General features: G+C 36.6%; 9 protein-coding genes and 1 long non-coding RNA gene across 11 annotated transcripts; 7 read left to right on the top strand and 3 right to left on the bottom strand.

The window, feature by feature from the left end:
* The first annotated feature begins 9,959 nt into the window (after positions 1-9,959).
* On the top strand, positions 9,960-11,231 carry LOC144431435 (uncharacterized). The gene is made up of 2 exons (XR_013480003.1): positions 9,960-10,103; positions 10,408-11,231. It is a non-coding gene; the product is annotated as an uncharacterized LOC144431435 (long non-coding RNA).
* A 10,639-nt stretch (positions 11,232-21,870) lies between these two features.
* On the bottom strand, positions 21,871-27,285 carry LOC120328303 (sodium/bile acid cotransporter 5-like). Its single transcript, XM_039394751.2, has one exon. The coding sequence runs from the start codon at positions 27,238-27,240 to the stop codon at positions 25,822-25,824; it is 1,419 nt and encodes a 472-aa protein (XP_039250685.2). The 5' UTR covers positions 27,241-27,285; the 3' UTR covers positions 21,871-25,821.
* A 36,354-nt stretch (positions 27,286-63,639) lies between these two features.
* On the top strand, positions 63,640-71,003 carry LOC120332669 (uncharacterized). The gene is made up of 5 exons (XM_078119077.1): positions 63,640-63,849; positions 64,684-64,877; positions 65,850-66,036; positions 67,396-67,542; positions 68,664-71,003. The coding sequence occupies exons 1-5, from the start codon at positions 63,705-63,707 to the stop codon at positions 68,954-68,956; spliced, it is 966 nt and encodes a 321-aa protein (XP_077975203.1). The 5' UTR covers positions 63,640-63,704; the 3' UTR covers positions 68,957-71,003.
* A 9-nt stretch (positions 71,004-71,012) lies between these two features.
* LOC120332668 (uncharacterized) lies at positions 71,013-75,559 on the top strand. The gene is made up of 5 exons (XM_039399964.2): positions 71,013-71,201; positions 72,485-72,678; positions 73,172-73,358; positions 74,217-74,360; positions 75,190-75,559. The coding sequence occupies exons 1-5, from the start codon at positions 71,060-71,062 to the stop codon at positions 75,525-75,527; spliced, it is 1,005 nt and encodes a 334-aa protein (XP_039255898.2). The 5' UTR covers positions 71,013-71,059; the 3' UTR covers positions 75,528-75,559.
* A 1,067-nt stretch (positions 75,560-76,626) lies between these two features.
* Positions 76,627-84,848, top strand: LOC120332666 (uncharacterized). The gene is made up of 5 exons (XM_039399963.2): positions 76,627-78,677; positions 79,478-79,671; positions 80,218-80,404; positions 81,373-81,519; positions 82,563-84,848. The coding sequence occupies exons 1-5, from the start codon at positions 78,536-78,538 to the stop codon at positions 82,895-82,897; spliced, it is 1,005 nt and encodes a 334-aa protein (XP_039255897.2). The 5' UTR covers positions 76,627-78,535; the 3' UTR covers positions 82,898-84,848.
* Positions 84,840-90,520, top strand: LOC120332670 (uncharacterized). Its single transcript, XM_039399966.2, has 5 exons — positions 84,840-85,073; positions 85,767-85,960; positions 86,315-86,501; positions 87,729-87,875; positions 88,443-90,520. Exons 1-5 carry the CDS (start codon positions 84,929-84,931, stop codon positions 88,733-88,735), a joined length of 966 nt encoding a protein of 321 aa, XP_039255900.2. The 5' UTR covers positions 84,840-84,928; the 3' UTR covers positions 88,736-90,520.
* A 1,312-nt stretch (positions 90,521-91,832) lies between these two features.
* LOC120332671 (uncharacterized) lies at positions 91,833-96,064 on the top strand. The gene is made up of 4 exons (XM_078119078.1): positions 91,833-92,053; positions 92,448-92,634; positions 93,503-93,643; positions 94,168-96,064. The coding sequence occupies exons 1-4, from the start codon at positions 91,985-91,987 to the stop codon at positions 94,461-94,463; spliced, it is 693 nt and encodes a 230-aa protein (XP_077975204.1). The 5' UTR covers positions 91,833-91,984; the 3' UTR covers positions 94,464-96,064.
* A 5,631-nt stretch (positions 96,065-101,695) lies between these two features.
* On the top strand, positions 101,696-123,133 carry LOC120332581 (vesicle-fusing ATPase-like). The gene is made up of 14 exons (XM_078119170.1): positions 101,696-101,968; positions 102,780-102,864; positions 103,355-103,524; positions 104,803-105,055; positions 105,512-105,669; positions 106,334-106,499; positions 107,856-107,952; positions 108,754-108,872; positions 109,460-109,554; positions 114,474-114,577; positions 116,019-116,119; positions 118,645-118,925; positions 120,045-120,179; positions 121,071-123,133. Exons 1-14 carry the CDS (start codon positions 101,732-101,734, stop codon positions 121,254-121,256), a joined length of 2,187 nt encoding a protein of 728 aa, XP_077975296.1. The 5' UTR covers positions 101,696-101,731; the 3' UTR covers positions 121,257-123,133.
* A 1,797-nt stretch (positions 123,134-124,930) lies between these two features.
* Positions 124,931-132,360, bottom strand: LOC120328042 (tetratricopeptide repeat protein 8-like). 2 transcript variants are annotated; one of them, XM_078119611.1, is made up of 7 exons: positions 132,247-132,360; positions 131,341-131,569; positions 130,228-130,332; positions 127,500-127,702; positions 126,860-126,964; positions 126,105-126,309; positions 124,931-125,914 (listed from the first exon to the last, which is right to left on the bottom strand). In XM_078119611.1, the coding sequence occupies exons 2-7, from the start codon at positions 131,567-131,569 to the stop codon at positions 125,259-125,261; spliced, it is 1,503 nt and encodes a 500-aa protein (XP_077975737.1). In that variant the 5' UTR covers positions 132,247-132,360; the 3' UTR covers positions 124,931-125,258. The 2 variants fall into 2 exon arrangements, with proteins under 2 accessions (XP_077975737.1, XP_039250365.2); XM_039394431.2 differs by lacking the exon at positions 132,247-132,360 and having other exon boundaries at positions 131,341-131,920.
* A 40-nt stretch (positions 132,361-132,400) lies between these two features.
* Positions 132,401-139,695, bottom strand: LOC120332191 (docking protein 1-like). Its single transcript, XM_039399395.2, has one exon. It carries the CDS (start codon positions 139,585-139,587, stop codon positions 138,280-138,282), a length of 1,308 nt encoding a protein of 435 aa, XP_039255329.2. The 5' UTR covers positions 139,588-139,695; the 3' UTR covers positions 132,401-138,279.
* Between the last annotated feature and the right edge of the window lie 4,484 nt (positions 139,696-144,179).

Here is a 144,179-nt window from a genome sequence, read left to right as displayed (position 1 = left end):
AGGAGGATAGGGCAGTGGGTCGAGTATAGGAAAGTTGAGAAGGGTAGCGCAGTGGGTCGAGGATAGGAAAGTTGAGGATGATAGGGCAGTGGGTTGAGGATGATAAGGCGGTGGGTCGAGGATAGGAAAGTTGAGGATGATTGGGTCGAGGATAGGAAAGTTGAGGAGGATAGCGCAGTGGGTCGAGGACAACTAAGTTGAGGTAGGTAGAACAGGGGAGTCGAGGATAGGGAGGTTGAGGGAGATAGGACAGTGGGTGGAGGATAAGTAAGTCGAGAAAGGTAAGAAAGACAGTGGGTCGAGGACAGGAAAGTAGAATGGCCAGCGGGTCGAGGATAGGAAAGTAGAGGGAGATAGGACAGTGGTTCGAGGATAGGACAGTGGTTGATTTCCGATCTCAGACTTGCACGGGTTTAATCAACGTATCCTATTCGCGGACCTCAGTCGATGCTTCTGTTTGAGTATTTTAATCAACCAGCGGCATTCGTTCAACAGCTGAGATATTTGAAGCTTAACGTCGTAAACATCACGTATTTATCATAAACGCAAGTATCTATTATGCACGTAAATATAGATGAGTTTCTGAAAAGTAACCCATACATGTAGATATTGAACCGCTTGATAAAATTATAAAACAGTGATTCCGAACTCGGTGCCATCCATAGTCTATTAATTATGGCTTTTTTTGAGCTACTAATTATGGTTATTTATTACCAATTGAGATTCCAGCCTACATTTAGGAATGCCATCAGCGTTTTTTTGTCGACGTACGATTGAATCATCTCATTGGCATTCTCTACCAGTATAACGCATTGAAGTTGGTCGCAAGAGAGTGAAGTTCAGTTTGATGATCGGATCGTGACTAAGGCGCCGTTAGGTAATGTACTGAGGAGTATAGCGCTCTCGGTCGAAGATAAGTAAGTTGCGCGAGGTCGGACAGGGGGTCGAGGGAGGGTGGGTAGGTTGAGGGAGTTAGGAGAGTAGGTCGAAGACAGGAAGGTTGGGGGAGATAAGTCGGTGGGTCGAGGATAGGAAATTTGAGGAGGATAACGCAGTGGGTCGAGGGTAGGAAAGTTGAGGAGGATAGGGCAGTGGGTCGAGTATAGGAAAGTTGAGAAGAGTAGCGCAGTGGGTCGAGAATAGAAAAGTTGAGTATGATAGGGCAGTGGATCGAGGGTAGGAAAGTTGAGGGGGATAGCGCAGTGGGTCGAGGACAACTAAGTTGAGGAAGGTAGAACAGGGGGGTCGAGGATAGGGAGGTTGAGGGAGATAGGACAGTGGGTGGAAGATAAGTAAGTGGAGAAAGGTAAGAAAGACAGTGGGTCGAGGACATGAAAGTAGAAGGAGAATGGCCAGCGGGTCGAGGATAGGAAAGTAGAGGGAGATAGGACAGTGATTGACTTCCAATCTCAGACTTGCACGGATTTAATCAACGTATCCTATTCGCGGACCTCAGTCGATGCTTCTGTTTGGGGATTTTAATCAACCAGCGGCATTCGTTCAACAGCTGAGATATTTGAAGCTTTACGTTGTAAACATCACGTATTTATCATAAATGCAAGTATCTATTATGCACGTAAATATAGATGAGTTTCTGAAAAGTAATCCAGACATGTAGATAACGAATGGCTTGATGAAATTATAAAACAGTGATTCCAAACTCGGTGCCATCCATAGCCTATTTTTTATGGCTTTTTTTGAGCTACTAATTATGGTTAGTTATTACCAATTGAGATTCCAGCCTACATTTAGGAATGCCGTCAGCGTTTTTTTGTCGACATACGATTGAATCATCTCATTGGCATTCTGTACCAGTATAACGCATTGAAGTTGGTCGCAAGAGAGTGAGGTTCAGTTTGATGATTGGATCGTGACTGAGGCGCCGTTAGGTAATTTACTGAGGAGTATAGCGCCCTAGGTCGAAGATAAGTAAGTTGAGCGAGGTCGGACAGGGGGTCGAGGGAGGGTGGGTAAGTTGAGGGAGATAGGACAGTGGGTCGAGGACAGGAAGGTTGGGGGAGATAAGTCGGTGGGTCGATGATAGGAAAGTTGGGGGAGGATAGGGCCGCGGGTCGAGTATAGGAAAATTGAGAATGGTAGCGCAGTGGGTCGAGGATAGGAAAGTTAAGGATGTTAGGGCAGTGGGTCGAGGGTAGGAAAGTTGAGGAGGATAGCGCAGTGGGTCAAGGACAACTAAGTTGAGGTAGGTAGAAAAGGGGGGTAGAGGATAGGGAGGTTGAGGGAGATAGGACAGTGGGTGGAGGATAAGTAAGTCGAGAAAGGTAAGAAAGACAGTGGGTCGAGGACAGGAAAGTAGAAGGAGAATGACAAGCGGGTCGAGGATAGGAAAGTAGAGGGAGATAGGACAGTAGTTCGAGGATAGGACAGTGGTTGACTTTGCTTAACTTCCGATCTCAGACTTGCACGGGTTTAATCAACGTATCCTATTCGCGGGCCTCAGTCGATGCTTCTGTTTGGTTATTTTAATCAACCAGCGGCATTCGTTCAACAGCTAAGATATTTGAAGCTTAACGTTGTAAACAACACGTATTTATCATAAATACAAGTATCAATTATATAAGTATAAATATATTCGGTTTGACCGGGTCACCGTTCTATACGAAATATATCCCAGTCGTATTTGGTTCTTTCAATCAATTTTATTAAAAAAACTCTAATAATTTATATGTCCTTCTGGTAAGCAATTACATAATTTTAAAAAGCAGACTAAAGCTGCCTAGAATTTGGGACAGTAAATGTGCTTTTCCAATAAAACTGGAATGAATGAAGCAATACAAGTGTGACGCAAAAAGCACAAGTGGAAGAATGGCAAGTATATAAAAATACGACAGTGTAGTGCAAGCAAGACAAGTGTTGTGAAAAGCAAGAAAAGTTTGATACAAACATCATATATGTGCGACAAACGAGATAAAAATGAAACCAGCATGGATTCGACGTGTCCTTAAACAAATATTGAAACCAATTCAATGAGAGAGACAACGTAGTCTAACCGAATTCGGGCTGTATTTTAAAAAATTTGTTATTCCTGATCAAAATTACTTTATTGTTTTGAAATTATTGAACGTTTGCAAATAGACAAAGGACAGTAAATATGCTCGTACACTTATTTGAGTTTGATTAAAAAATGCAGATACCACAATAATGACACGACCTAAACTGCGACATGCTAAGGTTTTTCATTCTAGAGAAGGATATGGCAGAGCATTTGTTGAAAAAGACCAAGTGTGCAAATCATAAATTATTTCCTGATTTTTTTTGCTTTGCACGTTAATATAGATGAGTTTCTGAAAAGTAACTCAGACATGTAAATATCGAACGGCTTGATAAAATTATAAAACAGTGATTCCGAACTCGGTGCCATCCATAGCCTATTAATTATGGCTTTTTTTGAGCTACTAATTATGGTTATTTATTACCAATTGAGATTCCAGCCTACATTTAGGAATGCCGTCAGCGTTTTTTTGTCGACGTACAATTGAATCATCTCATTGGCATTCTTTACCAGTATAACGCATTGAAGTTGGTCGCAAGAGAGTGAAGTTCAGTTTTATGATCGGATCGTGACTAAGGTGCCGTTAGGTAATGTACTGAGGAGTATAGCGCCTTCGGTCGAAGCTAAGTAAGTTGAGCGAGGGTGGGTAGGTTGAGGGAGATAGGACAGTGGGTCGAGGACAGGAAGGTTGGGGGAGATAAGTCGTGGATCGAGGATAGGAAAGTTGAGGGTGATAAGGCAGTGGGTCGAGTACAGGAAAGTTGAGGATGATAGGGCAGTGGGTCGAAGATAGGAAAGTTGAGGATCATAAGGCAGTGGGTCGAGGATAGGAAAGTTGAGGGTGATAAGGCAGTGGGTCGAGTACAGGAAAGTTGAGAAGGGTAGCGCAGTGGGTCGAGGATAGGATAGTTGTGGAGGATAGGGCAGTGGGTCGAAAATAGGAAAGTTGAGGATGATAAGGCAGTGGGTCGAGGATAGGAAAGTTGAGGATGATAGGGCAGTGGGTCGAGGACAACTAAGTTGAGGTAGGTAGAAAAGGGGGGTCGAGGATAGGGAGGTTGAGGGAGATAAGACAGTGGGTCGAGGATAAGTAAGCTGTATTTTAAAAAATTTGTTATTTCTGATCAAAATTACTTTATTGTTTTGAAATTATTGAACGTTTGCAAATAGACAAAGGACAGTAAATATGCTCGTACACTTATTTGAGTTTGATTAAAAAATGCAGATACCACAATAATGACACGACCTAAACTGCGACATGCTAAAGTTTTTCATTCTAGAGAAGGATATGGCAGAGCATTTGTTGAAAAAGACCAAGCGTGCAAATCATAGATTATTTCCTGATTTTTTTTGCTTTGCACGTAAATATAGATGAGTTTCTGAAAAGTAACTCAGACATGTAAATATCGAACGGCTTGATAAAATTATAAAACGGTGATTCCGAACTCGGTGCCATCCATAGCCTATTAATTATGGCTTTTTTTGAGCTACTAATTATGGTTATTTATTACCAATTGAGATTCCAGCCTACATTTAGGAATGCCGTCGGCGTTTTTTTGTCGACGTACAATTGAATCATCTCATTGGCATTCTTTACCAGTATAACGCATTGAAGTTGGTCGCAAGAGAGTGAAGTTCAGTTTGATGATCGGATCGTGACTAAGGCGCCGTTAGGTAATGTACTGAGGAGTATAGCGCCCTCGGTCGAAGCTAAGTAAGTTGAGCGAGGGTGGGTAGGGGGACAGTGGGTCGAGGACAGGAAGGTTGGGGGAGATAAGTCGGTGGGTCGATGATAGGAAAGTTGAGGATGATAGGGCAGTGGGTCGAGGATAGGAAAGTTGAGGGGGATAAGGCAGTGGGTCGAGGGTAGGAAAGTTGAGGAGGATAGGGCAGTGGGTCGAGTATAGGAAAGTTGAGAAGGGTAGCGCAGTGGGTCGAGGATAGGATAGTTGAGGATGATAAGGCAGTGGGTCGAGGATAGGAAAGTTGAGGATGATAGAGCAGTGGGTCGAGGATAGGAAAGTTGAGGAGGATAGCGCAGTGGGTCGAGAATAAGTAAGTCGAGAAAGGTAAGAAAGACAGTGGGTCGAAGACAGGAAAGTAGAAGGAGAATGGCCAGCGGGTCGAGGATAGGGAGGTTGAGGGAGATAGGACAGTAGTTCGAGGATAGGACAGTGGTTGACTTTGCTTAACTTCCGATTTCAGACTTGCACGGGTTTAATCAACGTATCCTATTCGCGGACCTCAGTCGATGCTTCTGTTTGGTTATTTTAATCAACCAGCGGCATTCGTTCAACAGCTGAGATATTCGAAGCTTAACGTTGTAAACAACACGTATTTATCATAAATACAAGTATGAATTATATAAGTATAAATATATTCGGTTTGACCGGGTCACTGTTTTATATGAAATATATCCCAGTCGTATTTGGTTCTTTCAATCAATTTTATTAAAAAAAACTCTAATAACTTATATGTCCTTCTGGTAAGCAATTACATAATTTTAAAAAGCAGACTAAAGCTGCCTAGAATTTGGGACAGTAAATGTGCTTTCCCAATAAAACAGGAATGAATGAAGCAATACAAGTGTGACGCAAAAAGCACAAGTGGAAGAATGGCAAGTATATAAAAACACGACAGTGTAGTGCAAGCAAGACAAGTGTTGTGAAAGCAAGTGTGTGAAAAGCAAGAAAAGTTTGATGCAAACATCACATATGTGCGACAAACGATATAAAAATGAAACCAGCATGGATTCGACGTGTCCTTAAACAAATATTGAAACCAATTTATTGAGAGAGACAACGTAGTCTAACCGAATTCGGGCTGTATTTTAAAAAAATTGGTATTTCTGATCAAAATTACTTTATTGTTTTGAAATTATTGAACGTTTGCAAATAGACAAGGGACAGTAAATATGCTCTTACACTTATTCGAGTTGGATTAAAAAATGCAGATACCACAATAATAACACGACCTAAACTGCGACATGCTAAGGTTTTTCATTCTAGAGAAGGATATGGCAGAGCATTCGTTGAAAAAGACCAAGCGTGCAAATCATAGATTATTTCCTGATTTTTTTGCCTTGCACGTAAATATAGATGAGTTTCTGAAAAGTAACCCATACATGTAGATATCGAACGGCTTGATAAAATTATAAAACAGTGACTCCGAACTCGGTGCCATACATAGCCTATTATTTATGGCTTTTTTTGAGCTACTAATTATGGTTATTTATTACCAATTGAGATTCCAGCCTACATTTAGGAATGCCGTCAGCGTTTTTTTGTCGACGTACGATTGAATCATCTCATTGGCATTCTCTACCAGTATAACGCATTGAAGTTGGTCGCAAGAGAGTGAAGTTCAGTTTGATGATTGGATCGTGACTGAGGCGCCGTTAGGTAATGTACTGAGGAGTATAGCGCCATCGGTCGAAGATAAGTAAGTTGAGCGAAGTTGGACAGGGGGTCGAGGGAGGGTGGGTAGATTGGGGGAGATAAGTCGGTGGGTCGAGGATAGGAAAGTTGAGGATGATAGGGCAGTGGGTCGAGGACAAATAAGTTTAGGTAGGTAGAACAGGGGTCGAGGATGGGAAGGTTGAGGGAGATAGGACAGTGGGTGGAGGACAGGAAAGATGAAGAAGAATAGCCAGCGGATCGAGGATATGGCAGTGGGTCGAGGATAGGAAAGTAGAGGGAGTGTGTGAAAAGCAAGTGCAACGGTACGACTTAACCGGAATACCGGTAGGTGCTCGCCACTGATACAGTCTAGTAATACTGTAATAATTAGTTCAGAAGATCCAATGTGCTGCGAAGACACACAAATAGGTTCGAAGTTCACGATGCAAACGAAGAGACTTTATTAAAATAGTGTAAAATCCACGCTTAAAGCAGATAAAATTGGGTGACAAAATACGGTCCAAGCAAGACAAGTGCATAAATTCAGCCTATCTTTAATGAATATGGCACCGTAGTCTAGCCGAATTCATTTTGTTATTCCTGATAGAAAATATTTTATTGCATTGAAATTATTGAATTGTAGAAAGACGTGCACGATTTCAATCAACGTAACCTGGTCGCGGACAACGGTCGATGCTTATTTTTGGTTAATTATATTCAAACTGGGTCGTTCGTTCAACAGCTGAGCCCTACAAAGCGTAACGTTGTAAACCACATGTATTTATGATAAATATAAGTATCTATTATATAAGTAAGAATATATACAAAGTTCCAGTGATACAGTACTGTACACAGTTTCAGTGATACTGTACGTCATTTTGGCTGTTTAAGTCGGTTTTTTCGTAGCTTGTTTGATCGTTTTTTTTTTTTTTCACTTTTGCCCTTTGTTATGGACTCCAAAAGAACGAAGATCCGGCTTCAGGTAACTCCAATCGGTCACCCATGCAACTATTATCCGAGGTCGACTTTGCTCAACTTCTGATCCTAGTCGTTGTTCGCGTAGCCCAGAGATCGACAATCTGCGTCCCAGTAAAATATTCAGGCCCGCGAGCGACATACCTGATCAGTCGAATTTTGAGGAGGCAGAACCATGGATTTTTTTATATTTCCGACTTCTTATATGGTAGAAAAGGGGTCTTCATCCGTGACACTATTGTATCAAAACAACAAAACCGCCTTGACGTCAGTGACCGGGTTGATTTAAGATTGTAACTGACGAAAATTTCCCCAAATATTAAAAAAATCGTCGAAGACCACCAAGATCATCAATTATAAACGCATTTTTTCATAGCGCCGGAGGCGATGAAGTTGCACGCGATCCCATTTCTTCGCCACGCCAATTTTGGAAAGATTTGAAAACGAGTTCTTTCTTTCTCAGATAAAAAGACTCTGAAATATCTGATGAAACTAGGTGTTCGTTTATTTATTATCGTTTGGTAACATTTTAGTCTTTTAATGGCATATGGCTACAAAGAAATATATTATGACATAACAACTGAGAAGCTCTCGTCAAATTTTGCCGGGTAGAGCGCGCCATTCATTTGGCTACATTCTTACATATTATAATTCGTCTGTGCCACACTTTTTCTTCGTTGGTTAGAGTTAATTGCTAACTTACTGTTATAAATTGATTTAAAAAGAAATATAATCAATTAGGAAAGGGAATACAAGAGAGAAGTGCAGATAACGAACTATTGCGTGATTGGGATGTCTTTCCCGAAAATATTTTGTAGCGTAACAACTTTGCAACATAAGCTTGTGAATCTCTGTTCTCAGATATGAACTTCATTAAGTATCGTAAGTTGTAACAGAAGTAGCCTAAAACACGAAACTAGTATGTCGTGTATATTTTTGAAAGTTACAAAATATAAACCCAATGTCCAATCAGCGGTAATGCAGCAGTATAGAAGTCTCACTGATATAGAATAAGGAAAGTAATCACATATATTTGCCGGTCTGATATTTTTCCGGATAGTGAATCTGTCTGTACATGTTTAAAGGGGTTGTTATTTTGTATTTTTGCTTTGAAAGTAGTAAAGCATTGTTTTTAATTTTGGTCAACAAGCGAAAGAATTTTGTAAGTAAATTTAGCAGATTTTGGCGCGCAAGCCGAAAAAAAGGTTGCCCACCCTGTTCTATACCTTGTACAAAATTGACTCTCCCTACCAGGTTCTATGGTTGCATCCCTGGTTTCAACAGTTCAAAGCTTTGGGGTTTGACGAAATCCCCTGACTAATAAAAAGATTCTCTGATGGCTCGAAAAGGTTACGAATCACTGATGTGAGAGTTGGCAAAATCGGGGCTTCCAAAACTGCAAGCCCGGCGCTCTTTTGATCCTATGCAATTTTTCAAAATAGTGAGATTTATACTTTTTACTAGATTTAATAGTTGTGTTTTGAATCAAAAGTATGAAATTTACATTATATATACCGTTAGTACTCTGTGTGTGAAATTCGAGTATTCTTTGCATCCCCAAAACTTCGTTACCCACGTCTCACCTGAGGTTTTGCGACCCCCAGTTCGAATAGCTCCGCGCTAAATCGATAGTTTATCAATTTTCGCCATCGGTCTGCATCAACGACTAACATACCATGATGCGCAACTAAAGCCTTGACCAATGAGGAGTGTCTGACGCGATACGCTTCATTGCGGCAACTTGATTCGTTAACTCCCACTCGAGTTCCCAGCATTTTGCTGCAATTTCACCATATCTGTTGGTCGCATCGGACTCAAGGGCTGTAGTTATTATATAATCAGTGGCTATTATGGCTAATAAAGGTAAGTCTATCATTTCTATACGTTAGATATATACTATCAGTATGTTTCCATTAGCGGGTGACTATTCAGGGAGCTACCATGTGCTGATATACTGATATATGACAGACAGAGCTGCCGAGTTTAAATCTCTGAATCAGATCCTGAATTTGATGATACATTCAGACATTACCTGTCTGCCTGTACCGTACTAGACTCAATCATGTTAAAGGTTCATAAACTGACAGTATTCATAGATCTTGACGAGGCAATGGAAGAAAAGTTTACCTTGAATGAGCAAAAGTAAGACAGCTATTGAAAAGAGAGCTACAGACAGACAGAGAGCAAAAAGTGTTAGGAGAGGTTTAATGCAGGACCACCAACAGATCATGCATTCAATTATTTTACCATCAATATATTTTCTGGATTTTATTCTATAGATAAAACATACTTGAATGTGATATTTTTATGACAAAATTTTTGCTAATAAACAACTTATTCTGTGATTTTTAAAAATAACTTATGTTTTATTTCAAGGTGCTCAACGTGTCAAAAGTTATTTTCCAGCGTGGCATCTTTGGCTCAACATATTCACAATCAAGGTAATATTTACATAATTATAGACTCCTACATAAATTCCATGATTACTAATACAACTTCCACAACTCAAAATAAAACATGAAGAGCGGATTTTTTCAAATACCATCGGATAAATCTGTCAAATATTGAGAGATATTGGTGTGGGGAAAATTGTAGTGGAAGATCATTGCAACCACGGTCCCTATTCTACAAAATGTGGTTCCAGGTTTACTATACCCTCCAGTCTGTCGGAAAATTATTTGATAGATTCACAGCCAAAGGAATGGATAAAACAAAAGGTGCGGTGCTTAATATTTGTCTGGATTTGAGTATGTTTAGATACCATAATTTGACGGACCATATGACTTACTGGCAAAAATTTCTTAATTGGGTTTTTATTCGTACATAAGGCTATAAACGCAACTGTTTTCGAAGCAATATTGGTTTTGAATGTAGGCAATAAAGCACTACCTGATTCATACATTGTGCGCATGCGCACCGGCTTAACAGGCGCTTGATCGATTTTAATTTCAAGTATTGACATTCATGGTAATCAATAATGCGATATCCTAATATTACACCCCTGTTCCCTATGTTTTCCAGATTTACTGGATTCAAGTTCTATCATACTGAATGACGATGAGGTCCATATAATCCAATACATTGCTGGATCCGGAAGACTGCAAAAGAATTCAGTCAATATTTAATCCCGGACCGGACTGTTTGATAACTGACTCTATGATTGCAGTAATGCAGGAAACAGAATATGGGCGCTTAACCGTACCATTGCCCAGTGTCCAAGCTGCTCGAAATTGAATTATATTAAACTATGCTCATGAAGGTGTTATAGCCACAGTTTTCGAAAATTTTAATATAGAATCATTTGGTATCGCCCAAAACGATACTAGCATGCTGGACATCTTGGAAAAATTATGTAAGTTCTACCTAAAAACAAGGTGCCATCAAACAGCCAGAATCGTCATTACCAGAATTTATCCCTACGAAAACTGCTTAAAAAATAACATGCTCTTTTCACTTTATTTTGCAAGGTAGTGCGCCAGTTTTATTTTTATTACTTTAGCAGTAATTAAAAGTAATCTATTCCTCATAACAAAATGTTCATTGCATGGAATGTAGTATATTTCATGACAATAGGCAATGTGAGTTGCATAATAAAAATACAGCATATCTAGAACTGTTTGAGTTGTCCCAGCGACAGATGATTTCCAGTTGTGTATTTCTGGAATGAAAATTAATTATTTTCAAGCCAAATCAGTCTCTCATCAATGCTATAGAATGTCTGGAGCATTTTTTCAGGCGCTCCCGTAGTATCCTGGTACACATATTACGGAAGCACCCTTTTTTATATCCAAAATTTGGCCAAGTATTCATAATATCAAACCATTTATCCATAGACCATGCTGACCAAGAGCAGTCTTAGATAGCATCTGGGCTGCATATTTGAGTGACACACACTTTTAGGTAGTTTTCAAGTGGGATTCCGTCAATTTGCAGGAGCCGAACTCTTCAGATGAAAAGGATGGTACTGCAGGAAAATGGTCATCTTTTTTTTAATAGGCGAATTCCACCAGCGTGACTCGCAAACACATTATTGCGTACTGTTTTGAGTAAATGATATGATCAGGACCATTGATACATGTATATGGGAAAGTTAACTTCAAATTATTTAACTCATGGAACATTTTACGGTTTGCACTAAGTCCATCATTCTTGGAGTTCTCCAACACTTTCCCAGAAATGCTAGCGAGATGGTCTGAGCGGATAACGTCAAGGGCTTTGTAAACTTCCCAATCAAACCATGTGTGCAGGAATTTTTTCTCTGCTTTCTTGACTCTCCCAAGTCAACAAAGCCAACCATCATATCTTTTTTTGAATTGTAGACAATATTTTCTTTGACTAAAAAGATGAAAAGATAGGTTTATCTTCAAATATTGTCTTGAATCGACTAAGTTATGTCAAATTACACACAACGTACCAGATTTGTTCAATTTCGCACATTAAATTTGTTTACTAATAATAATTGTACAATTATAAATTTGGGCACTCCTCAACTAATTTTGTTCGCCTACTTTACATCAATTTGTGTAAAGGAACTGAAACTTATGGACAGGTGTATGTATATTAAATTGGCTATCAGTCCCTGAGCTCGTAATAGAAGTGAAACAAGGAAAATCTTCAAAACACTGTTCCCATCTTTACTTTTCTCAGATGATATAAATATTTCACAATTCAGTGATCTAAAATAATAATAAGAACATTTCTTAATATTGCTTAAAGGAAGTGCCCACATAGCAGTGTTGTTAAGTCATTCGCAGGACTGTTAGTGGAAGTAAAAATAGAAGGTACTACACTCAGACAAACGAGCTGAACAAGGTAATAACATGATGATATCAACACCAGTGGTGACGAATTCTTGAAACAGATGATTAGAAAAATATGTAATACCTTAAAGCAAGCAATCTAAGCTGTGGAGGCCCTGGTTTTTGAATTAGATCTCGAAAAGGACACTTCAAAATGTTGACTTGTTGTAGAACTGGAATTACTGCTGCCAGTTATCCCCTCACAAATGATCGATGTTCAAATAATATGCAGGTTATTTGATAAAGTTGTTTCCTTCCTATCAATATTATTTAGGACTTCCGATGTTACACTAGTCCAGCCATGATAAATTGCACTGATCTCCAACTCTGAATCAATTTTTATAGCTAACTTGATTGCTCTGCAGCTGATTAGGGCTTGAGAATATACAGCTGATTAGGGCTTTTTTGGAGAAGATCTATTCAAAGTTGGCGTTCATCTTGGGTATTGCACCAATTTAAAGACGCGACTGTGAGGCTTTGTCGAATATTCCTCTCTTTTTATATAAAATTACAATCTTGAACTTACTCTTTTGAATGCCATTTTCTTCCAAGTGCCCTTCACAAATTTTTACTCGTCACGTTAATACAGGTGTTTAATATCAGAATCAGCCTGCAGACCAATCCCCCTTTTTTCAAGTTAGTCTGCCCATATGGATTTTTCATCGGAACAAACTCGCTTGGATGATGGCAAAAACAGGGTGCAAGATCCACTGACACTATCGCATTGTAGAACGCAACATCGATTACTCATGTTGATGAGTGATGTGAATAGATAGCCTATAACAGTATAATACAAATTATGCAATTCTAAAAAAAGTAATACAAAAACGTAAAGTAAGAGATAAAACGAGTTGACTTTGAAAAAAGAAATCGGTACTTCTGGTGTTTGGTAAATCTGTGAATACTATCAGACTATAGTGCTGGTATGTCAGTCATAAGTTATAATAGTAGAATTATATCTCTTGAATGGAGGGTGTGTAACTAAAAAGATCGTAACCAAGTACCGGACTCACAAAACATAAGAAATAAAGTAGCCTAGGCCCTAGGTTACGATAATCGGATAGAATATTGGAGTGTTTCACAGAAACGCCAAGTTAACGTACCTGCGTTGTCTTGAGGGGGAAATACTAGTTGAAGCGAAAAAGTAAATCAAATCTATCTTGAATTAAACTAATGAGACATCTATATTGAATTAAACTAATGAGACCGAGCTTAAGATGGACAACCGGCATTTGATTAAAGTATTGAACCAACTTATTAATGAAATACTATAGGCTGCTGAGCTAAAAATATACAGCGAGACATTTTGTGCACATACCACCGTCCTCACCAATCTCCGCGCAAATCAATTGACCGCAATGGAGCGTGAAGCTGCAGAAACTTGTAACGCGAATACCTTTGTTTGAATCGGGCAACACTTTTAACGTAATTCAAAATGAGAAAATACATTCTTCTTCCAGCATTGGTGTCATATTTGTATTGTATAGAAAACTGTATAATTTGTAGTAATTTTCTTGGATTTTTTTTCTTGCTTGTTCCTTCATTATATATTTTTTATAATCTGTTATATTCTATTTCTACACTGAATGAATAAACTATATTGTAAAACCTATCAGATACCCGACTGTTTTTGATTGAACCGGTATGATTGGAACTCTGGCTCGATCTAACTTTGTGGGATTAGCTCCAACTACAGACGACAAAACTGTTGGATCTATTTTGTTCCCTCCATAGAGGTTGTTACCAATGCTGGGGAAGGCTTGGACATGCTTGGCTCAGCGGAAAATCTTTTATCCCCTAAATTTCATCTGTTGGGTAGTCTTGGTTAGTCCAACGATATGGCAACAAGCACCAGTAGTCTAGTTCTGAATAATAAAAAAGTTAATAAATAACTGTTTGGCCAATCGTAGATCACTAGTTACCTTTCGATCTATATTTAGTTGTCTCAGCTTTTGCATAGATGTAAGAGCTTCTGCCCTATTTTTCATAGTTATGTAGGCCGATCCACCAACAATCTAAAAAAGTGTTAACAAATGGGAAAATGCTGAAAAACAGTAGACAAAACTAAGTATTTTAAAAGGTATAAAAATGCGATTTTTTTTTATTTCATTTAATTCGTGTATGTGTAGTTTGTATTTAAGCATGGTGATGAAATAAATTACTGGAGACTTTTGATACTGCATGGGATTTTGATTTTCCTGAAATGTAATCAATTACTTAATACTAATCATGTTCCATCCCATTTTGATTTTTATAATTTTTTAATTGCTTTTACACTAACTAACATGGATAAATATCGCTGCAAAATCCTTTTGCTGTAAAACAAGTATTTTGTGATAAAAACAGTTGGCTTTTTGAAGTATCTCATTATTTAAAAAAGATTCGTTATTAAAGAGCATGCCCTAACCCTGGTATAAACCTAACTGTTTTTGTCACAAATACTTGTTTTACAGTAATCATGTTCAATGGTGACCGTACATTTGAACCCAAGTACATTTGAACCCATGTGTATATCCGCGGGTTCAATCTATATGCAGGTGCTAAAACCCATGGGTTAGGTTAGTATGGGTTCAAATATCCGTAAATCAAAAAAAATTTCTGTGGGTGCAATAGTATGCAGATGCAATCGTCGTGGGTTCAAATGTACATGGGTTCAAATGTAATGGAACCATGTTCAATAATCCTATTTTGATTTTTATAATTTTTTAATTGCTTTTACTCTAACTAACATCCGTGAATAAATACATTACTATAATCAAACAGACTTGATTTTTTTTTTCATATCGTTCTTCGACACACACCATAGACTGATATATTCCATGCGGGCAGAGGTGTAGCCAGGGTTCCAGGATCGGACCCTCTCCTCATTTCGAAATGTATAAAAAGCATTTTTCTGTGTCATGCATAGGAATTTTTCACTTTTTAGTAAGGATGCTAAGTATGATTACTTTCGAGTATTCGATTTTTATCCGATTACTAAATTTCCGATTCTCGATTCCTCGACATATCTTGCCGAGAAAACATACACATCTGAGCAATACCATATGAAATCAAACAAGAGAGCGATGTTCAAATATATGAACGGACAAGAAAGCCAAAACTAGGTGATATGGGTATTCAATCTACCACAAGAGACTAAATCGCGAAATATATATACCGTGTATATATAGTGAAATTTGCGACGTCGTAGCAACTCAACATAGCAGTAAAGCAGTTCATACATATACGTGAAGGAATTTCCACAAAACGTTACGCATTGTTTGCATTCCAAGTTGAGAATCGATTCCAATGCATGGAATCAATTCTAGTCGATTCTGCGAAGAATCGAATCTGGATTCGATTTCGCCATCCCTACTTATTAGACCATCAAAACTCTTGAAAACCCGCGTTTTCCGGCCGGTACAGTATAACTTGAAAGTTTGAAATTTCAGACCTTTCGAAAATTACTGTTAGATTTGACCCCGCACGCCTCACATTATCTTGATTTGCCTGTTGACAGTGACTCATTATTGCGCCATAGTAAAGACATAAGGAGTGAAACTTTTCCCCGGGTTTTGAGATAACGCTTTTCTGTACTTTGTTCTATACGGCACCGTGGGATTGCGAAAGTGTCGTTTAATATTGAGATTTGCCTTGGATTTATTTTACCAAAGGGGTGCGGATTTCGTGATATCTGTTATATTAATTTAGCTCATTATTATTGCTTGTTTTTGTGAATGTTATTTTATCATTCTTTCATTGCTTGTTTATAGTGCATCCGTGTCGTTATAATTATAAATTAGTTTTATCGTAGATCTTCAAGTTTCTGTGCTGTAGCAACATTTTACTCATATGTGGAGATTGATGAATACAGTTCGTTTTCTAGGGATCTCGTTGCCTCTTTACTTTGGTTGTGCAGTTACTAGAGGCTGGGAGATTGCGCATAAATCTTCAAGACTGGTGCGGGTGCAAATAGAACTCCAACAACGTTGAGCGGATTGGAAATCACGTTCCAACTTTACAATTACTTTCTGTTTACAAGTACAAACTTCTATAAATCTATTGGCTTATCAATGTCTGTTGCATTCTTCTATCAGTAAGTTTATTGCAGTTGGGGGCTGGAGGAATGTTTTATGCAATTCGAATAAGTATGAATGAACTCTATATGTAGCCTCCATCCATACTCGCAGCCCTATCGCCTTTTTTTTTTAATTGTAATGACCCATATATAGTTCGCCGGGGGCAGGGGGTAACTAAAGGTCGGAATCACACACCCTTCTTTTGAAATGTAAAAAAGCCATTTCTTTGTATCATACATTTGAATGTTTCGTAGCTTGAAACGTATTTTAGACCCTCAAGACACTTGAGATCCTGTTTGTTTGACGGGGGTTCAGTATGTTTCAATTGCGACCAATGTTCTTCAAGGTGCGCGGCGGTGTGGCTCATCGTGCTAAGGGTTAGGAATACGCTCGCCACCGCACCTCTAATCACAATGCGTGGGTTCGCACGTTCGAATCCCATGCAGGATGGTTATGTGCGAGAGGATTGCTGGAGTCCTCGCCGCCGTAGGGGGGTTCACGTAACCGATGGGCGATTACGGCTTCCTCCACCATCAAGTCCATGCTTCCGAAAAACAAGTAACTAACTAATCCCATACCCGACATGGAATGGTAACCGGACGAGAGGCCGTGGTTCGCCATATGGATAAGACGTCTTATCGGCTTTCCTCTCCCCTGGGATAAATATGTAAATCCTATCCTATGGTTACCGGTATAGAAAAAGTATTTGTGATAAAAACAGTTAGGTTTTTGTACCTTTTTTTTTAAAAAGAGATTCATTATTTGAGAACATACCATAACTCTATAAAACCCAACTGTTTTTATCACAAATACTGTTTTACAGCAAAATGCTCTTGCGGCGATTTTTCATGCAGCGAATTTTTAAATAACAACACTTAATCCTATTTTCCCGCCAAAAAAACAATCGAAATGTTCCCACGCAGAAATAACCAAATATTACATACCGGTAGTTTTAATTACGGATTCACAAATCCGTGTAACCAAATTATACTGATCTTGTTATAAACATTGATCATCCGTGTGCTGCGGTTGTGATCGATATCGGTTTTTAAATAATAGATGCTTTGACAGGTGTAATGACATGTGTCCTCAGGGGGGAGTCGTGTTCGGTGTGTGTGTGTGTGAAGAGGAGTTATGTGTGTGTCGGTATGAACAGAAAATAAAATATATATTTATACGATGCCACTTTTAATTCCAATTCATTGCCCTGATTGAGTTGGTCTGTATGGACATTCGAAAGTATAGCTCAGATATTCCTTGCCAAATGGATATTTGGTATTTCCAAATACACGAAGCATAATTCAATTCATCACATGAAATATGACGCCACAAAGCTGTTTCCTGTTCCCATTGTTCGCAAATAAACAGAAGCGTAATGACGACGAAATATGTAGTAATACAATAACGCGGGAATAATATCAATAAGAAGTGTGCCAGCTCCTAGAATAGCATTCCAGGAACAAATTTCAGAAAACAACTTAATTCTAATTAGAAATGGTCATATTCACAAGTGGACATTGTCGCATTCTACAGAACGCGGTCGACACCACTAATTTACTGATATTTTCTCTTTGATTCTGTTTATCTTACGTTAGTTTAGGATCGGTTAGGTAAAAACATAGGTTCTCAAAATGTTCATACGGAATCTCAGGGCTCCGTGAAAGAAACCTAGGGGTTCCGGGGCTATTCGTTACTTACTATTAGCTATTACTTATTAAAATACTCATTTGATTATTTTGTAACTGTCCAAAGAAGCAACAACGGCAATTCGAAAACGGTACGGTCGAAATGTGGCGGTAAGTTACCAGAGATAACGCCATATTTCAATTACCGCCATGTTTGGATTTTTTTAAATACCAAACAGAAAATACATCCGAGTCATTAAATAAAGAAATTTTAATTTACTCGGGAACATTAATCGCTAAATAACAATGTGTTTTTTGTTTTATAAGTTTATTGTGGGACTGATGCGCCGATACCGGCATTTATGTTTTCGTCCGCTTAACTTTATATTCTCAGCGTTAATATTCAATCACTACCACATAATAATCACATGGCGGTTACGTGGAATAAAACAACCATTTAACGATCTAAGCTTTCGCCGCTCTCAAGTCGCGCACTTTAAGGTACTTTAAAGTTCAATGACCTCATAAAAGATTTAAATCAAATGTGACTTCATAATCATTACCTCGTCACATCACGTTTCAAACAGCGATAAAGGCGAGAGTAAACTTTCGTTCACTTTGTGGGCGAGCAAATTTGAATTGCGGCTTCCAGGGAAGGGTTATTTCGGTTATAATATGGTCATTTGAACCCAAGGTTGGAAGTCAACGAAATTAACACAATTACAGACTTGTGTGACTAATTGTAGAAGTTGAGGCTCAACTATCGCCCCGTTGTCTCGGTTTTTGCCTCGGTGAATCTAAAAGGCGTAGCCAGAAAGAGGGCCGGTCTCCCCTCTTTGGAAATTAAACAAAAATTCTGTATCATACATAGAAATTTTACGTAGTTCGAAACGCTTTTTTAGACCCAAGACTCTTGAAAGTCCGACCGGACCCGGTAGCTGTTACTGTCTAACTTGGCAATTAGAAATTTCAAACCCCAACTCTTGAAAATTTCTGGCAACTCAGCTGGTGAATCGGTTTGTACGTATGCAAGGGTCAAATCGCTTCATATTGAATAGTTCAAATGTGATGAGTCACACTTTCACAAGTTTTATTCTGCAATGACTCAGACTTTCATAGCCATTGTCGAGGCTAAGTAAAGCACAACATTTAGTATCAAAACGAGGAATTCGCTGACATTTTGAAGGTTCGATACATCCGCGTATCTTTTCGTTTATATCTGGCGCAAGCCTCGTTAAACTAGGTTTGTGTTTTTTGTAATTTATTTTTGTGTGTGTGCTGGTGGGCAAATGATATTTCTCATGTTTTAAACATTTCGAAGGTTTTGCTCTCTCTCTCTCTCCAGAATTCTCCATTTTCAATTTGTCTGTATTATGGAGTCTTCAAAATAATATCAATCTATCTATTTATATAGAAAACTTCATCAAGGATGATCCTTTCTATAACAACCGCTGGGGTAGGCAATGGCAATACCGAACCAGAAATTTCCCGTTTTCCAAGAATAATAGCTTTTTACCTAGCAATGGCTGGTTGTGCATGGCTAGCGTCTTGTGCAGAGACAACGGAATATAAATACTTTGTGCGAGAAAATACATCTCTAAAGAAAGAGCAGAGTGATCGATTACTATTATTGATTTTCTAATAAGAGACACGATAATGTCATTACCAGGTGATTTTATACCGTCAACATATATTCAATGCATTAATTATTGCTTCGTAATATGCTATGTACAGCCAAGTGCGGTCCAATGAAAGCACATGCAATTTACGTTCGGTTCATCTCTGGCCATTCTTCGCGTCTTTCACCAACGGGTATTGTACCAACCACAATTCTACATGCCAGATAAGTAGTTGACAACAGTAAAACATTTGAATCGGAACCAAATATTGTCAAATGTGGAGTTCATATAAGGCATAGCGTGTACGCCATTACTAGAAAAGATATTTTTACTACATCCAATCATAATTAGATTCGCTGTTAACGCCCAGGCATTATATAGCAGTGAAGTACATGTCGGTGAGATTCAGTTCCCACTGAGCGGGTCCCACTGCAACAGTTAGAAATTGGGAAGGATATGGGTCTCAATCACCATTTGAATGGCCTCCTTCGTAGAAGTATCATTGTGCTGTCATACAGACGCCTCCCGGCTTACTAATGGTTAACTGGGTCGCCTGAACATTTTCATGGGTCGCTTGTTTTTTTTTCTTCAGCAGAAACTAGGGTTGCCAACCGTCCTTTATTTTAAAGAACAATCGTTTGTTCATGCTTTTTGGTCCTTGTCCTTTTTAGCATTCAGAAAAGACGCTAATTGTCCTTTACTCTTTCCAACGTCGTTTTGCCCGATAGTTATAGTACTATTTTTTTAAATTTCGCTTTGGTCCGGCTCGAATAGCCAAATAAACAACAATTTTATTCTCATTTCAAATATTTTACATTAATTTTCCGAAAATTGCAGCACTTCAAGATTTGAGTAAATTTTAGTTCAACAACTGAAAATTCCAGGTATAATTGGTCTCTATGACGTCCACAATCCAACAATACTGTTTTTGTAAAGGCTTGTGTAATCATAGTATGTTATCGAAATATCTAGAACGGTAATCTATGTCCGGGGCTCCCGAAGTATGCGAACCAAGATGGCGGACATCGGAATGTAATATGTGTACTAGGTTAGGGTTAGGCCGTAATTTTAGGTATAAATACTACGGGAGGCTCTTGGCTAGTCTTCGAACTGATAATAGGACTAAAAGAAAGAAATTTGGAATAAAATTATCGCCTAACCCTCACCTGTTACCCCCCAGCTTACGTTCCGATGTCCGCCATCTTGGTTCGCATACTTCGGGAGCACCCTATGTCCTTTATTGAAACTTTTCATAGTTGGCAACCCTAGCAGAAACCCAATTGTTTATTTCATATCCGGTATTGAAGAGTTGCTCAATAGTAATTCTATATGTGTGGAAGAACTCGTATCTTTTGTCCCCAGTATAAAGCCAAGCCCCGATTTCAAAACCTCGCTAATCACGCGCCGTTTTCTCACCTTAAGTAATTTCTGTGGAAATAAATGCTATGTAAATTGTTTTATGTTAGCCATTCAATTTTGCGTTCATAAAATGAATACAGGCCGGTTAATATTTGAGACCCGAGATTTCATCAAATTTATCTTTTAAAAATTCTTTGGTTGCTTGAAAAAAAAGAGTTGGGAACTATAGATATAGACAACAGGTTTGATTGTATGGGACAGCTACACAAGTCATACACCGCCGATCAAGCACAAATTTTCAAGCAATACACACTATCATGAAAGTCCTATTTCCTCACACCACACTTGGTGCTCATATACATAATGAATATCATACTTTTGAATATAAACAATTTTTGTTTACTTTCATGTGAGAATCTGAGTCACAGGAAATATAAAATAATCGCCAGTATTAATAGATACATAGAGAGTCTCAATAACTTTGTGAGCCGGAAACTATCATATACATATTTCGAAAATAATCATCAATTTAGTTACCTCTGTAATTTGAACACAAGTTTGGTGCTGTTATCACCCCGACACGAATTTCTATTTGTTTTTTATTTCTTATAGAGTTTTTTTTATGTACAACCTATACACAAGGGTCAGGATCCTAGCTAGAAGACCTTTATCTGCTTTGCACACAGACCCGCATATAACTATGTTTAATTGCTGTTAAAATAGTTTCTTCATTGGATTATTATAGTGTTGACTTTGTTTTTGTGATAAATCTCATTCTCTGGAAACAGCCTTAGTTCAACATTATGTTGGAGCATTTCCAGTACGAAATAGGCTCTGTGCAAACAACCATTATACATAAAGAGTTACAAGTTGTGAAATGAACCGCATCTCCCTATAACAGCATTGCCTACAAAATTTATTACATTCAGAGGTATGAGGCTTGAACCTGCATCGAAAAAGTTATATCCAACATTCTAACCACAAGACCTTTCTCCACGCATGTCTACAAAAACCTATACTCATATGAGGCTTTTAATTGAAAATTTTATTCTTTTTCACATAAATGTATATTATAATAGGACATGGAACAGACAATAAAATATTTAATACCTCTCTGCATTGAATGCAACATTAGAAAGTCCAAGCGTGAGATCTCAAAATCTTTGAACGTCAGGGTCTCTTACTTAGCCATTGGCCATGTATGGGTCAAGCAATGGTCGTTAGAAAATATTACTTAATAGCCCTTGCCACGTATCATGCCAAGCTAAAAACTCTTAATGCTGGAGAACTTTCTCAGAATCCCGGTTCACAAACACATAGCTGTGTCTGAAATCCCATTTTAGTCTATGTCACGTACTTGTAACAGCTACTCAATACAGCCCATGCCATTCTCAAGGTTCGAAAAAGATTGACAACCATCAGGTTAGCCCACTGCTGAACCATAGAGACATTTTCAAGTGGGCCACAAGCCTATTAAAAATTACTATGGTTATCGAAAATTTTAGTTTCATTTGTGTCAATATAGTAGCAATGAATGATGCTGCTGCTTTTCATTCTAATCATTAAAGTGAAAGTATTTATTTTTGCAAACAGAGTCTTGTTTTTCTTGTAGTTTTTCCCTTGCATGAGAAAGTTAGTGGGCCACAGAATTTTTATGCAACGAAAGTGGGCCGCGAAAATAAGAAGGTTGACAACCACTGGGTTAGACCAAGGGGGGCCTAGATTGACGAGCCATGTTAGTGTGACATGAAAAGTTATATTTCATGAACAATATTTACAGCCTTACAAAAGCAAAGGTGAAAAACAAAACTAAATTTAATCGCAATCTCAACAAATTCCTTGAGCAATTTTTTAGTTAAAACATCCAAATCCAACGGGCCATTTCAGGCCAGCGACCATAGCTTGCCCATGTCAGGGCTAAACTAAATCATAATTAAAATTAATCACTCAATATTTAGAATAACTTTGTGCAAGTCTAACTGTTTCAGTGGGCGTGATTGTGTGTATGCAAGTCAAATTAGTCTTTGCGGGCTACATGTACGTCTTCTCATGGGCTACTCAGGTCAAAATTCACAGATCTCTGGACTTAGTAATATCAAACACATTATACAAAAAAAAGAGAAATGCAAATAAATCTGATAGTGCAATAAAAAGAAATCAAAGTTAAAATAAAAAAGGAAAACAAAAGCAAAGCTTACAAAGGGTATTGTGTATTAAACTTCTCAATCTTGGGGTACAAATTTTATGGGTCGCAAGGAGGATACCAATATCACTCTACTATATCCATTGTACTTTTTTAGCCTTCTGATTTAAAACACAATTATTCAAACTAATGCAAAACATTATTTTCATGATTTCAAGTGAAAACATAGGATCAAAGAAGCAGCGCACTTGTATAACAATGCCAACTTTGATCCTAGTATCAGAGAAGCGGCGCGCTTGCATCAAACTATTCAGCATTTTAAACGTAAATTGGGGAAAAGCAAGCTTTAAAGTATGGGAAGTCCTGGTGTATTGAACGGCAAGTCATTTCTCCATGTTTACTTCCTACTTTGGATTCAGCGTCATATGTCAAGTTGAGACACATTTCAACAGATTATCGAATTAAGTTCGAATCTCACCAAATATCTTGAAAAATATGTGGTCTCAATAACAAGTAATCGAGTTCAAGTCATTTCGATTTAAATTTTTAAAAAAGGTGAGCTCAATTGATTTGGGTGAATACTGATTTTTCTAAATTTACGAGGCGAGATTATCGAGATGGCTTTTTTGTCAAAACTAACATTTTTGTAGTGAAGTCACAATTTGGTCAAGTTTTAATAATAGAGTTATCCTGGCGCTGTTTATGAGTATGAGCTGTCGAAATAAATTTATAATCTCAATTTTATGATGTAACCAGGCCTGCAGAGTACAGGAACTCTTACTCTTAAAACTGGCTGAGAATCAAGCATAACCAAGTTGATTCCCAACTTTGATTATTGCAAATAAAAATCAGAAATGAACGATCGATTTCAATTTTTGACTTCAGCCCTGGCAAGTTTAAAAACATAGCGTGTCCATAAAATCTTGAAAAAGGAAATTTATCGATATCATACATTGTTTTGGCCCTCACAGATGAATTAAATAAAATAAAAATATCTAAGCAATTACTGATTGAAAAACAGCAAACCTAGTTATAATATATTGAGCACTGACTTCACAACAAAATGGAAATTGTAAAGGGAATTTATGGACACCCTGTACTACTTTGGCTCTAATGTCAGCATCAATAAATAAAAGTTAATTTCTGATTTCACAGCCCTACAAGTGATGTAAAACAATCAAAATATTTTTAAAATAAATGTACAATAAAAATTCAACATTTAAAGTTCAGAGGAATTAAAAACATAATAATAATCATGGAAGTTCAATCTTTTCACTGCAATCTCTTAAAAAAAAAATAAAATCTCAATCTTATTTGATTATCAAATATCTGGAAATAATAAAATAATCTTTTTCAATTATATACCCTTCCTTGGTTAACATAAAATTACAATAAAAATTAAATAAAAAACTGATTTCTAAACATTTTTCATTCATGACGCTTTTTATATGCTTTTCAGTTCAAACAAGGCCATGTAGAGCAGTCACTGATATCCATGAATCTACTTCAATTTGAAAGGACTGAAACTATCTCAGTTCAGCGTTGCCAATTTATTATTCATCATCTCAGTGAAAGTAGTTCAAACATAGTAATATAACATTACAACTAGTTCATATTGTTTACAGCAGTGGTCGGCTAACTTACCGGGCCAAATATGCAAATTGGTGTAATGTGTGGGCCGCAGTAATTCCCACCTATAAGCAATTGCCGAATTAAATTTCAAATTATGATGCACTGGCAACTCCTATCTCTGTGCTAACGTAACTAGCGTAAGCACGTTCAGTAAGTATAAGCACGTCACTCGCACCAATTACTAAAAACAATCGCTATAAAACAGCCATACTACTGTGCGCAGATAATATTGAATTTTCGATCAATTTTTGCATTTAAGGGAGGTTAGTTTGAGGACCCAAAAAAAATTGAGGGTCGTAGTTTGCCGACCACTGCATTAGACGTTGCACAAATAAATGTGGAATTATATTATTTTTGAATTTTTCATGGAAAAGAGGCAGAAATAAGGAAGATCACTTACAAAAAGTGCAATTAAAAGGCAGTACAATCCTGTTAAAGCCCCAACAATAACTTTCTGAACCATTTTCTTTATCTAGGTTAGGTCATTGCCCTTTCTCATACAATTTACCTTGAAAAAAACGTAATAAAGGAAACTAGTGTTGTTTGTTCTCTTTATCTTAGGTTAGGATAAGTTAGAAGGCAAACTTAACTTATCCTGCCCTTTGGGTTCACAAACGAGAATAAATTTGACCTGCTCTGGGGGTAATTTTTGGTGATTAATGTTTATTATGCTCTCACTATAAATTGGGTTAGGCGCTGTGCAAAGTGTTAGGAATGCGCTCACCGCGGCACCTCCAATTACTCTGCGTGAGTCCCATGCAGAGATAATCATGTGTGAGAGGATTGCTGATATCTTCGCCGCACTAAGGTGATTCACATAACCGCTGGTCGGTTGCGACTTTGTCCACCATCAAGTCTATGCAACTGAAAACAAATAAAACTTGCTAACTCTCTATACCCGACATGGACTGGTAACCAGACGAGACGCCGTGGTTTGCCATATGGTTAAGCCGTCTATCAACTTTGCTCTCCTCCGAAATAAATATGTAAATTCTATCCTAGAATCATTAGAATGAAACAAAACATATCGGAAAATTAGTGGTGGGGCGATAACAGGATTGTACAATAAAGAAAACCCTGTTACAGCAGGTCTAGGGTAATATAACTTGTGTGTACATGTTAGTCTTGCATAGCACGTTAAAATAAATATACATATTTACCATAAATGGTAGCATAATTTCAAGTTCAAGTATATATAAATCACCCTTTCAGTGCTGCTAATTCTGTTATTTCTTCTTCAAAATCATCCTCACTGTCCAGGCTTTCCAGTTTCATGAATTCAGCGTTCCTTTCCTCTGTTCCGCAACATTTCTGCTTGATTAAATACGAGAAATACCATAACATGGCTAACGTCGTATGACCCAATGTCACCATAATGATTAGGATAGAAGATAAGTCCGCTTCTGGTTGAGGATAAGATAATTCGATCACGGCGATCCCAAGGACTGTATTCTTCATTCCACTTTCGAGAGAAATGGCTTTCGCGAACGGCCAACTTTGTCCGAAGCCGCGAGAAACTGCAATTGATAGGATGAATCCACTCGATGGCAGTAGAACTGCTAAAGCCCATCCAATATGAGGGCCATGGATGATGTATTTTGAAGACACTGCGAGGAATAAAAATCCGCAGAAGATAAGAAACAAACTTAACGGTTGAATGATTTTGATCAATTTTTTCGCAAACTGCGGCTTTTTTCTGTTGATCACCATTCCGAGGGATATTGGAACCGCGATGGCGCATAAAATGAGAACCATTTTGATGTACGGTATTTCAATACTGTCAGGAATGTGTGTTGCGTATGCATACAGCCCAATAACAGCTGGCATCGCTCCCATTGCCACAATCGTAGACAGCAAGCTTGCGGAAATCGCGAGCGTTACATCCCCTCCGACAAGATAACTGATTACATATCCACCCCCTCCTCCAGGGCATGTAGCACCAACAAAAAGTGCTAGCGCCATCGCCTGGTTGAGTTGAAATATCGTAGAGTAGAACACGGCAAGTAAAGGCATTGCTATAAACTGCATGAATAAGCAAAGTACAAGAGCCACAGGATAAGTGAAAATGTGTTTCAGAGTGTCAACTTCAATCTTTGCACCGAAGGCACATTTGTTGAGTAAAATTAGCGGTCCGAGAATAAAGAACGTCAGTTTATCGAATAAAGTAAGTTTTCGCTTGACACGAATCTCTATGTGTGCAAACTCCGTCTTTGAATTGTCGATTGTGATTTCAACAGTCATTTTCGTAATACCGAGATGTCCTGCTGTAACTTCAACCATTTCACGACTTTCGTTCAAGCAATCCAAGATCATCACCTTTGAACTTTTATGTGACCTCATCCGAGCAACATCAGTGTCGTTTATGACGACTCTCACTTTTATTTTTCTCGGCTTTGATACAAAATTCGTCCCATTTTTACCAATTTGTATTAATTTAAGCGACGAGTTACAAGTCACGGTATAATTGAACTTTACATCTTCAAACGTCTCGATTTTATCCAGTGTATCAGCGATTAAAATATCTTCCGTATCTCCGAAAGCGTTAATAAATCCACTTTCAAATGACAGTACTTGATTTAGGGTTGCCAGGAATATTAGAAATGTTATTTGTCGTTTCATATTTGCATAATTATTTAAATTAGATAATCTCTGTAAAAGGAATTCAAGTTTAGTTTCAGCGATCCTTCTATCGACTGAATGGTTAACGTTGTGGAAGCATCTAGGTAAGCTGAAAAAAAATAGGTGAATAACAAATTGAAAAACGAGAATATCGGTCGGAGACCGAAAACTTATCGATCGAAACTCCGGTTTCAATTCATGACTCTATAGTGACACCGCGTGTCCCATCACTAATTAATTAATACCTCGCTAATTATACGACATAATTCATCCAAAATCAATAGGCTTCTGGTCCGAGATATGATAAAGAATGGGCATGCAAAATTTGGAGCAGATTCAACCTTGCTTTCGTGAGATATCGCGTGCATCCATCAGACAAACAGACATACAGACAGTCAAATACTTATCAACATACTTACCGATCAAGATCGATAAGTAATAATAAGTAAAATTTAGTATGCAATGTATGGACCTGGTCCCTAGAATAGGATAGAATTTTCATAATTATTCTGCGAGTGAAAAGAGAATGAGACGATAATATGGAAAACCACAGACCCTCATCCAGTTACCAGGCCATGTCACGTACAAAAATAACAAGTGACTTCAGGAACTGATTTCTAATACATAGATTTGATGGTGGAGAAAGTAGTGAACCCACCATTGTGTTATGTTCCTAATTCTAAATGAAAATGCTGAGCTTATACCGTGCCAAAGCTACAATGAATATAGTCCATGCTTCTAGGACATGTATGTATGTATGTTTATTTGCCTCAAAAATGTAACAGTAGGGTGGTGTAGCCAGTCTGCGGACGTTTTCATTCAAACCACTATAAAACAAAAACCAATATTTCTAACCGCTAATTTTTTACCGTAGGTGCATTGGCATTTATGCTACACGCTAAACCTCGAATTAACTTTCTACGACCAGGGGTTGAAGCTATACAAACCACCAAAGTACGACACTCTGAAGACGTATTTGCGACCGAACGACCAGTGTGCGACCACGGATTTCAATCCTTGAACAAGCCGTTTTTTTTTCAGTCGGGTTTTCGATCGTAACTTTTTTGTTTGTAGCCGCATTTTAGTGTAATTTCGCAAAGCTATGAGGGACAAGTGGACGATAACGCGTGAGAAATATTGTCACGATTCGTTAATTTTTTCGGCATTAATTAGATCGATGAAGTTGATGGCCGCAAATAAGTCGTGGCCGCAAAGTGGGTAAGCCACCCTGTCTGCATAATAATTAAACAGAGAAAGGATACCTTACTGGACCTTAACAATTATAACAGCAATTTAAGACTGCTGCGTTATAAAAACAACAGATATGATATGTGCTATACAAATGAAACTCTAGTATACACAAGACAAAACGATGCAAAACAACGACGATATGTACAATATAGTCAGTTAGTTCATGGCACGTCCATGTCCCAGTGTGAGAGGATGAAGATCGGATATGGGTCGCTAAAATGATATGTTTTTACAATGAATCTCACGAAATACATAAAGATTTGGGACATAAACTTGCCAGAAACATATAACTGGTTAACTAATTCCATACCCGACATGACCTGGTACCGGTATCCAGGCGAGAGGCATGCCATATGATTAAACCATCTTATCGGCTCTCCTCTTCCTCAGGTTAAATCCTATTAATAGAAAAATTCCAGGGGAAAAAAATCTACTCTCTGACTGTTCTGGGTCTCCTCTACAATAGGTCCGGATTACCGATACCGGTACCAAACAGCACAGACTGACAAGAACTCAATCCAATAACAATTATGATCTAAAGTTTACATTCAGAGATCTTATTTTAGGCAAGTCAGCAAGTGGAGAATGGAAGAAAATTGTATTGTTGTAAGCTCATGCTCAGTTCTAGTCAACTTCTTAATTAGGTACGGTGGTACCGATGGCGTTGGTCCTATATTCAGATACCGTAACGGTACGGTATTCCTTCATTCTCCGAATCTCCACTTTCTGACTTACCGGTACCGTAACTAATCCCATGTACCGTACGGTACTGCAGCAAAGATATTGTGAACAGACAAACAAATACAAAGATACCTTGCCAACATTTAAACAACTAATTAAAAAATCAAAACGGCCTAAAACATTCAAAATCTCATCCCGAACATGAACAGATTCACGAAAGGCTGAAATATGACGACCTAAAAACAGAAGTAAGCGATAGACATATGGCGATGACGCGATCCCGTTCAATGTTCATGTAATCGAATATACCATATGCGTATAGTATCCGATTGTATTTATTGCGGCTTTTCAAATGGAATATAGGATTTATAATTTTAAAAAAGTATGGAAATATCTTATGAGTATATTAAAATTGTGTATACTTAAATTTTGGAGATTTCGACAAAATTGGTTATAATATATCGCTCCAGTTGGGAACACACCTTTTGCAAAGAATGTGTCGATGGCGCTACCTTGCGGGCCATAAGTTTTATTTACAAAAGAGCTCAAATATATGGACACGTAACGTAACTTAGTGTCAAATTAGGGTGACGTCATAGCACACACAAAAAAAAACGAATTCCATGTAGTTTACCAGTATATTTAAAATAAATAAAAGTAATAGCCTTCTGACAAAAAAATCAATCTTCAGCCACTGAAAATTTCAAAGCAATTGGTCCAGTATTTGAAGAGAAAAGCATAATAATGCAAAACGATCGTTATGCCCACTAACGTGTCCAAAAAGTGGAAATTTTTGCCAGAATCATAGTATCGACTGATACCGATTTGGAGTATGACGTATTATATTCGTATTTTTAAAAAAATAATTAACCGAAGAAATGTTGATTCGTTCCTACCTTTCATGAGTAAATATGTTAGTCAGCATTCCTTGTCTTTTACTGGGGCCCAAACTTCGGAATTATCTTCCCTTGAATTTGAAGACGTTGAAATCCCCAAAATCTTCCTGAAATAAATTAAGTCTTATTTAGGGACCAAATATTTAAAATTACCGTTTTGAAACCACACTGATACTTTTTGTGAGAAATTAGCTACAGTGGTTGGTACACGCCTCACTTGCACATTGTTATTTTCATGGAAATGTTGTTATTGGTATTCAACAGAATTTTATTTTGATCTTTCGTCTACGACACAGAACATGAAAAAAATAAATAAAAAAAGCACACACAAAATGACGACAAAAAGATCGGAAGAATGAGCAAAACCTAGTGGAAGGTTTATAGCAAACCCTGAACAAATGTCCAAGTGAAATTGCAGAAATCGGGAATGGCTTCATTACCTACGGAAGCAGACTACAGGACTATGACAGTCACAATTCATTCACTCGCCATATCTGTGCCATACTGGTCAAAAACAGTTACCGCACGGTACTAAATGGTATAAAAGACATATGTACGGTACTGTAGTAAACCTCGTTTGTGCCTATTCACCCAAATTTCATTCGTCTAAAAATAATTTTACAGCATGTCCTCTATTATGCAATCATTGAAAGAAAATGCGCAAGTTTTGATGACGTCGTCGCACACGAAAAAACGAATCCCATTAAGTCCACCTAAATTTTGGGAAAAAAATGAAAATAATGGGCTTCCAAAAAAAAATACAATTTTCACCGATGGAAATTTCAAAGTGATTAGTTCATACGGTAACAACAAGAAGAAAAATACCAACATGAACCACAACATAGTAACAAAACTATATGCACCGGTACATTTCATCATCATGTGGAAATTGAGGACAAATTTACAAACAGAAGCCAAAAATTTTTATTCGCAGGTGAAGGGAATTGCAAAAAAACCCAAGATGTTATCTAGCTGTGACACCTATGACGTATAGCTACTATCGAAAGATAAAAATTATAGCAATAATTAGTTTTAAATCAATCAAGAGAGCGATGCTCAGATAAATGGGCACGAAGTCTAAAACGACGTACTGGTATGTAATTTGACACAACAGACACATGTTTGATACTGATCATTTGAATATAATACATATTACTGTTATTCTAGTTCTAGTAGAACGACAATATGTACAGCCACCATAATAGTTAGAATAAATTGATTGTTCAATTAAAATTTATTTTAATTATTGGTAATTATGTGCGAAAGGATTGCTGGACTCTTTATTTGTAGACCGATAAAACTTATCGGCCAATGTTTCAAGCTAATCTAGTTTGGTGCGGATGATTTGTAGGTTTAGCGGGGTCAATCCCGATTCCGGAAGTTATCCCGCCGTCCCGGTCGGTATACCTAAATGTTCTGATTATGTACTATGACAGTCATTAATATCTTTTTATTTGATATTAATACAAGTTTTTTAACGGAGGCAGCCGATCTCACACTGATTTGCAACTCACTTCACCAGTTCAGACAGAGAGAGAAAAGTTGTTATGTCATAGTTATCATATGAAGTATAAACCATACGTTAATTTAACACCCAACTGTGCTGTGTTAAATCATCAAAATGCCGAAAACAAAGTGCAAGTTTTCTATTGAGTTGAAGTTGAATATCCGTTATTGAAGCAAAAAGGCCAATAGAGGATATTTCATTAAGATTTACATCTAGTTTTGATGCCCGTAATCTACCCACAGTGGTATGATGAATGTTAAACCATTATTAAGCCTCGGAATCGAATTAAGGTTGATTTGACCAATCTGCACTGACCCGGTTTTCTGCTCCAGATATATCGCCCACTGTTAGGGATTGGGATAGGATGGAATCAGGGGAACAGATCCGGCCCAACGAAGTGTTTCAGCCGACCCACTTGCGTCTGATGAAAGTAAAACTATAGTTTTTATTGATATAAATTTCCGTTGAAAATATCAATAAAAACAAAATCATAATGACCTTGAATGTTACTTCTTTTTATTATAGAAACTTTAGCCTATCTGTTAAACTAGCTTTTGTGGGTAAAGTGTTTTTTATTCAAAAAATTCATTTTGAGTTTTGATCCTCCGACCCAGTAACCAAGTCCATTATCTGTAACCGTCCCACTCAGAAAAGAAATTACCCACCCCTGCGTTAGAAAGTTGTAAAAATTAGATTAGATCTCTTGTAAGATCTGTAATACTTTTACTCGGACAAATAACCTGAATCTTCACTTGTTGAACTTTACTACAATGGAAATTGGTGCTCCTGAAGTATGCGCACCAAGATGTCGCATAACCCGAACCCAAACCTGGTACACAACCTGAGTTCAGGTTGTGCGCCATCTTGGTGCTCATACTTCAGGAGGTCCGGAAATTTTTTATTTGTAAACATGCTATCGTGAACGTGAATATGAGTCCTCACATAAGTTGTAGGAAGAAAGGCAATGTCATTTGGAGCATAGGTTATCAAAGTGCGCATCAGAGCTCCCTGGGCGAAACCTAAAATATCCACGAGGTATTTATTGAAATACTGACATGGCTAATTTTGTAACTGTTCTAAGAAACATTAACGGCGTTAAGATTTGACAACGGTTGCGTCGAGATGCGGCAACAATCTGGTAACTCAAATATAAGCGGTAATTCAAATGTGACGTTATCTATGAGTTTCAATACATCATTTTTATTTTAAAAGTTTGTGGGGCTAAATTATTGTCCAGCTCTTCACGGGCTCCATAACGCAAAAAATTTAAAAAAAAACGCCTGTACATCTCAACTAAGGACGTATTGCCCACCATTGCCTACACGCCATTTTTCGCTTTTTTATCTTGCTCAGTAATATCAAACACAGTTGTTTGAACCTGAGTTCCGCAGAACATTAGAATACCGCAAATAAGGGCAAACTACGGCCCGCGGGCCAAGTCCTGCCCGTTGAATAATTCAATCTGGCCCGCCTGATGCTGCCACGACGAAACTAAAACCCAATTATTTTTTTTAGCTAAAAAAAAATAGCTCAAGAAATTTGTTGAAATTGCAATTGAATTTAGTTTTGGCACGAGGCTTATTATTTTCCACTTTTTCTCTTGTAACAATGCGAATATTGTTCATAAAATGTAAATTTACGTCACACTTACATGGCCCGCCAGTCCAGGTGGGCAAAAAATTATCGCCCCTGGTCTAAAAACCTTCTCCATATTAATATATGTTATGTATATTGCTCAAGTAAATAGCTCACCCATTATTAAAATTTTGACAGTTTTTTTCGATCATTTTGTCTTGCCAGTATCAGGTTTGCTTTTATACATAAATATATATTCTTACCACAAATGGTAGATTTGTTTAATGCTATTAGGCAATTTACTTCGACCGTTAAATTAGTTACCTACATATTGGTATTTTTGTGCCTCAGCAATGAGGATTTTCAAGTATAATTACGTTGTTGTGTCTATTCTTGCTTTATGAGTCTTGTACTCACTGAGCATTCGTCGGCGTTTTACATGATAAAACGACTTAGGCTGAATGAGTTTACGACAGGTTTTACCAGATTAGTATAACGCAGCGGTCCGTGTTCCCCCCAATGGTGGACGAAAAGAAAAACTTACTTTTTACTTAATAATAACCACAGCCAGAATAAAAAAAACGAGGAATTTCAAAGCATAATATAATAGAAATACGAAGCAACCCAGTTTTTGGGAACGGTTCTAAACGGGAAGAATTTCTAAGCGGATATGAGCAAGGAAAATAACGATTATAAAGTCAGTATGTAAACAGGCCGGAGACCTTTAGCATTGGAAGAGCCGTTCCATTCTTTTTGACTTCAGTTACTTTAAATGCGACCCATTTTACCACTCTTTATCGACTTATGCTTTGGGAACCCCTGTGATGTGTAATTAGTGAGAGTTTGGCTTTATCCCTCCATTTCATTGAATCACCACTCCTACTAACATAAAACTGCTGTAATTAACTGTATTGGGAAATCCCCCGTCCAGCAGTTAGTTCTCGACTCTTTATTGCAATCTCAGTTAAGCGAAGTTACATTAATGGTTCGTACAGTACGCACCACCAAAAACAGTAGTTTCCCAACTCTAAATTTTCACTTTTTCAAGTTAGATATTTGAACCTTGGATGTCACTGCTCGATAACTAACTTCGGTTCCCTGCGACTTTTCTTCCCCAGTAAACTATAATTTTCGTATTTTATGTGTTCATTCCCAATTTAGGGTGATAGATATCTCACTATAAGCGACGTAACAATTTATAAACCATAAAATGTAGCGCTCAGAAACGGACTCTTGAATGACCACAGCCAGTGGTTCTCAAACGATTGGGCGCGCCTATTCATCGCAATTTACAGGAAGTCGCGAAGGACCAAACATTTTTCATCATAAGTATGCGTCACCAAGATTTAAAACGAGTCCAAAGTAAAATGGACGCATGGCCGACATGTACACATTGTTAAACACAAAAATAAATGGCCGACAAGTATTATCGGTCTGCAAATAAAGAGTCCAGCAATCCTTTTGCACATAATTAACCAGAAGTATTTGCTAATTTTTTATTAGCATTCAATTCCAAGCTACGTATTGTGGTGACTGGAGTCTGCATTCTTTTCACCGTACTCCCGAAGAATGTGAACCAAGTTGGTGGACCAGGTTAGGGTTAGACCATAATTTTAATCAAATTTTCCTTATTTTACTTCTATTACGAGTTCGGAGACTAGGCAAGTGACTCCCGTAGTATTTGTACCTGAAATTATGGACTAACCCTAACCTGGTACACATACTACGTTCCGGTGTCCGTCATCTTGGTTCACATACTTCGGGAGCGTGAGAAAAATGCAGACTCGAAAAGATTGCGATGTAACGATGTAGTGGTCGTCATGCGCCGCGGTGAGTGTTTGCCGCTGAGCGAAAGATTTATTTTGCGTTTATCACACAGATAAATAAGGGGCTGGTTTGGTCTTCTAACTATACTCCCCAGTTTAAAGATCATTTTGATCTGCCAGTATCAGGTTTGCTTTTATACATAAATATATATTCTTACCACAAATGGTAGATTTGTTAAATACTATTAGGGAATTTACTTCTACCGTGAAATTAGTTACCTACATATTGGTATTTTTGTGCCTCAGAAATGAGGATTTTTAAGTATAATTACGTTGTTGGGCCTGTTCTTGCTTTATGGGTCTTGTACTCATTAAGCATTCGGCGGCGTTTTACACGATAAAATGATTCAGGCTGAATGAGTTTACGACAGGTTTTATCAGATTAGTATAACGCAGCGGTCCGTGTTCCGCCCAGTGGCGGAAGAAGAGAAAAACCGGACCTTTCGAATATTTGATTCGGACCGCACCTGAAGTTTGAAAAATATAGGATAAGAACTACAACACCATAATCAGCATTTTTGATTAGCTAATAATCATTAGCCGGTCGAGGAAGTGTGCGTGGATACCGAAATATAAATTCTGGAAAGATCGGACACAAATAATTTTGAAGTTTTGCATGCGGATCTTCGGTAAAAATAGCTGAGTAGCACTTGGCTAAGCCTGGACAAGTCTATCAAATCCATCATTTTCCTCGCGGCGCCTGTGGTATACACTCCCTGTTGTTTATCCCACGTTTTTCGAAGTAGCGCCTTGAAAGGCGGATTTTAAACGGACATGCGTGTCATACATGGACATTGTCATTTTCGCTTAATTGACACCCCAAAACATACCTGCGTATTATATAGGTGAATATCCACGGAGAGATAATATGGTAATTATAGATTGGACCTCATGAAATATGCAGTTGTGTACCAGGTTAGGGTTCAGGTTGTGCGACATCTTGGTGCGCATACATCAGGAGTACCTATAGATTAATACAATTCAAACAATAAATGACTGATGGCTCTCTAATTATTCCCAAATAGGACCTCCTGAAGAATGCGCACCAAGATGGTGCACAACCTGAACCCAGGTTGTGTATCAAGTTAGGGTTCAGGTTGTGCGACATCTTGGTGCGCATACTTCAGAAGTATCCCCAAATATTTATCTATCGCTAGATATATTAGTTGATTAATTTTCTATAGAGTATAACAGACATATTCTCAACAAAAACTAAACTTCTCGATCTTTTCATTAGATATTAGATATGTGGGTGTCGCTGCTCGATCGCCAGCTTAGGTTTCCCGCGACTTCCCTTTCCCCCTTGAATTGTGTGATTTTCTCTTCGTATTTTGTGTAAAACTTACCTTTTTTACTGGTTGGAAAAAATAAACCTGAATTGACTTGACAATGAAATAAAATTGGCTGATTTTATAGCCTTGTTCAATGTGCGCAGGCTATTGATTTTACATATATATATTCTTACCACAAATGGTAGATCAGTTAAATACCATTTGGGCATTTACTTCGACCGCAATATTAACAACAACATAATAACAAAACGATAATTTTTGTGTCCCAGAAATGGGGATTGTTACTAATTTTGCGCTGTCTGTGGGTACGTGAAGATAGCATAATTTCGAGAACTTTTAATAAAAGGATCTTGAAAGTAAAAAACATAGAATCACTCAGTGAAGAAATAAAACAGATAGAAGAAATTGACAATTGGTTGACCCAACAAAGTATTATTACAAACTAAACAAACTAATTGAAAAAATGGTTAATTTACTGATTTTATGCCGATAATCAAAAAACCATCTAAAACGGAAATGACGAAATAGGAGCCTATCAATGAGAACGGCAATTAACATCTATTGCCATTAAGTGGTACGGTCAATGACTGACCAAGCTCCTAATGAGATACAGGACATGACGGTGTATTCCCGATTCCGTGTATCATGATCTGATCCGAAAAAAAGGGTACGAGAACTTGCCTGAGCCAACTTTATTCCTTTGCGGACGGCCTTTTACAAATGATTCAGGTTGCGTGCTTTTCAGGTTGCAATAATTCAGTATGACGCGGCAGTTCCTAACAGGGAACCCGTGACCACAAAGGGTACCACAGAGTCGTTGAGAGGGACTGGGGCACAATGCTAAGCTCAAAACAGATTTTACTTTCCTTTGACAGGAAAACTTTCCATTCTTCCTAGTTTCATTCCTTGATAACGGTAATTTCACAGGATGTTTTACGTTGCATGAATTATTTGAACATAATGGGACTTGCAATCTACCAATCGGGATAACACTATAAATACCACAGGAATGATAAACAACGACGGTTGTCTGTTTAAAAAAAATGATTCTGTAGAATGCTGAACAAGTCTTCAAAATTAAAAAAAACGACTTAAAAATGAACTTCGTAATTGAATCCTGCTGTGGCAAGCGTATAAGGGGAAAAACCATTAAGCAAAATAAGCATAAACTTATTGGACACTTCAGTGGACATAACGATCGTTTTGTTATTATTATGTTATTACTTATCGATTTTAATCGGTAAGTATGTTGATAGCTATTTGGGTGTCTGTCTGTATGTCTGTTTGTCTGTTAGATGCACGCGATATCTCACGAAAGCGAGATTGAATCTACTCCAAATTTAGAATGTGCATTCATCATATGTTGCCTATTGAGAACCAGAAGCCTATTGATTTTGGGCGAATTATGTCGTATAATTAGAGAGTTATTAATTAATTAGTGATGGGACACAAGGTGTCACTATGGAGTAAGAGCGCTGTTTTGGGGATCCCCTAACTTTCGATCGATAAGTCTTTGGTCTCCGACCGATATTCTCGTTGTTGTTCTTCGTCACAGAAAAATCGCTTTTCTCTTTGATTACTGGACCAATCGCTTCGATATTTTCAGTGCTAAAAGATTAAATTGTTCGCTAGAAGGCTATTACTTTCATTTATTTCAAATTTACCGGTGAGCTGTATGAGATTCTTTTTATGTGTGCTATGACATCATCAAATTTGCCACGGTGTGACGCTATGTGTCCAATATATTTGAGCATAGCTCCCTTGTTCCACCAAGACAAAGGGAAACCTCTGAGATTTCCATAGACGAATTTTCCAATGATTCCTTAGTCTTTAATGAGTGTCCGTATTTACGTTGCGTATATATTTTTCATGTTTATATACTCGCACATTGTTCAGTGCTGTTTAGCATTGGTACATGGAAGTTGCCTGATAATTTTATGTATATATATATATATTTATCAAATAAAATTTATCGCTCGATTCGATGTCGCATATGACAATACTGGCTGCAATTGTACCGAAGGACAGCTGAGTGGTATGGTGAATTATTTTATAACCAGGGAGTGTTAATTATATTTTCCCCAATTTTTACTTTTTTCTCTCTGTCAAATCCTATATGAAGACTTATATCAATCCCTACTTGTTGATAATTTTTTGGAACCTCCAGACGTATGCGCACCAAGATGGCGCACAACCTGAACTCAGGTTGTGTACCAGGTAAGGATTCTGGATGTGCGACACGTTGGTGCGCATACTTCAGGAGTACCATTTTTTGAATGACTAAGTTGCTCTTTGTGTTTATTGATTTCTTTTTTTTTCAATTTTTTTTTTGACTCGTCTTAAATCTAGGTGTCGCAGACTTATGATGATCATTTCTGGTCATTTTCTGTAAATCGCGATGAAATGCGAAACCAGATAACTGTCTAACTAATCACATACCCGGCATGGGACGGACGAGGGGTCGTGGTTCTCCATATGATTAAGCCGCCTTATCGGCTTTCCTCTCCCCATGGGAAAGATATTTAAATCCTATCCATTCTAAAATTGAATTCCTGAAAGCAAGGGATATATTTTCTCTCGCACATATTATGAGTCGTAGACGTTTCATAATGGAAATTCGGATTGTATTGAACAAATTTTCAAAAGTGTGATACAAGGCGTTTGAGCCGCCAATCTGGACGATCATTTGAGTCATTTTGATACTTGGTGCATTATTCTCGCTAGCCCAAAAGTACTCGGATCGAATTCATCATTAAACCAAACTTACATCTTCAACCACCACAATACTTGGCTTAGAATCGAAAATTATTCAAAACTTAGCAAAACATCTTAGTTAATTATGTGCGAAAGGATTGCTGGACTCTTTATTTGCAGACCGATAATAATCGTCGGTTTATTTTGTTCAACGATGTGAGGCTGTCTCCGTATGATCAGTTTCTGCTGCTCAGCGGAAGATTCGCGTTACGAATATTTTATCCACAAAAATGGGTTGCTTGTTTGGTAAAAGGATACCCCATCCTTATTCTTTCATTCCTCCCTGTGCAAAGAGGAAGAGGTACGGATATATTGTCTTCGGCAGCTACCCAGTTTCCCCGAAAATAAGACCTAGCCTGAATTTTGAAAATGATGACATAAATAGTTATTTAACGCTTGTTACTCTGTCGGCAACGATAGATTACCGTATCTAAAAGCATATACATATTATTTTCATCATTGTGCTCGCGTTATTCATCTTAATTTTTGTAGTGTGGCTTATTCCAACTATTGAATTAATGTTTCTTTTGTCGAATATAAATGGTATTGTTTTTCTGCAACTGCAAATACATAAAACGATTTCCTGTTTTGTGCTTGTTAACTACGCTTTAACTCGTCATGTTAATAAGCAATTTATTTGTTGTATTTACGCTCACCCGACCATGACGTTACAAAGCAAAAGTGACTACCTTAGTCATTTCTTCCTATTTGACTCGCGCAATATTTAATTTATATTTTCAAAATTGGATTTATTCAGCAAGTCATGATGATATAATTTTTATTTGATAACGTTTGTTTGATTTCATCTGCTTTTCAACTCAGCGAACAAGGTGTCGCTGACACGATGACATACTTTATAGTCTTTCGCGTCCCCGCGTCAATTGCGGAAATATTGTATGTTTGTTTATTTTATATTTTTATTATTATGTTTGCTTAGTTTTGAATATTTCAAGCACGACGAAACAAATATCTGAATCCGAATGATTTCAATATTAAGCCCTCCCTTTAAAATAAAACCCAGTCTCAACACGAATTTATTTTTAACCTAGTCGATAGCAAGAAATCTCTCCTTCTCGTTCTAGAATCTAAATGATCAATCAAAAACGGGGGCTCCCGAAGTATGCGAACCAAGATGGCGGACATCGGAATGTAATATGTGTACTAGGTTAGGGTTAGGCCATAATTTTAGGTATAAATACTACGGGAGGCTCTTGGCTAGTCTTCGAGCTGATAATAGGACTAAAATAAGGAAAATTGGAAAAAAATTATCGCCTAACCCTAACCTGTTACCCATGTTACGTTCCGATGTCCGCCATCTTGGTTCGCATACTTCGGGAGCACCCAAAAACGTGTGATAGGGAAAAAGTTTATTTATAAGTAAATGGATATCAGTTTTCAAATTTTGTAAATTTCGTAATTCTCTACTTCAGGGGTTCTCAAACTTTTTGTGTTGCGGAGCCCTTGAAAATGTTGACTATTATTCACGGAGCCCCAAAAGAAATGTTAAAATTGTTACTTTCAGATTAATTTTCCTGAGCAAGGTAAAAGTACTTTATCCAATTTAAATGATGAACCTTTTTTAATAGGGTTTATACAAGTCATAAATTAATCTAAATTTCAAACCTGAATTATATATACTAAAGCTGTAAATTTAGACACTTGATGTGTGACACTTGACAAACATACTAATAAATTAGGGGTCGAATCTTTTCCCTTTTGACATTTTTGGAAGACTTAAAAGGCCGCTAATAATGTGCGCGATTGCACTTTGTTACAATCGTGTTACCATTTGATTTTTTCCTCATCATGGCGTGTTTTTGAACCTTTAAACATTTTTTACGCCAGTGTTTATTCTCCCTAAATCAAAAATTTTCCTCGGCATATACATGTATTGTTACACAATGACGACGTTAATTGCGTTTTTGTTCTGTGGGGAATTATGAGTTTAATGTGAAAAATATGCTACCATGTTATAGTCATCGGCGACGAAATGCTAAAAATAATAATTAATAAAGAGGTAAATCCGCAACTCAAATTTCTTGATTAAAAAGCGTCATTCCAAAATATTAAAGCTAAACTTAAAATGGAAGATCACACGTTTGGTTTTATCAGACTCACCTCAGATTGAAAACGCTTTTATAGACATTGTAAATCACAAAATTTGATGTTATGTTAGGTTTTCATCGTAGTAACTGCGAAATCGAAACACAGTCAATGGTGCGCGCGATGTTCCCTTTTCCCATTTTGAAACTACCGACGGAGCCGCACGCAATAAATTGTGCGCGCGATCCGCGATGTACATTTTTTTCATTCTAAAACTACCGACGGAGCCGAATGCAATAAAATAAATTTCAATTGTTCGTATTTTGACCAGACATTGTGATTTTTTAAACGGCGATATCTTGCTTAAAAATAATCTCAAGTGCGAAAGAACAAATCAAGTTTGACAAATCCCAAGATCGCAAAAATACGACTCCAATTTATTTATAGTTGGCAGTTTATCACATATTTTATGTAATTTTAGAATAGTATTCTTCAGTGGCGGCGCGTGGTCATTTTGACAACCGGGGCAAGCTACTGCGGGACCAAGTCACCCCCATCTACGGGGACAGGATGAGCGCTGTAAGTTCCCCCATCATTTTATGAGTATAAAAACCATTCGATCGGTAACAACCAATCGGCAAAAGCGACAATTTTTACCGATAAGAAAGTGTCTTTAAAACCGATCCAAGTCAAGGGATTAATAAATATAGACATAGTTTATTTTGAAACCTCTTTCAAAAGGAAAGGCAATATTTACCCAGATAAATACAATGACATATTAACAGAAACTTCGGGAAAGCAGACAAAACCTAAAATAAGGTTTAAAACGTTACTATGAAGAAAGGAAAGTTAATGCAAAGATAAGGACATGCGTCGCTCACTCATGGATATATATATGCTGCTAGACTTCTACTGCTTGAACATATATACAACACGCCGCGGTTTCTTGGAAGCAAAATGCTCAATAACGCGCTGATGAAAGTCATGCATCCCAGAAATAACGTCTCTGTGAATGGATAAAACAGCCAAGGAATTTAATCTATCTTGCTTCATTGTGTTTCTGAGATACGTACTAATACGCTTCAGCGTGCTGAATGTTCGCTCTGCTTCGGCGGAAGAAATAGGCGTCGTCAAAATGATGTCCAGAAATTTTGCAGACGCCGCAAAGGTAGTTACTAGAGTGTTATCTATGAGGAACCCATAGAGCGCGCAAGTTGATGTGATGTTCAAAAAAGTTTGATTGTTGTATATACATCGCAATTCATTTTCCAATTTACCCACGTTTATCATGGGGTAAAATTTGGAGATAGTAGCCACTAAATAGATGGGAAATTGACGTGCAAATTTTGAAAAAATTTTGGGGTTCATCAAAGAGAACGCGGCAAGGTGTTCAGTGCGCAGACGATCGCCTATTTGATTCACCAGAATGTCACAGCATTCCTTTGCAGACAAAATCAAACGCTGCGTTGTTTGCCCGCGGCGTAAAGAAGCACTCCATGTGCACTCCATTTTTTATACCAAGTTTCTGCGCAGAATGTACGCCGACGCTTTCCTCTGTCATGGGATTGTTCAAGTGAACAATTTTTTGGTTGATAAGGCCCAAGACGTTGTACCTCTAATTTTTGTTCCAGCGGCAGCTGCGAAAACGGAGTGCGAAGTAGTGCATCAACCTTATTCATTATGAGGTCTAAGGCTAAGAAATGCGAGCCGGAAAGAAGTGAGGAGCTCAAAAGGAATGTGGAAAATCGCAAGCAAATGGACTAAAACCTCGTAATTTTGGTAAAAAAGCATTAGTGATATTTTTCGAAAGAAAATTGAAATAGAACACGTCTTATTTTCAGAGAAACACGGTATACGTTTCAAAATATGATTGAAAATAGTCTGCGGCCGCTAGCGATGTCGAAAATAAATAGTGCACACTAGGTGTCAGCAAAACGATGTAATTTTACGATGTTTCGACATGAATATAACTGGTGGCAAAAATGCGCTAGGCCGTTACGAATTCACCGCAGCTGATCGACATAAAATTCGACAACGAACCGGAACTTGGTTTATTTAGTAACGTCAGAATAATTGTGTTTGGATATCGCCGCCATCATATGTTCAGCCACCATAAAAGCTAGGATAAAATAATGAGTTATATAAGACTTAGCCTGGAAGATTAACGATAATTATGTGCAAAAGGATTGCTGGACTCTTTATTTGTAAGCCGATATAAATTATCGGTTATAATCTTTCTTATTTTCTGAGCTCCTTTGTTAAGCAGTAATGAATATTCGCATTACTTACGTAAATTACTTATGCGTAAAAATGTCTGTAACAGTTTTTATCAACCTATGGGTCCTGTCCCAAAATTGGATCGCCTGACAATTGTCTAGTGTATTCATTATTTTTATTGAAATGTGTAGTGATGCTCAATAGTAATTGTCGATGTGGAAAGTATCACAGCGTAAAAACTTGACAGCTGCTGTTTTGCTCAAGTAAACCATGCCGCGATTTAAAAACCAGCTTATGGCAAATAAGCGCAACTTTCTCACTTTTTTTGGAGAATAAATTTTATGTAAGAATGGTTGTTTAATATTAGTCAGGTAATTTTGTTTCCGTATAAGGCATAATAGGCATTGTATACCGCCTAGTATTTGTCGTGTATATCCTTGGGTGGCGAGATTTTCCAAAAAGAAAATTTTTTAAATTTGGGTCGCTTGATAAAAAGTTGAGAATCACTGGTCTAAAAATACAAAAGTCTTAAGTTTATCCTGATTTAAGTGAACACCCGTTATTCTGCACAGATTTGAGTTTTTTTTTCAATTTTTACGACATAATTAGCGCAAGTAGGCGAGTGACCTGCGCTGGTTAAGCCTCATGATTAAGTCGTCTAATCAGCCTTTTTCTCCCCGCTGGAATAAATATTAAAAACATTCCATAAGTTTTTCAGAATATACGCGCAAATAATTTGTTTATATTTACCGCGTGTTCCGTGAAATTCTCCCAGTTTCTCAAAAGTTCTTGTTACGTAACAAAGATAAGTTATCGTATCAATTTACAATGGAATGCCGGTAAGTCTGGTTACATAAGGATTGTATTTCCGCTGTGTCATTCGCCAATTTTGATTTTATATGCACGTTTCTAAGTACGAAAGTAATTCTGCGAATGTTCAAATCAAGCGAATGAAACAGGCGCCCCACAACCCGTCCCGTCGAGCTATTTAGAGTGGCCCTTTCCCCACCAAGCTCAAAATTCGAATCCGACAGTTTTTGTTAATTCGAAAAGTCGCTCACATGGGTCAAAATACATAATGTCTTTTGCTCCTGTAGTGGCGTTAAATATTTCGCCGTTTTTCCAGTGTTTCTGTTAATAATACAAGACTAAGTAATAGCCATATTCACTTTGCTTGCCTCTAACCGCATGGATAAACTAAATGTTTTGTGTGGCCGGGCTAGATGTCTGACTCTGAAGTTGGTTGTATGACTCATCGACATAAAATGCTGCACACCCCCGTATGGTTTAGATATTTTATAAAATGTTTTGTATACCATCGCTTCGACCTAGGTGTCATACAAGAATCGGTGTTCCCGAAGTATGCGAACCAAGATGACGGACATCGGAACGTAACATGGGTAACAGGTTAGGGTTAGGCGATAATTTTTTTCCAATTTTCCTTATTTTAGTCCTATTATCAGTTCGAAGACTAGCCAAGAGCCTCCCGTAGTATTTATACCTAAAATTATGGCCTAACCCTAACCTAGTACACATATTACATTCCGATGTCCGCCATCTTGGTTCGCATACTTCGGGAGCCCCCAAGAATCTATTGATACGTAAAGCTAGCTGTTTTTAAAGTTACTATGCAATTCAAGCGCCCTGCACTGCGTTGGTGTACAACAGGGCCCTTGAATTGCATAGTATGGTATATTTATTCCTGTTTCAGCATCCTTGCATCATACGCATACGAATCCAATGGTTCCATTACATTTGAACCCACGTACATTTGAACCCATGACAATTGCACCTGTATGCTATTGCACCTATGGAACTTTTTTTGTTTCACGGATAGTTAAACCCATACTAACCCTAACCCATGGGTTTTGGCACCCGCATATAGATTGAACCCGTGGATATACGCATGGGTTCAAATGTACGTGGGTTCAAATGTACGGTCACCGAATCCAATAGCGCAAAGGCATTTAGGAAGGATTGGGAGTCAATCTCGCGTAACCTCTACTAATAGTTGTTTATGAAGTACCATACCTTTGCGGTTTTTACATTGATTGTATTAAAAAATTGGATCTTTGATCTTCGATACCAAAATTGTCAGAATTAACGCGCTAACCACCATTTTGTAGACAAACTTTAACGCCCTGGGTGAATTCTGCCATTTTGAAATTACGAATTGGACACTGACGCCGAGAAATATTTTCGTATAACAGCCCTGAAAGTTCAATACATTTTGTATTTTTGTTTGTTTATTGCTGGCCCAATCCCCGTTTAACTCGGTTTTTGTGTGTGTGCTGGTGGGCGGGCACATGATATTTTTCATGTTTTAAACTCTTCGAAGGTTTTGCTCGCTCTCCAGAGTTCAAATTGTATCAAAATGCGCCCTGAAGTTTCCAAATGCTTTTCATCTCTCCATAGACCAGCGGTTCTTAAACATTTTGAGCCGCGCCCCCCTTTGAGAAAATTTTAAAAACTTATTCATGCCCCTATTCATGCTTTGAAAAAATGCTTTTGTGATGGGCAGGTTGCTATATATTAAGATGGCGCTATAAGAATGTTGGTCTCATAGCGTCATTGCTCAGATTGTTTAGACATTAAACCCTTCGGAGTACAACTTGCCATTCACTGTCGTATATATAAAGCCAAATAGTCGTTGGTCATCATACATTCTCGTTTTCCTCTCAGTTTGCAATACCTGGTAAAGTCAAACTATTTTTTTAAGTAAAACTAAACACGCAATAAACCTATGCTTTAATAATGTATTTTTTGCTTAAACGTTTACATAAGACACGTAAAATTTCAATCAATTGTTTACTTCATCACTATTGAACGATGCCAAAATTATTCAATGTGTTAAAAATAAGCAACAATTACAGACTTCTTGGCTTGCCTACCGTTTCAAACAAAATGGAGAAGTGCAAATGAATTTAGGTAAATTTCATTCAAATAGTTCATTTTTTTTATAGTTATTATGCATGTGGATGTTTCCCCGGCCCTTGACCGCTGAAAAATAAAGTTGCTGAGGCGTTTGCGATTGCATTTTGTTTAAATCTCGATTGTTTTCGTCAGCGTGGCGTGTTATTTCAGCCGTAAAAATCTTGATTTCGCTGTTTATTCTCACTAAATCAGAAATTTCTCTCGACATATTCTTGTACCGCGAAGACGATCAGAATGCCTTTTTTTATTCTCGAATGGAACCATGACACCTCTCAGGAAAACGAGTTAGTTTTTATTATTATAATCATCAGCGACGAGATGCTAAAGATAGAACAAAGAATTGAATCTGCAATCAAAAATTTCTTTATTGTAAAAGCGGTATTATAAAATACTAAAAATAAAACGGAAAACACCATGAGATTTGTTTTGGGGTGGACCGCGAAGACTGACTTAGGAGCCGTACCGCGGGGATTTCGCGTCGATGAATATGTATTTCTCATCTACTAATATACTTTATATGTATTTTAATTGTACTAAATTAAATATATTTTCTGGGATATTATACCAGTTCTTACTAATGACGACAACGAATTCGCATGAGTGCAATATATATCAAAACTAAATATAATCAAGCAGTTGATCACACTTTAATATGCCCGCGGATTGGCGTGGTATTTTAGATCGATAATGCGTTTATTTTGACATGAGTCGCCGCAACCGCGAGTTACTTTGAACACAAATGAATTAAAACAGAGAGACATTTTGAATTCTTGTAGTTATTACGAGGAAGAAAAATTTATTATACAACGAAAAAAGCCTGTATTTTTAACAAACGCGGAGGCTGTTTCAGGAGCCGTTACATGTAAATTTCCGATTCCATCTTGTGACTTCTCTCGCTCCCCCTATGAGCATCTCGCGCGCCCCAGTTGAAGGACCACTGTCATAGACTGAATTATTCCACCATTCGTAGTTTCTTTTTCTTAGTAAGAACTGGATTATTTCATCATAATTGGTTTTCCGTGAAGATGTTGCGGCTTCGAGTAGGTTTGAGTTTGATGGGATAGGTTGCCAAAAGGATCATTCAATTCTAAAGGTTGCCCTACTAGACTAGATAAGCCACTGCAGAGCTTGGCATAGACGGCACGTTATTTTTAGGATTACATAACAATCCTAACAGTATTTGCCAAGACATGACACGACAAAGTGTTATATAATACTTATTAATGGGGCTGGGCATTTTCGAATACCTTGTGATTTCAGAATCGTATCGAATAATTTTTTCGAATCGAATCTCGGATACTTGGAAATATATAATTCTAAGCGACTTTATTATAGTAATTGGTCCTCTCAACAAATGAATCACTGAAGACTTAGAATAAATCACTCAGATAGATTACTGAGCGTTCACACAGAACAAACAAACACGTTTTATCAATAACTCACTACAGGAAATAGTCATATGCTAGAATTTCGTTGAAAAAATATGACTCCAATGAAAAAAAAATTGGGGAATTCACCTCGACCATTAGCGAAAAGATAAAAACAAGATGGCGGCGATTCGAAATGCCCAGCCCTACTTATTAATTGCTCGAAAATTCATAATTTGCAGGCGTTAGTTTCCAAGAGTCTTTGTGGTCTAAAAAGCGTTACATACTACGAAAAATTGCTCATGAATGATACAGAAAAATGATATGTTTTACATTTCAGAAGGGGGTTAAGGCCCCTGTTGGCCGAATGATGATTATGCTAAGTTGGGTAATATAATGATATTTACTGTTGTTTATGTTTTTATACCGCTACTGGAAACTAGAGGCCAATTGTTCGCTAAGTGTTAAGTCAAACTACTGGCTATTTGCAATTATTAGAAGATTCATTGAAACGATTGTGCCGGCTGTTTATAATAATTAATTAAATATCTATAACTGAGAACTCTTTCAAATTTTGTTTTATTCATGGATTCAAGTTTACGTTTTGAATGCTGTTTTTTTCATCATACAAAATTTTGAATGTGCTTACTATTATTTGAATAAAAATGATAAATTGCCAAGTATTCGGCTATAACTATGTATGGTAGGGTCACCATATTTAAAAAAGCAAAATTCCGGACAGTGCATGACTATTTTCATGACCTCGTAGTAAAAAATATGCGCACGGTACGAAATAACAATGTTCTGTATTAGCAGTGTGTACAGTACGATAGATGCAGTAAAAGTCCGGATTCCGGACATTTGAGCATTTTTTAAATTCTTCCCGGACGCAAAATTTAACCCTAAATTCCGGAATTTTCCGGACGGTATGGCAACCCTAATGTATGGATTATCAGTGTCCCTGGAAAGTTTATTACATACTTTGTAAACATGAGCGGGCGGATTATAAAGATTAAGTTGGCGCACAGCATTCCCGTTACCAATGAATTATTCGAAAACTGTTTTCCATGAGACGTTTCACATCGTTGTTTCTAGCAAGGTTTTAAATAGTTTTTACGTATATATATCGAGGATCTGACATTAATACCGCCTTGGATTCATACTGCCCATGACTGGATATATTCATTGATATCTATTTCCATAAGCAATTACAGAGCTGATAATCGTCAACGATGCGTTAATCAAGATTCGACGCGACTGAAGAATATTGAGAAATCTTGTAGCAAATTAGAATCTTAATTATCCAATTGCTATTACGACTCTAAAATAAAATGATAAATTCAAGTTATAACTGAGAAGCAAAAACTAATAGAAGTACAATACATTGAAGATTGACACATCCAACCAAATGTTGGCGCGCGCATTCGATTACTTTTTGTAGGCTCCGATCCCTTGGGTAATAACTAAAGGAGAGAGAATTGCTGGGCGCCTTCATGTCGTTAAATGTTTTATCAAGATGATGTATATCCCCATGGGCTAGTAACTAGGGGCAAGAGGCCTTATTTGCCCTATAATTATTCATTTCATTGAATTCTTCCGTCAGGGTTAAATATGATACTGGGCAATAAAACTCATACGCACGCCTGGGTGTATGTTTATATTCAGTAGATTTTTTGTCCTGTAACAACAACGTATCTGCCACATAAAGACGTGATTCCTCCCGTGGAAGACAGCTTCCGAATTTGCCCAAGATAAATGCTGAACTGAATATGTTAGATATGCAAAATTCAGTTGTCATTTAATAAAATTACGGGCGTAAAAATTGTATTCGTGGTACGATAGTGGGAGACGATATTTCTGAGACATGACTAACAATAAATCTACAGAACTTTTAACTTTCGTTTGCGAAAAATTTCGCGACGAGCATCGGTATCAGGTCTGGTTTGTTCTCCCGTAAAGCCGTTTGCTTATTATGATTGATTTAAAAAATAAATTTGCCCGGCATACTGCTAACGAGGAGAGATCCAGCATTTTATAAAATATTTGCAAGTTTATCACCTTCGCGGCTGATAACAATTACATGTTCCGAAGTATTATCATCTATAATTGATAAAATTGCGCTTTTCCCCATACTCTGCTTTCTGGAAAGTGAGAACTATTCAATATGAATATTTACAATTCTATCACACTCGCGCCTGATAACATTTCCATACTTTCTAATTTCATCTTCAACTTAAGTATGCTTCCTACGATGATTGTTATCGCTTCTTTAAGGTTTCAGACAGATGCCGTTTATAAGATTCATATATATATAGAACAAGGAAATAAAGGATTTTTATTTTGATTCATTGCTTGATGAAGTATGGACAAGACCAAAGTAGACAAATTGCACGAATGTAAGTTCTGTGGTAAGGCCTTCAAACGGAAAGGAAACTTTAATACTCACGAAAGAACACATACTGGCGAACGTCCATATAAATGTGAAATTTGTGACAAACGATATACACGAAATGAGAGTTTGCAAGATCATCTACGATCGCATTTTCCCAACCAGCAAGAAAATTCGCATAAGTGTGAAATCTGTGGAAAGATTCTTTACAATCAAGATAGCAAAAATCGGCATAAATTGCAACATACAAGAGAAAGACCATGCAAATGCGATCAATGCGTGAAATACCTTCATGAGAGAGAGGGAGAGGAAGGGACTGTCGTGAAAAGCCGTTCCGTTGCAAAATTTGTGGAAAGTCGTTCACGCAACATTGTAATTTGAACATGCACTTAAAAGAAGTTCATTTCAATGTAAAGCCACACAAATGCGATATATGTAGAACGTCTTTCCCTCGACATAGCCATCTAATGACCCATTTAGAAGCAGTTCATTCCAATGACCAGAAGCATGAATGTGAAATATGTGGAAAGAGGTTTGCCACAAAACCATATTTGCAAAAACATATCAAAAAACACGCTAAGAATATTCTATGAATTCTAACGCAAGTGACGAACGCCGCATCACGATTTCTGTGTGCAGAAATTCAAGGTTGACTAGAAAGCGCATTTTAACATATTTTTCCAGTTAACAAGACATTGGATTGTGCCAGCTTGTTCAATATAAATGCTAGTTATTCGTCATTATTATGTGAATTTTATTGCTGATATAAACTAAATTTTGGAAATGATAGTTGCATAATATCATGGACTGGTTTTCACCGGGCTTAGTCTTAGTGAGTACATGCACAATTAGTAAGATGTAATCAGTATACTTTTTACGTTTTGATTTTTGTTTTCATCATACAAAATTTGAATGTACTTACTATTATATGAATAAAATATTTGGCAGTTCCTCTGTACAGGGTTGGTATGGTTACCGGTGTTTCCGGTAAGTTTATTACTTATCGATTTTAATCGGTAAGTATGTTGATAGGTATTTGTCTGTCTGTTTGTTTGTCTGTTAGATGCACGCGATATCTCACGAAAGCGAGATTGAATCTGCTCCAGATTTTGCATGTGCATTCATCTTGTCTCGGACCAGAAGCCTATTAATTTTGGGCGGATTATGTCGTATAATTAGCGAGTTATTAATTAATTACTGATGGGACACAAGGTGTCACTATGGAGTAAGAGCGCTGTTTTTGGGGATCCCCCTAACTTTCGATCGATAAGTCTTCGGTCTCTGACCGATATTCTCGTTATATACGTTGTCAACATATGCGGGCGGATTATAAAGTTCAAAATGGCACCCAGCATTCCCAGTATAAATCGATTATTATTAAACTGTATAATATTTTTCCATGTAGCTTTTCACATCGTTGTTCCGAACAAGGTTTTAAATACCTTTTATGTATATTTATCTACCCTGGCATTTATAATGCATTAGATTCACAACGATCATAATCAGTATGATACGTTGAATCTATTTTCATTTTTAAAAACACAATCAATTAGAGAACTGACGTAAAATCCTAATCATCCAACTGATATGACAAAAGTAGGATGAATTCAAGTTATCGCTGATGACCACGAACTAGCAAAAGTATATTAAAAATTAGCATATCCAAACAAGATAGCTATGCTCAAATATATGGACACGTAGCGCCACCCAATTGCAATAATTTTGATGACGTCATAGCGAAAAAAAAAGTAATAGCCTTCTGGAGAAAAATTTTATCTTTAACCACTGGAAATTTCAAAGCAATTGGTCCAGTATTCAAAGTGAAAAACGATTTTTTAAAAATGATGGAGACAAATAATAACAACGAGAATATCGGTCGGAGACCGAAGACTTATCGATCTTAGATCGGTAATTAGTTAATAACTCGCTAATTATACGACATAATTACCCCAAAATCTATAGGCTTCTGGTCCGAGGTAAGATGCATGCACATGCAAAATTTGGAGCAGATTCAACCGCGTTCGTGAGATATCGCGTTCATCTAACAGACAAACATACAAACAGACAGACAGACAAACAGACAAATACCTATCAACAAACTTACCGATCTTAAGATCGATAAGTAATACCAACATAATATTGAAACGATCGTTATGTCCACTAAACGTGTCCAATAAGCATCACGCCCACTGTTGGCTCATTCGATTACTTATCGTAGGCTCCGACCTCTTGGGTAATAATTATGCGAGAATTGCGAGAGAGAAGTGCTGGGCACCTTCATGTTGTTAAATGCTTCAATTAACTTCTTCTGACAGGTTAACTATAACAGACATGTGCTAGTGATCAGGTAAGAGAAGAGTCGCCATACCGTGCGGAAAAATCCGGACACGTCCGGAATTTAGGGTTAAATTTTGCGTCCGGGAAGAGTTTAAAAGATGCTTAAATGTCCGGAATCCGGAATTTTACCGCATCTGCAATCGTACTGTGCACGCTGCTAATACAGAACATTGTTTTTTCGTACCGTGCGCATATTTTTTACTACGAGGTCATGAAAATAGTCATGTACTGTCCGGAATTTTGCTTTTTCAAATATGTATGGTGACCCTAGCGTAAGAGGCCTAATTTATTATCCGATCTATTAGTTTCTTCTCCCAGGGATAAATATGAATTCATATTCTAATGCAGGAGTCACCAAACTACGGCCCGCGGGCCAGATCCGACCCTTGGCGTATTTCATCTGGCCCGTAATAACATTTTTCATTCAAGGGATGTTTACCGAGCATCACCATTATTTCGTAACAGTGGTCAATCGGCAAGATGCAAAAAGTGACGTAACAAGAGGCCCTTTACGCATCCGCTCGGACATTTTTTTGTCAGATTCAGATATTTTATTTCCGTCGTGCATGAAATATAGTATTCACACAAGTGATAAAAAAAATGATAATAAAAAAATCAATTGAAATAAAGAGACATACAATATTTCCGCAATTGACGCGGGGCCGCGAAAGACTACCAAGTCATCGTGACAGCGACACCGTGTTTGCTGAGTCCAGCAGCAGATGACGTCTAATGAAATGAGCTAATTATTCTTTACAAAATTGAGAATACAGTTTGGCAAAATCAAATCGAATCTGCCACGCAGTCAGAAGGCCATCCACAACCGGCGCGAGGCATCGGCAGCACGTTCCTTTCCGGATTACATAACAATCCAATTTTGCCAAGACATGACTCGACAAAATCTTACATAATATTTATTTATTGCTACCTCGTTAATAATGAACCAACAGATCATTTCGTTGTTGAAAAAGTTACATACTAACTGTTGACACTAAAATTTGAATTGTGTAAAAATTATTTTGGACTTTTTGTACAAATACGCCAGCCATTAATGAAAAAATGTGATAATGGAAAATTAAAATAACAATTAATTATTATCAGGTTCGGGTTAGAAATGATTTAAATTTCTGCGATCTGCATTCCTAGCCTCAACTTCAACTGGATATTTACTATGTTTTTATTTTGAGCAGTGGCGTTTTTTTTTGTCGCTTGGTACAAAATATCCATTATTTTTGCTATTGTTTGTAATATATAATTATATTGCAATGGTCTGTTGAACTTAACATGGCAAGCAAAAATTCCTTTCTGCAGCATTCTTGCATTATGAAATTCAGAACCCCAGCGCCAAAGTGTAGAAGAAGGATAATTAATGTCGAGACCTAATCGATAAAACATTTATATTTGACCTCATCTATTTGGCCTTCACCAAAAGACGGGATTGATTGATTAGCAGGAAATAGTTTTTATTTTGAGGAAGTTTATGCAAATTATTGGCGAGCAATCCCACTGAGTCCAAAGTGTGAAATTGCGCTTTCATACTGTGTGCATGGAAAATTCTACATGAGGAATTCAGCAGTCATCGTAACTTCGCTCAGAGATGTTTGGGTTCTGCTTGAGCACGAATAACCCAGTTCTTGAGCAAATTCCCGAATAGAAAAGTATTTACCGCGTTCGAGATACACACGCGTGTAATTTCCTCTGTTACATAACAATTATGTATGACGTCAGAGCGTGACAAAGCAAAACTGAAGTTACGTAACATGACTCTAATGAAAGAAAATGAAAAAGTTAGTAAAAATATTAGGTTATATAAGATAACATATATTTTAATATGATATATAATTATAGGTAGTATACGGTTTTCGTTCTGCCATTTTGTGTCTAATAGTAGCTCACCTTTTCGGCAATTCTTTCACGTCAAGAACGTAACTATGAAATTGCACTAGAATTTACTAAATCTTTTCACACGTACTGGATAGCATTTATGACGAATGAGGAACGTTACTCGTAATAAAACTTATATAAGTCTAGCAATTTTACCAACGAATTAAACGAAGTGGGCACGAAATCTACACTCGTTTCATTTGAGAAGTACGGTGACCGTACATTTGAACCCATGTACATTTGAACCCATGCGTATATCCACGGGTTCAATCTATATGTGGGTGCTAAAACCCATGGGTTAGGGTTAGTATGGGTTTAACTATCCGTGAAACAAAAAAAATTCCATAGGTGCAATAGCATACAGGTGCAATTGTCATGGGTTCAAATGTACGTGGGTTCAAATGTAATGGAACCGAGAAGTACATATCGTTGAATTAACTTATATACAGAATCACACGTTGTACACTGTACAATGAATTGCGGTCATTTGACGTCAATAGGTTAACACTGAAATGCCACTAGAATTTACTAAATCTTTTTACCAAGTTATCGGAATGCATTCACAGCAAATGAGACACGTCATTCGTAATGAAACTTATATAAGACTAACAATTTTAACATTGGATTTATACTAATTGGACATAGACTTGATATATTGTTCTTTTTGTTTTAAATCCTCCTTCTTGTAAGGAGGATCTCTCTTCTCTGTGACAAAAATGTTTATATTTCAGAGTAGTTGGACTGTAAGGTCATTAATTTTATTCTTTTTAACATTGAGGCGTACATGCCTGATATATCACCCACTATTTTACCGGTTTCCATAAATCACATTCACAACTTCATATGACTTTCGGTATTCCTTTCAACATTTGGTTGAAACATCCTGGCATTACGATAGCCATTCAGTGCGCGCCCATAAATTTGACCATTTTATTGTGTTACATTAAATACAACAAATTACGGCCATATAGAAATGGCTCATCTACGTAAAATGGCGACCATGTCGATTCTAAAAATGTCGTTGACTAACAATTTTAACGACTGTTGTTGAAATTAGATACTTGCACGTTATTATTTGAGTAAAAATACAAATTTTAATTACTTCCAATTTGTAATTATTTTATTAAAACAATTCACGATTAAGACTTTTTGCCCTTTTTGCGACCATATTCAAACGGCGCCCAGAGGCACGAGCCGTGGCTGTCATACGCCACTGTGTCCATATATTCGAGAATTTATTTCTTTGGTTACATTATTACGCACCAATTCACGGCCATTTTGCGTTGACACTGTAACCATAAAATGCGAAAATAATTCACTACGATTTTTAAACACACCGGAAAGAGAAGATACACACGCTATAAGTCATAGCGTTGCATAAGTCTTATAATTATGATTTGTGAGATACGATTCATTTTAGTTTAGCCTGTGTTTGTGTTATCACGGAGTGTGTGTCGTTTGACGGTGTTTTCGGGATAGTCTAATCATATCGCAAACCATGGCCTTTCGTCTGGTTCACAGTCCAGGTCGGGTATGGGATTAGTTCTTTGTTTCAGACGCATGGATACTATTACCATTAAGTACACTATTTTTTATTTAGTTCCTGAGGCTCGCAAAAACATTTGGCCGTGTAGGTCGTGTTGAAAAAGTTTGAATAAATGTATCTAACAGAATTGGTTCCGTAATATCCGCTTGAAATTGGAGAATATAACTTATTGTGTTTTACAAATATGAGTTGGCGCAAGGTAGAAAATATTATTTCGGTGATGCTATTCTGCTGCAATCAACGCCCTGCTTTCCTGCGTATCTCACCATGTTCAAATATGCCCACCTTTTAAAATGTGAATAAAGGCATTTTTCTATATCATACACAGTAATTTGTCGTAACTTCAAACGCATTTTAGACCTTCAATATTCATAACAACCCACGTTTCCGCTAGCTGTTACGGTCTCATTACGGTGCATGTTGTCCGTATAATGCTTCGTAATAACTGTTTCCTATATCCTAGCAATTCGTTATCCATTCTGCCTAATACTGTTCACAGATGCTCGGGGCGACACCTACACTAATTTGCGGACATCAATATTAATAGTGTCTCGTTAAATTGATTATGTAACAATTGGTATGCGCTCGCAGTGGGGGGCTCCCGAAGTATGCGAACCAAGATGGCGGACATCGGAATGTAATATGTGTACTAGGTTAGGGTTAGGCCATAATTTTAGGTATAAATACTACGGGAGGCTCTTGGCTAGTCTTCGAACTGATAATAGGACTAAAATAAGGAAAATTGGAGAAGAAATTATCGCCTAACCCTAACCTGTTACCCATGTTACGTTCCGATGTCCGCCATCTTGGTTCGCATACTTCGGGAGCACTCGCAGTGGTTTGGTGATTTTAGTATTTTGGTTAGGGTTAGGTACTTGATTCTATAAGGCAACCACGCTCAAAAAAAAAGTAATTGTCCAGTTAGGGTCGAGGTTGAGAATGCACACTGCGTTGGAAATTAAATTTTTGTATTTTAAAAACGTGGCCTTTTTCTCAAATCTCGCTTTTTTGCATTAGCGCCGAGCCTAACAAAATTAGTGTTTTTATCCAAGGTAAGCAAATACAAAATATTCAAATATAAAGCCCAAATTTGATTAACGCATAACTCTAAGATGTAGGGTAAATTTACCATTTTTTCAATGTTGTGTTATCGGAAACAGATTTGTGTATATTTTCGCGATTTTAAACGGTAAAATGATGTCGCATCCAATTATTGTGTCACGGTGTATGTGTTTGTTTAGAGATACATCTCATAAACCTTGCAGTTAAATTATCTGGCGCTATATTCCGTTTTCGAAATTCGCTCGATTTGGCATTACCGTTCCAATTCATTACGAATCTTTTGTACAAAGCCACCGCAAAAAACACTCCCGCCAACGATCAAAATAAGGAAATCACCGATAGTAATTACCTGGTTAGGAATGCAGATTGCGCTGAAATTTAAATTTTCAAATCATTGCTAAACTTGGTGCTTTTCTAAGATTTTGCATTTGTTCCGGGGAGGCTCTGTACAGAAAATTCTTCAATACCCCGGTAAGATGTTGTGCAAGGAGTTTAAATCCGGTATCTTCAATCTTCGACGCCGGCGCTCCAGCGCTTTAACACTAAATGCCAGTTAGCTTTCTGCTTTTTTCAAGTTTTGTGACTGAATTATTCATAGGTTATCTGACATATTTATCTGTTATGGGTAATCAGCGGCAAATCCGCATCTTTTATTTAACATTATTAGACTAATTGATAAGAGTGCAGTCAGGTGATTTCATTTGCTTGGTGCAGTGTTTCCCAACCCTGCGAGAATTTTTTTCGAGTATGAAGGGGGGTAGTTAAGTGAGGTTTTACATAAGATTATAAGTGTAGATAGAATGGCGCGGTGGAAAATGAAATCATTTGCTTTGTGCAGTGCTTATCAACCGGCGGGGACTTTTCTACGTGGATGGGGGTAGTTGAGTGCGATTTTATTTAACATTAGCCTAAGTGACAGAATTGGGTTAGAGATAAGGCGATATCGTTCGTTTGGTACAGAGTTACTTTTTTTGAGGGGGAGGGGGGAGGGTTATTTTGTATTTGAATGTGGTTTTACTTAACACTATAGATTGAATGCTAGAAGCGGGTAGAGAGTGGTTGCGTTCATTTATTTCACTGGTTCACAACCCAGTTGGGGGGGGGGGGGGTCATTGTTTTAGAAAAGGGATTATTTTGCATTTGTGTGTAGGTGTGTAGTATTACATTTGTGTTGGCAGTCCTATTACGCACATCAAATCCGTTGCTGTTACGTAGCAATCACGGAAGTTTGATTCAGCCGGAAGTAATTTTTGACCTTTGAACTGATCTGAATAGGCAGCATATTTTAATAACTCAGTGTTAACTGGGTTCGTGTTTTTTTTGTATGTTCTGGTGAGCGGGCACATGGTATTTCTCATGTTTCAAACTTATTGATTGTTTTGCTCATTCTTCATACCCCTCCCCATTTTCTAATTTGTGTGTATTATGGAGTTTTCAAAATAAACTATCTAACATATTAGTGATGAGTTAGCATTAAATTTAGTTGCATCCTCGTTGATTGATTGATTGATTAGCTGTATCGTACATTCGTGATATGGCATGTCAATGATATTATGCAAATGAGGCGCCAAGGACATTTCAATGTTGCGCAACATTCGTTATTTTAATTTCAGAGTTTCTCAATTTTGCCCTTGGTCCGGTAGAAGGGGGGTCCTTGGTTTCTTATTAAATGAGGTGAATAAAATGACTGAAAGAGGCCCGTTAGAAATAAACAGGTATCTTTACAAAAAAAAGCAGCTACAACTATTAGGAGTCTTTGGATACGAATCACTGTACTGGCCTAATTCACAAAATTGACTGTTGCGCTTATTAAATTACCTCGCTATTCCACAACATAGACAAGGTGACCGTACATTTGAATCCATGTCTATATCCGCGGGTTCAATCAATATGCGGGTGCTGAAACCCATGGGTTAGGGTTAGTATGGGTTCAACTATCCGTACAACAAAAAAATTTCCATAGGTGCAATAGCATACAGGTGCAATTGCCATGGGTTCAAATGTACGTGGGTTCAAATGTAATGGAACCCATAGACAATAATACAGGGTGTCCATAAAGTACCTTCACAGTTTCAATTTTGTTATGAAGGCAGTTCTCAATCTATCTTAACCAGGTTTGTTGTTTTTTAATCAGTAATTATTCACGTTTTTTTTTACTTCATTCAATACATTGAGGGTCAAAACAATATATGGTATCGATAAATTCCCTTTGCAATTTTAAAAAAATTCAGGACTTTATGGACACCATTTATCAAACAAGAAGTTAGTAAAAATGGGAATTTACTCTTCCCACAATTTGTTAGTTTCATAATATCAGTAATAAATCAAAAAATAATACTTATATTTATCGATACTTAAACGTCTCGTGAACTTTCACCTACTTAAAATAATTTACATCATGATTAAAATCTTACATAACCAATCTCGCGATCGCGCTGCTTACTTTGAACCGGAAATTTAAGTTTTATAATTACATAACACGCTATGACTAAACCAATTCAAAAAAAAAAAAATTTTGCTTAGCTTATGCAATGCGAAAATTTCTGCCTCGGGGTGTGGTTAGTAGTAAAATTGATTGTTACGTAACTATCGTTTAGAACGCCACTGAAGCGTGACACAATAACAGTCGAACGAATGTTCTATTTCTTCGCGGTATTTATCGTTGATCTTGTATGGCCGTTCTAAATATTGTTTGTCTGAGACTCGATTGATCCATCGCCCTTGTTTGGCCGTCTGTGCTGATCGAGACACGTATATAAAGAGTCGCTCAGACAGGAAGGATCAGTTTGGAAACGCGAGATCAAACAGAGCGTATTGAAAGTTTAAGACAGATATCTGCTAGAATTATGGATTTGTATATAATATACAGAGTGTCTTGAAAGTTCATTTCAATTTTATTTTGAAGTCAGTTCTCAATATATATATCTTGACCAGGTTTGTTGTTTTTAAACAGTAATTGTTCAAGTATTTTGACTCCATTTAATACATCTGCGGAGGCCACGATTATATAAGGTATCGATAAATTATTCCCTTTGCAATTTTAAAAAATGTTAAGACTAAAAAATGTATTGACAGCATATTTATACAGTATATAGTTCGGGTTTGAATTTCACATAAACAGGTTTAGTATTATGCAATGGTATGTACTGCAAATCGATTCCAAGCATTTAGAACTTTACTATTTTCGGGGCTCCCGAAGTATGCGAACCAAGGTGGCGGACATCGGAATGTAATAGGTGTACTAGGTTAGGGTTAGGCCATAATTTTAGGTACAAATACTACGGGAGGCTCTTGGCTAGTCTTCGAACTGATAATAGGACTAAAAAAGGAAAATTGGAAAAAAATTATCGCCTAACCCTAACCTGTTACCCATGTTACGTTCCGATGTCTGCTATCTTGGTTCGCATACTTCGGGAGCACCCTATTTTCAATTCTTCACGCAGCTTGAGTCAAATTAAGGCTGTCATAGAAATTTTGTAAAACATTTTTTGATCAACTGTGACGGTGATATTGCCAAAGTTTAAATTGTGAAAAGATTTAGAAGTGGGGTTTGATATTTTAAAATTATATACCGTACGAAAGTCGTCGATCACATAGGAAACATTAGATAAGCGAGACTGCACAAAGCGTATTGGTATGTTAAAAGCAAACTTAGGAATTAGGTTTAAATCAAGAGTCTTGCTGAACACTAACATGAATGTATTTCTGTAGTGTTTCGTCTGGCCAAAACTCCCCCAAACAAGCATTTTATGTTTCAAGTGAGAACAATAATAAGTTCCTTATACGGTTTTATAATTTTGGTCATATTACTTCAAATATTTCGGGTCAAGTTAAATTTTTGGTAGAAATGTTGTAAAACATTCTGAAAGGAAAGTAACGAAATGGTTAACATTTTTATTTATTTTAAATCCTCAACGGTTTCGAAGCTTTAGTTTCATGTTTTTTCGAAATCTCAAGTTGTCGAAGACATAGCAAGCATCCATTTTGAAACGCAAGACTAGAAGAGACAGAGAGAAAGATTTTTTATTTCGTCAACTAGTAAACGAGAATATCGGTCAGAGACCGTAGTCTTATCGATCGAAAGTGAGGAGATCCCCCCCCCCCCTCCAAAAAAAAAATGCGGTTTCGATTCACCCGTTCTTACTCCATAGCGACACCGTGTGTCCCATCACTAATTAATTAATAACTTGCTAATTATACGACATAATTCATCCAAAATCAATAGACTTCTGGTCCGAGATATGATAAATGCACATGCGAAATTTGGAGCTGATTCAACCTCGCTTTCGTGAGATATCGTGTAACATGCGCAAACAGACAAATGCCTATCAACATACTTACCGATCAAGATCGATAAGTAACAAGCAATGATACAATAAAATATCTACAAGTATGCAAGTTAATTCGGTATTAATTCGGACTAAACAGAAAGTATTCGAAAACTTTAAAAATTAGGGATTTAGATACAGTAAAACGTGAAGTATTTAAATTTGTTTTAATGTCTCCAGACTAAGTCAATACCCGTTTCGGCAAAAAGAGTTGTAAACGTGAGAATGAACAAAGCGTATTGTATTTATAGCTTTAAATGTCTTGTTTCAAATAAGAATAACAATACGGGATTTTCGAAAAGTCCTCTTACAACTTACGGTTCCAAAATTTTGGTTTAGGTCATTTCAAATTGTTTTAAAATATAGACACGTATATAAAGAGTCGCTCAGACAGGAAGAATTAGTATTGAAACGCAAGCTTGAACAGAGCGTATTGAAAGCTCGGGGCTTCCAATATCTTGCTATAGAAGAAAGTCGGGGAATATGGCGCCGTTCTGTTTGTTATATAGACATCGGATTTAATATTAGACGAATTTAGAAATGTAGGGCTTCAAAAGTCTTGTTTCACCTTTTGACACAGAGTGTCCATGAATTCCGGTTACGGTTTCGAAATTTTCGTTTTTTTTTGTCATTTTAAATATTTTGAAGTTGCAGACACGCCGCTCAGACAGAAACAATCGGCGTTGAGACGCGTCGTTGAGCAGATCAAATTGGTGTAATCGAAATGAGGAGTTAGTAAGGTAAAAACTTTAAATACGTTATTAGCAATATAGCAAAACGTGCGTTTCGGCTGTTGGATTATACAACAAAAAAATTAATTGCCAATAACGGTGGATATGTATTGCTGGTCGCAATGTGTATGTCATATTAGATGGCGTTTCTAGTTTTATTGAAATATATAAGTTAGAGCTTATGTTCTGGGAATGATTCATACGGAGCCCCACGGTTTAAGGCAAGTTTAATTTGTGGTAGAAATGCTCTGAAACATCATGAGCAGAAAGTGGGCGTTGGTGAACATTTTCTTATATTTCAGATAACAAGACTGAAAAAAGAGTATTGGTGTATTCGAAGTGTTAGAAAATTAGAGATTTAGATACTGTGATAGGTGATGAGATTAATTTTTTTGAAATGTCCCCAGTCTAAGTCAATGCACATTTTGACGAAAAGGTTCGAAAACATGAGATTGAAAAGAACGTAATTGTTTGTTTAAGAGGAAAAAGGTTCAAACGAGAGCTTATTGACGGTTTCAAAAATCTGGTCACATTTTTTTTCAAATATTTTGAAATTGCAGACGCGCCGCTCAGACAGGGAGAATCAGTTTTGAAATGCGAGAATGAACAAATCGCATCGGTGTATTCGGAAAGCGAAGTTAGAAGTTTTCAACTAGGAGCTTGTAATACAATATGTTCAAAAGTTTCTCGACGGTACACGCTTATTTCGAGTCTTTTTCATGCTATTAAATGTGTTTGTATGTCCATATAAGGTGATGAAAGAGCAACAGATTCATTATTATAGCGGTTCGACAAGTCCGTCTGCTAATCAATTTCGGTTACGTTTAACACATGTTTTTCTGAATTATTTAGGTGCTTAAGCAGTAATGATAAATAGAAAATATATGCCGTGACGCGAGCGTAATTAGCGATAGAAATGCTGTTGTAAATAAATGGTATACCGTCTTTGGCCGTAAATGACGTAATCAGAACTGTGACGTCATTTTTGTGTTATGACGCAATATTCAATTTGAAAGTAACAAAAGCATATTTGATACGAATTGAACTCATTTGAACCCGGAAATGAAACGAAAATTGTAATTCTTCTTACTTCCACCCAAATCACAACCGACGCGTGTTATTATATTACGTTTTTCGAGCGTTTCTTTGACCTTTGCGTGGACAGGAGTATAGAATTGGATTTATTAATTCTCTCGGAGGAAAAGGAAAACCGATAAGACCTATTTTTCTGCGTGGAAGGTGTTGGATGGGAGTATAATGAACATGGACTCCAGAAATCCTCGCAATTAGAGTGTTCAATGTTCACAAACACCTGTATTTTCTTAGAAATGTGGGTTGATATGAACAAGCGCTGGTTACAGAATTCGTTGTAAACCTGTCTATAGGTTTTGTTTTGTTGGACACGTCAGTGTACATAACGATCGTTTCAATATTATGTTGTTGTTCTTGTTGGTATTATTAATCGCTTTTCTCTTCGAATACTGAACCAATTGCTTTGAAATTTTCAGTGGTTAAAGATTGATTTTTTTGCCAGAAGGCTATTACTTTTACTCATTTCAAAAATTTCTGTGGACTTCAAAAGATATGTTTTTTATGTGTCAGAATAAAATAGCGACACCTTGTGACGTGTCCATATATTTGAGCACAGCTCTCTTGTAGTATTGTATACAGATTTTTAGTTAACAGACAAAAACTTACAACTCGTCCCATGAAGGTGTTAAATCCTCAATCAATTGAATTTGCAGTGAATTTTATCCGATATATATTGTGCATTCACATTTATTTACTTGTTTCCAGTTTTAGCTTATTAGCTGAAATAGATCTAAAAACGGACATTTCGTACCATGAAAGGGCCGACTCATCCAGCGATTAGGATAGCAGTAACTATCATTGCGTTTATAGTGTTCATTCTCACTTTTATTTTTTCTTTCCTTGGAAACGTACCCATTGGAGTCGGAGATGAAAACTCGACGGAGAACATACTAGGAGGTTAGTATACTTATAAGTGAATTCCCGTTTTTGTTTTATCGCCAGTGCCGTACCCGACAGGACATGGCAGCCATGGGCGACGTTTGAATAAGGCCGCAAAAAGGGTGAAAAGTCTTAGTCGTAAAATGGTTCGATGAAATAATTTCTAATTGAATAAACTAAAATTCGTATTTTTACTCAAATAATAACGTAGCAGTAACTTTAATAACAGTCCGTATAAATTGCTAACCAACTATCAAGATTTTAAACTTTGCCATGGACACCACGCCATTTGTTTTGTTAATCAAATGTTAGCTTAAAATATGGGATCTTATCTTTATGCACAAAGCCTACACCAAGAAACACCCCCGTCATATTAATATTAATTATCCAGTAAGGATAAAGAAAGCAGATTGCGCTAAAAAAATTATTTTCAAATCATTTCTAATCTTAACCCAACTAATATGTATAAATACGCATTTTCTGTATTATACTCCGACCAAACCCACCAGCTGACACACGGTCCAACCTGACAACTGATAATTTCCCGCCAACAGTCCTACAGCGCCATCTCGAGGACATGCTATTCTGGTTAATATTTTAATATCACTAATAGTTCGGCTCGGCGTTGTGGCGCATCGTGCTAAACGTTAGGAATACGCTCGTCACCGCACATTTGCCCATGAATCTGAAGCTAAATATCTGGCTAACCATACCCGACATGGACTGGTAACCAGAATAGAGGCGGTGGTTCACCATATGATTAAGCCGTTTTACCGTTCCCCTCGATTTTGAGGTAAAACAATGATATAAAGTGGTCTCTAAAATATTGATTAAATAAAATTCCTTTTCTAGGGGTTTTCATCAACACCATACCGGACCTGGGTGCGAGATACCCAAGCAATCTCAATGCAGCATCATGGACATTCAACATCATATGGCCTGTTATTTTCCTTTACAATTTCGTCAGCGTTTTCTACATGCTGGTCTCCCTGTGCCTTCCTAAGGATAAAAGCCCAATTATGAGAGAGCCTGCATTGATGCCAGTGGTAAGTCTCAGGGCATAGACAAAAAAAATTCAAGTCTTTAAAAATTTTCAATAGTCTTAAGGGTATGATAACAAAAAATGCTATGTATGATATAGAAAAAGTTTCTTTTTAACATTAAAATTTGGGGAAGCTCCTGGCCCTCGTTCTTTAATGAAAAATACTAGAATTTGCTTTTAGCGAGTTTCTATCAATTACTTTGTCCATCACGTTTAGTGATAAAGGAACAAATCACTATATGTCAACAGTGGCGTATCTACGTAAAATGGCGCCCATGACAAAGTCTAAAAATGCGCCCCCTGATAGTTGTTTGACAATTTATAATGACTCTTATTGAATTGAAGTACTTGTACGACGTACGTTATTATTTGAGTGAAAATACCAGTTTCAGTTATTCCCAATTTCAAATTATTTTATTGAAACTTTTATATTTAATACTGTTCAAACGGCGCCCATGGCACGAGCCATAGCTGCCACATCCTAGATACGCCACCATAATGGCGGTCAATTAGTGACCTGCGGTTTCTCATCAAAGTGCATCGTCTCAAAACACGCTTTGATGTTGGCTTATCATCTTTTAAAAAAATCGGAGGCGTCAAATAACAGCATGTCATGATTGGCATACCGTAAAGCGGCAAATAATTAAATAGCATAATAATACAGAGATATGGGTAAAGAATACAGACAAGAATGTCTGGAACGCTTACGCGAAAAAAACTCCACAACCAATGGAAGAAACAAAACCCGTATGCGTATTATGTGTAAAAAGTGAAAAATTTCTGGCGATCCAGGTGCTAAAATACACCTATATATTACATATTGATGCGTCTTATGCAAGGAGAAATGCGATATTAGAAATTAATGTCATCACAAATGGTATTTTGTAAAGGCCTTTAATCTTGTCCCGGACATCGGCAAGTCAAAGGCTAATATGGAAAACCCTGCTTTCAATGCAGTATTTGTCTTGTTGTTTAGGGTTCCATCATATTCTGGACACTGGGTTGGGCGTTAGCTCTGTCGTGGATATTTGCTAACGATCGTGAAATCTTAGGGTTGGCAATGTTCTTCATCCTTACTGGGTGTTGGAGTACGTACGTGGCCCTGGGTCTCTCTTACATAAGTTATTATAAAGATATTCGGACACTGGAAGAGAATAGTAACCGTAAGTATCCGTTTCTTGCTTTCATTCGTCCACGCATACGAAACGACTAAACTTACTAATACCACCACCAATAATTTTTAATCTGTTTTTATTCTGATTATCTCAAACGTTAGAAAAACGTACCAAGTTATGTTAGAAAATGAAGCAATCACCTAACTACTCATCTGGCCTAAGAAAGAGAGAATCGCTGCCCGTGTTACCCTAACGTTATTCAATAATAAAATGTCGCACAACCATAAAATTTTACTTGTAAAGATAAGGGAATCATAATACGCGAACAATGTGAAGTCACTATACAAAATTGTGATGTCATAATACAGAAAAGTTGATATAATAATACAAAATATGATTAAAAAAAAAAATTGATGTCATATTACAAATCTGTGATGTCATACCGGTAATGTGAAATTGACATCACAATACAAATCTGTGATGTCATAATGAAAACTTGAAATCATAATACCAACTGTGATTTCCAAATCTTCAGATAGATAAGAGGTAACTCTTTTGAAGTTGTACTAATTTATGGTCTGTTTTGTTTGATTCTGTACGTCTTTAGGTTTTGTTAGAGCAGGGAAGTATAGCTAAGGTTGCTGCGACAGCTTTTAACTTATCCTAATCCAAGATAACATGTTATTCTGCCTTATATCGCAGTTTACCGCACTTTAGATCAATTTTTTCCTAAAATCGATTGTGTGCCTAATCTATGGATCAGGTGGCGCGTCATTCTTCATTGCCCACACTCCAAACCAGTACCGGTAGCCTACTATTGTTTTATGAATAAACCGGCGTTTCACGTTTTCTTTGAATAAAATACAATAACCAATTTGTCTTAATTAAGATCGATTGTAAGCCAGTCCGCCGAATGTACCGGTATGGATCAGGTGGTTCTTTACGCTTTATTGCCTACAATCACAACCATTACCGGTGTTAATGTTTTATACACAATCTGCCGTTTTATGTTTCCATTGAATAAAATACAATAACCATAAGAATATCTAACGTTAGTTACTTTGCTTAATGAACTTTGAACAGTAACCCTATACTCGTTGAAAACTGTTGTGGCTTATAGAACCGTGGACAAAACCTCAATCTGATCAATTTATTGAATGTGTATCTAATAGTCCGTAGATAGGTACGATACTCATTATGTTACGCAAATTTTTATTTTTGGGTATTTCTAAATTCAGCGGGTGGTAATTATTTTGCTGTAAGTCATAAAACTATTTATCAATTTGGGGGTTGAAATTTGAGGGACGGGAGGCCTTCATGACTATATTTATAGGGGGGTGTAAGACAACCACTGATGGTATTTGATGTTTTATATCTGATATTTATCCAAGCTTTTTTTTTCATCAGAAATGCTTTGGTTGGTCAGAATAATTATACACAACGGATATGGTATTCTTGCTGCCTGGACAACTTGCGCTTGGAAGCTGATGTTGGCAACCACCATTACTTATGAAGATAGCAGAGGAACGGATAATTACCCTGCTAAACTGAATGGTAAGATATTTAGCTATGTAGATGCAGTATCTTAGGGATAGGATAGGGTTTTCAGATTTATCTTGGTCCTGTAGCTTTCCACTTCGCTCAGGATGAAATCCCATCCCTAATAAATGGTGATTCCAAGTCAATCCCTGAGCTTAATCTCACTCACAGTTAGTCGATGATGAGCTCATTCCATTTATAGGAAGCCATGTTCACAACACTACGTACCTACTAGATGGCTTGGTGCAATCATTTTTGCAAATGTTATTCCTAACCCCGACCTGAATACCTCATTCAAAACTTACGTCACTACTATGTCACAGTAGCGTAATAAGGCCCTCCAAACCATACTCACTATCATCCAAGACGTTCACCCGAAATCGAGCAAGGTATTTCTCGTCATAGCGATCCCGATATGAGAGATGACTGAAGATGCCATTTCGGGCTCCGTAGCTATACTTTGACGTGATTGTGAGAGAGGGGATGCTGACGTCATCTTTGGATGACGGAGCCATGTGGGGATTAGGAATAACATATGCAAAAATGGCTGTGACAAGCCAAATAGAAGTACTTACGTCATTTAGTGAACATGTGCCCATTTTTGTCGTCGGGCCATATAACTAACTTCAGGGCGCTCCCGAAGTATGTGTACCAAGATGACGCACAACCTGAACCCTAACCTGGTACACATACTATGTTCAGGTTGTGCGCCATCTTGGTGCACATACTTCGGGAGCTCCAACTTCAGACATCTAGCTGGCCCAGACCAAAATATTAGTTTTTCCATGTACACAACAAATTAAAGAATTCTCACAATGTGAAATTTTATTTATTCAAAATTTTAGTTTAGCACTTAAATTTCAAATCCCTGCATTGTTTGTTAACATCAGCTTTAACAGTACTTGTAGCAATCCATACGAGCGCCCTTTTCAACATAATTTGGATTTTATGTTTAATGGGGAAAATCTAAGTGTTGACAAGGGCTGGGTTGGGACCCACGGGCCACCTGTTGCAACCCCTGAATTAGGTAAATCGAGTCACTTATAGTCTCGCGTCGAGTCAAGCCCTCCAGCACTGGTTTCCATAACCATAGAGATTTCTCAATGCAGATCCTGAAATGAACTTTTATTTTTCAGGTTCACTGACTTCGGAAGATGCCGGGACAATCTCACTCTCTATTCTACTGGTTGAAATTATAGTTTGGTTTATTTTAGAAAACTTTGTTTTCGAGCGATACTGCCGTTACACCCTTTCCATCTACCCTACCCTGATTTTTGCGTTTTCTGGCGTCGTTACGGGAATGTATGTCACACCATTCTCACGGAATTTAATTCTAGCTCTTGTGGGCTTGATTTTGGTCATTTTAGCGTTTTTCGCAAGAGTTGGGCTGGTGATATACAGACATAGAAATAGACCAAAATTTGCTTGAATAATTTTGTAGAGCTTAAATGAGATACCTAGTTTAGCATTTTTAGGATATATCATCAGATATTATACGCGTCATGTTTAATGATAAATACCACCAGGTAATTATATACTGTCAATTTTGGCCCCCTGAGAATCATTCCATCTGACGCGTTTGAGAAATCCTGATCTTAACGGACAGACTTTAATCATTTACCAGTTGTGTTATGCTTTCATATATATTGCATTCATTTTATACTACTTTACATGACACAGTACATCTTCTAATCCTTCATTTTCAATGCAATCATATTTCAAACAGTGGGATTTTTATATTACTTTTCCATGACTTTTTTTGCAATGAATACCTTTCCCTCAATCGTGCCATTTTTTATTTTAATAAATCTTTAACCTAACTTTTTCTCTATTTTTGGTTTCTCTGAAATTTACCTGAAGTGTCTGTGTTAAAAATAATGATGAATTGTGTATATTTCTTTCGGGGCGAAATATTGGTACTCCCATAGCGTGTGTACCAAGTTAGGGTTGGGCCATAATTTTATTCCGATTTTCCTTATTTTTGTTCCTTTACAAGTTTGGAGACTGTCTGTGTTAGCCAAGTGAATATCCTCCATGCCCATAGGTTTCCGTTCCTTTTACACAACTTGATGTAAAGTAGGCAAACAAAATTAGTTACGTCTATATTTGTACACACACTTCTGGAGCGCCTATATGTTTCCTCTATCTGGCAATATTTTCTGAAGTATACCCGAATTTTTTTGGTGTTAGTTGATACTTTAAAACCAGCATTTTCAATTTTACTCACAATTTTTTTGTATACCTGATTGTTATCTTTATAATTCTTGTAACTGAAATTGATAAAGGTTTTCCTGATAAGCGACTTTCTGAAGTACGTTTTTCCATTATATTGTCGATTTGTTTCGTTGTATATGTTGCTATTTCAACTTGATTTTTAACCAAATTTTATTCTAAAATTGTTTCCCAACAGATACAGATATCTTAGATTTTGCCTACTATTTTTCCTATTCACCCTTTTTTTATTCCAAACTCCCGGCCCCCCATTTATTCCCTTTTCAATATTGTTTATCCTATATATTTCTTTTTTAAGCTAATACTGATACACTATCATTTCTTCTGAAAATTATAAGACTTTTGAGACCAGAATTTTCGTTCAATTTTGGGTTTCATCTACTCGTTCATTTGATTTTTGTCCTCACCCCCCCCCCTCTCCCTGAAGATTTTTTATTCGAATTTATCTGCTTTACTGAATTTACCTCAATTTTGATCACATGTTTTTCATTTCAGACTACCTCCAATTTATAATATTGCTATCATTTATTTTTTAAGATTTTGCCTACTTTTTCTTCCGTCTACTTTTTTCACCCCCCCCCCCCAAATTTGTACCCCTTTTCAATAGTGTGTACCCAATATTTTTCTCTTTAAGCCAATACTGATAAACTAAAAAAAATTCTGATAAGTTTTTGGGGCCTATAATACCAGATTTTTTATTCAACCCCCCCACTTTGTACCCCTTTTCAATAATGTGTACCTAATATTTTTCTCTTTAAGCCATAAACTATGATTTCCGATCATTTTTTAAGGCCTATAATACCAGATTTTTCATTCAATGTTTGGTTTCATCTACTCGTTCATTTAATTTTTGTCCCCAATCCCCCCCCCCCCCCTCCCCCTGAAAAATTTTTATTTGAATTTTTCTGCATTTACCTCGATTCTGATCACATGTTTTTCATTTCGGACTACCTCTAATTAATAATATTGTTATCAGTTATTTTTTAATTCATTTTTGCCGTCTTTTTCTTACGTCAATTCCCCCCCAATCGTACTCCTTTTCAATAATGTGTAACCAATATTTTTCTCTATAAGCCAATATCGATACACCATCATTTTTTTCTGATAAGTTTTTATGGCGTGTAAAACCTGAATTGACGCCCAATTTTGGATTTCATATATGCTCATTTGATTTTTGTATCCAAGTATCCACTTTTCTTCCCTACTAAAATACCTCAATTCTGAATCAATGCTTTTCATTTAGATTAATTCTAAACTAATTAAAAATATTTTTTTTGAATCTTGAATTAAACTCATAAAAATGAAGGAGGCTTCTCGAGGAGTAAAAATTGCATTTACAGTGATTGGAGTTTTAGTTTTTCTCCTCTCGTTTATTTTCGCTTTCCTAAACAACGTCCCTGTTGGTTTCGAGCAAGGAAACTCAACCGTAAATGCAGCCGGGGGTAAGTGAAATATTTTTCATTTTTATTCAAGATCATAGGGAAGGGTTCCAAGCAATGTTCCCTCTAATTTTTTGTAGTATGTGTGCGCAGAAATTTCGGTGTGTGCGCACTTTTTTGGAAAAGACTAATATTTGTGCAAACACCAATGAAGAAATTTTGGCATTCTAACAGGGTAATGGGTGGGCCAACAACTGACTTTCTCAACCTGCCAACCGAAAACATTGTTACATTACATCGAAATACGTCTGTACGCAGTAAATTTATTCGTGTGCGCAGCCTCTGAAAGCTGTGTGCGCGCGCACACACGCACACCTCAGAGGGAACACTGGTCCCAAGTTTTTTTGTATAATGACGAATACGACGCTGGCCTCTTGGAGGCGTAGTCAGGAATTTTTAAAGGGGAGGGGGTGTTCTGAAATTTGTAATTGTCAAGTTAGACCTTAACACAGGGGTTCCCAAACTAGGGGTCGCGACCCCAAATTGGGTCGGAGTGATAAGTAGGTAGGGTAGCGAACGAGTCATGGGGTCGGTGGGGTCGCTGAGGTATGGTAGAGGACGGATGTACAAAACATCTAAGATTTGACAAACCATGTTAAATTTATCAGTTTGTACTATGGCTTAGTGTAAAACAGGTCCATAGGCATCGCTCTATGCTTATGCTATAAAAAATGTAGATGCTTATTGTGACATCACTGTTTGGTTTTAGCTTATTTCACTCAATACCACCACATGACCAAATTCAAAAATCCAGTGAAAGGAGCTCTGAAGTTTTAAAAAAAATGTATATATATATTGACATGGGGTCGCACTGGACACTTGAAAGTTGTCTTTGGGGTCATCTTGTAAAAAGCTTGGGAACCCCTGAGTTAGACCTTATTAACAGATATCAAGGCCGGTGGAAGCCTGGAATTGTGGGTTTTCTCGAATCCTGAGGGTCTAAAAAGCGTTTCAAGCTACAAGAAATGGTTATGTATGATACAGGAAATACTTTTTTTACATTTCAAAAAGGGGGAATATTTTCAATTATTATCTACAGCAAACACAAAGCGTAATTCCTCCCTGGAATTGAATTCCTTCTTGATTGAAAAAATGTGAATCTAGATCAGTGTTTCCCAAAGTTGATTGACCGAGGGCCAAAATGAGGAGTAATAAACTATTTCACTTAAGTTCGGCGGCCATATTAAATCATCAAGGCCCGGAGGTTTCGGTTTTTGAACTGCTGCCATAGATAATATTAGAAAACATATTCTTGTCTTCATCAACTTCATACATTATATTTACAGATATATTCATCAACACCATAGCTGACTTAGACGTTCGTTACCCAGTCACCGTTGTGCCTCCAGCATATGTGCTTGTCGTGATATGGCCGCTTATTTACTTTTGGAATCTAATTGGAGCTGCATATTTAGTCGCTTCCCTATTCCTATCCAATGAGAAGAGTCCTGTACTGAGAGAGCCTGCATTATTTCCAATAGTAAGATTTTAATTTCATTTTATTCATGTTTAGGGTACTGTATTATATCTAAAATGCTTGCAAATAGCTTCTAGAATCCTAGTGGCCGCTTGCAATTGCCATTGTAGCCCCAATTACTGTCTCAAGCTGAGGGCAGTTCTGGAAGATGAAGTGGGAAATATTTATTACTTATCGATTTTAATCGGTAAGAATGTTGATAGGTATTTGTCTGTCTGTATGTCTGTTTGTCTGTTAGATGCACGCGATATCTCACGAAAGCGAGATTGAATCTGCTCCAGATATTGCATGTGCATACATCTTATCTCGGACCAGAAGCCTATTGATTTTGGGCGAATTATGTCGTATAATTAGCGAGTTATTAATTAATTAGTGATGGGACACAAGGTATCACTATGAAGTAAGAGCGCTGTTTTGGGGGATCCCCTAACTTTCGATCGATAAGTCTTCGGTCTCTGACCGATATTCTTGTTTATTCATTCAATTTTTTTTTCAGGGCTCTTTGGTCTTTTGGAGCTTGAGCTTTGGATTTCCACTTGCTTGGCTATTTGCTTTTGACAGAGAAATCCTATGGCTTTCGTTGTTTTTAATCATGGCAGGAGCATGGTCAATATACGCTACTCTTGGTTTCTCCTACGCAAGTTACTACAAGGATATACTAGTCCTAGAAGAACACAACTCCAGTAAGTATTGAACTTCTTCAGTATTTTTAACAGTTTATAGCCATTGAGGGTCGGTACCCTTTTTTGAAATAGGAAAATATGCATTTTTCGAACCTCCAAAAGTATGCGCACCAAGATGGTGCACAACCTGAACATAGTATGTGTGTACCGGTTAGGATTCAGGTTGTGCGACATCTTGGTGCGCATACTTATGGAGCACCCCTTTTTCTGTACATTTCTGTTCATACATAGCAATTTTTTGTAGCTTGAAAGCTTTTTCGAATCTCAAGATTATCGAAAACTCACTATTTTCGGACCTGCTAGCTGTTATGAGAGATCAATAACCTTACTCCATGAACGAGTGTGTGTAACATTGTTTTGAGCATAATATTTCCTCAGAAAAATTTATTTCCAATTTATGTATTTATAATAAAAGATTTCTCTGGGAAGAACTACCTGGTTAGGAAATATGGCTGTAAACTCTTTGATTATTTGGGCATCTGTATGACCTGTGATACATATGGAACCAGTAGTCTGGAAATATGGGACGAAGGATGAGCATTTCATTAAATGTCACCACAACATATCCTATCTATCTTGTTACTTCGGTAGTATGGAAACCAAGATGGCGGACACCGGAAGGTAGTATGTGTAACCCATCATTTTAGGTACAAATACTACAAGTCACTTGGCTAGTCCCCGAACTCATAATCGAACTAAAATATGAAAAATTGGAATAAAATTATGGCTTAACCCTAACCTGGTTCACATACTATGTTCCGGTGTCCATCATCTTGGTGCACATACTACGGTAGTACCCCTATTTTTTTTCCTGCTATTTTTATCATTTCAACATATTTATTAAATTTTCATTTTCAGCAATGCTGTGGCTTGTCCGAATCATTTTCCACAACGGACTTGGGATCTTCGCCACCTGGCTAACGATTGGTTGGAAACTTACTCTACAAACGACAATTGCTTATAAGGATGGCGCAGGGGATCAGTACCCTGCAGATTTTAGAGGTGATTTCATACTGTGTGATGGTTTCATGTAAACTTATGCTTAACTGTATTTGCATCACCGATTGTACATTTGGGGTTCAAATCCCATCCTCCCATTAGCCCCATTCCACTCATTTATAGCCATAAATGTCGAATGTTCCCCAGCTTATGTCCCCCAGTTGGAACCCCCCTGTATTAACATGGCAATTTTTTTAAAGCTTGAAATGGTTTTTAGATCCTCACGGTTCTTGAAAGCCCACATTTTCTGGACCCGCTATACCAGCGGTTCTTAAACTTTTTCGAGCGCGACCCAAATCTGAGTTTTATGAATACTCGCGACCCAATCCTAAATAACGCAAAATGTGTTTTTAATGTTAGTACAGTTTGACTCAAATACAGACAACCATTTATTAGAAACAGTCCATTGACTCAGTGAGATTGATGAAACTGAAATTTCCTTTTCATTATATCCTCAATACACAGCTCTATTTTACTTAACGCAATACGCAAGTTGTCACGGGTATCAAGGCGATTGCGAGCTTAGTTTTGATAACCGTCAGTGCCAAATATCCTCGCTCGCACAAGTGCCTTGTCACGAATTGTAGCAGAAAAGGCGTCCGCTGTCCGCCGCAAACACGACATCCTAGACACGACATCCTGAATACCCATGTTTGGGTCGCGACCCATACTTTAAGAACCACTGCGCTATACGGTCTAACTGAGCAATTACAAATTTTGGCAATTGGCAATATTTTAGAACCTCATCTTCCTTTAAAGTTTCTGGCTTCACCCCTGGATCATTAAAAGAAATAACATTTAATTTTAATTTGATTAATTTCATTTCATCTAGGTTCTCTGACACCGGAAGATGCCGGGACCATTTCTTTTTCGATTTTACTATTTGAAATTATGTTATGGTTTGTACTTGAAAACTTTGTTTTCGAGCCGTATTGTCGCTACACAGTTACTATCTACCCGACGCTAATCTTTGCGTTAAGTTCAACGTTTTCAAATGACTACGTCGTCCCCTACAGCAGGAATTTGATTATTACTTTAGTCGGTTTGATTTTGTCGATTTTAGCTTTTATAGCGAGAGTAGTACTAGTGTACTTTAGACATAAAAATCGTCCTCAAATGGAAAATTTTAGAAGCAAAAAAGAAGAGGTTGTAGAAATGGAGAATATTTAGGAAATGATATGAATTACATAATTATCCTGTGGGAGAAAAAAGCCAATAAGACGGCTTAATAATATGGCAAACTGCGGGCTCTTGTCCAGTTATCAGCAGTTAGTTACGTGAACCACCCTACGGCAGTGAGAAGTTCAGCAATTCTCTTGCACATACCGTAATTATCCCACGCAGGATTCTAACTTCCGTACCCGCGCAAGGTAATAATCAGTAATCAGAGGTTCGATGACGAACCTTTTAAGACTTCGTCGCCACATCACCGAGAAGTGTGTTATAATTGAGGCAATAGGCTGAGCCCAATAAAAAAAATTTCCACCATCTTAAATTAAAATCTTGTATTTGTGTAGAATATTTTGATGACTCCAAATTTTATAATTTTTTACTTGACATTGTATTTGTTTTTGTTCCTCAAAGTTATCTACATATTGCAGTATCTTTAACTGATTTAATGTGCAAACTTTTAATATCTTGAAAGGTAATCCTTAATCATGCCATTGTTGCCAAGATAGCAAGTTGCCATTTTTTTTTATTTTTTATATATTTTTTGTTTTCATATATAGGATTTTTTTTTTGCCAAGATTTGCCAAATTTTGTTATTTTTTTAGGAACAGTTCAGGTTTTGATAAATTTATTAATAAGAACAAAACATGTAATAATTTATGTCTTTTGAGTTCTATTACAGTTCTTTCACGCCTGTATGAAAAGGCTAAAATTTGTGAAAAAGTTGAGATTCATGTTTTCTGTTTTATTTGGGTTACAGCTTTTTATATTTTTTTTATTTTTTTTATATAGAAAGTGCTAATTTTTGTAATAATTTGATAAGAAGTATCTCTGATCAATTATCTCCTTAAAACATTTATTTTACCTTTTATATTGCATATATTTTCTAATATTTTTATTTTTTTTAAATTCTTTCCCATTTTTTCAAATTTCAAGCAAAATATTGTGGATTAAAGAAAGAATTTAGAAGAAATAAAAATAGGAGAAAATATATGCAATATAAAAGGTAAATTAAATGTTTTAAAGAGATAATTGATCAGAGATATTTCTTATCAAATTATTACAAAAATTAGCACTTTCTATATAAAAAAAATAAAAAAAAATATAAAAAGCTGTAACCCAAATAAAACAGAAAACATGAATCTCAACTTTTTCATAAATTTTAGCCTTTTCCAAATTCTTTCCCATTTTTTCAAATTTCAAGCAAAATATTGTGGATTAAAGATGTTTTTAATTCTTGGATATTGCTTATGTTATTTTTATTGCAAGGCTGTTCCCATTTGCCTGAATTTTTAACACAATTTTAAAATTCGGCAGTTTTTGTTTCAGAACTATATTATTAGAGTGTTCAACTTATTTTTATTGCAAAAGTGTTCTGGATTTCTAACACAATTTTTAATCAAATCACTTTTTATGAATTCATAATTTTGCAAATTTTTTCAATATGTGGTGTCCAATTTTCCCCTTTTTTAAGAGTTCCCAATTGTTCGAATTAAACACAATTCTTGGAAGAATGACTTTTTAAAACATATTGGAGTGAGATTTTGAGGATTAACTTTGAGAGGATTTTTTTTTTATATGCGGTGTCCAATTTCCCCCTTTTTTCCCAATTGTTTGAATTAAACACAATTCTTGGAAAAATGATTTTTTAAAACAGTTTAACGAATATTACAAAATAATACAAACTATTCCTTTAAAACTAATGTGTGGGCAAAAACATATGACATATTTATCTTTTTCAACATGTCGAAGTTCCCTATTTTTTGTTCTGAATTTAACACAATTTTTAAACAAATTACATTTTATGAATTCATGAATTTTGGTAAATTTTTTTAATATGTGGTGTCCAAATTTCCCTTTTCTTAAGTGTTCCCAATTGTTCGAATTAAACACAATTCTTGGAAGAATGACTTTTTAAAACATATGGGAGTGAGACTTTGGGGGTTGAAATCCCCATTTTTTCCAATTGGACCACTACCTGTTACGATTTAAGTTGACAATTTTCAGATCCCCTGTTTCAAAATTCTTGGCTAAGGCCATGACGACACTAGTATAATATTTCACTATTATCACTATTCATCCATCCCTATTTTGTCTTGCATGCTTTTATGCGATTTTTAAAAAATTCAAAAAAGTATTCGTTTAAAATTAATGTATGGACATATTCATCTTTTTCAACATGTCTAATGTTCCCTATTTTTTTCCTATTCCTATTTGTTCATATTCTAAAAATTTGACAAAATTATGTTTTTATTTTTGCAAATAATATACCTCATCTGTCACATTCAAGCCACCATTGATCAAAGACTCTCGGCATCTTAGTGCATTGAATTTGAAATAATGCTTTTTTACTCAAAATAATATGTGAATAATAGTTATTTTTCCTGCCGTGTTGGCGAGAACTTCATGTCATAATTATCTTTTCAAACATGCTTGATGTTTCCGATTGCATCTTTCTACAAATTTTCTCAATTTGCTAAACAGTACATTTTTTACACATGTTAATATTTAAAATTAGTATTATATCTCTCCCTTATTGGCAAAAACCTATGTCACAAATACCTATTCAAACATACATAATGTTTCCAATTTATTATCTTGCCTCCTTTTATCAATATATCAATTAACCCAAAATTTAACAATACATTCTTTTATACAGAATAATACTTAAAACTAGTTGTTTTTTTCTCCTGTGTTGGCAAACATAATTACCAATCGAACATGTCAAAGTTCCGATTTATTGTCTTGCTTCCTTCCATCAATTTTTTAAAAAATTCAATAATGCATTTTTTACACAGAATACTATTTAAAAATAGTACTAGATCTCTCCCGTGTTGACAAAAACCTATGGCACAATTACCCATTTAAACATGTACATTTCCAATTTATTGTTTTGCATACTTTTATGAATTGATCAATTGACCAAATTTTTTTTACATTTTCCATACAGAATAATATTTAAAACCATTTCTCTTACCATCCTGTATTGTCAAAATAATTCCAACAAAATGAAAGAATTTTCTCCCGTAGTGAAGATCACGTTCACAATTATTGGATTTATGGTCTTCGCTCTGTCTTTTGTCTTCGCATTTTTAAACAATGTACCGACGAGCTTCCAGGACGGGAACTCAACTAAAAATGGTGCCTCGAGTAAGTAGTTAGATAGAAAATATTTGGTGCTCCAGCGGTATGCGCACCAAAATGGCGCACAACCTAAATATAGTTCGTGTGTACGGGTTAGGATTCAGGTTGTGCGACATCTTGATGCGCATACTCCTCCAAATATTTATTTCCGAATATTTCATTACATACAGGGTGTCTCAAAAGTAAGTATTCACTTTTAATTTCAATTTGCTTTTTGCAACGTGAACCACCCTACAGCAGGCACCCTTTGTCTAGCAATTCTCTCACATATATTTTTTCCAAATCGGATTCAAACCTGCAAATCAAGGCATGGTAATCAGAGATGCAAGAGAGGTACTAATGCTTATGTCAAATTATAACTTATAAGTTATGCGAATCAGTTCACACAAGAATTTCGAATCACCTCTATCTTGTTCTTGTTAACCGTAGGTCAAGTCGTATCCCTTAATTTTTTTTGAAGCCGTATTTTTGAAATACATTTCCGACATATGACTCTTTTCTTTCTGGTTATTTATTACCGTAATGAACATGCTTCTTATTGTGTGTGAACACTCAGCGAACGTGTGATGGATTCTATGTTTTGAGTAATATATGTGTCTGGAGGACCCGTTAAAGTAAGAAACTCACATACAATTACATCTTATCTTTTAAGTATTTAAGATTCGATTGAAAAAATATATTCAATTTGATTCTGGTATCATGTGGGAAAATACCCAGCACTAATGCTTACATAATATGCCTATCATGCTTTATTAAATTTTCCCCGGCATTCATTGCCGTCTCATCAAACTAATCTCACTTCTCAGATATATTCATCAACACTGTCACTGACCTGAATGCTCGTTACCCATCTTCGTTTGGTCCGGCAGATTTTGTTTTCATCATCATTTGGCCATTGATTTATTTGTGGAACACAGTTGGAATTATATATATGCTGGCGTCACTCTTTTTTACGAAGAAAAAGAGCCCTATTCTGAGAGAACCAGCAATGTTCCCTGTGGTAAGATTTTGTTCTGTTTTTATTTTTTCTCAGAGCGAGGCTTTGAGTGGGTTACTACTTGAATAAAATTGCACGTAGGTGGGAACCCATGGCCCTAACCCTTGATCCCAGATAGATTCTACCTATATTTTGTCATTGCCAAATTTTTAATTTCATTTTGAAAGTGTTTTCTGGACTTGACAATTACACACTGGCTTACATAGAATTGACTAGAATTTACATATTTATGCTGGGGGAGAGAAAAGCCGATAAGACGGCTTAATCATATGGGGAACCACGGCCTTCCGTCCGGTTACCAGTCAATGTCCGGTATGTGATTTGTTAGCCAGTAATTTGTTTTGGGAAACATGGACTTGATGGTGGAGGAAGCCGTAACCAACCAGCAATTACGTGAACCACCCTATGGCGTTGAGGAGTCCAGCAATCTTCTCGCATATAACCCAGCGAGTGTATTCCTAACGCTTAGCACGATGTGCCACACTGTTGAGCAAGCATTTACTAACTGTGCTGCTGATAGTCAACTAATATTTCAATTCTGTTTTCCAGTTCTCTCTTATCTTCTGGAGTCTAAGCTGGGGTTGTTCCATGGGTTGGCTATTTGCTTACGACAGAGAAATCCTATGGTTGTCTATGTTCCTGATTCTGGCATCTGCTTTATCAACTTACGCTACGTTGGGATTTTCATACGCCAGTTATTACAAGGATACTATGATTCTGGAAGAACATGACTCAAGTGAGTACAGTTACTGAATACATAAGTTTGCCTATTTAGATAGTGGCTTGTGTTGTTTACCTTTGAGTGAGTGAATGTTACTTTTCTCAGAGATAGTTTCGTTTACTTTTAAATGAGTACCCATAACTTTGCTAAAAGATAGATCTCGTTTACTTCTAAGTGGGTGGGTGTGGATTTGCTCAGAGATGAGTCTTCTTTACTTAGGATTTAGGGGGATTTACATATTTATCCCGGGGGAGAGGAAAGCCGATAAGACGGCTTATCCATATGGCGAACCACGTCCTCTCGTCCGGTCATCATTCCAAGTCGGGTATGGGATTAGTTATATTGTTTTGTTTTCGGAAGCATGGACTTGGTGGTGGAGGAAGCCGTAACCGACCAGCGGTTACGTGAACCACCCAACGACGGCGAGGAGTCCAGCAATCTTCTCGCACATAATCATTCCTGCATGAGATTCGAACCTGCGAACCCACGCAGAGTAATTAGAGGTGCTGTGGGGAGCGCCGTCTGACTGATTGGCTGTAACGTTGCTTAAAAATGAGTTTCATTTATTTTTGAGTGACTACCTGTAATTTTGCTCAGAGATGAGTCTCCTTCACTTTCGAGTGAGTATCCGTAACGTTGTTAAGAGATGAGTCTTCTTTACTTCTGAATTTATAAGTGCATGTAACTCTGCTAAGAAATTTGAGTCTCATTTCATTCTGAGTGAGTGTAGCTCTTGGCATTTTAGAGTCTTTCCATTATGGCTCATTTTATTTCATTTAATGTGTGTGACCCCTTGTTTAAGCAAATTCCTTTCGAATAGAAAGTGCACTGCCATGATTCTGCGTAGTTTTAGTACATTTTGGCATTCCAGTGGTCACCTGTTAAATTAGCTAGAGATGAGTCTTCTTTGAATCTGAGGGTGACTTCGCTTTTAGCATTTTCTTTTAAAATATAAAAAGCATAACAAACTTTTATTTTTTCAGGAATGTTGTGGCTTGTCCGCATCATAATTCATAATGGGTATGCAATCTTGGCAGCCTGGCTAACGGTAGCTTGGAAAGTGATGCTACACACAGTAATTGCATATGAAGATAGCCGAGGAACTGACAACTATCCGGCTAATTTGAGAAGTAAGTAAGAACTAAGAATGCATAACTAAACAGCTTCTGTATTCTGTAAGCTATCTATTCTGGATGAATCGTAATGGTTGTTCCTGTTGTCTAATCTATTTCAAATTTATTGTTGTGTTGTTTACCCATGCTTGTGTGATTTAGAGATGATTTTTTTTTATCAGATTGCTTCATTGCTATATTTGCTGCTATATTACAGCATTTGGTATCGCTGACTGGATGACTCACTGAGTCTTTCGCAATCTCACGTTAATTGCTATGAATCGATGTTTCCCGTTCTTTAGTTTGCTATGTTTTTCTTTTGATTTGAATTGATTCTTGCATGTCGAAAATAAATCTCTGAATAGCAGGGTTTTTTGAGCTGGACCCTCTGCCCCCTTAGGGGGTCATGCAGCGTTTCTTTCGGGCTCAAACAAAGTTCTACTAGGTACTCTAGGTCTCATTCGCGATGACAATGTTAATTTCAAATGAATTAATTTGCAGGGGCGTAGCCATGAATTGCAGAATGTGGCGGTTCCGAAATTTATGACACTGTTACACTGTACTAGCCAGCATGTCCGGTCGTAGGTCGTAAATTGCGGCTTTTTAGAGTCTTGTAGCTAGGGTTGCCACTTCTGGATACATTTTTTTTTTCGGATCGAATCTCGAATCAAAAATTTTCGAATCGAATCTTTCCGAATCTGATTCTATTAAGCCTTTTTTTATTGCATGCGTATGTTTGCTTAAAGTCACAAAAAAGCTCAAATCTGGAACGACTAGAAGAGAAAAACTTAAAAATGGAATATGCAATATAGCAAGATGATAAGGGGTTTTCAGTGAATGAGCCACGATTATTTCCATCATGATAAAAAAAGATGTAGGTCATAGATATCACCAATAAATGCATTGATGAAAAACTTGGCATCCCTACTTGTGGTCCAAAACACACCTATGCTTGCACGTTTGAATGTCGTGCAGACTATGGTTCGTCATATGATTAAGTCGTCTTATCGGCATTTCTCTCATCCGATATCAATAAATAAATAATAATCTTATTTTAACAGGTTCTCTTACTGTTGAAGACGCTGGAACTATTGCGCTCTCTATACTTCTTGTCGAACTAATCGTTTGGTTCGTTCTTGAAAACTTCGTTTTTGAACCGTATTGCCGATACACTCTCAGTATCTACCCTGCGCTTATCTTCGCATTGAGTGGGACCTTCTCAAATGACTACGTCGTGCCTTTCAGCAGAAATCTGATCCTAACCCTTGTTGGCCTGATTTTCGTGATTATAGCATTCGTTGTGAGAGTAGTGCTCGTATACATCAGGCATAAAAATCGACCACGTCTGGATAAATACAGGAGTCAAGAAGAGATCATTAAAATGGACAAAATGTAAACCCATTTATAAATGCAAGAAGAATCTGTTAGTTCAGTGTTCCTCAGCCTTTTTTTGTTACATTCCCCGCTTTACCTATTTCGAAACTATAATTCTGTTCTCACTTAAACTCAATTTGTGTTCAATTTTTTATCGAATATCAGCTAGTAATTCGTGCAACTTGCATTGTTTTGAACAGTTTCAATCAAGAGCAACAAGGGTGTCAAAATTAAATCTCACTGCAAATGCTGCAAAATGGCATTAAAAATAAAATGTTTAATATTTCGATAATTGGACCATCAGGTTCTCCCTGGCTATGTCTATGGTTTGAATATAATGTGTGCATGGATATACATTACAATTATGCCACATAAGTCATGAATATTAGTAATACTTTGATACATTTAAATTTGTCCTTCGGTACTACTTTGTTTTTTTTACTGTTGTAAAATCAACTTTCTTATATTTATCTGGTCTATCTTGATATGTGATTACTTCACTGTATCTATGTTTTAACGTGAAATATTCCTCAATGCCTTTTTTGAAAATTTTGTGTCAAATTTTTGGTAACTTAATATGGAAGTGTCTACTAAATCACCGCTTTTTCCTGTTGTTGTTGATTCACGGAATTGTCCCAAGTTTTTACATCTGAATCATATAACTGGTAAATTATTACTACCCTTGACATGGACTGGTAATCTGGTTTTGCATGTGACCAAGTTGCCTTATCAACTTTCCTCTCTTCAAGATATAATAATAAATGAAAACCCTTTTTTATCTGAAACTTTGCTAAATAAACCTGTTTTCGCTAGTAATTGCGCATGGCTTCCTCCACTATCAAGTCTAAAACAAATAAAAGGCTAGCTGATCCCATAACCGACATGGAATGGTAATCGGATGAGAGGACGTGGTGTGCCATATTATTAAGCCATCTTACCAGCTTTCCTCTCTCCCCTAGGAATAAATGAAATCGCTCTTCGTTCCTTAATTTTGCTAATTATATTATGCTTTGCTCACTGTACCTGCAGTTTATTATCCAATTCTTATATTTTTGTGTAATCAAAATGCAATTTCTTCAATTATTATAAACCGGTGCTTCATTTTTGAATCTTAAGCGCTCTAGTCTACTTCAGTACTATTCTAACCATTCCAACATTATTATTCATTTATGCATGACTGGTCGAAGTGTTCTCACCCTAACAGTCAAGTTCATATGCCGCCAATTTTCACTGTCCCCACCGCACGATTAAGAATCATTGATTCGCGACAGGTCAATACAGCCTTTTGGAACCATGTAGTGTTAAAGTTGTTGTTTTAAGCAATTCCCAATACGACAGAAAATCAAAACTTCATGTCAAAGAAGCCTGTTGAGGGGGGGGGGGGGACGAAGGTGGAAAAACTAGATTAGGTTGTGTTAAATTGTGACTGAGTAGTCTACACCTAAATTCTGTAAATTTGCACTCATTATTATCAATTTCTCATTCAATGACTTTTTTTTAAATGCATAATAATTGCGTAATTTTATAATAAATCGCAAATTTTTACTTATTTCACCAATATAATTTTTTATGAATTCAAATTTTTTTGCAGATTTCCTGCGATAATTAAAATATTAGCTAGTCTGATTTATATACTGTGTTTCTTTCACCATCTTTCTCGTGTAGATTTTATGATGAAACAGTAACTAGTTACTTTTAAAATCGAATCGCAAGTTTATACTCGTTATTTTTCCATTCATTAAATTTGATGTCGGATAATATTAGAATAGCATTTAATTACCTGTAAATCGAGTGTTTTAAATTAAAGGCAAATTTTACTCATTATGCTTAGATGATTTTTTATAAATCGAATTTTTTTGCTGATTTTTTATAATAATTAGAATAGGCTTTCAAGAACAGAGCGCAGAAATTAGCAAATCACAAATTAGCATCTATTATATATAATTCCTCATTATTCCAAATTTTTTTTCAGATATCTCAAATAAAACTTTTAAAACAGATATTAAAATAATAACTAGTTACCAGCACTCTACATCATCCCGGGACCATAAAAATGAAAGCCCTGACTTCGCGGGCGGTGAAAATTGCGTTCACTGTCATTGCATTTGTAGTGTTTGCGATCTCATTTGTGTTTTCATTTCTGGGGAACGTGCCCGTTGGAGTGGAAAAAGGAAATGCTACTCTAAATGCAGCAACTGGTGAGTGATATATTTTTTGGTACTCCCGTAGTATGTTTACCAGGTTAGGGTTAGGCCATAATTTCATTCTTATTTTATTTATTTTAGTTCTTTCACGAATTCGAGGACTGTTTGTATTAGCCAAGTGAATATACCCCCCGTCCATATGTTTCAGTCCCTTTACACAACTTGATGTAAAGTAGGCAAACAAAATTAACTCCATATTGGTACACATACTTCTGGAGTTTCTCTTTTTTCTAATGGGTAAACTGACACACGTATTTCTGCGTGTTTCAAACATAATTAGAGATTTTCTCGATCTTTTGTGTGTTCATAATTTTGTTCTGTGTATGCTTTTTCGATGTATCAGTATAGTGATTCAATAGTCTTGCTGCACACGAACACAAAGATATCTCTAACATTTCCTCTGGTCAAATTAAGACTTCCCCAGACATACAGAGTTTGCTACTGTCTGTCTGAGGAAGTCTGATGTCGGTTAGACGAAATGTTACAGAAATACATTTGTGTTAGTGTGCAGCAGGACTCTTGAATTGCATATTATGGTATTTTTACTCCTGCTACAGCATCCTTGCTTTATATGCATACAATTTCACTAGCGCAAAGGTATTGAGGAAGGATTGGGAGTAAGTGTGGCATAATCTCTACTGATAGATACAATATTTCGATCTGCAATTTCCTCTTATTTTTGTTTAGACATCTTCATTAATACAATTCCGGATCTCGCAACCCGATATCCAACTGCAATCCAGCCAGCACCATGGGTGTTTGTTGTCATATGGCCGATAATTTTTCTATGGAATACCGTTGGGATTTTCTATTTGTTGGCTTCGTTGTGTTTGCCGAAGGATCGGAGCCCGATTTTGAGAGAGCCATCAATGTTTCCTGTTGTAAGTATAGCGATAAGATTTTTATAATAAGAATAGGAGAAGATGATATAGTGGCTTAACCATATGACGAACCACGGCCTCTCGTTCGGTTACAATTCCATGTCGGTTATGAGATTAGTTAGCCAGTTATTTTGTTTTTAGAAGCATGGACTTGATGGTGGAGAAAGCCGTAACCTTACACAGACAAGCGTTTACATAAACCATCAGAGTAAATAATCAGAGTTGTGATGGCAAGACTATTCCTAATGCTTAGCACGATGCGCCACACCGCATAAGCATAGTATCTTCCCACCTACACATGTGCTTGATTAGAGCCTGTTTATAAAATCTCTAAAACTTTTAATCATTTTTCAGGAATCTCTAATTTTCTGGTGTCTAAGTTGGGGTTGTTCTATGGGATGGATATTTGCTTTCGACAGAGAACTATTGGGTCTGTCAATGTTTCTAATCCTGGTAGCCGCGTGGTCAACGTATGCCACGTTGGGACTCTCCTACAGGAGTTACTACTCAGATATTCTCATCTTGGAAGAGCATAGCCATAGTAAGTAGTGAAATAATTTTATTGTTTATGTATCCAAGTTTGCAATACCGGTGAGTTAAAATATCTCACCTAGGATAGGGTTTGCATATTTATACTGGAGGAGGGGAAAGGCAATAAGACGACTTAATCATATAGCGAACCACGGCGTCTCCTCCGATTACCAGCCCATGTCGGGTATGGAATTAGTTACCCAGTTATTTGTTTCAGAAACACGAACTTGATGGTGGAGAAATCTAGAAAAGATATAGGATCACATTCTGTTAGACTTCGCCAAGGGTGCCGCTCGATAACCAATATTGGTTTTCGGCGACTTTTTTCACCCTGAAATGCGATTTTTTATATTTCCTTTAATTAGTGTATGTGTAGTTCGTATTTTAAGTATGGTGAAGAAATAAAGTACTGATTGATTGTACGCCACTACTGGCAGGCCAAAAACAATATATTAGTTCGTCTACTGGTTTAAAAGATCTTGGTCCTTTAGCTGAAAATTGGAAGAATGGGGAGGACTTGCTAAGAGCTTGGGCGATGATTGCCATGATTAAGTTTGACTGTATAGACTTGACTTGGGCAAACCACGGCCTGTGGGCAAAACCCGCCCGTGGGTAATTCAATCTGGCCCGCCTGATGCCGCCAAAACCAAATTTTGATGTTTTAGCTGAAAATAACTCAAGGAATTTGTTAAGATTGTGATTAAATTTAGCTTTGGCAGGATGCTTATTGTTTTCCACCTTTGCTTTTGTAACACTGCAAATATTGTTCATAAAATGTAACTTTTTACGTCACACTTACATGGCCCGCCAGTCTAAATGGGCTAAATTTTTGGCCCCTGGTTCAAAAACCTTGCCCCCCCTCTGGGGTATAGACATTCAAAATATTGGCTGAGCTCATATCGTTTGCTTTCCGAAAGTTCATAATAAACCTGGTAGCAATCTCTCACGCTTATTAAGCATATTAGAAAGTATACAGTAGGTATGGAATCTGAGCGGCCTTAACTGTTGCATGGCCAATGTGTGTAGAGGGGAATAATGAACAAAACTTAATTTGCTCTTATTTACCTTCAATCTCAATCACAATCAACTTTTTTTCACGAGTCTTTTTTATACCGAATAAACGCACATGCATGATTACATTTTATAATGATCAACACCTAGAATTAGCGCCCACGGTGGCAGTGTTGGTTGTAGTGGCCAAAGAGCGTCTTTGTGTTGAACTATTAATATTTTTCAGAGATGCTCCTGTTAGTTCGTATCATTATCCATAACGGATTTGCCATTCTGGCTGCTTGGCTGACGTGTGCTTGGAAGATAACTCTCGCTACTACAATTACTTACAAGGATAGCTCACCATCTGACGAGATTCCCGCTGCACTTAATGGTATGCTTTGTTTTCTTTATGCCAGGGGGTGTGTAACCTTTAATACAAAAGGGCCAGACACAAATACCTAGGTGAAACCGCTGGCAGCACCTTTATTTAACATAGGCTTTCTATGAGTTTTTATGAAATGAATTGTTTGCTCAGCACAAACTTGCTAGCTGTTAGGGCATTGTGACATCATTGGACTTAGTAAAAGGGTTTGCAACACAAAGGGATTGTACTTAGCGCACGTACCAGAATGGACTTAATTAAAAGTTTGTTTCACCGTCCACACACTATTCAAAATTGGCATTTCTGCATGGGTCGCATTTGGCCCGCGAGGCCGCAGGTTGCACACTCTTGTTTCATGCTATGACAATGGTTTTTAACAGGGGTTCCATGGCACCCTAAGGTTCTGCCAGTACAGCCCAGGAGTTAAAACCTACTTCTTTAGAGTATAATATGTTCAGAAATATAGTACTCACCCAATCATCATTGCCTTTTTGTGTTATCCACCTCCCCCTCCTCCCCAAATGAAAAAATTATAACCCCTTCGAACCTGATCATACTTTATCTTAATTCTACCAGGGTCAATTACATCAGAAGATGCCGGTACAATCGGGCTCTCAATTCTACTTTTCGAACTTGTGTTATGGTTTGTCTTGGAGAACTTCGTTTTCGAGCCGTATTGTCGTTACACGCTATCGATCTATCCAACTCTTATATTTGCTCTAAGCGGTGTTTTTTCACAAAATTATGTCTCCCCATTTTCCAGGAATCTCGCCATAACTCTTGCAGCCTTAATTTTGGCGATTTTTGCTTTTATTGCACGAATCGTTCTTGTTATTTATAGGCATAGACACAGGACCCGATATGCTTGAAGTGATTTGCAGAGCTAGAAATGAACCTTGGGCTGTTATTTACAGGCATAGTTTTAGGACTCTATATGCTTGAAATAATTTGCAGCGCCCAAAATTTTCGTATCCAGTTATTACTCTTGTTGCTTTGATTTTTGCTTGATATGCTTGAACTAATTTGCAGGACTCTAAATGGATATCTATTTGTATCTTGTAAATACCCTTGTTACCTTGATTTTTGCGATTATCGCAAGACTCGATATGCTTGAAGTAATGTGTAGGGCTCAAAATGAATATATATTTGCTCACAAAAATAGGCGTAAGCAAATATTCTGATCATGATTAATATTGTTCTACATTTATATACACATTTAAATACTTGCTGGACACATTTCCATTATTGCTTCGAAATTCATATATGCTTGCTAATCGAATACACACAGTGGCGTATCTACATGAAAGGGTGTCCATGGCAAAGTTTGAAAATGATCATTGATTGACAATTTTAACGACTGTTATTGAAATTGATACTTGTACATTATTATTTGAAGAAAAATACAAAATTCATTGTTTCCAATTTTAAATTATTTTATTGAAGCATTTTAACGATTTCAACTTTTCGCTATTTATGAGCTCTTGTCCTCATGGCGCCCATGACTGCCACACCCAAGATACACCTCTAACTACACATACTAACATTATATATATTGCTTATACTTCATATTGCAATAGTTTTTCATTTATATCTTTTCCATTTTGCATACCATCTTTATATTGTTCCACACTAATTTTATGATCTGATCTGCTTAAGTAAGATTGATTTTGGGTTCTCCCGTAGTATGTGCAACAAGCTGGCGGACACCAGAACGTAGTATGTGTATCAGATTCGGGTTAGGCCATAATTTCAGGTGAAAAAACTACGGGAGTCACTTGGCTAGTCCCCGAACTCGTAATAGATCTAAAATATGAAAAATTGGAATCAAATTATGGCCTAACCCTAACTTAGTACACATACTATGTTGCATGTACTATGGGAGAGCCTGATTTTGTTAAGAGCCAATGCCCCATGGGTATGGGAACGCTGGTATTTTGGGGTGAAACAGAGTGGGGCGGTTGCGTACCCAGGATTTTGTTAAGGGGCCAATGCCCCATGGATACTGGGACACTGGTGTGTTGGGATGAAACAGTATGGTTAGTTTGTATCTTACCCTTGTATTTTTTATTATTGCTATTCATTTTTTTTTATTGCCTTTTTATGTTTACTGATTGACTACACATACCAACATTGTCTATATTGTTTATATCTCATATTGCAAACAGTTTTACAATTTTTGTATTTAAATATATTGCGGATATTACAGCTAACTTTCCTACCATAACAAGTGACAGCGTATAAGAATCCTTGATATAAATATTTTTCATTCACTTTGATTATTTTTTATACATTTTCCTCAATTGTTCCTTGCAAAACCATACCCGTACCTACAACCAACCTCATACCAGTGCCAAGCTATGTCCTGCCACTATATACCGGGTGTGCAGAAATTGCGCCCGATTTTAAAGTAATACAGAGTGTCAGTTAGTTCTCAATATATCTTAACCAGGTTTGTTATTTTTTAATCAGTAATTGTTCAAGTATTTTTATTTCATATAATACATAAACAAAAACTATATATGGTATCGATAAATCCCCTTTGCAATTTTGAAAAATTTCAAGTCTCTATGGACAACCTATATAACAGTTGAAAATTTCTTTGTTTTTGTTTATTAATGGTTCATATTGTGATTGTAGTTATTATTTATCATGCATTGATATTTATTTAAACTCACAATTGCTATTACTATGAAATTAGGATTTTTAATTGGAGGCTCCCGAAGTATGCGAACCAAGATGGCGGACATCGGAATGTAATATGTGTACTAGGTTAGGGTTAGGCCATAATTTTAAGTATAAATACTACGGGATGCTCTTGGCTAGTCTTCGAACTGATAATAGGACTAAAATAAAGAAAATTGGAAAAAAATTATCGCCTAACCCTAACCTGTTACCCATGTTACGTTCCAATGTCCGCCATCTTGGTTCGCATACTTCGGGAGCACCTTTAATTGTTAATAACATAATATCAGGCAACATTTTTTGGATGCTATATTTTACTTTCATACGATATTTTTCACAGAATTTAATTAGATATTCAAACGAAATATTGGTTAATCTACTTCAAAGATGGAGAGTTCCACGCTCAAGTACGCAATGACTGTCCTAGCCTTTGTGGTGTATATAGTTTCACTCATATTCTCCTACCTTAATTCACTGTCTGGAATGGGTGGGAATAAAAACGAGACAAATGAGACTGCTTTTGGAGGTAAGTAATTTGTCCTGTCCTGTTTATGTCAATCAATCGTCATTTATTCGTCAGCACAAATTAAACATATCATGAGAAAAATACGGATCAAACACAATAGGAATCTAACTTAAGTTGTGTGACAGGAGTCGCGAGGGACCTCAGCAGGTCTTCAGGCAGTGACATCTAAAAATCCTGCTCATTCTGGTTAGAAACACCAAAACACTTCAAAAATATTTTAAGAAAAAAAAGCAGCATTTTCGGAAAACAAAATATTACCAAATATGTTCCATGAGTGGATTGTTAAAGCAAAACATTTCAGTTATAAGCATGTTTCTTAAAATCCGAGACCAACGATGCAAGTCAATGCACTGTATAAATCATCATCACAGGCCAATCATTCAAAGGTTAAAAGCTGTTTTTGATTTGGGGAATCCCCCATCTGTCTGCAATCTGATGGCTCTTGAAGACAATCTCTAGAAATATATGTTAGTTATATGATTCGGCAAAATCATGTGGCACTCACCGGCAATAACGTTAGTTCCGTAGTTCCTTTTAATTAGAACCTTGGGTGTCACTGCTTGATAACAGCTTTTGTATCTTGCATTCTCTCCCAGAGTAAAATTGTATGATAATCTCTCTTTTTCTGAATGTTGTATGCGATTGTTTTTCGCTGGTTGGAAAAAAAAACTTGACTTAACTTGAAATAAATTGGACTGCGTGAATGTGATGCTATTCAAAGCAAAAATAGAACTTTCAAAAATCTATTTTTATCTAAAAAGTCAGTTTTTAAACTTTATTTTAATGGTTATATCTCAACACAATTAGAGAGTTATCAGACAAATATGAGAGCAATATTCAACCGGCAAACTGGACTTTCGGTGTCATCTGGCCGATTATTTATCTCTGGAATGCTGTCGGTGCATTTTACATGATTGTAGCTCTCTGTCTAAAGAAAGAGGATAGTCCAACAGTGAGAGAAGAGCCTCTGATTCCTCCAGTAAGTAAAGAGAGATTTTATAGGAGTAGGATTTTACATGTTTATTCTGGGGGAGAGGAAAGGCGATAAGATGGCTTAATTATATGGCGAACCACGACTCTCGTCTAATTACCAGTCCATGTTGGGTCTGGCGCGGCGGTGTGGCTCAACGGGCTAAGCATTAGGAATATGCTCACCACCGCACCTCTAATTACTCTGCGTGGGTTCGCAGGTTCGAATCCCATGCAGGGACCTTGTCGAAGTCCTGCCCGCCTCTCCGATTATATTTTAGGATTATTGTTTATTTTTTTTACTGCAATGTGTACTTTGATGATATATCCGGAAATAGGTCATTATCTCTCTCTCTCTCTTTCTTCCTTCCTCGGATAATTATCAAATTTTACTATTTAATCAGGTAACCCTGATATTCTGGTGTCTGAGCTGGTCAACATCTGTGGCATGGATTTTTGCAAACGACAGAGAGATTTTGGGACTAGCAATGTTCTTCATACTTGCTGCTTGCTGGGTTACTTATGCTGGTCTTGCATTCTCGTATCGAAGTTATTACCCTGAAGTCGAAGAACTGAAACAGCAGAATCCGAGTGAGTGAAGTATATAAATATGAATGTAATTTTCTTTGGATGTTTGCACAACATAGCTGTGAATGTTTTTGTCTGATTACTTTACCAGACACTTGTAATCATTACATATCGATCTTGATCGAAAAGTATGATGATAGGTATTTTTCTGTTTGTCTCTTAGACACTTTCGTATTTTGAGCAATATCTCACAAAAGCAAGGTTGAATCTGCTCCAAATTTTGCATGTGCATTCATCATATCTCAGACCAAAAGCCTATTGATTTTGGATGAGTTATGTCGTATAATTACGAGCTATCAATTAATTAGTGATAGGACACGCTGTGTCACTATTGAGTCAGAGCGAAGGATACACGTCGCTAGATCGATAAGTCGGCGGTCTCTGATTGCTATCTCGTTGTGCCATTACTTGTTGTTACTTAGTAATTATTACTTGTTTACATGTTTGTGTGAGTGCTGTGCTTTGGTGATGGTGCATTATAGTTTGTAACAGGCCTGGATGAAGGATCTGTAAATGTGTATCTGCCCTGCAAATAAACTTTCCAACAGCAATTGCTTGTTATCACACCTCTAATTACCCTGCACAAAGTGAGTCGCAAGTTCGAATCTTGTGGGTATAATCATGTACGAGAGGATTGTCGAATACCTCACTGTAGTAGGGTGATTCGCGTAACGGCTCTTTTGATTATCAAGTCTATATGGCTAAAACGACTCATTATCAACTATCCAACTGGTTAACTATTGTAATGGACTGGGAATTAGTCAAATTATAAAATTAAGCCGTCTTATTGTTGCATTACCCCCAGTTTGAGAACCACTGCTCTACATAATTCCACTCCGTCATCGTTTGAACATTTCTTTCTTGTTTCTAGAATTGCTTTGGCTTGTCCGGATCATTTTTCACAATGGATATGCGATTCTGGCAACATGGTTGACGTGCGCTTGGAAACTGATGTTGGCAACTGTGATCACTTATAAGGGCAGCATGGGAAGTCCTGTTGCAGAGCTGAACGGTAGGTTGACTGGAGGAGTGTGTTGATATTTCATTTTTTTGGACAGTAAACAGTGCAATTTCACTCGGCTGTGTGGTGCATGATGCTAAGTGTTGAGAATACGCTGGTTCGAATCTCACGGGGGTGATTATGTGCGAGAGGATTGTTGGGCTCATCGCCGCCGCAGGGTCAAGGATATACTTTGAGCAGTTTGTCTCCCAATTTCGCGATTTTTTGCACCATGGCAGTATTTAAAGTATATTCCCCTATCCTATCTTGAACAGTTTTCAGACTTGCATGGTTGAACCTCATTATAAGTTTTAATAGCTTTCAATCAGTCTGGAGTTTATGCCAAAAGTACACATTGTGAAAACATAATTAGAAAAGATAAAAAAAATGCATTTCAGTGTGAAGCGAGACGCGATAAACCAGTGATGAAATATCAGGCAAAGTCACCTATAAAGTCCTGAATTGTCACCTTGTGTTGTTTGTGTAATCATTCTGTACAACAGCAGATTTTAAAATGAATTTTCTATCTTATTTAGGTTCACTGACAGCTGAAGACGCTGGCACAATCTCTCTTGTCATCCTCCTGTTAGAGATCATAGTCTGGTTTGTACTGGAAAACTTCGTTTTCGAAAAATATTGTCGCTACACTCTTACCATCTACCCTACTCTTGTGTTTGCATTGATTGGAGCTCTCGTTGGGAACTACGTCAGTCCCTTCTCAAGGAATATGTATCTGTCTCTCACCGGTTTGATTCTTTCAATTCTTGCTCTGATCGCTCGTACTGTGCTGGTTGCTTACAGGCATAGGAAAGGAAAAGTGGATGTTGCCTAGAGCGTGGCTTAAACTTTTGGTGTTATGGGGATGCAGAGGTTTACTATTATTTACGGACCCCCACAATAAATTTATAGAAACAAAAACACATTGTTACTTACCCCAGACTTACCCCTTTGATAGAGACCCACAATGAGTTTATAAAAATGAAAACTCATTGTTACTTAACCCATCTTCTGAGCCCCAAAATAAGTTTATAAATATGAGAACCCCTTTCTACTTACCCCATTTATGGAGCCCCACATTGTTACTTACCCCAGAATTACCCCATTTACAGAGACCCACAATAAGTTTATAAATAAAGAAACCTCTTTTCACTTACCCCATTTATGGAGCCCCACATTGTTACACACCCCAGAATTACCCCATTTACAGAGACCCACAATAAGTTTACAATTAAAGAAACCTCTTTTCACTTACCCCATTTTAGAGCCCCGAAATAAGTTTATAAATATGAAAACTTACTTACCCCATTTATGGAGCCCCACATTGTCACTTACCCCTGACTTACCCCATTTTCAGAGCTCCATAATATGTTATAAACATGAAACTCATTGTTACTTACTGATGTTGGTGAGTAAATTAAAGTTTATTTAATGACTCAGATGTATTTGCTGCTCGGATGTATTATTTGCCATTAGGCCTATTGCTTTTTTAGACAGTTACAAAATTAGCCAAGCCTTTAGGTTTCTTTCATGGACCCATATTTTTGTAATGTAAAAAAAATCATATTCCTGTAGCATACATGGCATTTTTGCAGCTTGAAACGTCTTTTAGACTCTCAGTAAAGTGAGAAAGTTAACTGAATATTGATTTAAGTTGTTAAAAAAAATTAAAATTTAATAAATGTTGGTTTTGATTTTTTTTCTAAATCCTGGCGTGGCTCTGTACAAACAAACTCTGCACAGACGAAAATTTACCTGTGTTATCATCATTTAATTTCTATCATTCATTTTGAATTCAATTCAAGCTACTATTTCTCAACACATAATAGACACTTTCTTAACAAAATTTAAAATTTAGTTTTGTGGTGACTTATAAAAAAAACCATCGGATCGCGAAACGATCCAATATCGCCTTTCTTGCCAGATTATATTCCCAAGCTGAAGTTCTTAATAGGAAATTGTCATCGTGAAAAAGTCATTTGCCCTTTTAATATATTTCTCCACTAATCCGTATATCAGAGCAAAAGCTTCTTCATAAAGTTTTTTTTTTACTCAAGATTATCAACTTAAGAAAAATATTGCGAATTTGTGAATAAATTTACCGATAGTTACTTTTTTCGTTTTGTTGTTTGCTTTGCTTTTGTGGACTGCTGATTTTAACACAGGATAGACCAGTGGTTTTTTACCTTTTGATATATATTTAGTTACCTATTTCGTTTTTCTGTTGCTTCTAAAAACTGCTGCGAAGCTTATAATTGTTGTTACGTGTAGTTACTTATTTTGTTTTGTTTTTGCTGCTTCTTGCCTTCCTTTTACAAATTCATAGTTTTTAGTTGAAGTCAAAGTTTGGTATAATTGTATTTTCAAACCTACAGACTTGTGGTGATAATCGAATAAAATATTCAACAAAAATTTTAAAAATGATTTGACAAGGACGGTGACCGTACATTTGAACCCATGCGTATATCCACGGGTTCGATCTATATGCGGGTGCTAAAACCCATGGGTTAGGGTTAGTATGGGTTTAACTATCCGTGAAACAAAAAAAATTCCATAGGTGCAATAGCATACAGGTGCAATTGTCATGGGTTCAAATGTACGTGGGTTCAAATGTAATGGAACCGACAAGGACAATTTAAAAAAAGCAAAAAATTTGCCAAAATATTTTTTTAATTTCTCTCATTTTAAAAAAACATTATTTTGAGATGATATGCTCTGAAAGTTTGCCGTGTCATTTTTTATGCTCTTAAAAGACACCCTGTCTTTAATGAAATGATTAGTCTCCATTGTTTCGGCTTTCACATGTTCACAGTTTTCTCAGTAAACAATTGAAGTTGGCTTGTTAATTTCAACTTTTGTATATATTTGTCCATTTCTCTCATTTAAAAAACATTATTCAAAACAAAGTATATGCATTAGAAATTTCCTGTATTTGGTCACATCATTCTTCTACACCATAGATAGACACTCCGTCTCTAAAAAATGATTCGTCATCACTGTGTTGGCTTCACAACCTGTGTGCAGTCATGCATTTTATGCCCTGCAAGGTTAAATTGAAGAGATTTTTCTTCATTTAAGATGTTTGAACAAAGCAGTCATGCATGTTTTACAGTGCAGAGTTGAATTAAACCTTTTTCGTATATGAAGGCAGCTTGGTTTAAAAATGCAGTCACGCATGCTTTATATTCCAGAGTTAAATGAAACCATCTTTCTTTCAGATTTTGATTCAATTTTAATATATATTGGTGTCCCATTTAAACAAAACTTTGTATTTCAGAGTTGAATATTCTCTATTTTTTTCTTAACTTAAATATGATCTTTTAAAAAGCAGACTGTTTTATTTTGCGGTGTCGAATTGGACCTCTTTTTCTTGAATTTAATTTTGATTATGTATTCTAAAAATTGCATTTCAAAAATGCTCAGCTGTGATGGGTTGCTCTTAAAGAGAAGGCCTTGCTTCAAGCAAATTATAATATTCAATTTGTTATATACACACTTTTAAATTTTCGACTATATTTGAAAAAAAATTTTCACATCGGAACAAGGTTTCACACATTTTCACTTTTGTGTTCAGTTATTTTCATTTTTCTTGTTCATTAAAGAAACTGCATTGTAAAAATGTACATATTTTATTTGTAGATAAAAAAATGGAGGGGCAAGCGACAAGGGGCCCATATGGCACTTCTCAAATCCTTTTTTCTCAAAAATGTACATTATAGGCCGGCTCGCCTAATGTAGGATAGGGGATAGGATTCACATATTTATCCCGGGAGTAAGAAGGAAAGCCGATCAGACGGTTCAATCATATGGCAAACCACGGCCTCTCGTCCGGTTACCAGTCCAGGTCGGGTGTGGGATAAGTTAGCCAGTTATTTGTTTTTCGGAAGAATGGACTTTATGGTGGAGGAAGCCCTAACCGATGTGAACCACCTACGTTATGTATTAATGGGTCAGAAAGTGCTTTATACTTAATTGCCGACACTAAAAATCATCACCGGTCCGTCGTTTTAATAATAACCATTTTTTGTGGGCTTATGAACCAGATACCCTTTAAAAAACTTTTCGTCTTGTAGCCCAGTGTGTAGACAAAACTTCAACCTAAAATTGTTTTGCAAATGTGCCTTCTGGTCTGTTGAATACTGACAGGTTGATTGTTTTGTCAACCAAAATCAAATAAATGAAAGCATACATACATTGAAGAGAGTAAGAGGCACTGCTTTTTTGTAAGGACTGGAGTTTATGTCGATGATTTATGTGATGCATGATTGATAGAATCATGATTATGGAAGTCAGAAAAGCAAACAAAACAAGGCAGTGGTTTCAAACGTTTTTTTTTTGTAAATTTCTCCCGGTACTGATTTCAAAAATCTCTATTCCCCCCTCAATACACACAATATTCATGTTTCCGTTAGCTGTCATTATCTGTCGATTAGGGCCGGGCGTTTTCGAATACTTGATGATTTCAGAATTGAGGCTTGAAAGATATGTAGTTGCACATGACTTTTTCACTGTGATGTCTATGGGTCCTCCAGTCACATAAATTACTGAAAACGTAGAATCCATCACTCAGACAGTTTGCTGAGTTCACATAAAATAAGAAACACTTTTTGGAGAGAGAGAGAGAGTCATATGTCAGAATTCCATTTTGAAAATATGGGTTCAATAAAAAAATTTAGGGGTGAATAAAAAGAACAAGATGGGAGACGGGTTAAAATATTCTTTAAATCGAATAATTTGCTATTGAATTCGAAAGGCCCAGCCCGACTGGTGATATGCATAACCTGCACTCATAGACATGTTGTACATTTCTAATAATTATCTGTTGGGTGACGCCGCTCGTTAACCATCACTGGTTTATCGCGTCTCCTTTCACACTGAAATGTATTTTTTTTATTTTTCTCAATTAGGTTTGCTCAATGTGTACGTTTGTGATAAAATAAACTACTGACTAGTCAATATTAACGAAACTACAAAATAGCCTATAAGTTTTCCTCTCCAAAGGGGAATATATTTTAACTATGGAGGAATTCCTTCGGAAAATATTAAAAATTATGAAATAGACAGGCTTGCATCGTTCCTTCAGATATTATAAATGGTGGTTTAGAATAGGATTTTCATATGGTCGATCCTGATAGCCTCTCGTTTCAGATACATGTATGAACTTGATTGTCCTGAAGGCTTCCACATGAAGCTACGACGCCCGAAGGATACACTGCTTTTATCATTCGTCTTTTGTATATGTTTGTGTTGTGTGTGTATGATAGGGGTAAACTGGCACGTGTGTTTCTACACGTATTATTCTCAAGCTTTCGTGTCATTGTATTTTGTACGTTTTTGCGATGAAATCAAAATAAACTTACAATTATGAGCTTTGGAAAGAATTTCAAGGGTCGATTGAATTATTGTTACTAACCCACCAGTGAGGACTAGGGATGAGCCGGGATTCGGATTTGAGTCAAATCCAGGTATTTTTTGGACTCTGATTCGATTTCGAGTAGACGTCATTTTTACCGAGTCTATAATCAATTGTTTTTACTAATTTACTATATTTGTACTTTTGCCTCTATAAATCTCACTACATACCTTAACTAGTTAAAATTCAAGGTTAGATCTGTAACAATATCCCTCATGTGTATTATAAACACTCCTAATAAAGACGATGACAGATATCCAGATAATATAACGCAAGTTAAAAAATATTGATAGCTTATAACAATGATGCGCGAGTCGTCTTCAAACTATCTATCCTTTTTGGCATACACGTGGTACACAAAAAAATATGTGTTAGTTAGCGCAATATTTTTGAGTTTTCGATTCGCGTAAGAATGAAACATGCTTTGGATGAACCCAATGGGGAATCTCATCATTACCTCTTTTAAATCGAGTTCATTACGTACAATCCTTTCTCTAAAAAGGGAGCAATGGAAAGCATGGAGAGTTTTAGAACGTTTACATGAACTACTAAATTACAAGCAGATGTACAACATTGCATTGACGTTGAGTGGCATTTCTCTACCATTTGCGCACGTGGCATAGTAAATTTACAGCTAGAAATATCCGGAACTATGGGAAAGCATTGTTATCAAAAGCTTATTATTTTTTCATATCGACATGTAAGAATTTCTGAATAGCCACCCAGAATTGACGCAAGGTGGTGGGCTGGAAATCCAGTTCACAGCTAAGGCGCACATTGACCCATGTTTACGCTTGTAATATGGCAGCAAAAAAAAAAAACGAAAAATATATTTTTAAATTGATTCAACAGCTACCTGAGGAACCATTAGACAAAAAATATGAGCCACGTCGTATGTTTGTGAGCGCGCGATGCTGTAGTATTGTCAAAATAGTGTTTTTCTACTTTTACATTGTGACGTCACGGACTCGGAGGATTCGATTCGAGTCCTTGACCTATTACTGAATTGATTGATTGATTGATTACTCGGATTCGTCGAATCTCTCTAATGCCGGACTCGCCCATCCCTAGTAAGGACGGACAGTTATATGAATTCAAGTTACGCTCCCGTGACCCGTGGTCACGCCTGAGCAAAAACGTCATTTTCGTCGCTGTGTTTTTGATGTGCTGGCTCGATAAATATGTTGCCAGTTTTCCGGCATTGTGCGTGCGTTTACCGGTACATTCGGGAACATATTTCACTGTACCTCGCAGCGGGTACATTATCTACATTCGAAACGTATGAGGTAAAATAAATAATCGTGGGAATGGCATTTAAATTTAAACAACAAAACGTGGAATCAAAAAACTACCGTACTGTATGTATTGCGACAATTAGATTTTAAAATCTCAATACGAAAGTTCCGTTTGGCGTTAGAATAATTCGCCGCAAAAAAGTGAATGATAAAACCGAAGATAAAAACAGGATTCAAATGACAGAAAGATAACAAAACGCATAATCAAGTTGTAGTGAAAGGACAACTCAATAAAACTCGCTTTGCGTGATATTGATCGTAAGACAGTAACAGCATATGGCGTTGTAGTTTTTATTATTGATGAATGGGAATCTCATATTTTATCCCGAGAATTATTGACGTGGTTGTTAGTTTTTATTAGTTAAGATTGCAAAGAATACCTAGAACTGTACCGGTATTTTATGAGTGGGCTTTTGAGATTTAAATTGTAGGCTGTTAGTAGTTTTTCTTCTTTTTAGAATTCTCTCTTTTTTATACCTGTGTTAGTAGATAGTCAGAACAGATTCCAAACATAGCCAGTAGATTCCAAACATAGGCTCCACATTGAAAGACATCAATTATAACAGTGAGTACGGTACAGTACGGCACACTATACAGATCGAGAGGCATTGTCTCATTTTAGAGAATTCCATTTTGCCAATGAACAAACACCCCTCCTTTCGGGGACGTCTGGCCATTGTTGTTCCTCAATATCGGTAAAAATACAGTAAAATGAAGTTGTATAAAAAACTACAAAGAAGCGCTATCTAAAAACGTCATCATTGAATTCCTCTGGAAAAAATAATCTAATTTATTGGAGGAAAAAAATTTCTACCATGGCATTTGAGAGATTTTAGCTAAAAACGACAATTTTGGTCATGTGACAGCCACGATTTAGATTATTATTGAGACAAGCATCGCGCAATATGATGCATCTGATGTCGTGCCAGACACCCCTTGTTTGGGAGAGACATGGGAGTGTTTGTTTTATTAGACCAAATGATGGGACATTCTTGGAATTTGGAAATTTTGGTAGACACTACCTGCTACAGTTTATTTATTTGCGTTACCAAGTTTAACGAACATGCATGTTATTTTCAGTATTTCAAAGGAAAATCAGGCAGAAATGCAGAATTGCCTTTACTCTTTAGGCCTACATGTTTACAAACTTGAAAAAGCATAAATAAAGTACACATCAATGATCACAAAATTGAGTTCTATTTTGAGGCAGCAATTTTTTTTGGTGTAAGTACATCGTGATTTTTTTTCCCCGAATAGTTCCGCGCACACAAACTAACAGTTTACGAAGTGCTGATGTCTGGTATGAACAGACTTTGTTCTTATTAAGTATTGAATTATTATTTTCTTTCATTCAAGGCTCATCAAAAAAATATTACATAATAAATTATAGTAAAAATGTCCACAGAAGCTTTCAGAGTCACAAAATGTCCTAGTAATGATCTTTCGTTAAAAAACAAAGTCATCGTGAGTCCGCAGGATTTTCAAAATGGATATAAATACATCAGGTTTTGTAATCGAGGTCAGGTGTACGATTTCACTTGCCTCCCTGATCGTCAAGTACAGGATAAATATATTGGATTTTCAATGATTCAAAGAAAATGGGCCTACGTTGGGATTAACCAAGAAGTTCAGGTATTTATGATTATATTTTTCGTGATGGTTAAATTTCGTCTACGTCATCCAAAAATCATGTCACTATGATGTAACAGTGACATAATAAGGCCCGCAAAAATACATGCATAGTCGTCCCAAACGCACAGACCATTACCCTAAGTCAGCAAGCTATTTTTCTCGTCTTAGCGATCCCAATATGAGAGAGATCACTGGCGTTGTGAATTTCTTATCGGCGGCTCATATTGGCAAGCTATGTTACATGATTGTGAGGCCGTAGTCGCGCAATTCATAGATGGCGTAGTCAGGTGGGAGTAAGGAATAACCCCAAATAGGAATAACAAATATTGACAAGCGCACTGGAAGTACTACACTAGACCCAATATTAATAACCAATTTGATTTATTGTAAAATTTGTTCATGCCTTTATTATAAACAAGTGGGAGGTGCTACTTGCTATCAAACTTTCATGATCATGGCCTCTTCCAAACAACATTTAGGTTCTTATGATCTTTAAAAAAAGATAGTAGTTTTCACTCGAATGAAGCACAAGGTGTCACTATGGAATAAGAGCGCTGTTTTGAGGATCCCCTAACTTTCGATCGATAAGTCTTCGGTCTCTGACCGATATTCTCGTTTTTTACTTGAGGGGCTTCCCCACGACCTCGCCACCCTAGATGTAATGAATTGGGCAGCCAATGACGAACCAGAGTGGTGTCCATCTCTCTGAGAATAGTATCCAAATTTGATGTATCAGTAGATGCTATTACATAGCCTTGTTCAGTGTAAAAAACACCACCTAAGAAATGCTAAATTTCATTTCTTATGACAGGTTGAAAAATTCTTCCCCACAAAGCAGGATGAAATAGTTGAAACCATCCTTGAAGTGGATTTTTATAAATCAAGAGAAGTCACAAGTAAGTTTAACAGTCTGGAGAATCTATTTGAGTACTGCATGGTTTTGGATTGTGTTGCTCTTCAGTTTGGGTGCACAGCGAAAGTCAGCAATCGCCTCTCATTGGTCGATGATAATTTTATGGTGTATTCTGCGTTACCCAGCGCTTCACAACTTATTTGATATCCGAAATTGGGGTTTTGCCCGTCAAATATTCACCGTATATAATCCAATTTCAAAACTAAGCTGTCAAACTCTGATCGCACTCAAACAAAATGACATCATGCTAACTTAATTTCAACAACTCGAACTATGAAAGTCCTCACAATAAAAGCGTACGATTTGTAGGATCCGCTTATATGCAAATTTTTATAAATTCACCGTTTTGGGGTCATTTTTAGGAGGTCTGCTTATATACGGTATGTTGGGAAGACATTAGTTTTGTGAAAATTATAGCCTAGCCTACTCTGTCAGTGGACAGGCAGTCTTATTCCAACATCAATTTCTTTCAGATGATCCAGTCAACACAGATCACATGGTAGAACAACTCAAGCATGACTTCGCGCTTCGGTGGTTTGTTCTTGGTGAAACGTTGCTGTTCAGTTTTGCCGGCATACATTACGCAATTTCGGTTAAAGATATTAAAACTGCTGCCAATGATCACCATGGTGGAATTTTTCAGGTGAGTCGAACTGACATGATTTTTTTTTTAATTATAGTGTTACCCCTGAAAAATTTTATAAAATTTATTTGCAGATACCTAGTGATATCACACATTCGAAAAAAATTTGAATACTCTAGGGGTCCGAAAGGAATCGAATATACTAAATGTACATGATTTTTTTTACAAATATAGTGTTACATCTTTTCTACCCCCTAAAATTTTTTAAAAAATATTCCTTTATATCCAGGTATATCATGCATGCTAAATAAATTTGAATACTTTGGGGGTCCGAAAAGAATCAAATATACTAAACGTACATGATTTTTTTCAAATATAATGTTACTCCATCTCTGCCCCTCTGAAATTTTATAAAATATATTTGCTGATACATAATTATATCACGCATGCAGAAAATTTGAATACTTTGGTTATCCAGAATGAATCGAATATACGAATATTTTTTCAATTATAGTGTTACATCTTTTTTACCAACTAAAATATTTTCAAAATTATTTACTAATAATCAGGTATATCACATTTGAAAAATTGTTCGAATACAATACGATTATTTGAAATTTATAACAGATATATTTAGTTCCTAATTTTTAGAATAAGTTTGAAAACTTTATTTGGAAATATTTCATTTTGAGCAATAAAAGTATCTTGGTAAAACCAAAAGACCTGTAATTAATTTCTGACAACAGTAGAAAATGGAGAGCCTAAATAATATTGCATATGATCTTTATCTCTATGATAACTGAAACCTACAAATCTATAGAGCAGTGGTTCTCAACCTTTTATGATTCGTGGCCCCCTTTCGGAGGCTTTTAGCACTCATGGCCCCCACTTTAATATTCCAGAGGTATTAATAGGGTTATTTTCATTGATAGATTCCAAATCCCATTATGTTAAAACAATTTGCACAAAAGAGAACGAAAACACCCTGCGAAATAACCTTGTTGAGCAGCAAACTAGGAAAAACTAAGAGATTTCTTTTAAAGTGAAAAGTAAATTCAGATTTCAGCCCATCCTTGTGGCCCCCCTCCAACTCCTCCGTGGCCCCATAGGGGGCCGAGGGCCCCCGGTTGCGAACCGCTGCTATAGAGGGTTAAAAGTGAACGAGACTTATCTCTAAGCAAAGTTATGTTCACTCACTCAGAATCAAAGGTGACTCATCTCCAAGCAAAGTTGCGGCCAAACACTTGAATGACAAGATCTATAACATAAATGGTTGTTCAGCATTGAAATTTTTATCACAGCACATTATTATCTATTTTATCCTTTTTATATTTCCAGAAAGGCACCAAAGTGATTTTCCAAGCAGCTGAAAGTTCGCCAATTTGTCTCACCGGGAAATCTCAAAGTCGGCGAGCTAGATCAAATATTATTAACCCAGAATTCGATTTCACTTCTCTTGGAATCGGAGGTCTTGATGAAGAGTTTAAGGAAATATTCCGACGAGCGTTCGCATCTCGCGTTCTCCCACCTGATATTGTTGAAAAGATGGGAGCAAAACATGTAAAGGGAATATTACTGCATGGACCACCAGGTAAGTTAGTTACTCTGTATTAATTAATAAATCAGTGATGCTTAACCTCTTTTTGACTTTTCGGCAAAGCTAGTTATTAGATTCCCCCCCCCCCCCCCCCAATGTACTTCATGGTGCTCATTCATTAAAAAACTCTATTTGCAATTTATTCCCATTTATTTGTTTCATGTCACGGCCACCATTGTTCATTGTTATCACATTCAATGTCAAGTCCGATTCAGGATTTGCATTCGTTTTTTTATACTTTTTACTTTATTATGAATTTATTTGCCTCCTAAAACAATGAAATTTACCTCCGAAATTTTAACTTGCAATATCAACACAGTCCAGACTCAGCCACTGCTAGAACAAGTTGCCACTTATTTACTTCTGCTGCTGTTAGTGCCATGAATAAAAAAAATATATACTCAACATAATACTAATTTTACAAACTTCTTTTCATTTGGGGTCTTTAAGGTTGTGGTAAAACGCTTATGGCTCGACAAATTGGTAAAATGTTGAGTGCTCGAGAACCCCAGATCGTGAACGGGCCGGAGATATTGAACAAGTATGTTGGGGAATCTGAAGCCAATATCAGGAAACTGTTTGAAGCAGCTGAAGAGGAACAGAAAAAGGTTAGTTTTGCATGTTTGATAGGAACAAGGATTTAGACATTTGTTTTTAGTGTGGATTTGTGGACTAGAATTTTTTGGTGTCAACTACCCAATTGTTACTTATCGATCTTAAGATCGGTAAGTATATTGATAGGTATTTGTCTGTATGTCTGTCTGTGTGTCTGTTAGATGCACGCGATATCTCACGAAAGGGAGATTGAATCTGCTCCAGATTTTGCATGTGCATTCATCTTATCTCGGACCAGAAGCCTATTGATTTTGGGCGAATTATGTCGTATAATTAGCGAGTTATCAATCAATTATCGATATAGTGATCTAGATTTTTGTAAAGCGAGAGAATTTTGAAACCCGCCGAGTGTGTGTGTGCGATGCGCAGTACGCAAGTTACAAGAGCGGATGAATCGAAACTGCAGTTTCTGTTTTGGGGGATCCCCTAACTATCGATCGATAAGTCTTCGGTTTCCAACCGATATTCTCGTTTGAGTATCGAGTCGTTCAACCACCGAGGTATCACATATTTTTTCTGTATTTTTTACCCTTGCTAAAGAAAGTTAATGGATCACAGAATCTTTTGTGCCATAAAAGTGGGCCACAAACAAAAAAAGTTGATAGTCATCTCTCTAACTCTACAGCCCCGCCAATAATTCATACCAAATTATTTCAGGCTGGAGTAAACAGTGGACTACATATCATTATATTTGATGAGATCGATGCAATTTGCAAACAACGTGGTTCAGTTGCCGGTGCTTCAGGAGTTCATGATACTGTCGTAAACCAATTGCTGTCTAAAATTGATGGAGTGGATCAATTGAATAATATACTAGTTATTGGTGAGTTTTTGTTTTTAATATTATTTTTATTAATATTTTCTTCGAGCTAGGTCATGTATATTCTCCCCGAAGTAAATTCATCTCGAATCAAGTTACAGATGACCGCTGGAATGCTAGGAACTAAAAGCACCCACTCAGAAGTAAATGAGACTCATCTCTGAGCAAAGTTATGGGCACTCACTCGGAAGTAAATGAGACTCATCTCTGAGCAAAGTTATGGGCACTCACTCATAAGTAAATGAAACTCATCTCTGAGCAAAGCTATGGCCACTCACTCAGAAGTAAAGAAGACTCATCTCTGAGCAAAGTTATGGGCACTCACTTAGAAGTAAAGGCAACTCATCTCTGAGCAAAGTTATGGGCACTCACTCAGAAGTAAAGAAGACTTATCTCTGAGCAAGGTTATCGACACTATCTAAGAAGTAAATGAGACTCATCTCTGAGCAAAGTTATGGGCGAACACAGAAATACCACAAACTAATCACCCTCATTTGGAAGTAAAGGAGCTGAAAGCGAAATATTCTGACACTAAAAATCGAATTAGTAACTTAAAAATGAAACCCTAGTACATAGAAGAAAACCATTCTCACATTACCCTGCAATGTATGCCAGCGTTTTTCAAACTGTGTGCCACAGAGAGATTCTCATGTGTGCCGCATATCATTTTGAATTTTAGAATATAAGCTACTCGTATTTCATATAGGGTATGCATGCAACGGGCAAGCTTGTGAGACTAGAGGGCGCAGTATCCATTAGATCAGATAACTGATAATTTTACTTTATTATTATCGTCTTGGAATTGGGGATAAAATGCGGGTGTGCTTGGCAACGATGGAACGTCGTTTCAATCTTAATTGTTTCTCAAAACAGACACAGCCATCGCATCAACATTTGCATAATAAATTTGTGTAAAGTTAACTTCGTTTTTTTACGAGTTTTTTCTATAAGCTTAGTGCGCCTCAAGCAAAAAAAGTTTTGGAATCACACCTATATACCCTGCAACAGGGGTGGGCAACTTCTCTAGTCGGCGGGCCAGATGTGGGAAAATGAAGTCCTCGGTGGGCCGGATTATGACATGAATAGTATTCAATATCTTAATCACATATTTATTCGCTAATGCAAGAAAGAAAGTTATAAATCGCGTTTAAAGTAAAGTTTAAACTTTGCAATAAATAGAGACCGAAAAACACATAATGAATTTATCATGATGTACTAAAAGTGTAATAATGTAATATCATAATGTATTGATGTACAGTCAGCGGACCGGTTAAAATCTCATCGCGGGCCAGACCCGGCCCGCGGGCCGTATGTTGCCCACCCCTGCCCTACAATATAATCTTTTATTTTCGTATTCAGGAATGACAAACAGACCAGATCTTATTGATGATGCTCTAATGAGACCAGGAAGATTAGAAGTTAAAAAAGAAATCGGATTACCGGATGAACATGGAAGGTTGGTTGGTTTATCAGTTACCCTTTTTATTCTTAGCGGTAATTGGCTCTATTAGCTGAATGTAGAATGGTTCGAGTAGTTTAATGGTTAAATAGCTCAAAGTTTTAGAGATTTTTCTCTTCTTGACAATAATTTTAGGTATGTGTTCGGGCAATTCATTTGGCCAGTGGTAAATTACGGCTTCCCCTGCCATCAAGTCCATGCATCTGAACCAAATGATTGGCTAAATATTCCGATATTTGACATGGACTGGTAATCGGACGAGAGTCTGTGGTTCACCGTATTATATAATCCAGGGTGGCCCAAACCCAGGCCGCGGACCACATGTGGCCCGCCGCTTCATTATCTGTGGCCCTGTCACATCCGGAGAGTAATCAAAAAATTGCATTTCGTGTTGTTTTGTAATAAAATTAATCAGAAAAAAATCTTTTTACATATTGTTACATCACTAATGTCACTGAATTGACTAGTGTTATGGCTAGTTGAGGCAACTAGCGAAGTTGAATGATGTGCTTGACAGTCTAAATTATTATCTGGCTTTCTATCTTTTTGGTCAGGAATATATTATGCTAACAATAGAAAACTAAAAATCTAATGCGGATTCTATGTGGAGATGGCTATGTCTGAGAACTATGTGTTTGCACAATAAAAGTGTTTGTTTTGTATTGCACTGTTTACCTATTCTTTGCACTATTGTGGCCCGCGAGCAATGCAAAAATAATTTTGTGGCCCGCAGAGCTGACAACCTTGCACCACCCTGATATAGTCACATTATCGGTTCTTGTCATGTGTTTTTGCTAGGTTGGAAATCCTTCAAATTCATTGCGCGAAAATGTTCAATTCGGGCATGGTTAGTAGCGACGTGGACTTGAGTGATATTGCTGCTTTGACAAAGAATTTCAGTGGTGCTGAGTTAGCCGGTGAGTAGAGAAACCTTTTTTTATTATTTCTTGCTCGTATTTTCGAATTAAATTCCAGGGATTTGAGGATAGGAAAACATACGATATCTCAACTGGTAAGAAACAACACAGAAAAAACAATGACCCTTTTTTATGTGTGTTGTTTTAGATGTGATCAACATGAAGATATATTGATTTATGTAATTTTCCACATGAACGTGTCCCCAATTTAAAATGTGTTCGATTTTTCATATCCAAAAATGTTTTCTCAGATTGTATTTCTAATATTCGGTTTTGGCCATCCATGACTTATATTTCTACATTGCCATATCTTTCTTGGGTGCTCTTGAAGTGTGTGTACCAATATGGAGTTAGCTAATTTTGTTCGCCCATTTCACATAAGTTGTGTGAAGTGACTGAAACCTGTGGGCAGGGGGTATATTCACTTGGCTAACACAGACAGCCTCTAACTCGTAATAGAACTAAAATAAGGAGAATCAGAGTAAAATCATGGCCTAATCCTAACCTGGTACACATACTACGGGAGTAATTTATTGAATACAATTTGGCACAAACAGCTTTACACATATTATTTGCCCCTTTTATAGGTCTTGTACGTAGCGCTCAATCATGCGCGTTTGTTCGTCACACCAAAGGTGGAAACAAGGTTCAAGTGGACTATGAGACAATTGAAAATATAAAGGTAGGTATTACTGTAGTAAACAAAGATTATGAATCTTTTACTCTTTGTTAGATTTGACTTTGCCTGCCTTAGTTATTTAAATTTCTTTATTATGTACACGCATTTTGAATAAAACATACTTTCGTCTTGCCCTTGCTATCTATTATTTCAGAGGTGGGACGTGAGACTTGATAAATTCTGAAAAGGAGTCGTAGCTTTAAAAGTTCGAAAATTACTGCTCTAAGGTTTAATTCAGGGGTTCCCAAACTAGGGGTCGCGACCCCAAATTGGGTCGGAGTGATAAGTAGGTAGGGTCGCAAATAGGTCATGGGGTCGGTGGGGTCACTGAGTTATGGTAGAGGATGGATGTACAACTCATCTAAGATTTGACAAACCATGTTGAATTTAGCAGTTTGTACCGTGGCTTACTGTAAAACAGGCCCATAGGCATCGCTCTATGCTTATGATATAGAAAATGTGGGTGCTTATTGTGACATCACTGTTCGGTTTTAGCTTATTTTACTTAATACCACCACATCACCAAACTCGAAAGTCCAGTGAAAGAAGCTCTGAAGTTTCATGAAAAATATATATTGACCTGGGGTCGCACTGGACACTTGAAAGTTGTCTTTGGGGTCCTCCTGAGAAAAGCTTGGGAACCCCTGGTTTAATTCATGGTGTGAAACTCTTGTATAACAAATTCAATATATTGGTGAATGAGATTGCTCCCTGACGCCCTGTTTGATTAATTTTTGAATTCCCCTTTATTAATATACAGCAAAAGATACCTTGCTTTTGGCTATAATGTTAGACTTCAATTAGTTGATATGATAATTCCAAATGAAATTTTTTCAAATAATTCTTGGATTCAAGAGTATTATTATGTTGGATAAATCATTCCCAAATATTTTGTTTGTCTAGACTTCTATTTCTGACTTTACTGCACTTTTTAAAATCTATAAATGACAATCGATAAAATTGATTTTGCATTTGCACTTCCGCAGTAATAATATTGATTATCTAACAATATGGTATGACAAGTAGGGACGGATAAGCTAGGGCAATGGCCTATAACTGTGATTAACAATCTTTCATAGCTTGTGGCCCCCATCCAGGGGGTTTTAGCACTTATGGCCCCCCGTTTATCATTCATGGAGGCATGTGATCCCCTTTTATAAAGGGCTGAAAGACGTTTTGGAGGTCCAATACCTTTTTCCAGTAGAATTTGTAATTTCTTCAAATGGCAATACTTTGTTTCATCCATTTATTACTATGACAAATAATTGCACTATTGTGAGTTGATAGCTGTTGTTGTTCTGAATTTGTGAGTTCCTGAAATGCAATTTTGAATTTTTGGGGCAACAGTTATATCTATATTATTAGTTGTTTATCATTTTAATGAAAATTACACAAAAAAATATTGAGTAAATAATACTAATGATAATAGGATTAAAATAGCAACTACGGGCATTATTAAAAGAGTCTGTGCAATTTCCAACTCTTAAACCTTGATAGTTTTCGCAACCCTAATTTTTTGACCAGTTCAAGTAGGTTTGTGATCTTCTTTTATAACTCTGGAAACATAGTTATGCAAGAATTTGCTATAATTTAGATATAACTGCACATATGTTATCACAATATCGAAGAGGAAATTTTTATTGTACAATGGAGACAGATTTAGGATTGCGCAATAATATTCGGTTTGATTCGAGGAAAATATTCGATTTGAAACAAAAATATATTCAATTTTGGACAACCATAGCCATAACTACGATATTTCTTAGGCAATTGGTCCTTAGAAGAAAAAGGCAATAATTAGCAAGCAACAAAATTTTTCAAATTCATCCATATATCTACTTTGCACATGAAAATCAATGCTTCATATAAGTTGGCTTTACAATAATGATTTATTCATTCAAAAATATAGATTATATGCCATCGTGATAAGGAAATATAAATATTTGAAAATCTGAAAAAGCCATTCAATCCGCCTTTTTGATATTTACTAACATACAATGGGCCACTATAAATTTATGTAGTTTAGGTGGATTCTAACATTTTAGTGTTCGCCATAATTTTGCTCAGAGATGAGTTCTCTTTACTATGAGTTATTGCTCCTGATGTGTAAAGGATATTAAATTGTCTTAGTAACACTTCTCTTGTAAATCGCAAAATAGGAAGGATTTTTTAATCAATATTTTTTAACATAGATTATTGGTAAATTTAAAGTGCCAAAGGGAACTGGATTTGAAGTAATCCCATTAGGAAATCAATATATTGAATTTTGTGTTATATTCATGAGGTTTAGGGGAGTGGGCCTCAACCGAGGGCCACAGAGCAGTCAATGGGGGCCAAATGCTATGTGCAAAACTGATTTTTCTTTCACAAGAATGCTCTCCGTTTTTCCGGTTATTGGTCGATAAGGTTATTTCACAGGGTGTTTTCACTTTGTTAAGCATGAATTGTTTGAACATAATGGGATTTGGAATCTAGCAATCAAAATAACCCTATAAATTTCACTGGAATGGTAAACAGGGGCCCACGAGTGTTAAAATACCCCGGAAGAAAACCAAGACCCATAAGAGGTTGGAAATCACTGTTTAGGGGGTTGTCTCAGAACATGGCCCAAGTATAACAAGCAATAATTCAAATCTAACTGAACATGCTGCTGGCATTGCAATTTACATCACTCAAAATTCAACCCATTCCCCAGGATGTAATAAATTGGGTGGGTAGCGCAAGCTGTATAGAGCAGTGATTCTCAAACGGTGTGCTTGCCTCACAAGGGAGGCGAAGACAATTTTTTGACAGGGCCTGGAGCTTTTTAAAAATAAAAATATTCGTTAGATTCGATATTGCATGCCGTATTTTGGATATTTACATTTCTTTATTTTGAATATTTTCGTTTCATCTACTTATTTTCTTAGTTTTACTATTTATTATTTATAGCTTATGGTTACCTACGGTAGTTATTTTTAGGGTGAGGCGCGAGACTCGACAAATTCTAAAAGAGGGTATGGCCTAAAAAGTTGAGAACTACTTATATACGGCCTGATTCAGACTAAAGGGGAATAATAAAAATGACTGCAGTTTGCAATTTGACAACGATTTTTGCCTACAGCTTTCTTAGTGGTCTACATAGTGGGTAGCTCGCTAACCGTTAGTTGCTTTAATATGGATTATTGGTAAATTTAAAGTGCCAAGGGATTTTACGTTTGGCATAATCTCATTAGAAAATCAATATATTGTATTTAAATTCATGAGGTTATTTTACATTATTCGAGAATTCAAGCTCATTGAATATGCATGGACTTGTGTGTTACTTGATCCAATTTGTGGTACTCCCGTAGTATGTGTACCAGGTTAGGGTTAGGCCATAATTTTATTTCGATTCTCCTTATTTTAGTCCTTTTACGAGTCTCTGTCTCTGTTAGACAAGTGAATATACTCCTGCCCATAGGTTTCAGTTCCTTTACACAACTTGATGTAAAGTAGGCGAACAAAATTAGTTACCTCCATATTGGTGCACATACTTTTAGAGCGTTCAATTAGCCGTATTCGAAAATATTATTGGATACAAAGTATATGGGTTGTTATGTTGTTGCTAGAATCCTTCTCCCTGTTATGAAAAAATCGCCTTTCTCATTCACTACTGGACCAATTGCTTTGAAATTTTCAGCGGCTGAAGATTGTATTTTTCACAAGAAGGCCATTACTTTTATTTGTTCCTAAATCGCTTATGTGATCTGATACTTCATCTAGAATTTCGCTCAATTATTTTTATTCATGGGAACAGGCTTTTATGAAACTGTTAGCTTTCTTCAACATTTTTATGACATCATGACTGGCATCGGTAATATACTGTGACAAATTGCATATCATTACTGCGGGACCGACCAGCGAATATGTATCCATCCTACGGTGGAGAGGAGTCCATCAATCCTCTCACACATAAATACCCTTCTAACCAACGCAGGGTAATCAGAAATGCGGTAGCGATCATATTCCCACAATCAGCGCGATGCGCCACAACATCGAATTTAAGTGTCAATAGTAACAGTATTTTGGGTAATTTTGTTGTAAAATCAATATATTGAAGTTGTTTTTCATGTATTAGGTTTAAGCTCTTCTCTCTTGACGAGTATTTCATAATTGGATAAGCACATTTTAATTAACTAGTCCCTTCATAAAATCAATTGGTTGAATTTTTGTTTATTTTTCAATGTGTTCTCTTAACAAAGTAATGTGAGTTTATAAATATCGCAAACATTCTTTTATAAGAATGAATAGCCTAATAATAATAAGAAGAATAGCCTAATGAAACTTAATTGTGCAGTCAGATTGGATGTTGTAGGGGTGTGTCATTTAACGGGATGATTGAATGGGACAATTGACATTCAAAAACTTTTCAAACATGCAAAAACAGGGAAAAAATGTCAGAAAACAACCAAAAACCTTGCAAAACATGCAAAAACTGTCAAAAAACGTTATATAAAATAGACAAAGTTGATATATTTGTCTCCGTGTCACCTTCATCTTTCCTCTCTCCAGGGAAATAATCTAAAATATCCAAATTTGTCACAGAATATATTTTTGTCAATTCATCTCATATTTTGAGGTTATTTCATTGAATAATTTAGTTGTTTTCATTAAAAATTCATGAATATTCTGTGAAATGGAGGGAATGAAATATTCTCTGAGTTGAATTGATTAAAATCATATGGTATTTTAATACAAACAATACCCAATGTTGCAAATTTGAGGGGTCGTTGCGAGCGTATATCTCCTGTTCAGAGAGGGTGATTGAAAAAGAAAAATGAGTTATTTTTACAAGATGATGATAGGATGAAACCTTCCAAGCATAAAATTTGATAAAATGACTCCAACCACCTTATTCCCGATACTCGTAAAAAATTTGACTCCAACCACTTTATTTCCAGGTCTGCAGAAATGACTTCATGGCAGCACTGGAGAATGATATTAAACCGGCATATGGCTCGAAAGAAGAAGATATTGAAAAGTTTATGAGAAATGGAATCCTCATGTAAGTTGTGTTTGTATGTATTTTCATGTGACCCTTATTCAGGTCTTATGCTCTAAACCAGGGGTTGTGCAACCTTTAATACAGAAGGGCCAGACAGGAATACCTGGGTGAAACCGTGGTCTGCACCTTTATTTAACATAGGCTTCCTAGTAGTCGCAGTAACAAAAATAAAATAGAAATATGTAAAGTAATAGGCATGGTTAATAAATTGGGCGCACTATAAGTATTTGTACCAAGATGACGCACAACCTGAACAACCCTAATCTGGTACACATACTATGTTCAGGTTGTGCGCCATCTTGGTACGGATACTTCGGGAGCACCATAAATTGAACTCGGTAAAGGCTTCACAAAGGATTGGAATTACTCTCACATACCAAATTAAATTGAAAACTCGTCATTCACAGCACTCATATCATTTAGAATTGGCACTTTTCTGCGGGTGGCACAATTTTTGTTTGATGGCTGTCGCATTTTGCCCTCGGGCCGCAATCCTGATCTAAATAAGCCCTTGTACTAGGCCAGAATAGTCCAAGGTTGTCGGTTCGCGCGCCACAAAATTATTTTTGCAATGTTCGCGGGCCACAATAGTGCCAAGAATAGGTAAACAGTGCAATACAAAACAAACACTTTTATTGTAAAAGCACATAGTTATCAGACATAGCCATCCCAGGCTAATAGAATCCTCATCGAATTTTTATTTTTCTATGATGCCTATGTTGTTAGCATATATTCCCGACCAAAAATATAGCCAGATAGTAAATTAGACTTCCAAGCACCTCATTCGACTTCGCTAGTTGTCTCAGCTAGCCATAACACTAGTCAATTCAGTGACATTATTGATGTAACAATATGTCAAAAAAATTTTCTGATTAATTTTATTACGAAACAACACAAAATGCAATTTTTTGATTACTCTCCGAATGTGACGCGGGCCACAGATAATTAAGCGGCGGGCCACATGTGGCCCGCGGGCCTGGGTTTGGACCACTCTGTACTAGGCACTACCATTTTATTTCTTGAAAGACAAGAAATATAGGGGTTCATCATTGTCTACTGCAGCACCCATAAAAGATATCATATTTCAGGGGTGTGCAAAATTTTTTAGTATAACAGCCGCATGCAGCAATTCAGAAATATGTGAGAGCCGCATAATTTTTTAAAATAATAATATCAGAATACCGTGACTGAGGAAAACTTTACACAAACATATACTAACAATATTGCAAAGTATATATTCTTCAACAGCTTAATGAGTTGAAAAAAACTTTTACGCTACAGTTTCTCTCAGTTAAATTTGGATAATATATAATTATTGCCAGCGAGTAGAGCCTCGTAAAAGCACTGGCGGGCCGCTGTCAACAGTCGCCATATTTCATTCTAGTTTGATTGTTTTATCTCAATTCCATATATTTGAGCATCGCTCTCTTTTTTGATTCAGGTGGGGTCTCCCTATACAGAGAGTACTCGACCAAGGAAGTTTGCTTGTCAATCAAGTGCGTTCAAGTGTGAAGACGCCATTAGTCAGCATGTTGCTCACAGGTACGTAAATATACTCCCCATCTTTTCATTTTAGGGGGGGGGGTATTTCTAAACTTAGGGAGTTAAAGATTTTTTTCTATAAGGTTTCAAGTGGTGGGATTCCAACCCGCATACTTTTTTTTTTTTTTTTTTTTTAAACTGATCAGGATGACATTACTGGAATCCAGCCCAATGCCTTCATGCCCAGTAATGCCAACGGGAGTATTAGACTCATTGTCCCTTGATAAAGGTCTTTATCAAACTAGTATGGTAAGCTTCCTAACATCATATTCGAGATGGTATTGCCTATGTTTTATAAAAACCAAAACCAATAACTTTCGGACGTATCGGTCAACCGTAATAGTACATGGATAGTCGTCGAAACCATTCATATACTATCCCGCGATTGGTGTAGGGTGTAGGTCAGGCCTGGGGAGCTAATACGACTGATGTTGACTACCATTTGTGGTGACTAATTAGTAAATTCCAGATTGTGCGTCTTACTTCTCAGCCAATTAAGGTCGTGCATCCTGTATGATCCCATCCAATGCTCCCACTCGTTCGACCCTGGATACGGCCGTGCTGAGCAATATTGGTTAACACGCCCTTTTCACCTAATATTTGAATTATGAACGTAATGCTGAACTAAAAAGCGTGAATAAGCATTAAATGTGATTAGTCCAATCCTTCGTGAAACCACTGGTTTGTGTTCTGGCTCCCTTTACAGAAATCCTACCCTCAAAGCACCAAGTGGGTTAAGCATGAACCTACAGCGGTCAACAAAGTATTTCTCGCTGACAAATTTTGCCAGCTTACAAATAAAGAGTCCAGTAATCCTCTCACACATAATTGAATTTCAAGGATTTCTTTGATTGCATATGTGCTATAAATTTATCCTAGCATTTGTGGGAGTTGAACATATTCATCCCAAATTTAGGTATGAAATGCTAGTTAAATACTCTTATATTCAAAATACTGTCTCTGGAGTGACTGTCATGACGATAACTTTGTGTATCATTTCTGAAAACATACAGTTTTCATCATTATATATATTTTTTCATTATAATAGTAAAAGGTCTCATTTTTTTTTCTCATAGCAAGTTAAAATTCTAAATATGGCCGCTCTAATTTAAAAGTATTATTTTCCACTTGTATTTGTGAGGGTTGGGATAAATCACAAATAAAAACCTTCTCAATAAATGCTAGGATGAAATTTGTTTTTAATATCACAAAAGCAGATATTCAGATACTTACGACAGCGGCACCTTTATAACACGCAAATTAGACATAAACAGGAGCTTCGGAGGTGAAAGTTACGTTATACACAGCATGTACCAAAACCCTGGGATGTGACTGTTGCATACGCAGTAATGGAGCGTTATATCGCCTTGCAAGCAGGTTGCTGTATATGCATCAGTCATATGCCAGTAATGGGCAAATTACGGCTTACGGGCAGTGTTTCATATTGCATGAATGTTATCCTCGCTATTGTAAATTAACCTGTTTTAATTATTTATTGTTCTCATGGTAAGTTTTGATTCTTCGACCCAGTAACCAGGTCTATTACTTGTAACTGGCCCACCCCTGGTATATGCATTCAAATTTTGTCAGGAAGGCACATATACCTTCCGAAATTCTAGCAGACTTTAGTTTGCATTTTAAAAATTTTGTAACTGCTTACCACAGAAAGACAAATTATGTGTTTTTCATTGATGTATAACATACCATTATCTCACCAAACCCCCCTCTGTTAATGGAAACAGCCAACACATTAGTTGGCCTACAAATAATCAGCAATCTTCTCGCACATAATTATAGTTCTTGTCTGTAAATGGATTTGATGTATATATTGAGATTATACTACCATTTGTGGTAACATCGATACTCAATAACATATTGTTTGAGTGCTTGTTACTTGGAAACATTCATACGAAGACTCAATAGTTTTATGCAATGGATTAGTAGGGTTATGCTCATTTACCATTTCCAGTACAACCTATGTCAGTGTCGGATCGTATATGCTTGTTTTAAATTCCAATAGTTTACTATATCTTATGGATAAGGCAAACATGGTTGGGGTTATGAGGCGGATGCACTGTCAATGAAATGCACAGCTTGGGGTCTTGTCCATACATAGCACACCAGGTTAAAAGATGCAATGTTTCTGAAGTGTATAGGGTTGACATACAAAGCTCATTAAACAAGAAAACTCGTATTTTTTATGATTATTTTATTTTATTCAAAGAATCTTGGAACGAAAACAATATTACCGGTACTGCTTTTGAGTGTAGGCAATAAAGCGCTGCCTACTACATTAGGCACACCAACTTATAAGGCGCATGATCGATTCTTATTGAAAAAGAGTGATGTATAATTATCAAAAGGACAGGTGTTCTCCTATCTTATGTGACATATGTGAAAACTTTCACATTTTTTCCATGGAATTTACAACCTTGGTATATTCGTGCATGTGGTGTGTCATCATGTGTGATTTTTTTTAACTGTATGTTCTGAATTTATGTGGAATTTTTCACATTCTTTTTCAGGAGCTGTCGGAAGTGGAAAAACAGCCTTAGCAACTAGAATCGCAGTCGATTCGGGATTCCCATTCGTCAAAATCTGCTCTCCTGGCGATTTAGTCGGACAAAACGAAGCGACTAAATGCCAAGACATCAAAAAACTATTCATGGACGCTTACAAGTCACAGTTGAGTTGTGTTGTCATTGACGACATCGAGAAATTGATGGACTACAATCCGATTGGTCCAAGATTTTCAAATACGGTCGCTCAAGCGTTGATGGTACTATTCAAGAACTTACCCCCTCTGGTAAATAGTTTTTTATTTTATGTAAATTTTAATATATATATTGTGGGGGAAAAGGAAAGATGACGAGAGCTTAGTTATTTGGATGAGGGGCCAAAAATTTTAGCAACCTAGATTTGCGGGCCATGTAAGTGTGACATGAAACTTAATTTTATTTACAATCTTACAAAAGCAAAATTGGAAAACATTAACTCTCGTGCCCAAACTAAATTTAATTGCATTCTCAACAAATTCCTCGAGCTATTTTAAGCTAAAACATAGAAATTTGGTTTTAGTTAGGTAGTGGCAATTGATAACCTGAAATACAAATGAGACAGACTACTATTATAATCTAACAAGGCTACTTCACCATACAGATTACTATACCAACTATGCAGTGAGTGAGGAATCAGTTAAAAGCAAAAATTAAGCGCAACATCAGGCAGGCCAGATTGAATCCACCCAATGGGCCGGATTTAGCTTGCAGGTCGTAGTTCTCTCATGTCAGACTTAACACTCCTCAACTTTGTGTCACAACATAGTTAAGGCCAACACTCTAACTATTAGGCCCTGTGATAACTTTGAAATGTAACTCAATGTATCTATTTGGGGGCTCCCGAAGTATGCGAACCAAGATGGCGGACCTCTGAATGTAATATGTGTACTGGGTTAGGGTTAGCCCATAATTTTAGGTATAAATACTACGGGAGGCTCTTGGCTAGTCTTCGAACTGATAATAGGACTAAAATAAGAAAAATTGGGAAAAAATTATCGCCTAACTCTAACCTGTTACCCATGTTACGTTCCGATGTCCGCCATCTTGGTTCGCATACTTCGGGAGCGCCTCTATTTGTTTATACAGCTGCATTCAAGCGATAATTGCTGAGGCGTTTTAAATCAGACACCAATCATTGCTGTAGATGTAGTTTGTTAATTCTTTCAACTTGATTCATTTAACTATTGAGCCTCTTACTGTTAGCATCAGCAATTCGATACGTATTTGTTTTCTTGTTTAATAACATTTACTTGTGTTATATTTTGCTTTGGATTTAAGTTGAATAAAGCCTTATATTAAGGTACTACATTTCTCATTCATTACAGTCCCATAAAACATATCTGATATAATATTTCTCTATTTTTCAGAATCGAAAACTCCTCGTCATTGCAACAACTAGCAACATAGACGTCCTACGTGACATGCGAATGGATAAAAGCTTCGACCAATTGATTCACGTTGATAATATATCAAAACCAGAACAAGTCATGGAGGCATTGGATGTAAGTGCCATTTTTTATGCTGGTAACACTTGACATTTTGTATAGTTTTTTCATGTCTGGGTGGGGAAACACAGCTGTGTGAGTGTCTTCTGAGTGCGTGTGACTATCTTCAGCAGTTTATTGATCGCCCCTACTTTCGCTCTCACTCAGAGATGAGTCTTTTTTACTCCTAAGTGAGTGCATGTAGTTGTTGATATTTCTGTAATTTCTCAAAGATGAGTGAGTGCGACTATCTTCTGCGATTTATTCGTCAAAGTAACTTCGCTCAGAGACTCCAAAAACAGAATAGATGATAGGTTACTGGTACATGTTCAAGTTGAGATGTCTGTTAATTTGATATAACAGCAAGGATCTAAAGAATTGCCTGTATAGATTTTATTTCCTTGATAATATATTACAATATCTTGAATCAAATAAACCAACTCACAATTTGTAACCAGGTTGACGATAGATTAGATTAGATAAGAGGTTATCAGATAAATTGCACTAAAATATGATCTCTTGTTTGATTGAGATCGTATTTGAAGGAGTACCACATTTTTATATCACTCTTCCAAAATGGTCTATTTCCTTATCCTAAAACATTCGTTTTCACGGAGAAAGATTTACTCCTTCTCGATTATTCGATACCGTTCTTACAATAGATTTATTCATGGTAAAAACAAGGTCATCCGACATATCACACGGGAATTTGCATGTTATGTTGAAATATCATATTAGAATGTTCTCGAATAATCTCAAATATTTTATGACTTAAGAATTACTTTTAGTCTTGATGTCATTTTTTCCAAAAGTATTTGGTTAATTTGTTAAAGTCTCCCCTAAAACTAAACTCATTAAATTTCTTTATTTCCCTGTTTTGATAGTTTTATGAAATTTCATTTATTCCAGGCCCTCGATGCTTTCACTCCTGAGGAACGCACTCAAATCGAGCGACGATTGTCCGGTAAAAAAGTCTGGCTCGGTATAAAACAACTTATTCGTTTCGTCGGTACATCAGAGCAAGCGCAAACAGGACAACGAGTCAACACTTTCCTTGTTTTACTGGAAGAGGACGGTGGTTTGAGGCACGCTTGAGGGATTCAGACTCTGGCCACCACCCTAACTCAATTTTATCGCAAAGTTAGACTCCAATCACAACCTTCGAAAAAGGAGGCCTGATTATAACTACTGTTAAAAATAAATTACATTATATCAGACTCTGAATATATTTTATATGTTAGTGATGATCAGAGATTCGGTTGAGTTGATATTTAGACTCCGATCACTACATTGACTTTATTTTTCGTAAATTACCGACTCCAATCACTACTTTGGCTAAAAATTTTAAAATAGAAATTTAATGAAATATATATATTTATTATATAATATCATTCAAGCTATTGCTTTAAAATATTGACTCCGGCCACCACACTGACTCTATTTCTATCATTAGTTATTGACTCCAATCACCACTTTTGCTTAATAAATAAAAACATAAATTTAATGATATGTAATTTCTATTGTATGATATCATTCCAGTCATTGCTTTAAAAAGTTGACTCAGACCACCACCTGGGAATTGAGGCGTAGTTTCGTTTAGAGACGATTCTTTGTTAGAATTTTTACTGTTTTATTCAAATTAAATGCTTCAAACATCCCAGCTTGGCAGAATATATGTACCATGTATCCTATTTGTTGATTCTGTCACATTATATTTCTAGTTGGTGCTTTGTTTTTTGTAGGGAATTCTGTCATTCATAAAGATAAGGGTTGCAGTGTTTTGGGATTTACTTGAAGATACTACTGTCTCGGGCTGAATTATAAGAGCTTGACAATTAGAGCCGAACGGCCATATTGTGAGTTGGGTGAATGCTGAAGTATTCGTACCAAGATGGTGCACAACCTGAACATAGTATGTTTACCAGGTTAGGGTTGTTCAGGTTGTGCGTCATCTTGGTACAAGTTACTCCGGAACGCCAAATCTTCAATATTGCCTCTCTAGTGGGTTGGCTCCAAAAACCAAATTTTCAGATCTGATATTCGTTGCTTGAAAATCGAGCCAACATTGGTTCAACGCGGCTTCCGTCCTCAGTAAATTTGAGGGATTTTTTTTTATAATTTGTGTATGATTGTTTCAACTGGATGATTAACATATTTAGTGAGTGTGGTGAACTTGCAGCTAAAATTTTAACCAGTGGTTCTCAACCGTTTTCAAGGACCTCCAGAAGTATGCGCACAACCTGAACATAGTATGTGTGTACCGGTTAAGATTCAGGTTGTGCGATATCTTGGTGCGCATACTTCTGGAGCACCGTTTTCAAAGTGATATTTTCTCCCGAGAACATAATATTGCGTAATTAATACCCGTAATCTTTATTAATGTATGAACAATGTGTCCAATATTCAACTTCCCGAGCACTAATTTTGACGTACCATAATCTTAAAAATCATTGGATTAAAGTGAGCTCAAGCTTTGTTTGTCACCCAGATTCTGCAGCGCGAGACGTTTTTCATCGGGTGTAAAAGTTTCAGACTTTACACCCTTCTTTTTCTCGTAAAACAATGTGTCTAATTTTCAAACTTCCCGACGTAATCTAAAAAATCATTGGATTGAAATGAGCTCAAGCTTTGTTTGTCACCCAGATTCTGCAGCGCGAGATGTTTTTCTTCGGGTGTAAATGTTTCAGACTTTTTTTTTTCTTAAAACAATGTGTCTAATTTTCAAACTCCCTGACGTAATCTAAAAAATCATCGGATTATAGAGAAATTTGTTGCGCAGAATCCGCAGCTCACAAAGTATGAGATCGGGTGTAAATTTGTTCCAGACATCACAGCTCCGATATTAGAGCATTACTCTCCTGTATTCGATTCTGTTTTTTCTATATAAGTGTGCTCATGGTATTGTTGTGTTGTTTCAATTATTTATTTGTGCAATATATTGTTGAAGTTCAATATAATATTGACCAGTGTGAGTGTTCACTGATGACTGGCGCAATAAGCGATAGAAACATGTCAGGAATTTTATGCATCTGGATGAGAGGGCGGCTTGATTATAGGATGGGGTTTTTGTGTTTATTCTGGGAGAAAGGAAAGCCGGTAAAATGGCTAAATTGAAGGATTTTCATATTTATACTCTGGGGTATGAAAGACTCTGATGAACGTACAACATGTGGCATGCCTGGCTTGGAGCACAAGGGGCTTCCTCAGAAATTCTCATGGACAAATTTTCAACGGTATTTCAGTGTTTGAAGGAAGTTAAAGTTGACCAGATGATTCAGACAGACTTCAATATTGGCCCAGTTGATTTAAATATTTTCTTTCTGAAGTGAAATTAGTCGTAACTCTGCCTTCAATTAGTAACGAATACTGAAACTGGACAAATTTTCAACGGTATTTCAGTGTTTGAAGGAAGTTAAAGTTGGCCAGATGATTCAGACAGACTTCAATATTGGCCCAGTTGATTTAAATATTTTCTTAAATATTAGTCCTAACTCTGCCTTCAATTAGTAATGAATACTGAAACTGGACAAATTTTCAACGGTATTTCAGTGTTTGAAGGAAGTTAAAGTTGGCCAGATGATTCAGACAGACTTCAATATTGGCCCAGTTGATTTAAATATTTTCTTTCTGAAGTGAAATTAGTCGTAACTCTGCCTTCAATTAGTAATGAATACTGAAACGTATTCAACTTCAGACGTGGAACACTGGTTCAAACGACTTTCATTATTATTTATACATAGGGCACCAAAAAGTATCAAGGCATAGCATGATCTGAGCCTAGGCCGTTTCCTAAAGGCCGGTATACACGACAGTGTGCTAACTCACTGCCCAATATTTCTTGTTTGTTTTATTTTATTCGTCTGCAGTTGTCTGCTTTGGTGAACACTCTGATAGCGTTTTCTGACCACAGTTCTCCGTACTTGCTTTGCTCCCCCTCGTCGCTTTAGAAGGAAACTGGATGTATTTCATGCGATAAGCACTAATTTATGAGACGACTGGCAAACTTGGCAAATACAATACTCAAGAGATCTTGGATAAAACCCAGAAAGAAAGAATTCGATAAATAATAACGGTGCTTTATTTTTCTACAAAAATAATTGTTTACAGAACGATATTTTTTGTTACAAATTGTACCAAAGAACAGTGTATCAGAGAAATAATATTAACGAAAGGTAATTTATATGAATATAATAAATTTAGATGAAGAAAGATACAGTCATTCATGGTTTTATACTTTGAATAAGCCCTAGATGAACAGTCACTGACATGCTGTTTACACAGACATGAACATGGAGCGAAGCCAGGTATTTTCAAGTAGTTTCTAAAACCATAACCGCGGGTGACCCCGGAGGGCGGTAAACGTGGGTTTCCTGAAGTCTTGAGGTTTTACAAACTGTTTCGATGTACGAAAAATTGCTATTCCGATTCACAACTCCCCCCCCCCATTGGGTACGCCTCTGGATATGACAGTTAGATGCAGGATTGTGTTACACAAGACATTCATAAAGATTTCATTACGAAGGATCTACCAATATAAGCAATTTTTGAAACATCTGCGGATGTGATATTTTTGGAGGACCAAGCAGACAGTGGTATGTAATGTACACAAATAGGATATGATAAATGAACTGGTGAACAAAGTACTCAAAACAAAACTTATAGGGTTCTGCACTGAGAACGGCTTCAGACCAGTGGTACTTTAACAGTAGGGTGTGGCCCATAAGGGGGAGCGTAGACAATTTTTAGGTGGTCTGAAGCTTAAAAAAATATTTGTTAGGTTTGATCTCGCCCGCCTTATTTTGAATATTTACGTTCATTTAATATTTACATGTCTTTATTGTGTACGCAGATTTTTAACGTGTTTTTTTGAATAAAACCTTACTATCTGTTATTTGTAGCTTATTGATAGCTAGTTATTTTTAGGTGGGCGTAAGACTTCACAAATTCTAAAATGGGGGCGCGGCTTGAAAAGTTTGAGAATCACTGCTTTAGACACAAAGTCGCTGATATGTAATTCATACAGAGATAACAGATAAGTATAGCAAATTATGTGAGTCTAGGTCCCTAGAAATGGTGACTAACATGGCTAAATGCAATTCACAAACTTGTGAAATGATCTTTTAACACTTTGAGCAAATCCTTTGAGTCGACATGCTCAGGAAACGCTTCAGTGGCTCTCATAGTTGAGATGTAGGTCGTTTGAAGGTCACCGAGGGATTGCGAAAGAGTCGCCTGATTGTAATGCGCTTCGTATGACCCTGGAGCCAGTTCTTGGGACGATGTAAAAAATACTTTAGCTTTGTCAATGTCATCTTGACGTAATTCCAAAACGCCGAGATTATTGTAAGCTTCAGCGTGGCTGTTATCTATGGAAACAGCGAGGCGTAGACATTGGTACGCCATATTTAATTCACCGATTCCAATCGCAACGTGACTGACATTGTACCATACATCTGCCGCTTCTAAATCTTCTGCGACCAATAGAGCACGCTCGAAACATTTAAAAGTCATGTCGTACTGCTGTGCGTAGTAGCAGCATAAACCAAGATTATTAAAAATTTGGACGTTGTAGACACCCATTTGTAACAGCCTTCGGTATAAACTGAGAGCGACCTCCGGGTGATCGTTGTAGAAATAGTCCGCTGCAATTGAAGCAAGGGCCTCGACATTTGTGCGATCGTGATCCAAAACGTGACGGTACCATTTCGCCATCTCTTCTTGGTTGTCCATAGCATCATAAACACGGGCGACACCTGGAATTAAAATGTTTCATATATATATGTAAGCATTGAGTAAATCAAAATGGAATTAACACAAAGTGAGAAAACTGAACTTATTTGACAAAAACAAATTTTTAAAATTATAGTGTGAGGTGCAAAGAGAATTCCAAAAGAGGCAAAGGGAGGAATGCTTTAACACAAAAGTTTAGAACCAAGGTCTCACCTGTTAGCAAACTGGCCTCGCCGGGATATTTCTCCAGACCTTGATTATAGATATCAATAGCTGATAACGGCTGATCTAATCTCTGATAGACTTTTCCTAGATATAACATTGTATCCACAATAGATTCTTGTTTTAGCGCAGATTTGAACTGGCGCTCAGCATCCCGGTACATACCAAGACGATAATAACATTTGCCAAGTTGGACCTGGAATAAGGAATGATGTGTACAATACAAGTGTTCTCTGTGTCCCAAGCTTTCAATTAAACGTGTTAAACATGGAAATAGTGCCGAAAGAAGAATTGCAAGCGGCTGATTATGAGTGCTGACACTATAACAGGGATGTACAATAGGCAGCCAGGGGGCCACAAACTGCACTATAATGAGAAATAACTTATATTTTTTCGAAAGTCCTCAACTTGAGAGTGGAAGAAGAGAGAGTGCGAGCGACCATTACACACTAAGAGGTATATGTTTTTTGCCCAAGTTTCCTCAAAGCAAAGCCCTGTTCCACATGAAAAACTATCATTTATAGCAATAAAAGTTAATCTGAAAATGCCTTCATTCAATTTCTGATGACTGTAATAATGTGGCCAGGAATAATAATTTTAGAATTTCCATAGATATAATTGAACTCGCAATTTATGACTGTAGCTTAAAAGCATTAAGTTTACTAGGCATTCTCATCAGAGAATTAAAAAAGACTTTTGTCAAGCACATTTGCCAAATTGAAATATATTTATACATTCTAACCAACCTTCCACCACCAGTCTTTATATTGAGATTTTTCTGTTGCAAGAGCAGCAAGTTCTAACGCATTTCTGACATCATTTTCATGGTGAAAAATGTATTCAAATAAAGCCTGAAAAAAAGAAGACTTAAGTACTTTTCTTGTAACAAAAATTATTGCTCATTAGCCAATATAAATTAGACGTGGTAATATTAATTTGGATTATTGAAAAAATGACTATTTCAGATACAATCGACAAATCATAATTTGAGTTAGGTAGGCATTCCGCCAATCAAAATAATCTTCCAACCCTGTGATTTCCCTACACCCCCTGAAGGGATGAACAAATTTCAAACACTCCCACCCCGCTAATTTTGAGAAGTGTCACCACACTTTACCCTAAATGTAAATAAAACAGTATTTGATAATCCAGAAAGTGGCTTATTTCCCAGTGCAGATGATCAGTCACAATACAGTTCAAGAAGCTACAAATAGTTTTATCATTAATAACAAAATATCTCTCCTCTAAAAATTTGGGAACGTCCCTCTGAAATGAAAAGCTGGGAAAATATTATAATTGTGCTCTTATGACTCTAGTTTTAATTATCTCAGCTTATTGTATAAATTATCATATGGAGCACATAAAATATTGAAGAAATAAACTCACCTTTGACAGATTATCCCTGCCCGCATATTTATTCAAATTCAGTCGGGACATGTTGATAAAAGGCCCATCCTTATTGGAGAGCATCGAAGCTGTCCCAAGTCGAACAAATCTTCCACTGGCACTTGTCACTGGTCGAGCTGTCTGTGCTGAACGAGGGGTCCTGAGTGCTTGTTCCATGGTCCCTGGCCTTCCAGATTGGGTACCTTTAAAAAGAAAATTTCTTGAATAACAAATAAAGCACAATCAAAATCTGAATTTCAGAGGATTTTCCCCAAATTTACCAAGAGATGAGTATTGTGCACTGAACCGCAAGTCCTTTCTTCTTGTCTACTTTCTATTGCGGATGTGTCAGTTGCCACAAGAACGCTTAAACGAGATAGTATCATAAAGATAAGTATGAGTAACATAATCTCTTTCCATGAAACTTTTGATTTCGAGTTTCCGTAATTGGTTGAACGAATGGTGGAAACAGATTATGTTATTTCCAGACGAGTTAACTTACTCGTGAGTCTAGCTTTGAGCAAATTCTTTCAGAAAACAAATAAAGCTTAATTAAATAATTTAATATATTTATAAGATATACAGGGTGTCCATTTTACAATACAATTTCAATTTTGTTATGAAGTCGGTTCTAAATATTTCTTAACCAGGTTTGTTGTTTTTTAATCAGTAACTGTTTGAATATTTTTACTTCATTAAATAATACATCTGCGAGGGCCAAAACAATATATGGTGTCGATAAAATCCCTTCGCAATTTTAGAATATTTCAGGACTTTATGGACACCCTCCATATCTTTAATGGCATGTGGCACATTCATCTTCATTTTTCATTTAGCTCAGCGGTTCCAGAACATTTTGTTCGTGCGGTGCCAAATTATCAGAAAAAAAATTGCTGCCTTCAAATAAAACTCAATTTTGTGATCGTAACAGAAAATTACGTAATAGAAAGTAAATGACATAGAAAGGTAAAATGCAATCGTTGATTTATATACACAGCATTTAAAATAAATGCAATATGTAAAATATTCAATCATATTTTAGGTATTAGGTATGTTTAACACAATTCTGTTAATTTTTGTTGTGCACTTAGCAAATCGCTTTTGGCGGCAATTGGAAGCATATATCCATCCAACACCTAACTTAGGTTTGAGCTTCCATTGCTGTAGTTTTAAGATTAAAGTAATAGTGCAACAATATCTACAGAACTTTGGTTACTCAACTATACGTAGGCAAAACACACATCAAGGAAAAAGGAAATTGTTCACAAAGTTACAAATGATAACGCAACTGACATTTTGAATAATATATTCTGTTTCAAATGCCTGGCTTTCTAACATTTCGATTGCATGATGTATCAGAGTTTATACATTTTTATATACAGTATATGTTATTTTGAAAAATTTGCTGTGAGAATAACCATGAAAGTTAATAGTTAGATGTAAAGGCTAATCATCTGTGAGTAAAATTAGAAGTGAACACTGTATTCAACGCACTCAACAATTTAAATAAATTATGAACATATACATTTTGCCAATCAAACAATACTCCATAAAATTTAATACACATCACAATTTCAATCTTAATATGGAAGATTTTTGTAGATATATCAGGTCCACAGAATTTTTAGTTTTTTAGAGTCAGCAACCATTAATGGCGGTAATTAAAGTCTGAATTTTAAACAGAAATTTTAAAAAATATAGAGTGAACAAGAACATTTAATTAAGAGAAAAATTAAATTAGTCCTGCATTTGTCGAATTCAAAAAAACGAATTTGATGAAAAAAATGTTGAAATGGTGGAGCGAGCCACTGCTGTGATTAAAATGACACAAATAAAATTGTTTGATTTTGATAGAATTAGAATGTGTACATGAATCAATATATTCATTTTGTCTTTCCATGTCTCTACTTCCTGTACTTACTATGATTATGCGTGCTGCAGTTTATTTATATGCTGAACCAAGTTTAACAGACATATCGTATATGCTCGTTTTACCGCCCGATTTTGATTAAGGGCCCGTTTGAATAGCCGCCCGTGTGAACAGAACATAAAAATAAATAAGAGCCGGTGCTTGAATACCCGCCCGATGTAAAGCTTATTTTTAGTGGTAGAGAACAATAGAAAATAAGAAGCGCTTTTGTCACAACGCTGTTGAATTTCAAGCGCTGGTAGATAACACTCACGCCATACATAACAGATAGCGTTGATTACGTAACACCGTGGTTCTCAAACTGTGCAAGTTTCAATATTGATAGGGCGTCGCAAAACTTTTCTTCTTTTGCGATTTGTACCTGCGGTGCGTAGAAAAATTTTGAAAATTACTCTTAAGACGTGAATAATTTGTGTTTGACATGGAAAAAGGATTAATGTCGTCAAATATTTGTCTTCAAAGATACCGTAATTTCTGTGTATAATTGTACTTTAAAAATACCAAGCGCCCGTGCTTGGGCTACAAAACGAGCAAATACGGTAAGTGATTTTTTTAGTATTTTTGAGAAAAAAATGAGGCAGGAATGCGGATAAAGAGTTGACCTTTTGCCCTTACATGTTTCAGCAAGAGTGGGCGAATGAAAGCTGGCCGGTGGTCACTATGATGTCATATTTTTATCGCAAAGCAGAATAAATTTTTTGTCACGCTGGAGATCAAGTCATTTTTTAAACATGTAAAGTTTGGAGTGGGAGTCTGGTGTAAATTTTTCACGACTCCATACAAATTCTATTCACTCACCTGGTCTCACAAAACCACTAACAGGCCTTCCTGACTGACTGGTTGGTCTCACTGCTGGGCTTGTCCCGGTAGATCGACCAGAACTGCTGGGTTTCATGCTGGTCCCTGTGACAATAAAAAGTTAGTAATTAGAGAGGCATGGTTAAACTACGGCCCATGGGCCAAATCTGGCCCGTTGGGTGATTTAATCCGATGCTTAAGGATATTTCACAAGGTATTTTACTTTGTTGAGCATAAATAATTCAGGGATGGCCAATACCGAATAGTTCACTATTTCGAATACATTCGAAATTATTTTTTTCGAATATGAAATTTTGAATACTTCGAAAATAAAATCCACTAATTGAAGCTTATCTAAATGTATGTAGGAATTTCCATACAATAAGCAATGGAATAACTGCTATTTACAAGTTACAACCTAGCTATATTACCAGGCATTTTGTATTTGCAGATTATTGCAGTATATATTTTATATACCATGAGTCATGTTAACAGAATTAAATTAATACGGCAATAGTGGTATCGATGATGGATTTTAATATTTGCGCAACACAACATCATACTAGTAAAACGCCCATACTTTTAAATACCAACCATTATCCAAATTATTTGCCAAAAAGCGGGATAAAGTATGAGTTATTTTTCCGACTCGTGACAATGACAATCCGATGCTGCCATACATTTCTGCTTTTAACCAATTATGCATGCACTACAATAAATACAGTAAATTTAGTTTTGACACTGTTTTCCATTTTTGCTTTTGTAACAATGCAAATAACATTCTGTTCATAAAATGTACCTTTTTACATCACACTTACATGGCCGCCAGTCTAGGTGGGTAAAAGTTTTGGCACATAGTATGAAGGGTCCACAAGAGTTGCCAGTATGGAAGGGGGTCACGGCTCTAGCCGAACTGAACCAAACATTGTATGAAAGTGTGCACATGAATAATAAAGAACTACAAAATTTGGTATAAAGTATTGCGCTCTACAAGACAAAAACTTGAAAAGTATGAAGAAATGGCGACCTGAAAAAGTACCAATGAAGTGTGACACAGCAGAATTGTTCTGTCTCATTAATGTGACGATTTTGAAGAAAAAATGACTAGCATACCTGGTCTTGCAACCTGTGCTACGGCATTATCATCCATGATAACTTCAGCTATTCCAACCTCTTCTGCCTCCACTTCATCAATGTAAACTTGTTCTGTAAGGGCTCGTGTTTTGAGCGACCAGACGGCCTGGTCGTACGGATTCTTTTCCAGCATTTTAGTGCAAAGATTTGCACATTCGTCGTATTTTCGACGACGAAAATAACTCAATGCCATGAACATTGGGTCCATCTTGATTAGTGAAAATGGTTTTATATACAGTAATTCTAGCTAGGATAAATTTTTATAAAGAAAATTTTTCACAGGAATTCAGTCAGAGACCCATGTATGAGCAATGTTGTGTGAGTTTACAGATGCTTCAAATGCTACGTGCACTCACTCAGAAATAAAGGAAACTCATCTCCGAGCAAAGATGGAAGCCCAACTGAAATAACTCAGAAGTAAAGGCCAATCTATGACTCTGAGCAAAGTTATATGTGCAGCCACGAAAGTGGCAGAGCTAATGGGACTATGAAGAAATATAGTGATAAATTATGTGATAGTAAAACTGAAAACAAATCAATGCCAAAAACATTGTGTCCATCTTGTTTTAGAGAAAAGAGTTTTATAGTAATACTAATCAAAATATTTATATTTCATGAGAAAATTTGCTTGGAGTTCATGTACAGTCACATAGAAAGAGACTCCTTTCTGATTTGAGTTATAGGCAGAAATGAATGAGCTTGATTTTTTGAATAAAAAATATTGAATTAAGTCAACAAAAGTGGAGATAAACAACGAAATCCCTGATTTTTATTATGTACATACAGTGAAGTCAGTAGGAAATCTATACACATTGTACGCTAAATAATTCCCTCAAAAACACCTCAGTTTTCACAGCCATAAATGTATATTGTAAAATGTCATACTTTATACTTGAGCCTCTATCACATCATGCATCGTTGATAAACATATCTCCACACTGGGTGGTCTGCTTGGGTCGCAAAACCTGTACACCTCTTAGTGTTGTCTGTCCTTTATAAATTCCAAACATAGTAACTAATCTAAAGCTATTCCTGTGACCTATAGCATAAAACAAAAAGTACATTAATAAACATTCAATACATGATATCTTTTTAATAATAATAATAAAATTACACGCTTGAAGAATTTTAAGGCACAATTATACAGAGCCCAAAATTAATGAAATGGTTGTTGACATTATTGGAAATTGAAAAATTATAATGCAGAGCTCGAAACAAATGGAATGACTGTTGACATGTTTTAAGTACAAAAAAACATGAAGGGTTCGAATTCATTTGTTGAAAACTGTGATTGGTGAAGATAATGCGAAAAATTCAATTCACATATCACTACATATGGTTGACTAACAAAAAGGGTAAACATCCAGGCACATTCAACTAAGATTTATATGTGCACTTGTATATGCTGTCTAAGTCCAACGACTGATGCAAACACACCCCTTACACATTACTAACCAGAAATTGTCGACAGGGGCAAATTGGAGACCTACATCATACATTGGCATGCTAGTAGTCTTATAGCATATTTTCATGCTAAATTTCCGGCATTGCAAGCGCTTGGAAGAAATTAGAAGAAATGACCAGCAGAAAATCCCTTAGTTCAATTCAATCAGGACGGAGCCAATAGTCAAACTTAGCTTTGCTTACTTAAAACCTATTATTTCCAAAGCAAATTTTCAATCAATTTCGAGCACTGTAATCAACTATAAGGCACAATGTATAAGGCAGCATATAAGTATAGGATTGAAATAAAACAATTACATAGCGGCATAATCTCAAGTTAGCTTTTTAAGTACAATAATAGTAAAAAAAAATTCAATTCGGTCGAAAAAATTCAAACTGCTATTATTATAGGGTTAATATTGCAAGGTTAAATGCACATTGATATTTGATGAAGTGAAAATTGTCATGAATAGTAAGGTGTGGAGTCAAGAGTTTGATATGCTCTCATTGATACTGGAGTTTAGGGGCGTAGCCATGAGGGGGAGGGGCAGGGTTTATGGGTCTGAACACCCCCTTTTAAAATGTAACGCTTTTTAGACCCCAAGAATCTTGATAACACTTTCCAGCCAGAACCGCAAGCTCTCACGGTCTGACTTGGCAATTGGAAATTTGCTTTCAAAATTTGGGTCCTTAGGGTTATAAGGAATTAATTTATTTTGAGGTTGGATTTACCAACAACTTCCTGAAGTCAAAGTCAAATTTTAAAATTCTCTGGATTTAAAATTTTTGATTTTTGATGTAGATCATCGGGGTCAGAATATTTAACAGAAACTTAAAAATCCATGATTTCACCAAATTCAAAAAAAATTTCAGATTTTCAATACTGTCGTATGAGTGTTATTCAATTCTTTCAAACATTAACTCAGAGATGTTGAAATTGAAATAAAAATCGCGCACACTTTCATTTTCAAAACGATCAAGGTACGAACGACATTGTTACTGTTTCCATTGACAACAGCAAATACTGAATCCGAACAAGGAAATCATAATCTGAGACAAAAAGGTTTTCTTCAACAGGCAATTAAAGAGGGTTCATTCGCCAGAAAATTGCTGTCAATTTGTTTTTTGTTTAGAATACCGCATGTTTTATTGATATGAGTTGGAGTTGTATGTTTAAACTCCCTGAGGTGTCAAAATTTTGAATTCTCTAGAGTTGAAAATTTTAAATTTTAATATTGGTAATTGCGGCCAAATTTCTGACAAAAATAAAAAAAAAACTGAATTCTTTAAAGTCAGAGTTGAATTTGAAATTTTTGAAAAAAGCTGACCGAGTATTTTAAACTGACAAGCAAAGAAAGGCTTGCATATACAAAAGTTTTTTTTATCAAAATTTGGTCTTCTAAGAGGTCTAAGCTGAACTAAAAAAAATATCTTTTAACTGAGAGTTAGAAGACATTTTTTGAAAGAGTTCAGAGTTTGGGAATAAAATGTAAATTTTCTCAGACATCTCAGCCATGCTAAAAATAATTTTTTCATGTACATTATTATATTCTAGATAAATACGAACATAAAAAATTGCAGCATAATTATAGAAACGCACAAAAAAAAACAATTTATCATTATTTTCTACAAAAAAAGAAACACTTGAAATATTGTCATGTATAATAGTATTGCTTCACGTTTCAACAAATTCATAACATTTTGTCTAACCAAAATCAGTCTTCATGCAACAAAAAATCACTGGCAGACAGTGTTAGGTACACTTCCCAGCGCAAGTTCACTAAACACAGTTCCCTTTCAAAATAAAATGACGAGTAACAGGTAGTGAACAAGCCATTATAAGAAGGACAAGTTCTAAGGAAGTTAATTAAAATCGGTGAACACTATAAACACACCACAATTTGTATTCCCTGTTAATAATTAATGAACGAATTGACACAGAATGCAGAAGCAGGTTGTGAACCTGGCCCCTATTGCCCAGAGCTGTGACAACTAATCATAGTCTTGAATTGGAGAGAATCAAAATTTTCTCTCGGGCATTGGTGGGGTAGTGAAAATTTTAATTATTCAAAAGTCTAAGATTATAATGGAACTTTACCACGGCTCCCTTTAAATAATCGGGCATAAATGATCTTCAATAGTAAAATTGCAAAAATGAAATCAAATTTATAACAATAAATACATAACAATATATCCACAAAAAAAATAATCAACAGTTTACAACCTGATTGTTTTTGGTAAAAGCATGACAAAAATATCTCCCAAAAAATTGTTGAGTACAAGGTTTTTAAAAATTTATTTTTGTCTACTTTGGCACTATTCGGACTTCTATACCCTGTTAAGAATGACCAATGGACCCTAACTGGTCAGAATATTATTATTCTATGTCGCCAGGTCGCACTTGAACGCTTTCAAAATCGCTGTTGGCCAATCTTTGATAGCATAGGCTAGCCATGCATTATTATTCAATACTTTTTACTATGAATCTATGATGCATCAATATACCAACCTGACCGTAATTTCTTCAGACATAGACATTAGGTTCAATGAATTACATTATATTTTTATAAAGTAATTTTTGTTACATATTTCATAAATGGAATTTTTGATTTTCTGTCATTATGAACCTTTTGGGCAGGTTCAAGGTTGTAACTGTTTTAGTTCTGATTTTAGGTAGTGCCTTGTGTCCATTTTTGATTTGGCCGTTTTTAAACCAAACTATAACAAAATTATGATGTAATTTATTAAACATTAACTCAGCGATAGTGAAATCGAAATAAATCGAAAACCACTTTCATTTTTATAACAATCAAAATTTGACATTGGTATTGTTTCCGTTGGCAACAGCAAATAAGGAATCCTAGCAAGGAAAGCCAAGAACAGATAATTTGGGGTTCTGGATGAAATTTCCAATAAACACAATAAATAAACACAAATTAATATAGCAAGACATTTTAAATGTTCACATTGGTCATGACTTGAATATTTTAGGCAACAAGAAGTCGTTATCGTTGACAAAGTCAGCTATTTTAATGAGTTGCATGATCGCGGCCCCTGTTTTACAAGCCGCTGCATGAAAATTTTGATTCTGATTTTCCAAACCCCACCCTTTAAAAAGACTTGCTACGCCCCTGGATACCATAGAGAGTTTTTTGTCACTTAAAGGTGTATTGAATAAAGTAAAAAAAGGTGATCAAAATAAAATGAAAAACCTGGTTAAGATATATTACCCTGGTAAGATTATGAATACCCTGTATATCTATTATTGCATGTTCAAAAATATCATTACATCATACTCAGAAACGTAGATAATTATTCAGTTTTTGGCCAACTCTAGTAAGATTTGGCCCTATATTATGTTTGTATCAACTGTGCGGCTTTTTGTTCCAGGAAAAAGCATACCTATACATGTCATTATCAATATACATTCCAGCGATTAATGAACGTTAAAAATAGGAATCTGTGACGATTCAGCATTTATGAGTAATGCACATTACATGTATGTAACCGACCATGAGTCATTACCTTAGCATGGCTGTTGCATGGAAATTTTTTTGAAGTATTTATATCAAATCATATATGGTGTGAATTTGATTATCGTATTTCAAACACTGATTAGGCTTGTTATGTGGATGCTTTTTAATTTTGGTTAAAAAAATTTGGACAGACATTATAGTACATATCTAGAATCCTGTCTTGTCAATAATTTGGATTTTAAAAAGCTCAAAGGAATATACATATTGTTCATAATGTCCTGTTACAAAAATTTTGCTATAAAGTCAGCAGGATATACAGGATAAAGTCTATGATAAAGTCCTTTAGAATTTCAATTTTGTTATGAAGTCAGTTCTCAAGATATCTTAACCAGGTTTTTTGTTTTTTAATCAGTAATTGTTTAAGAATTTTCACTTCCTTCAATACACCTCCATATGCCAACAAGAAAAACCATTAGATTTTTCATCATACCAAAAATACACTTTATACGAACAAGGAACAATATATTGAAGAAACATAAATATTGCATTTCAGGATGGAGGGAGACGCAATAAGTCAAAACTGTTTAAAACGCAGCGACACCTTCGATTAGATCTAATGGTCAGTAATACGAAAGAAAGGAGCCTAACTTCATATGTTCAAAGCGGTTTAGAGCAAAAAAAAATTTGCAACTTTAACAGTACTATTCCCACTTTGAATGTAAGGCTTGGGACCAACTCTTCTATCAGTACTCTTTCCACTTTCAGTTGAGGGCCCAAGACCTTGCTTTGAGCAAACTTATAACTCTGCTATCAGTACTCTTTTAATTTTAATTGAGGGCTCGAGACATTGCCTTGATCAAACTTGCAACCTCTCAATCAATATTTTTTTCAATTTTAGTCAAGAGCTTGGGACCATCACTTCTATCAGTACTCTTCACACTTTTAGTTGAGGGCCCGAGAGCTTGCTTTGAGCAAACTTATAACTCTGCTATCAGTACTCTTTCAATTTTAGTTGAGGGCTTGGGACCTTGTTTTAGGCAATTGAGGGCACGACACCTTGCTCTGAGCAAACTTATAACTCTGCTATCAGTACTCTTTTAATTTTAGTTGAGGGCTCAAGACATTGCTCTGATCAAAATTGCAATAGTATATTATTCACTTATGGTCATTTCTGAGTCTTGGTAGGAAATAGAAAATAAGTCTGTTTTACCCATCCATATTTCTCTATGTCTGCGGTAGCTCAGTATTGGAAAATGAAACAATAAAATATTAACTTCTATCAAAGAGTGTTATGGATTATTAAGTAAAACATATAAGCAAAGATCACAATAATCTATTAATAAAACAATGACAATATTTGCAATAAAAATGCATATTTTCTTGGATATATATGTTTGAAAATAAGTAAAAGGAAAAAAAAAATTTTTACAGATAAAAGGGACTGGCTTGGTGTTGGCCAAAAATGGGAATAAACTGTCCAAAAGTATTCCTCTTGGCAGCATAATTTCATCCCAACAGAACATGCCTTGTGCTGTCAAGTCATGCTTCAATGCTGCTAGGATTCAGTCAAATCATGTAATTTAGAAATAAATTGGGTCTACATACATGGTCCTATTTGCCATTTGATGAATAACTTGCCTTGAGGGCCATTAGCTTGCCATATAGGCAGAAGGTTAGAAATAGGGATGGGTGGATGTACGGTACCAATCGCCGTTTAAATGGCCTCTCCAATAGAGGGCTATTGGGCAGCCATATAGACAGTATAGGGATGGAAAGATGGCCCCAATTGCTATTTAAATGGCTTCCTCTGTAGGAACTATTGGTTTCTGTTTTGGACAGCAGATTTGATTTTTGAAGCAAGCATATAGAATGCTTAAGACAGCAGGAGAATCCATTTTGAAAAAAAGAAATATTCTAAAAGTAGATTAAATTTTTTTTAAATATCTCCCAGTCTCTAGTATACAGTAAGAAACTTCTCCAAAAAGATTAGTGAAGTATATCATTTCCTTTGTACTTTATCATAGAGGCCTTCCTCGTCAGTAGAAAGACCTGACAACCGTTGATTAATCGATCCAGCTGTAGCATAAGTAGTATCTTCTTCATTCCACTTTGAATCGAGAGAATCGTATTGGTTGTCGCTACTTGTGTTTGAAAAACGCTTCGCAATTCCAGTTCCTTCGAAATCGAGACGGCCATAAGCTTGCGCATCTGAGTCACCGGAAAGATTTGTAGCCTCGGCGTACATTGCTTCTTCTACTTGGGGCGGTGGGGGTGGGGCCGGTAAACTTTGACCTTTCATACCTTTTTTGTCTTTCTTTTTGGGATTCGATCGGTCTGGTTTTTGAGGTCCAAGTTTCCCCCCTTTGCCTTTTGAAGTAGGATTTTCTGGTTTGCCTTTCTGTCCCTTCTTTGAGGGTTTTGAGTTTACTGGTTCGTTGTAGATAGACTCTTCAATACTTGCTGCGCTTTTTCTCATGTCTAGTGGGTTATCGTATTCACTTTCGCCGTCTCTAAACGGAGATGGAGGAACAGAGGTTTGAATCAATGGGCTATCAGGAGGTTTAAAAGTTGGGGAAACACCTGCTTTCGTGCTTGATGTGCTGTGAGCACGGCCTCTTTCTGCAAGATTACGAACTTTATTATCAACATCTTGAAAAATCGCGTTGTAATGATCAGTAATGAAGTAAAACATTCCCGGTCCTGTAGGACAACGCCGGCCTGCTTCGAGAGAAAATTCTTGCTTGTCGCGCCCATATTTTCGTAATAATTGTAGTGGCCACCTGGTAATGACTTGCTTCGTTCCTTTATCACGTAATTCAACATCTTCCGCTGAGACGACAAGAGAATACATCCCACTCAATTTTAATTTGTTGACAACATCGTTTTGTTTGATGACAACATCATATCCGTCCTCTTCATACTGTTGGTAAATAACGTTATCTGTAAGACCGGCTCCCCCGAAGATAACGCTACTCATTGAAGCGTACCATAATTCCATATCGTCTTCAGAATCGGTTTGAAAAAGTTGCTCTTTGCTGTCATCAAATGTCAGCGTGATATAGAAATCAACCTTTTTTCCTTCATAGACTGGCTTACGTGTGATCGTAGCGCAGGACTCGAGACTAATAATATGTTTTTTCGGGCCTTTGTTCCGTTTCTCGTACTGGTCTTTTGAATCGTATACTTCTAGTCTAGAGACACCATGTGGGGATCTTTTAAACAATGCAACATATCGCTTTTGGAATTTTTTGACGAGGCCACTAACTTTTTGAACATGTAGAACTCCAGAGCGTACCTCGCTCGCCATTATATCGAACAGAATTTTTGCAACGTAATACCAAGTATTTTTTTAATTTATTTTATTATTTATATATATTATTAAAATCTGAAATTTCATAAATTGCCTTTAGGGTAGGAATCTAAATTCAGTCCATTTCTCTTTCTTATTTTGTCAAATTTAAATCCATTGCTCAATCGAATTTATGAATATGATAATTTTGTTTTGTTCAAATATATCATTTTAATTTAGTTGCATGAACCCAATTTTCCAGGTAATTCAGGCGATATTATTAAGCATATAAGTATACAATACTTCATTTAAAATTCATTCCATTTCCCTCTGATAAACTATTCCCAGTTGAAAACTCATAACTAAAAAATCGTTCTTTAGCATTCTAGAAGTTTAAAATAATAATTTAAATTATTATGATCTTTCATAATTGCAGGTGAAACTTGTTAAACTATGATCTAAAAAAAGCTTATACTTGCTATTTCGTGGAAAGAGATTATGCTATTCTTATTTATTCTCATAATTGTTCGTCCGTTTGTTGTTGTTTTGTTTTATGTCAGAGTGATTGAAATAAAACTGATTTATTGATCGATAATACCATCTCGTTCAAGCTGCATTTCAGAACACAACACCCTAATGCTATGGTACCAATAATTTAAACAAACAAAAACTTTAACACAGGTAATTTTAGAATTCACGTTAAAACAACAATCGACTACATCCCGGGTCTAGTATAGTTTAGTACCACAAGTGCTTCCAGTGGGCGTAGCATATCGATTTTTGCATATGTTATTCCTAACCCTCACCTGACTATGCCATTCAAAAATTACGTCACTACGACGTCACCATCACGTCATAGGGATTGCCAAAGTATAATTACGATCGCCCGAAATGGCATCTGCGCCGCCGATCAGAACTTGCTAAAGCCGGCGATCTCTTTCCTATCGTGATCGTTGCGACGAGAAAACGAGAGAAATAGCTTGCTCGATTTCGGGTTATCGTCTGCGCGTTTTGGACGACCATCCGCATACTTCGGTGAGCCTTATTACGCCACTGTGACGTCGGAATGACGTAATTTTTCGGTGACGTAGTCAGGTGGGGGTTAGGATTGACATATGCAAAAATTGTTGAGCCAGGCCAACTAGAAGTGGATGTGGTACTAAACTATACCGTAAAACCGGCTAACTTCGGATGCCTTGTAACTTCGGATGAAATTTTCAATTGTTTAAATCTCGACTAAATTGCGTCATATTGTGCTTCTGGTAGTTTCTCTAGAGAGTCCTTATATATCTGAATCTGTTATCATGATCAATCGCGCAATTTTATTTATTATTTGATTGAAAAATCACGTTTTAGCAAAAAATTTACACTCCGTTTTCGAGCGGCTCAAATCGTGACTTCTAACTGCGCTAACTTCGTCAAAACACCGTCATTCGATAGAGGGCGTTACCAATGTATTACAAAATTAGACTGATCGCGAGATGTCGCAGGAGACTCGAGAAACAATTAAAACTCAAATTGTCTTTTTACATCAAAATAATAGCATTTGACGCACACATTGAACCGACGTCACCCTGACGTCGCTCGCTTCGAAGACGACGTCATGTTGCGTCGCCGTTACAGATTTGACGCCAGACATTAGGGCGCATTAGGGCGGAGTTGGCGTATATTTGAAAATAACAGCGATATTTTGTTCGGTTGGATCAATATCGGCTAAAATATACACATCAACAGTTTCCTGTGGATCTTAAATTCATGCCGTCAAATGTTGGAAATGTAATTTAATTTATTAAAACGGCAATTAACGAAAAATATTTTCGTTCGATTTGTCGATTCAAATTCCACCATTTGGAACGGCAGCATGGTTTAAAATAGAAAAATTGTAAGCAGTCAAGAAATGTTGCGTGAATATAAAAATATATAATCAGCGATAAATAACAAGAATCATTGTTGCAACACTTGCAAGTGAGTTCCGTTTAATGAATTTAACTAAAGTAATATTTGCCAAATCGGTGTTTTGTCGTGATTTATGCACGGCGGACATTTTAATAGGTCAATTTAGTAAAGAATCCAGTCATATGCATGCTCAATAATATTTATCGTGCGACTATATACGATCTGGAATATACAAACGCTAACCAAACATTATCGGCTATTGCAAAATCGGCTATGATCGCTGAATATTCGGATCTAAAGTACGATAAGAGAAAATGAAACTAGACATTTTATTATAAAAACAACTTGAAAGTGCCGCACCAAAAATCCTACGGTCATCATTATCACCGCCACTCGTGACGTGGATTGAACATCTGGCATTTTCGCAACGATGTAAAGCGTGTTTTGTCTTCGCCACGCAATTTTCGCTCGAGTTGCGGTCAGGCACGGAGGTGATTCCCCCATCCGAAGTTAGATATTTAGTGGTGTAGTGAAAAATGAGACAATTAAGACAGAAAAAATGATCCGATCGGCGAGAAAATTAAATGCATGTGTAGAGGATTGCATCAATGTAATATATTCCAAATTTGACGCGAATTGGACAACAAACGGCAGAGATATTGATTGAAGTATAGTGAAACCATCCGAAGTTAGCCGGTTTTACGGTACCTACCAGACCCCTACATCCCTAAGTCCATGCAACAAATACCTTCTTTTTTTATTATAGGAAAAGACCAGTGATTGTTTTGCCAACTCAACCCATATCGTACGTGTGAACTGAAAATCGAATCAGGGGTCATGGCCCACGTATGATTGACCTGTCCTAACGGGCCTTCTCATCCCCGAAATACCGTAAATGTGAAAATATTACCCTCCAACTTGCCAATGTATTCTCATCCAAAATAAATATGCCGCCCTTTAGTTACCGATCATCGAAATTTTGCAACCTTTTAATCCCGTAACTTTTAGGTACCGTATTTATTCCAGAATTCAAGTTTAATTTCAGCAGTAATTCCAAAAATGCGCTAAAAAATACCGGTATGACATTTTTCTGATTATCCAGCAAATCTCGTGTTGAATACCGTTGCCAGATTTCAGAAATCCAACGCGCAATCATAAGACACGTTTCTATTTATAGTGAGAGAATGATCATCGTCGTACAGCACAAATAATCTGGCAACTCTTGGGGGGAAATAGATATTTTAGTTAACATGCATGACTGATCGAAAACAAGATGGACACTTTTGACTTACTTGACGTACTTTGGCGTAAACTTTAGTTTGTGCTATTAAATATCACTGTTACTCTTAATCATGGGTGTCGCTGATCGATAACCAGTAATCCTCCCCTTTTTGCATTGTTTATTCATAAATCGTATTTTAGTATGGTGCAAAATAAACTAGTGTTTTTGTGGCAATAAATCTCTCTCTTTCTCTCTTACTGATTTTATTTCGTTTAGAAATGGGAACACCAGACCGCAACCAATGACGTCATATGTGGTATTTGCGAAACCAAAATGTCAAATAAACTCGACATTGCTGAGTTATTTTTCCTCTTTTGTTGACAAATTCCTAAAACATGGGGAATTTTATCCCCTGGGGCGATTACGTTGACGGTGTTGACATTTTTTAAGAGTTCGTGAGATTGCGCGTATCCATGGCGGGTTCAAGAGCAAGTAAGCAAAGTGAAATGTCAAATTAGTCATCAGCGTTGTCTGACGGGGCGTTTCGTTATTTGTTTCCCAGTTGCGTTTATTACCGTACTGGCGTTGCTACTGTTGTTTAATAATAAAGCGCTGTGATATGGAGAGTTGGGATTTTATGGTGTTAAAAACTTTGTAATATATGGTCTAATGGAAGAATAAGATACGTTGCCGTAAGATATTGTTTTCTTTTCTGATTCTAAATATAATTTATTTGTATGTAAATACGGTACGTATTTTATCGTCTGATATGCTGATTATGGAGTCAAAATAAATTTTATCGTCTGATATGCTGATTATGGAGTCAAAATAAATTTATTATTTTAAATCCCCGTGAGAGGTGTGCCGATAAGTTTTTGTTAGTTTCTGATGCATGAATACAGGAATACTAAGTGGCAATACTTAAGCCTCCAAACTGCGTGTTGTACACAGAGAAATGTGGTAACTCTCGTTTTGGTGGAATCACCTAACTACACACCTAACGAGCCATGTAATGTATGTATGTATGTATTATATTTGAGAACTCTAAACATAATTTTGATTGATTGAATAATAAAACTTTGTTATTGCATCAATGTTTCAATATCTGATATTGAAAAACACTTAATCGCAGTTTTAGCTATGTATATCCATCAACTATTGCTTATGAAACTTGCTGTTATCATCGAGCTTGCAACTATTAGGAAATATTTTAAATGACTATAAAATGTATAGACTATGAATAAAATTGAATTTTTGATCTGAGATTTATTTAAAAGTCTCAGTTGACTGTAATATATTTTTGAAATATGTATCTATCTTGTCATTCCCTATTAATTCAAATAGGCCCTGATTCAAAGATTGGGGTCTGGTATAGTTTAGTACCACATCCACTTCTAGTTGGCCTGGCTCAACAATTTTTGCATATGTCAATCCTAACCCCCACCTGACTACGTCACCGAAAAATTACGTCATTCCGACGTCACAGTGGCGT

This window comes from Styela clava, chromosome 13 (genome assembly GCF_964204865.1).
Source record: "Styela clava chromosome 13, kaStyClav1.hap1.2, whole genome shotgun sequence".
Taxonomy (NCBI): Eukaryota; Metazoa; Chordata; class Ascidiacea; order Stolidobranchia; family Styelidae; genus Styela; species Styela clava.
Note: the sequence above shows the minus strand (reverse complement) of the source record. Positions and strands in the feature narration are given on the sequence as shown.

Coding starts and splice junctions, on each gene's coding strand:
- LOC120332668 (XM_039399964.2), top strand. CDS start 71,060: ATGAAGGAGGCTTCTCGAGGAGTAAAAATTGCATTTACAGTGATTGGA. Junction 72,679..73,171: donor AGCCTGCATTATTTCCAATA/GTAAGATTTTAA, acceptor TTTTTTTTTCAG/GGCTCTTTGGTCTTTTGGAG. Junction 74,361..75,189: donor GTACCCTGCAGATTTTAGAG/GTGATTTCATAC, acceptor CATTTCATCTAG/GTTCTCTGACACCGGAAGAT.
- LOC120328042 (XM_078119611.1), bottom strand. CDS start 131,569: ATGGACCCAATGTTCATGGCATTGAGTTATTTTCGTCGTCGAAAATAC. Junction 127,703..130,227: donor TAGTGGTTTTGTGAGACCAG/GTGAGTGAATAG, acceptor TTCTTTTTAAAG/GTACCCAATCTGGAAGGCCA. Junction 126,965..127,499: donor GCAGGGATAATCTGTCAAAG/GTGAGTTTATTT, acceptor TCTTTTTTTCAG/GCTTTATTTGAATACATTTT.
- LOC120332669 (XM_078119077.1), top strand. CDS start 63,705: ATGAAAGGGCCGACTCATCCAGCGATTAGGATAGCAGTAACTATCATT. Junction 66,037..67,395: donor ACTGGAAGAGAATAGTAACC/GTAAGTATCCGT, acceptor TTTTTTCATCAG/AAATGCTTTGGTTGGTCAGA. Junction 67,543..68,663: donor TTACCCTGCTAAACTGAATG/GTAAGATATTTA, acceptor TTTATTTTTCAG/GTTCACTGACTTCGGAAGAT.
- LOC120328303 (XM_039394751.2), bottom strand. CDS start 27,240: ATGAAACGACAAATAACATTTCTAATATTCCTGGCAACCCTAAATCAA.
- LOC120332670 (XM_039399966.2), top strand. CDS start 84,929: ATGAAAGCCCTGACTTCGCGGGCGGTGAAAATTGCGTTCACTGTCATT. Junction 85,961..86,314: donor AGCCATCAATGTTTCCTGTT/GTAAGTATAGCG, acceptor ATCATTTTTCAG/GAATCTCTAATTTTCTGGTG. Junction 86,502..87,728: donor CTTGGAAGAGCATAGCCATA/GTAAGTAGTGAA, acceptor AATATTTTTCAG/AGATGCTCCTGTTAGTTCGT.
- LOC120332191 (XM_039399395.2), bottom strand. CDS start 139,587: ATGGCGAGCGAGGTACGCTCTGGAGTTCTACATGTTCAAAAAGTTAGT.
- LOC120332666 (XM_039399963.2), top strand. CDS start 78,536: ATGAAAGAATTTTCTCCCGTAGTGAAGATCACGTTCACAATTATTGGA. Junction 78,678..79,477: donor AACTAAAAATGGTGCCTCGA/GTAAGTAGTTAG, acceptor CTCACTTCTCAG/ATATATTCATCAACACTGTC. Junction 79,672..80,217: donor AACCAGCAATGTTCCCTGTG/GTAAGATTTTGT, acceptor TCTGTTTTCCAG/TTCTCTCTTATCTTCTGGAG.
- LOC120332581 (XM_078119170.1), top strand. CDS start 101,732: ATGTCCACAGAAGCTTTCAGAGTCACAAAATGTCCTAGTAATGATCTT. Junction 105,670..106,333: donor CTGAAGAGGAACAGAAAAAG/GTTAGTTTTGCA, acceptor AAATTATTTCAG/GCTGGAGTAAACAGTGGACT. Junction 116,120..118,644: donor AGTCAGCATGTTGCTCACAG/GTACGTAAATAT, acceptor ATTCTTTTTCAG/GAGCTGTCGGAAGTGGAAAA.
- LOC120332671 (XM_078119078.1), top strand. CDS start 91,985: ATGATTGTAGCTCTCTGTCTAAAGAAAGAGGATAGTCCAACAGTGAGA. Junction 92,054..92,447: donor AAGAGCCTCTGATTCCTCCA/GTAAGTAAAGAG, acceptor CTATTTAATCAG/GTAACCCTGATATTCTGGTG. Junction 92,635..93,502: donor ACTGAAACAGCAGAATCCGA/GTGAGTGAAGTA, acceptor TCTTGTTTCTAG/AATTGCTTTGGCTTGTCCGG.